This window comes from Drosophila montana, unplaced genomic scaffold (assembly GCF_035044405.1).
Source record: "Drosophila montana isolate Dmon_TW-CO22-7 unplaced genomic scaffold, ASM3504440v1 contig_1408_1, whole genome shotgun sequence".
NCBI lineage: Eukaryota > Metazoa > Arthropoda > Insecta > Diptera > Drosophilidae > Drosophila > Drosophila montana.
In genome coordinates, this window is record NW_026996360.1 from 1 (window position 1) to 133,600 (window position 133,600).

Below are 133,600 nucleotides of genomic sequence, written 5' to 3' on the forward strand. Positions count from 1 at the left end.
TTTTAAGAAAAAACGTGATGTAACCCCTTGCCATTTTGACGATTTTGGTGAAAATTTAGATTTTCAGTTTTTTAATGCCGATCGATAGTACTGATCCTTACGAGTCCAAAATGGTATAAAATTCAAAAATCGGACAGTATTTGGCCGAAATATTCCAAAAAACCATCAAGAAAGGTTGACTTTACAAACGAATCGTTTTTTGGTCCATAACTTTTTTTAGCCCATCGATTTTTAAAATGTTTAAATGCCAATTGATAGTAGGGATCCGTACGAATTTAAAAAGGTATAACATTTAAAAATCAGACGTTATTTGCCCAAGATATTCAAAAAAAATCATCAAAAAAGTTTTGTTTTTTGAACCGACTCCGATTTTAAGAAAAAACGTGATGTAACCCCTTGCCATTTTGACGATTTTGGTGAAAATTTAGATTTTCAGTTTTTTAATGCCGATCGATAGTACTGATCCTTACGAGTCCAAAATGGTATAAAATTCAAAAATCGGACAGTATTTGGCCGAAATATTCCAAAAAACCATCAAGAAAGGTTGACTTTACAAACGAATCGTTTTTTGGTCCATAACTTTTTTTAACCCATCGATTTTTAAAATGTTTAAATGCCAATTGATAGTAGGGATCCGTACGAATTTAAAAAGGTATAACATTTAAAAATCAGACGTTATTTGCCCAAGATATTCAAAAAAAATCATCAAAAAAGTTTTGTTTTTTGAACCGACTCCGATTTTAAGAAAAAACGTGATGTAACCCCTTGCCATTTTGACGATTTTGGTGAAAATTTAGATTTTCAGTTTTTTAATGCCGATCGATAGTACTGATCCTTACGAGTCCAAAATGGTATAAAATTCAAAAATCGGACAGTATTTGGCCGAAATATTCCAAAAAACCATCAAGAAAGGTAGACTTTACAAACGAATCGTTTTTTGGTCCATAACTTTTTTTAGCCCATCGATTTTTAAAATGTTTAAATGCCAATTGATAGTAGGGATCCGTACGAATTTAAAAAGGTATAACATTTAAAAATCAGACGTTATTTGCCCAAGATATTCAAAAAAAATCATCAAAAAAGTTTTGTTTTTTGAACCGACTCCGATTTTAAGAAAAAACGTGATGTAACCCCTTGCTATTTTGACGATTTTGGTGAAAATTTAGATTTTCAGTTTTTTAATGCCGATCGATAGTACTGATCCTTACGAGTCCAAAATGGTATAAAATTCAAAAATCGGACAGTATTTGGCCGAAATATTCCAAAAAACCATCAAGAAAGGTTGACTTTACAAACGAATCGTTTTTTGGTCCATAACTTTTTTTAACCCATCGATTTTTAAAATGTTTAAATGCCAATTGATAGTAGGGATCCGTACGAATTTAAAAAGGTATAACATTTAAAAATCAGACGTTATTTGCCCAAGATATTCAAAAAAAATCATCAAAAAAGTTTTGTTTTTTGAACCGACTCCGATTTTAAGAAAAAACGTGATGTAACCCCTTGCCATTTTGACGATTTTGGTGAAAATTTAGATTTTCAGTTTTTTAATGCCGATCGATAGTACTGATCCTTACGAGTCCAAAATGGTATAAAATTCAAAAATCGGACAGTATTTGGCCGAAATATTCCAAAAAACCATCAAGAAAGGTTGACTTTACAAACGAATCGTTTTTTGGTCCATAACTTTTTTTAACCCATCGATTTTTAAAATGTTTAAATGCCAATTGATAGTAGGGATCCGTACGAATTTAAAAAGGTATAACATTTAAAAATCAGACGTTATTTGCCCAAGATATTCAAAAAAAATCATCGAAAAAGTTTTGTTTTTTGAACCGACTCCGATTTTAAGAAAAAACGTGATGTAACCCCTTGCCATTTTGACGATTTTGGTGAAAATTTAGATTTTCAGTTTTTTAATGTCGATCGATAGTACTGATCCTTACGAGTCCAAAATGGTATAAAATTCAAAAATCGGACAGTATTTGGCCGAAATATTCCAAAAAACCATCAAGAAAGGTTGACTTTACAAACGAATCGTTTTTTGGTCCATAACTTTTTTTAGCCCATCGATTTTTAAAATGTTTAAATGCCAATTGATAGTAGGGATCCGTACGAATTTAAAAAGGTATAACATTTAAAAATCAGACGTCATTTGCCCAAGATATTCAAAAAAAATCATCAAAAAAGTTTTGTTTTTTGAACCGACTCCGATTTTAAGAAAAAACGTGATGTAACCCCTTGCCATTTTGACGATTTTGGTGAAAATTTAGATTTTCAGTTTTTTAATGCCGATCGATAGTACTGATCCTTACGAGTCCAAAATGGTATAAAATTCAAAAATCGGACAGTATTTGGCCGAAATATTCCAAAAAACCATCAAGAAAGGTTGACTTTACAAACGAATCGTTTTTTGGTCCATAACTTTTTTTAGCCCATCGATTTTTAAAATGTTTAAATGCCAATTGATAGTAGGGATCCGTACGAATTTAAAAAGGTATAACATTTAAAAATCAGACGTTATTTGCCCAAGATATTCAAAAAAAATCATCAAAAAAGTTTAGTTTTTTGAACCGACTCCGATTTTAAGAAAAAACGTGATGTAACCCCTTGCCATTTTGACGATTTTGGTGAAAATTTAGATTTTCAGTTTTTTAATGCCGATCGATAGTACTGATCCTTACGAGTCCAAAATGGTATAAAATTCAAAAATCGGACAGTATTTGGCCGAAATATTTCAAAAAACCATCAAGAAAGGTTGACTTTACAAACGAATCGTTTTTTGGTCCATAACTTTTTTTAGCCCATCGATTTTTAAAATGTTAAATGCCAATTGATAGTAGGGATCCGTACGAATTTAAAAAGGTATAACATTTAAAAATCAGACGTTATTTGCCCAAGATATTCAAAGAAAATCATCAAAAAAGTTTTGTTTTTTGAACCGACTCCGATTTTAAGAAAAAACGTGATGTAACCCCTTGCCATTTTGACGATTTTGGTGAAAATTTAGATTTTCTGTTTTTTAATGCCGATCGATAGTACTGATCCTTACGAGTCCAAAATGGTATAAAATTCAAAAATCGGACAGTATTTGGCCGAAATATTCCAAAAAACCATCAAGAAAGGTTGACTTTACAAACGAATCGTTTTTTGGTCCATAACTTTTTTTAGCCCATCGATTTTTAAAATGTTTAAATGCCAATTGATAGTAGGGATCCGTACGAATTTAAAAAGGTATAACATTTAAAAATCAGACGTTATTTGCCCAAGATATTCAAAAAAAATCATCAAAAAAGTTTTGTTTTTTGAACCGACTCCGATTTTAAGAAAAAACGTGATGTAACCCCTTGCCATTTTGACGATTTTGGTGAAAATTTAGATTTTCAGTTTTTTAATGCCGATCGATAGTACTGATCCTTACGAGTCCAAAATGGTATAAAATTCAAAAATCGGACAGTATTTGGCCGAAATATTCCAAAAAACCATCAAGAAAGGTTGACTTTACAAACGAATCGTTTTTTGGTCCATAACTTTTTTTAACCCATCGATTTTTAAAATGTTTAAATGCCAATTGATAGTAGGGATCCGTACGAATTTAAAAAGGTATAACATTTAAAAATCAGACGTTATTTGCCCAAGATATTCAAAAAAAATCATCAAAAAAGTTTTGTTTTTTGAACCGACTCCGATTTTAAGAAAAAACGTGATGTAACCCCTTGCCATTTTGACGATTTTGGTGAAAATTTAGATTTTCAGTTTTTTAATGCCGATCGATAGTACTGATCCTTACGAGTCCAAAATGGTATAAAATTCAAAAATCGGACAGTATTTGGCCGAAATATTCCAAAAAACCATCAAGAAAGGTTGACTTTACAAACGAATCGTTTTTTGGTCCATAACTTTTTTTAACCCATCGATTTTTAAAATGTTTAAATGCCAATTGATAGTAGGGATCCGTACGAATTTAAAAAGGTATAACATTTAAAAATCAGACGTTATTTGCCCAAGATATTCAAAAAAAATCATCAAAAAAGTTTGTTTTTTGAACCGACTCCGATTTTAAGAAAAACGTGATGTAACCCTTGCCATTTGACGATTTTGGTGAAAATTTAGATTTTCGTTTTTTAATGCCGATCGATTTGTAAAATTAAACCGATTTGGCCGAAATATTCAAAAAACCATCAAGAAAGGTTGACTTTACAAACGAATCGTTTTTGGTCCATAACTTTTTTAAGATTTTTAAAATGTTTAAATGCCAATTGATAGTAGGGATCCGTACGAATTTAAAAAGGTATAACATTTAAAAATCAGACGTTATTTGCCCAAGATATTCAAAAAAATCATCAAAAAAGTTTGTTTTTTGAACCGACTCCGATTTTAAGAAAAAACGTGATGTAACCCCTTGCCATTTTGACGATTTTGGTGAAAATTTAGATTTTCAGTTTTTTAATGCCGATCGATAGTACTGATCCTTACGAGTCCAAAATGGTATAAAATTCAAAAATCGGACAGTATTTGGCCGAAATATTCAAAAAACCATCAAGAAAGGTTGACTTTACAAACGAATCGTTTTTTGGTCCATAACTTTTTTTAACCCATCGATTTTTAAAATGTTTAAATGCCAATTGATAGTAGGGATCCGTACGAATTTAAAAAGGTATAACATTTAAAAATCAGACGTTATTTGCCCAAGATATTCAAAAAAAATCATCAAAAAAGTTTGTTTTTGAACCGACTCCGATTTTAAGAAAAAACGTGATGTAACCCTTGCGTGACGATATATCGCCTTACGAGTCCAAAATGGTATAAAATTCAAAAATCGGACAGTATTTGGCCGAAATATTCAAAAAACCATCAAGAAAGGTTGACTTTACAAACGAATCGTTTTTTGGTCCATAACTTTTTTTAGCCCATCGATTTTTAAAATGTTTAAATGCCAATTGATAGTAGGGATCCGTACGAATTTAAAAAGGTATAACATTTAAAAATCAGACGTTATTTGCCCAAGATATTCAAAAAAAATCATCAAAAAAGTTTTGTTTTTTGAACCGACTCCGATTTTAAGAAAAAACGTGATGTAACCCCTTGCCATTTTGACGATTTTGGTGAAAATTTAGATTTTCTGTTTTTTAATGCCGATCGATAGTACTGATCCTTACGAGTCCAAAATGGTATAAAATTCAAAAATCGGACAGTATTTGGCCGAAATATTCCAAAAAACCATCAAGAAAGGTTGACTTTACAAACGAATCGTTTTTTGGTCCATAACTTTTTTTAGCCCATCGATTTTTAAAATGTTTAAATGCCAATTGATAGTAGGGATCCGTACGAATTTAAAAAGGTATAACATTTAAAAATCAGACGTTATTTGCCCAAGATATTCAAAAAAAATCATCAAAAAAGTTTTGTTTTTTGAACCGACTCCGATTTTAAGAAAAAACGTGATGTAACCCCTTGCCATTTTGACGATTTTGGTGAAAATTTAGATTTTCTGTTTTTTAATGCCGATCGATAGTACTGATCCTTACGAGTCCAAAATGGTATAAAATTCAAAAATCGGACAGTATTTGGCCGAAATATTCCAAAAAACCATCAAGAAAGGTTGACTTTACAAACGAATCGTTTTTTGGTCCATAACTTTTTTTAGCCCATCGATTTTTAAAATGTTTAAATGCCAATTGATAGTAGGGATCCGTACGAATTTAAAAAGGTATAACATTTAAAAATCAGACGTTATTTGCCCAAGATATTCAAAAAAAATCATCAAAAAAGTTTTGTTTTTTGAACCGACTCCGATTTTAAGAAAAAACGTGATGTAACCCCTTGCCATTTTGACGATTTTGGTGAAAATTTAGATTTTCTGTTTTTTAATGCCGATCGATAGTACTGATCCTTACGAGTCCAAAATGGTATAAAATTCAAAAATCAGGACAGTATTTGGCCGAAATATTCAAAAAGAATCAAATTTAACCATCAAGAAAGGTTGACTTTACAAACGAATCGTTTTTTGGTCCATAACTTTTTTTAACCCATCGATTTTTAAAATGTTTAAATGCCAATTGATAGTAGGGATCCGTACGAATTTAAAAAGGTATAACATTTAAAAATCAGACGTTATTTGCCCAAGATATTCAAAAAAAATCATCAAAAAAGTTTTGTTTTTTGAACCGACTCCGATTTTAAGAAAAAACGTGATGTAACCCCTTGCCATTTTGACGATTTTGGTGAAAATTTAGATTTTCTGTTTTTTAATGCCGATCGATAGTACTGATCCTTACGAGTCCAAAATGGTATAAAATTCAAAAATCGGACAGTATTTGGCCGAAATATTCCAAAAAACCATCAAGAAAGGTTGACTTTACAAACGAATCGTTTTTTGGTCCATAACTTTTTTTAACCCATCGATTTTTAAAATGTTTAAATGCCAATTGATAGTAGGGATCCGTACGAATTTAAAAAGGTATAACATTTAAAAATCAGACGTTATTTGCCCAAGATATTCAAAAAAAATCATCAAAAAAGTTTTGTTTTTTGAACCGACTCCGATTTTTAAAATACGACTCCGATTTTAAGAAAACATCGTGATGTAACCCCTTGCCATTTTGACGATTTTGGTGAAAATTTAGATTTTCAGTTTTTTAATGCCGATCGATAGTACTGATCCTTACGAGTCCAAAATGGTATAAAATTCAAAAATCGGACAGTATTTGGCCGAAATATTTCAAAAAACCATCAAGAAAGGTTGACTTTACAAACGAATCGTTTTTTGGTCCATAACTTTTTTTAGCCCATCGATTTTTAAAATGTTTAAATGCCAATTGATAGTAGGGATCCGTACGAATTTAAAAAGGTATAACATTTAAAAATCAGACGTTATTTGCCCAAGATATTCAAAAAAAATCATCAAAAAAGTTTTGTTTTTTGAACCGACTCCGATTTTAAGAAAAAACGTGATGTAACCCCTTGCCATTTTGACGATTTTGGTGAAAATTTAGATTTTCGGTTTTTTAATGCCGATCGATAGTACTGATCCTTACGAGTCCAAAATGGTATAAAATTCAAAAATCGGACAGTATTTGGCCGAAATATTCCAAAAAACCATCAAGAAAGGTTGACTTTACAAACGAATCGTTTTTTGGTCCATAACTTTTTTTAGCCCATCGATTTTTAAAATGTTTAAATGCCAATTGATAGTAGGGATCCGTACGAATTTAAAAAGGTATAACATTTAAAAATCAGACGTTATTTGCCCAAGATATTCAAAAAAAATCATCAAAAAAGTTTTGTTTTTTGAACCGACTCCGATTTTAAGAAAACACGTGATGTAACCCCTTGCCATTTTGACGATTTTGGTGAAAATTTAGATTTTCAGTTTTTTAATGCCGATCGATAGTACTGATCCTTACGAGTCCAAAATGGTATAAAATTCAAAAATCGGACAGTATTTGGCCGAAATATTTCAAAAAACCATCAAGAAAGGTTGACTTTACAAACGAATCGTTTTTTGGTCCATAACTTTTTTTAGCCCATCGATTTTTAAAATGTTTAAATGCCAATTGATAGTAGGGATCCGTACGAATTTAAAAAGGTATAACATTTAAAAATCAGACGTTATTTGCCCAAGATATTCAAAAAACATCAAAAAGTTGTTTACCGATCGTTTTTGGTAATCATCAACAAAAGTTCTTGTTTTATGAACCGACTCCGATTTTAAGAAAAAACGTGATGTAACCCCTTGCCATTTTGTCGATTTTGGTGAAAATTTAGATTTTCTGTTTTTTGATGCCGATCGATAGTACTGATCCTTACGAGTCCAAAATGGTATAAAATTCAAAAATCGGACAGTATTTGGCCGAAATATTCCAAAAAACCATCAAGAAAGGTTGACTTTACAAACGAATCGTTTTTTGGTCCATAACTTTTTTTAACCCATCGATTTTTGAAATGTTTAAATGCCAATTGATAGTAGGATCCGTACGAATTTAAAAAGGTATAACATTTAAAAATCAGACGTTATTTGCCCAAGATATTCAAAAAAAATCATCAAAAAGTTTTGTTTTTTGAACCGACTCCGATTTTAAGGAAAAACGTGATTACGCCATTTTGACGATTTTGGTGAAAATTTAGATTTTCAGTTTTTTAATGTCGATCGATAGTACTGATCCTTACGAGTCCAAAATTGATATAGGACGTACGATTTAAAAAGTATAACATAAAATCGAGTTATCCAAGATATTCAAAAAAAATCATCAAAAAAGTTTTGTTTATTAAACCGACTCCGATTTTAAGAAAAAACGTTATGTAACCCCTTGCCATTTTGACGATTCTGGTGAAAATTTAGATTTTCAGTTTTTTAATGCCGATCGATAGTACTGATCTTTACGAGTCCAAAATGGTATAAAATTCAAAAATCGGACAGTATTTGGCCGAAATATTCCAAAAAAACCATCAAGAAAGGTTGACTTTACAAACGAATCGTTTTAAGGTCCATAACTTTAGCCCATCGATTTTTAAAATGTTTAAATGCCAATTGATAGTAGGGATTCGTACGAATTTAAAAAGTTATAACATTTAAAAATCAGACGTTATTTGCCCAAGATATTCAAAAAATCATCAAAAAAGTTTTGTTTTTTGAACCAACTCCGATTTTTAGAAAAAACGTGCCATTTTGACGATTTTGGTGAAAATTTAGATTTTCAGTTTTTTAATGTCGATCGATAGTACTGATCCTTACGAGTCCAAAATGGTATAAAATTCAAAAATCGGACAGTATTTGCCGAAATATTCCAAAAAACCATCAAGAAAGGTTGACTTTACAAACGAATCGTTTTTTGGTCCATAACTCTTTTTAACCCGTCGATTTTTAAGATGTTTAAATGCCAATTGATAGTAGGGATTCGTACGAATTTAAAAAGGTATAACATTTAAAAATCAGACGTTATTTGCCCAAGATATTCAAAAAAAATCATCAAAAAAGTTTTGTTTTTTGAACCGACTCCGATTTTAAGAAAAAACGTGTCGCCATGCCATTTTGACGATTTTGGTGAAAATTTAGATTTTCTGTTTTTTAATGCCGATCGATAGTACTGATCCTTACGAGTCCAAAATGGTATAAAATTCAAAAATCGGACAGTATTTGAAAGGTTGACTTTAAAAACGAATCGTTTTTTGGTCCATAACTTTTTTTAACCCATCGATTTTTGAAATGTTTAAATGCCAATTGATAGTAGGGATCCGTACGAATTTAAAAAGGTATAACATTTAAAAATCAGACGTTATTTGCCCAAGATATTCAAAAAAAATCATCAAAAAAGTTTTGTTTTTTGAACCGACTTCGATTTTAAGAAAAATCGTGATGTAACTTTGCCATTTTGACGATCTTAGTGAAAATTTAGATTTTCTGTTTTTTAATGCCGATCGATAGTACTGATCCTTACGAGTCCAAAATGGTATAAAATTCAAAAATCGGACAGTATTTGGCCGAAATGTTCCAAGAAACCATCAAGAAAGGTTGACTTTACAAACGAATCGTTTTTTGGTCCATAACTTTTTTTTAAAACGAAACGTTTTTGGGGCCATAACTTTTTTTAAGTCGAAAATGGAATAAAATTCTAAAATCGGACATTATTTTTTTTTTTTGTCAAAATATATACAACCTTTATTTTAAATACATCTATTTGAAAACAAGAATGGGTAAATAAATATTTAATGCTGGCTTTAGAAACCTTTCCATTTTAAAATAAAAACTAAAAACAAATAGTTTAAATGTACTGGATGACTGTATAGATATCTATTTGTCTATTATATTAATTGATAATATTTTCTAATATTATATATATTTGAGACCTGTTCATTTTTGATTTATTATAAAGTCCAGAGTTAGTTTTCTAACGTTACTTTCACTCGACTTTGAAATACGCTCATTATTTAAATGGATTGCTGGCTGCATTGTTGGGCATTTGATCAGTAGATCAGTTTGGCTCAGCTTATCCCTTGTTCGCGTGACCCATAGGAGAGCAGTTTGCTTAGAAACAAAAGTCGATTTGATATACAACCAAAACTGCAAACTGGCTCAGCATATAAGCTAATTTTTATTTGAATTTTTATTTTCATTTTTATTTGGGCGTTAATACAAAATATTGGCAATCAATGCCGCAATGGCAAAACAAAAAGTAACTGTTTTACATTTGGCGGCATTCCGGTTCAGGTTTGGACTAATCCACACGCACCGTGGAGGTGGGGCTCGAACTGTGGTCTCGAAAATTTGCTATAAAAGTTGCGTTCGCGACATTTGGCGACATAGTTCAGCGCAGGAGCCTCAAGTGAAGTGATCCAACAAACAGCCCAATATCAAAACTTAATAACTCAAAACTAGACGCAAAATGTTCTCAGTGAGTTTTGCAACTGAAGTGCACTTTAAAAGAGATTTGGATTTCGATATATGTGATTTCATTTCCAATTCCAGCTAATGTCTGTGTTCGTTCTGGGCGTGGCTGCTGCCGCTGCCATTGAGCTGAGTCCAATTTACCATTCGCCAGCGACGCACCTTGTGAAGCCGCTGCTGAAGACCGTCGAGGTGGAGGCGCCGGCCCATTACGATTTCAGCTACTCGGTGCACGATGAGCACACCGGCGACATCAAGAGCCAGACGGAGTCCCGCAAGGGCGATCAGGTCCAGGGACAGTACACACTGATCGATGCCGATGGTTATCATCGCATCGTGGATTACACATCAGATGCCCACAACGGTTTCAATGCCGTCGTCCGCCGTGAACCCCTGGGCCACAAGATCGTTAAGGCTGCGCCCCTTGCCAAGATTGTGTCTCCATTGCCGCTGGCCTATGCGCAGCCCAAGCTCCTGGCTGCCCCTAAGCTGTCTTTGGGCCTGTACCAATAGGATCATGGATTACAGAACTGAAACCCAGAGAGAGGGAGAGAGAGAGAATCCAAACACTGATTTCATTGCATTGACGACCCATCTCAAACTGAACACTCAACTCAACTCAAAGCAACTTTAACTGTAACATTTTCTAGCCAGATCTTCAAACACTTTCCTGTCCTCACCTCTACTTTCACACATCTACGCGCATCAGTCCCTCTGCTAGGACTCTTTAAACACGATTTATATACGCACACGTTTCGTTATAAATCCGTGTTTCCTATGTATTATATATTACAAATATGTGAAAACAAACGCAATAAATGCATTTTTATAAATCAATTCTCAGATCTCTATACTCGACAGCTGTTAATGTAACAGCACTCCATTTGCTAACAGATATACAGCCTAACATGAACACGTTAACATAACAAAAGAATGTTATGTTGGACTTAACATAATTGGGATTTCTAATGGAGGATGGAACTAATAATAAATACCATTATTTTAAACACTGTAATTTCATTAGCAAGAAACATATGATATTGGATTGAATCCAATTTGAAATATTTTCTTTAAACTTTGATTATGCCTTCTATGATTTAAGGAAAATACCTTTTAAGAAATATTGAATATTACATTTTATATAGAAGTTGTATATATTTACGGGTAACGTTAAGGCTTGAATTAGATAAGACTTATATTTATTTTAGTTTAATCACTTTGAATCATATAAACTTATGGAGATAAATAAGGAATTTTTTTAATTTCCACTCTAAAAAATTATAATACCGTTAGAAAATTTTATTACACTGTTGGCCGAAACAAATTTCTCTATATTTCACACACAATTCCAACGCACTAAATCAAACACATTTTCATCGATCTAATATTAATTTGCTAAAATATTTGTTTATAACCATAACCCACCTTCGAAATAAAACAATAGTATAGAATTTGAACAGCCTTTTAATAGTAGTATGCAAATCTGGCATTATGATTGATATCTACATTTTTTGTTGCTCTAATGACGTCTGATAATGGAGATGGGTTCGCGTCGCACTTGCGCATTGAAGCCCAGCAATGGATCCGAGCTGTAGTCGACGATGCGACGGTGTCCATCGGGTTCGATCAGCGAGTAACGACCCGTAACGTATTCTCCACGTCGATGCTCGAACTGATCCTTCACATCGCCCGTATGGCTGTCGTGCACGGAATAATGAAACTCGTATTGAGCTGGGCTAGAGATGAGTTCATCTGGATGGCCGGCTAGGATGCCGCCCTCAGTGGCTGCAGCGCACAGGATCAAGCAAACAGTCAGACTGATACTCTGCAATAAATACATTAGAGCTATATATGGTAATAATAAAATGTTAAATAAATTGTAGGCCACATACCAAGACGTTCATTGTGCTTTCAGTTGAGCTTTAATTGCAAAGACGGCCTCACACGCAGCTGACGCAAAGCCGAGATCTAGTGAACTGATGGGAAACTGATCGCGATACCTTCCTTATATATATGCCCAGCCAACACATCTGGCTACACCTGGCCAAGTTATGAAGCTGAAACCGAATCCCCGACAGTGCAATCGCTTACGCAATCCCCGCGTCTCTCTGAAATCGCATCTCTGCAGCTTGCAGACATAAGGGAAATGTTATCTGATGCGTTTTGGCTTACATTTGAAGCATTTGAAAAAGACATAACAGAAAAGACTAAGACCGCATTAGAAAAACTTTTGGTATAATTTAATAAGTAGAATTTAAGGTCAGTTGGCAGAGCGCGTCGAGGGATTTCAAAATGCATAGCAAAGTTGCCATATTTGCAAAGTATTGCAAGGTGGCAGCACTGAAATTCAGCATAAAACCCGAATTCGCGTACTTTACGAATGATTAATTAAAGTAAAATTCAAGGTCAGTTGGTTGACCGGGTTAAGGGTTCAAAATACACAGCTAAGTTCGGTGCTGCCATATTTGCAAAGTATTGCAAGGTGGCAGCACTGAAATGCAGTCTCATCAACTATTTAACAGGTAAACTGAATGTTTGCCAATTTAACAGGCATGTTAAATAGTATTTTAAAAGAATTGAGAGCTAAACAATTTCTCAGTTAGACATAATTTATTTTCGACTTATAATAACCATTAACATTATATATTTCTTATGATGTTTACATATTTACGTCGTTTTTATCATTATCACAGCATTAAAATTAATGGATTTTATAAACACATCTAGTTTAGTTAAGACGTTGCGTAAATGTACACGATGAGTATCCTCTGTTTGGAGAAAACATAGAAAGGCGCGCGCTGCAATTAATTGGGTAGATTTAACACGAAACGAAGGTTCCAGAGTTTCAGGTACGACGACATAAACGAGTACTCGTATTCCCAATCCCACGATCAGTTCTTCAGTATCAAAACTTGTTCTCCAACAACGATCCTGTCATGTGAAAGATATCAATGAGAATTAGAAGCCGCATAGTTCCTTTTGCTTTTGCAATACAATTGATGTTAGTTTTTGTTTCCGAATTCCAAAAAGTGCACCCAATTAATGCATCGAATCGGTATTGGGTGCTCGCTAGATACGCTACTCTACGCTAGTTAATGGAGTGCATCCAACTTCTACGCTTGCTGATTACCCAAATTAAAGTTACCAGTCTCGGCGACCATCCAGGCGGTTAGTTTCTCGTCTTCCGTTTTGTTCGTCTCATCCCAGGGAAACGTAGCAGCCTTTTCCTTAAGTATTTTTTGTGCTCTGAAATTTATCAATTACAGATTTAGAATTTCGTTTGCAAAATGAGTCTGAATATCTGAAATATTCTTGTGGCTTTCTAATCTTTCTAATTAACATGCAAATTCGTGAAGTTAACTACACTTAATATTAAATTTTAAATCGATGGCAACAATCCAACAGGTTTTTGGCTCAAAATCCAGATTTACTAAACCCGAAAAACGATAACGAAAACAAAAAATTCCTTTCCAAATATCCAATATGAAGTTGCCTCCGGTGAGTATTCCCAATCTGAACGGGGTCAGTTTCGTGTCTTGTAATTATTATTTTTTTAATATTTAAGTTATTCCCCATAATGATTTTACTAATAGTTGGATTACATTATCGAAGCAATTAATACAAATCAACATTTACATAGCATGAGCTCATTATGGAAAAATTATTGAAATTTTACTCTATGTGTTTTTCATATTAAAGCTCATAACAGGGAGTACCCCTATTATTTAAATTAAGCTAAATATCATACTCTTTTAATTGGTAACAATAAGATAAATAAATATATGATGACAAAACTACATTCAAATAAATTTGGTCTATGAAAACAAAAATAATGTATTTACAATTTGTTACGAATGCAGATTTTTACCTTATGGGCCAAAAGCGACAATCTTCATCAATTGAGGAGTCGTTTTGGGTATCACTGAGGGGGGGAGGAAACGCACAAAATGTTCAGTGTTCAATGACAAGCAAATGAAAAGCCAAGGAAAACAACAGACAAAGTACATATAGAGATAGGAGTAGAGTACAGTAGACGACATAGACATTAAAAGAAGAAGCCAAAGATATGAAATTTCTGATGATCAAAGACCAAATACAATATGATTATGAATATTTGATTTGATTCGAATACAAATACACAGTCCATTCATGCCATGCCAAATGTGTCGCCGCTACTTACGGATTCGTGGACAGGGAATCTGTGCGGCTGCCATTGTTCGCCTCCAGGCTGTTGGGACTACGCTTTTTGGCGGCACGCTTGAAGTTCTCGCTGAAGAAGTCGCGTCCATTCTGGGAACTGGTCGTCGTTTGGCCACTTTTCGCCTGCTGCGTGGGCGGCACTGTGTGCGGATACTTGCCATCGCTGTCCGAGTCCATCGACAGATGTCCGAACAGATCCTCCAGCAGGATGTTCGACTTGGCATTGCGCTGACGTTTCGCCGACGTTTTCAGTTTCGAGCTGTGTCAATGGATGAAAGATATTCAAACTATTTACAAACACATCAGAGGCCACAAATTGCATCAAACAAGCTATGGATATAAATAGGAATTAAGTGCTCAAACATTTTAAACAATAGAATTGATTGACAACACAGACCAAACACAAATATACCCGATACGGCTGGGGACAAACCAAATTTACGAATACTTTTTTCTTTTAATCTGCAGAAATCTTATCGTGCCAGCAAAACTTGTATGAAAAGTTTTTTTATAATGTCTTTATCATTTTTCGATAAATAACATCTTAATGAATAATAATAATAACAATAAAATAATAATAATAATAATAATAATAAATAATAATAAAGTTATTTCACAATTTTTGCCAAAAACTTAATTGGTTTTAATGCCAAATATTTGATGATTTTTGTAATATCTCGAGTAAATTACATACAATTTCGGAAAAATGAAATAAATAATGTAAAATATATGATTCCTGCGTATTAATTGGTATTTAAAAAAATAAATTGTTGCCAAAAATGGGTCGGTTCAAATTTGTTTAACAGGCAGACGTATGCTTCTCCAACCCCATAAAGTATATATTATGAATGGGACCAAAATATGAAATATTGGAGAAAATCAATAAAGGGATCTAAATCGATATGCTTCAAATTATTTTAGTTGTTTTAACTATTGCATTAAATTGGTAAAGAAATGGGCCACCCACTAAAACACATTTTGAAACTTCGCGAAACTGTTGTACAGCAAAGTATTAATTTACCTAAGTATAAACGGATGTTTCTATTTGTTTTAAAAAAATGTAACCGATTTTCTTTAATTTGGACATTTCTTTGGACCCCGCTTCTTGTAATAACTTAGATTTTTAATGGGTTGCATTGAGCGAGGGCGCACTGTATTTTACTATTTGAATTGGAACTTTCATAAGGATCGAACTACAGGATAAACTATTTTCTCGAGCTCAAAGAAAGTAAGTCGACTATATATGCCTTGAAGATCATCTTCAGCAGATGTAGATTTGTCTACTTACCCGAGTATCAGATCCAGGTCGTCAGCTTTAAGCCTTGCCTCCGGCGGCGCTGCCTGCGAACGCGCCGACAGCCGGATGGCAGCTCCATTGAGCAAGGACGTCGGCTCGAAGGGATGCTGTGGCTGGTGCTGGTGCTGGCGCACGATAATGCTTGACGGCGCCGGGATGGCGCTCACCTTGGAGAACATATTATACACCTTGGCCTCGGGCTGCAGCAGGGCGGGCGCAGGTCGCGTCTGCACATAGTAGCCGCCCATGCCCGATGCCACTCGGCTGTTGTTTTTGGCATTCTTGTTGACCGTCTCGTAGCTCAACTGGCTGCCATTCACATAGATGGCGCCGCCATTGCGCGTCGACGTGTTGCTGAAGGATACATTGGGATGATGCTGCTGCTGCTGAGGTGGAGGTTGAGGTTGAGCTGGTAGGCCAAACAGCTGCGAAATGTTGCGATTCAGATAAATATCATTGATGGACTCTTTGCCCGGCTGCTGCTGCTGCCGCTGCTGCTGCTGCTGGGCCATGCCCAAGCCCAGACTGGATGCATCTGTGGGTGGGAGCACGCCCACTCCGACTCCGGACAAGTCATTGTTGGAGAGGAAACTCAGCTTGGGCTGATAATTATGGGGCATGCTCACATTTTTGCTCACTTGTCCATTGAACAGGGTCTTGCCATTGCTCTTCATGTTGTTGTTGCTGTTGTTGTTGTTGTTACTGTTGTTGTTGTTGTTGTTGCTCTGGTGTATGAGCTCAGTCACGGCCTGGAGCTTCTCCTGCACCGGAAGCACATTATTTGACACAGTGGGAGGTAGGACAGCATATTTGGAACTGAGCCTCACATTGGCCTTGGCAGCCGCCGTGGGCGAGATGCGCTTGAGCGCATGGAAATATGGATATTTGAGGCTCTGCTGAGCCGTTGGCCGTTTCTCGGGATCGTACGCCAGCAAATCCTCCAGCAAATCCAAACCGTTTTGGCTACAGCGGCTGACCACGCTGCCCAGTGGCACCTTAATGCAATCGGGATACCGGAAATGTATCATGGCCGCCAGTCGATAGCCATCCGGCCAGTCGCTCTGTTATTGGGAAAACCAAAAGCTAGCTCATAAATCTCTGAGGACATACGCACAAAAACCAACCTTGCCGGGCGTGCCCAGCACGGAGCAAATCTTAAAGAGCTGATCCACCTCGCTGCTGCCGGGAAAGAGCGGCCGGAACGTGTACAGCTCGGCCATGATGCAGCCCATGGCCCAGAGATCAATGGTGCTGCCATAGTTGGTCGAGTGCAGCAGCACCTCCGGCGCACGGTACCAGCGCGTGGACACATAATCCGTGAACGGCGGCCGGGAACGTATCTCTCGCGCCAGCCCAAAGTCCGCTATTTTGATCAGCTCCGGGCCCGAGCATAACAGATTCTCGGGCTTGAGATCGCGATGAAAGAAACCATGCCGATGCATAAAGGCCAGCCCCGTCAAGACCTGCAACAACAGAAGATGAATACATTTTAATTCTTATCCGTAATCCTTGACTTACCTGAAACAGAATACTCTTGAGCTCCGGTTCCGGTAAATGCGTGTCACGATCCTTGATCATTTGATATAGATTCTCCTTCATGTACTCAAACACAAAATACAACGTGTCGTTCTCTCTGATCACTTCCTTCAGCTTTACGATATTCGGATGCGATAGTTTCTTCAGAGACTGCAAAAACAAATCCGTAATTAACTCAATTGGGAATTTTAAGTGCATCAAATGCGAACCTTCACTTCGCGCAAATTCATAGCCTCCTCCCAGGAATAATATTTGCGCTTCATGCGCTTTATGGCCACCTTTTCGCCGGTGTCCTTACGCTGGCCCAGCACAACGGTGCCATACGTTCCATCGCCCAGTTGGGACAGTGTTATATAACGATTCATGGTACAATCAGCATGGGAGCGCCTTTTTACATATTTTCTATATGCGACTAGACCGGATCAACACTGAAAAACCAACGTTCAATACTATTTCGATTAAAAATTATTAGCGGGCATTGAACGGCTTTACCCGGGTAAAGGTTTCTGCTTCAAAATGTAGACATCACCTTTATCACCTTTTTTTACGCTCATGTGAAATGCACGTCGTATTCAAAAAGTTTTCAAAAAGTTGGGGTGGATTTCGAAAATCTTTGAAATACGTATGAAAGCTATCAAAATATGTAATATATTCCAAATATTCTTAAGCAAACCCTTGGCTGGATTGAAATCCAGGTGAAAGTAAATGTTCCTAAAGTTATTTGGAAATGAGTTTTAATCCCATCAAATGGTAAGCGAAAAAGTTTAATTTATCCGTTTTTCACATATATTCCATAGTTGAGGGTGGAATTTATGATAAATGAGTTTTGCATCAATCAGCAATCAGTCAGCCAGTTAATCAGTCGGACAAACAGTGTCGTTTATATATGAATATTAAATATGGAATCCCTGCACCATAAGAATATATAAACTTGATAATTATGTATATTAAATAAAAAATGAAATTAAATAAAAGCACAAGAATTGAATTATTTGTTACTGTATTTGTACTGTGTCTATAAATGTATATCCATATTGCTTAATTTTAAAATTTCCAAACTTAGGTTAAGATCAATTCAATATTTTAATCCTTCTGCTTAAAGTCCATGGGAAAATCGTGTTTGTTGATTAGTGAACGTGTCGACATACCAATGGGACTTGTTAAAAACACCATTAAAACAAATGCAATCACTTAAAATCGAATCAATTTTAGCTAAGTAACTGGCAATCAATTGGATTGGCTCAACTCGTGGACAGACAGGGCAGAGACCACATGTTGAGGGCATTTATTTGTTTCGGATGCAACCCAGTTGGATTTAATCAATATATTGATTAAGGGACAGAAGCATGAACTTTTTGGAGACTTGACCAATTTATTTTGATTGTTATACAAGCCTATCTATTGCCCCAAATATCAAGGTCATATGTTATTGTTTTCGGGCTACAAAACATTGGTTACTGATTAAAGGGATAACATTGTATTGAGCACAATGAAAATATAAATAAATGTGCACGGATACTTAGCGAGATATCATCATAATTAACGAATAATCACCCAGAGCTGGGCTTTCGTATTTAGAACCTAATTTAGTTAAATTGTATATAATTTTCAAATAAATTATTCCATTTGCTGCCCTTTTGAATGCATATGCATTTTTAACTTGACCTTTAAAATAACAAATGCAAATTTTCTTTTATTGAAGAAAATGCGATTCCCTTATTCAGAGTTCATACAGGGTGTCTCTTCTGGCTTTTACAAGGAAAAGGATTTGTGTAGAAAATTATTTTATCATGTTATCAGAATTTAAGAAATAAAGATTGGAATTATTTGAACTGGTAAAAACATGTAGTCAAATGCAACCGACTGCGAATTACTCTACATATCAAAAATGAAGGATATAATTTGACTTTTTTATTTCATTTTGCGAGGCCATTTTGCGAGGCTTGAGTATGTTTGGCATGATCTTAATAGGATTTAAGCATATATCATTTTTTCCACTTTATTAATCGTATCAAAATTCAGGAAAAGAGATATGCTTTTATCCAAATTTCAAGTATGTATAAAAATATACTTTTAATTTAGTAAAAAAATGTTACTTTAATCCTGTTTGTTTAATTTACGAACTATTTATGTCCAAAGATATATGATATATGCTATGAAGAAATATATATAATCAAACTAATACTCTTTTTTTTAATCCTCTATAACCTTTGGCTAGGACATCGAAGTCTCAGTAACCTTGGGATACCAATCCTTCTCCTCCCTTGAAAGTAGCCAATTGAGGTCAATGACAAAAATTTCCTTAAAAAAAATTAAATTTATGTGGATCCGTACACTGAATATATTCACCCAAGGAAGCACCCTGTATACAAGAATAAAAATACAGGCATGTACACAAGCTCGTCCCCATTTGGTATCACGTTTCCGAGACAATTAGAAGTTTCAAACGTTGGGCTTTTATTATTTATTCATAGCACCATGTCAAATTAGAAGACGGTTCGTTGAAAGTTCCAAGTCCAAATACACTCAAATAGGACATGTGTGTGGTTTTTGGAAGGGAAAGGGGAAAGGGGGAGGGGGAGGAGTCGGAGGTACCGAAACCAAGACTTGAGTCAGCACGGGCTTTTGTTTTGGCTTTGGCTCAAATATTGCGGCATAGCCTTGAAACACATTTAACATTTCGTTAAATAGAATTCTCCATATAACACGCACACCAATAAAACACATTTATTTACTATGATGAACCTTTCCAGCATATAGAATGTAGATTATATGTAAATAAAGGAAGTGCAACTTTAAGTAATTTCGGGGCTCATTTTATCGATTAACTTTAGTTAAAACAAACTGAATTGGACATCAGTTTCCAATCACAGAACTTATTAGCTTTACCTAGGGAGCACTCGAAATCGCGGCTGGAACGTGAATATATACGGGAATATGTTTTTATTGAAACCGTTTTTGATAGAGTTAGAAAATATTTATGTTGCGAAATTGAAGCAAGCTTATCTCAGTATCTATTGCGAGCAGAAGTTTATTTTAGAAGCAAACATGAACAACTACCAACTACGCCGATATCCACAACAACCGCAACCCTAACTAGACCAAGCGCCCCTCCCCCTCCCCGGGCCCGGTTGTCAACCAGAAAAAGGGCGCCGCGAGAGCGACGAGAGCCACGCACGAAGCTGAACGAATACGTGGAATCAATCGAGGACCCAATATACCGGCCAGACCCAACCGATTGCACCTGTTCAAGTCGCCAGGGTTGAATTTCTTTTATTTTTCGGCAACTAAGGAGCAGGACCACAACACGCACTCTCCTTGCGGGAGTAGCCTTCGGCTGGTAACTAGGCATGGTGCACTCATTGGCTCCGTATTTACCAAATTTGTTTGGGACATTAGCGGGTTGCCGGGGCAACGCAACAATTCGCCAGCCCGAACGTGGCCAGCTCCCGGCCGACATATGTTTAATAGCCATCGAGGGAAATGGATGAAGAGACGAGCACCAAAGATGGGCAAGCAAATAAAACGTTTCTCGAAGAGGTCAACTTTCCAGAGCCGGGCATCATTAATCTGGACATGATTAAGTCAGCCTATCTGGAGGAGGGACAGCGTGGCGAGACGCGTCGTTTGCATCAGCTGGAACCCGTGGTCCTGGAGCGCATCAAAACAATGCGGCTGGAGTACAAAAGTGAGTCGAATTTACAGCGGAAATTAACTTATTTATGAGAATTTAAACTATCCGAATATCACAGAATATTATTTATATTCAGATAATTACAAAATATTTAAGTTATCCGAATATCACAGAATATTATTTATATTCAGATAATTTTAGATGTGTTATCCGAATATCATAGAATCTTATTTACATTCAGATAATTACAAAATATTTAATTTATCCGAATATCACAGAATATTATTTATATTCAAATAATTATAAAATATTTAGATTATCCGAATATCACAGAATATTATTTATATTCATATAGTTACAAAATATTTAAGTTATCCGAATATCAGAGAATATTATTTATATACAGATAATTACAAAATATTTAAGTTATCCGAATATCACAGGATATTATTTATATTCAGATAATTACAAAATATTGAAAAAACAATATAACTTAGTAATCCGATTTCTTAGATTTATTTATTTACATAACCTTTAAAAGATAACCATAAAATGATTATTAATGGCACACATTATAATGCGCAAAATTCAGATATACTACGCATCGATCATCTGTGGGTTCTGCCGAACCTGACCAAGCTCTGTCTGAATTGCAACAAAATCGAGGTAATCGAGCACATTGGAATGCTGACTGCTCTGAAGGAGCTCAACCTGAGCTTTAACTATATAACCAAAATTGAGAAGCTGGAGACTTTGGTCAATCTGGAGGTATTATCTTTGTTTAGCAATCGCATAACGAAAATCGAAAACCTGGAGACACTAGATAAATTGGTCATACTGAGCATTGGCAACAATTTAATCGATGTTTTGGATGGCGTAAGTTAAAGATACCCTTAACAATTAATACCATATGCATTGTCCAGTTTAACTCCACAGATTGATCGCCTGCGCTTCGTTAATAGCTTGAGAGTACTTAACCTGGAAGGTAATCCCATTGCCAAGCTGCCGGACTTTCCGTTGTCCCAATATGTAACCGCAATATTGCCCCAATTGAATTACTATGAATACGTTTTCATCAAGGATGAATTGCGCGAAGCGGCTCAAAAGAGATTTTAGTAAGATATTTGAACCCGATTAGATATATTACAAATAATATATATTCCCCTCTTACAGTCGAGAACTGCGCGAAATCGAGGGCAAGCAGGAAAAGGAAATCCACGATCGGGAGACGAAGGCACGCGAACTCGCCGAGGCGGAACGTTTGTCTTCCAGTTTTGTAGAGCATCTGGATGGCCACCAGCTGTACGAGACCATGTGGCGAGGCGATGATGACGGCAGGGCTCTCATGTTAATTGGGCCAGGCGCACAAGAACTGGCTGAGGAGTACGAAAACGATGTATACGAGCTAACTCAGAAGATTTACAAACTGGGTCTGGAGCGCTTCAGCGAGCGCGATGCGGAAATTAAAGAGTTTCTGGGCAGTCTACTGGAAGGGCAACAGGAGCTGCAGTCGCTCGGTCAGCAACATATTGAAGAATTTATGCAATATAGGGATAAGATCTTTGAGGAAGCGAGCAACACTCTGCGTGAACTGGAGGCTGGCGATGAGGATGCGCCGGAACACTTGCAACTATGCGAAGCGATGGACGCGCTGAATGCGCAATTCGATGATGCGCTTAATGAGATGTGGAACCATCTAATGGCACAGGAGCTGCACCTGCACGAGGCAGTCGAGGTAAGTTTAACTGCATAGCTAAGCGTAAATGATGCAACACATAGTTTTCACAGGAGACCACGCTGAACTTTGAGCGCAGAATTTCACGCTTAATGGCCAGCTTCGTAGAGGAGGCACAAATCTACTTTCTCCAGCTGCGCGATGTTTGTGAGCACTTCGCGGACAACATGACCGACGCAGTGTCGCGTTTCATATCGCATAAGCTGGCGCTGCAAGATCTGGGTGCAGTGCCTCAAGAGCTGCGTATGTGCATCGATGATCGGGAGTCCCTCTTGCGGATTGTGGGCGACATGAAAGCCACGCACATATCACGTATTGAGGAGCGCGAGGATCGCATGGCCAGCCGAAGCAAGGAGTTCATAAACAGCTACGTCGAGAAGCTAAGCAAGTGAGTTCCAGGTCGTCTGATTGACAAGAATCTATTCTATTCAAACAAATTATATTGCAGAGAGGAAATGGAGCGACATCGTGCTAAAATATTGGAAATTAATTCGTTTATGGAGATGATGACAAAGGCCATGGCTAACCTACCTGAGGAGATTCACTCGGAATTGATTTTGGAGGAACAATAAAATTTGGAGCTACTCTGGTTTCAGCGCTGTTTAAAGTTGAGGTCCTAAAAAAATCCCTTCAATAAAGCATAACAATAATTCACTCTCTTAATGCAATTTAGTTGTTAGCCTTTTTCTTCGATGGTTATCAACTTGTTGATATGCTATCCATTGTGTTCATTCGCTTTTGATTATTGGAGTCAATTTCAAAGAACAAAGTTGCGTTTTCCTCTATAACGACTCTTCTAGGTATCACTTCTAACAAATTTAATATTTAAAAAGAATATAAAAGCATTTTCTTACAAAAACTAACAAACCCTAACCCTTTTAAATGCACAGTTTAACACAGTAAGTTTCAGTTGAAATATAAGTTCACTTTCTGTTCTTGCTCTTGAGCTTAGCAAGATACTCTTCTAAGCCCTGCTGAAACAATGGCGTATTTATATATTCCAATGATTCGCGTAATTGACCCTCCGGATCGTTAATCAATAGCTGCACATCTGGCGCACGAAACTGTCGCTTGGTCAGTGCTCTGGCCTCCGGTTGCGTTTTCTCAAAGCTGCCAATGAATTCAGCACATTTGCAGAGAGCTTCTGACTTGCTTTCGGCGACTTCATCGATGAGATTCACTTGCAATGCTTCTTCGGTGGTAAAGAGCTTGCCTTGCAGCAGCGCTCGTTCAGCGATGCGACGCGGCAGGACACTCAGATAGGACATCACTATAAACGGTGGCACCACATAGCCAAATTTCGTGGCATGGATGCCAATGCTGAAGCCCGGCAACATGACGCGGTACTCGCAAGCTGCAGCCAACACACAACCAACGGCAATTGCGTGACCCTGTGTTGAGAGAGAAGGGTACCACATTATCCATTATCTGATCATTCAAATTGAACTTACATTGATGGCCGCTGCTGTAGGAACACTGCTTTGGTATAGGGATAGCCACAGGTCCTGCAGCGTTGACCAGAATGCCACCAGACGCTCTTGGTTCGGTTTATGCAATTCATTGAGATCCAGTCCGGAGGAGAATACTTTATCGTTGGACTGTTAAACAACAAGAATATATATCACCCTTGCTGTCGTCTGTCAACTATCTTACCGATGTCAGTATTAGGCCACGACTTTTGTTACATTCGATCTGCTTAATGGACTCGTGTAGTTCCTGCAGCAGCTCCAAATTGAAACTGTTTACCGGGGGTCGGTTCAATGTCAGCGTCGCAATGCCCGTCTTGTCGTCTATTTCCACCACGGTGAGATTGGATGCTTTTGTCATGGATCTGTGCAGGCGAGGCAATTGGCGCCAGCCCAAATCCATGAGTTTTGTTTGGCTACGCAGCATTTTGTGGACTGTTGATCACATGATAAAAAGCAGATAAGGTCATTAATTTTAACACTTTAATTACTTTAATCATTCCGTCACAACATTGCTGTTATTGGTGTTCAGCGCTTGTGACGTCACTGTTAATAAAACGCACTCCACATCTACTACGTACCATGTGTGGATCGTTCAGTAAGAAGAAGAAACAAAACTTGTTCTATTCCCTCGTTTCAACGCAACTCAGCGGAGTTAAAAACCCAGCCATACATATAAGCCCAATGCAAACTTACAGATACAACTTTTAAATGACATATAAACATATTTAAAATATATTGTGTGTATAAAAACAGTATATGAGAATTTCTAAAAATTCAAAGGCAACGAATTCAATTCTTGGCCTTCTTTTTTAGACTTTCCAGATATATGCCCAACCCTTTTTGCACAGCCGGTTGGTTTACAAAGAACAGAAACCTTTCCAAATCCTGGGCACGTTCATTTTCCAACTGTTGCAATTCAACAGCCCTCAGCTGTTGTTTGGTTAGCGAACGAGCCAGCGGATTAACTTTGGCAAATGTGCCAATAAACTGGGCACACTTGTCCAAGGCCTGATCTTTGCTAATGGCAACTTCGTCGATCAGGCCAATTTTCAGGGCTTCCTCTGTGGTAAACATGCGTCCCTGGTTGAGTGCACGCTCAGCTTCACGTCGGGGCAGAACGCTTAGGAAGGATGACATAAACCATTTTGGTGCGACAATTCCAAGTTTAGTTTCGTTCAGGCCAATTGTGAATTTTGGCAGCATAACGCGATACTCGCAAGATGTGGCCAATAAACAACCTCCTGCCGGGGAATGGCCCTGTCGAAAAATTGGCATATTAATTAGAATGTTCTAAAGTGATGTTACGCTATTTACGTTAATGGCAGCTGCTGTTGGTACACTGCTGCCATAGAGGGCCAACCAGACGTCCTGCAGAGCAGTCCAAAATGCTCGAATTCGCTCCTTGTCTGGCTTATACATCTCAAGTATGTCCAAACCAGCGGAGAATATGGTGGGATTTGACTAAAAATTAATGAATAAAGTTGATGAGTAAATCATGATAGATCAAGGATTCTGCTTACCGATGTCAATATTAGGCCACGACTTTTATTGCCCTCTACTTCCTCGATCGATTGATGCAGATCGCGTAGCAAATCCAAGTTAAGACCATTTACGGGCGGCCGGTTCATTGTGAGGGTAGCGATGCCAGTTTTATCATCAACTGCCACAGTGGTCAGCTTTGTGGCAGTGGACATATGCCTGCACACACCTGTGGCACGGGGCACCAGGCACAACACCTTTGAACGCATCATTCTTAAAAAAATTAATTTCAAAGATGTCAAAATCTTAAAATGACCTTTGGACGCGGATCTATATCAAGGAATTTTGATAAGATTAGCATATTTAATAATGGAAAACAATATTATTTTGACTCCAATTTAATTATTTAACATAAGCGGTAAGTAGGTAAGTTACTAAACAAATTAAAATCTTAAATTAAGTCACCTTAATATTCAAATTGTTAACTAAAACAGCTGTTACAGAACCTGTTGCACTTTTATTGTTTTTGATTATTCGATTATTTACAACGATTGTGCCAGGGCTGAAGGATTTGAACTGCTTCATTATGGTTCAAATTACTGATACAATGCAAGTCACATTTTAATATTTAAAGGGCTCTATATTTAATTGTAGAAGGATTAGAATTCAGTAATGAGTTTTTTTTTAAACTTAAACTAAAGTTACTAAACAGTAGGCAATATTTAAGCAACTAAAACTAAAGATACTAAACAGTAGGCAATAAGCATTGAATAATTGCATGAACCAGTTCACCAAGTGTAGACTGGCCAAGTTCATATCGCGGAGCAACTTTGTTTTTTGACATTTACTTTACACGTCACTACGCCGCAGCTGTCACTTTGCCGATTCGACTGCCTTCGTGTACGCTTTACTCTTATTCTTCGTTCGCCTGGCTACGTTGCTGTAACTTTCACTAGCGCGTTTCACACAAAACACACGCACGTAAAAATGGGCTCTGGCAAGCAACAGAAAGTGCAATCATCTGGTTTCACCAAGGAGGAGGAGCTGCTGCTGCAGGACTTCAGTCGCAATGTCACCACGAAATCGGCGACAATCTTTTACGGCAACGCTTTCATCGTCTCCGCGCTGCCCATATGTAAGTGCCCTGTGAATAGTGACACGTTGTTGATTTTCCCAAGTTGCCCGCTAACCGAATGCTGACGCCTTTTAGGGCTCTTCTGGCGCATCCACAACATGGACCTGTGGCCCAGCTCCATTTTGTTTGTGTTGGTGACTGCAGCTAGCACCTATTTGATGGCCACCGCCTACAAGAACATCAAGTTCCAGCTGAAGCACAAGATTGCCGGACGTCGTGAGGAGGCTGTTACCCGCGAGGTCAACCGTCAGCTGGGCGATGACAAGAAGGTCACGCGCAAGGAGAAGGACGAACGCATCCTGTGGAAGAAGAACGAGGTTGCCGACTATGAAGCGACCACATACTCGATTTTCTATAACAATGCCCTCTACCTGGCCATCATCATCTTCATCAGCTTCTTCCTGCTGAAGAATGCCACGCCATTTGTCAACTACATCTTCTCCATTGGCGTGGCCAGCGGTGTCCTGGCGTTGTTCTCCACCAGCGCCCAAACGAACTGAACAATTTCATGTACTCGTATTGTTAGGCCCATTAAGAGATTCTTACGTTAAAGTGCGAGCAACAGATTCCATTTATCACACTCGCATCTTGTCTTGATGTAAACATTTTAGCTATTTCGAAAATACAAATTTGATAATGAAATGTTGTCTTTCTTGTAGAAAGATTTAAAAACACTTCCATTTGCAAAATGTTTAAATAAATTTGTAAAACCCAAAACAGAAGAAAACTATTTCTAATCAGTTCTTAATTTTATATATTTCAATCAAAACGCCTAATCTTATCGTAAATGCTGAACTTGCTCGCCTCAAACGGCCTCGAGCAGCAGGGCGATGCCCTGACCACCGCCAATGCAAGCGGAACCGATGCCATACTTGAGCTTCTTGCGCCTGCGAAGAGTAGAGGAGAGAAATCAATACATGAATGGAGTTCGCAACTGGAGCAGCTTGTCTACTTACTGCAACTCGTGCACCAGATGGCCCGTTATGCGGGAGCCACTGGCGCCCAATGGATGACCCAAAGCAATGGCACCGCCGTTCACATTCAGTTTGCTTTGATCCAGCTTCAGCGCATCGGCACAGGCCAGAGTTTGTGCGGCAAAGGCTTCGTTAATCTGCAAAGCGTGCAATTAAGACCCAACTATAACTATGTACGCAAATAGAGATTTACCTCGATGAGGTCAATGTCCTCCAGTTTCTTGCCGGATACCCTGAGCACGTTTTGTATGGCAGGCACTGGTCCAATGCCCATAATCTCGGGCTTGACGCCCACAAACGAGAAGGCAACGAGACGTGCCAGCGGCTTCAGATTGTACTCCTTGAGTGCCTCCTCGGAGGCAACAATCACAGCGGCAGCGCCATCACAAATGCCGGATGCTGTGCCCGCGGTGACGACACCGTTCTTCTTGAACAGCGACGGCAGCTTGTTCAGGCCCTCGATGGTGGTCTTGGGACGTGGATGCTCATCGATCACAAAGTCAACCTCCTTGCCCTTGACCTTCAGTTTGATGGGCGTAATTTCGGCATTGAAGGCGCCCTCTTGCTGTCCCTTTTCCCAGTTCTTTTGCGAACGCAGCGAAAACTCATCCACGCGCTCCCTGGAAATCTTGTACTGATCCGCCAGATTTTCGGCTGTCAGCGCCATGGGCAGCTTGCAGTGTGTATCGGTCAGACCCGCCCACAGGGCATCCTCCAGATTGTAGTTGGCGCCCAGTGTGGTGCCAAAGCGCATGTTGCGCGCGATGAACGGAGTCTGCGACATGCTCTCCACGCCGCCGGTGAGCGCCACCTTGGCACCGCCCACCAAAATGTCCTGGGCACCATTCACAATCGACTGGAAGCCCGAGCCGCAGAGACGATTGACGCCCAACGCTGGCTTCTCAATGGGAACGCCGCAGTTGAGTCCGACATGGCGAGGCACGTAGATGCCATCTGTGGACGAGGACTGCAAATAAATTGATAATAAATTAATATAAAAATATAGTTTTTAATTATGTACGAACAATCAAAAGTGCTCTAAATATTTTTAAAACTTATATTAAATAGAGAAAATGTAATGCAAGCAATTTACTTGATTTAATATAAAAAGGGCTAATAAAAATAATATATTTATTGAGCTTTAATAAAATAATAAAAAAAAAATATAGTATTTAAATATGAATAAACAATCCAAGTGTTTTTAATATTTTTAACACTCTTATTAAAAAGAGAAGATTTGATGCAAGTACTTTACTTAATTTAATATAAAAAGGGTTAATAAAATAATATATTTATTGAGCTTTAATAAATGAATAAAAAAAATATAGTATTAATTTATGTACTAACAATCCAAGAGTTTTTAATATATTCTAAACTTGTATTAAAAATAGAAAAGCAATCTACTTGATTTAATATAAAAAGGGTTATAAAAAATAGTATATATATATATATATATTGAGCTTTAATATTAATAAATCTCAAAAAATCTGCTTTTGCAGCGAAAAAATGGGATTTTTAAGCGCATTCATTCTCATGTGTAACAATTAATTAATTTAAATTAATTTTTCTTTTTGAGCTTTAAAGTTCAAACGAAACTGAAAAAAAAATACAAATGAATAAAAAAAATATTAAAAATAAATTATTTAAAAATGATATATTAAAAAAACTTCAAAATTATTAGATCGCAAGATATATGATACATATATATATATATATATAAATATAATATAAAACATATATTGTTAAAGCACAAAAAGTATAAATGGAAAATTGTTTTGGAGCATTTACGTCTTATCAGTTTTAATAAATGTTAATTACAAAAGTTTACATTTATATTTATTAGTTGCAAAAAATCAATGACGTAAAAAAGTATTGAAAAGACTCTAATAGAAATTAATTTAATTATAGAACACAAAATACGCTTGCTAATCTTCATATATAGTATTTAAATAAATGAGCAGAATTCCTCTTACTTTCTTTAGACCTTTCTCCAGTTAGCTAAGCTAACCGGGCGAAAAGTCCAGAGTCCAAGTCCGTGAGCACACTTACCGCAATCACATTGCCCACGATGACGGTGTCCACCTGCTCGCCCTTCAGACCGGCTGCATCCAGCGCCGCCTTGGCAGCTGTCGTCTGCAGCTGGGTCTGGTTGATGTTCTTCAGGGCGCCACCGAAGGTTCCAAAGGCCGTGCGCTTGGCAGCCACAATATATATGCCTAGACAGCAATTAAATATGTTTTCGTATATGTGAGATATGAAGATTATTTAAATTGGGAATTGTTAACGAAGGCGAATCTTGTCAATTCGCTCAACAGGTCCAAAGTGCAGACGCTCCCCTTGCCGGTGCCCAGTTTATGCTGGGCGGGCGGGCGAGGGGGGTCCAAGGGGCCGCCGGGCAGCAGATAACACAGCAACAAGTCCAAAGTTCACATTTAACATATCAAAAACAAAAACTCTTGATGCCCATTCCCACGGAAAACAAAAAATACGCAACTCATGTACCTTTTGTTACGGCGGACATTTTGCACAAATTGCACTTGTTGCGACAGTCGAGTAAACGGATAAGAAATTGTAATTAATATATGAAAAGCGACTGAAACTCTTTTGCTCCGTGTAAGAACCGCTGGCCACAAACGCTCGACGTCAACTCGAAATCAAACTTGCGGCCGGCCGACATTTTGTAGAGCGTAAAAGCTCCGCCTCCGTCGCGTTGCAGAGCTTTTTGGCGGCAGAAAAGCCAAACAAACAAACTAACAGCTGTTTAATGCACAGTGCGAAATATTTGTAGCCTTTTTCTAGCTAAATTAGCTTGTAAAGACGTATTATCTATATATTAATGCATATCTATATATTTGTTTTAACCCTATTGATAATATAATTTAAAATAATATTATCTCTTAGCTATAATTATATTGGTGCAATCGAATGATCGTTAACCTATTTAATCTCTTTAGGGTGACTGATTTGCGATTTATAGAAGAGAAACTTATTTTTTATTATTTTTTTGTTACGTACATAAGCATGCAGGTATCCGAAGCTTTGGAGAATTCCGCCAACTAATGTGAAAAATGGGTGACAAGCGCTCGAAAGCAATGTAAAAATGAATTAAAGTCGGTGCAAAAATAATGGGACACTTATTTATTTTTTGAAATTCAGAATTGAACCCATATAAGAGTAAATTAATCAATACGTGCTTGGTGTTTGTAAGATAATCTCTTTTTAAAGGATCTGAGTATCTCCACTTTAAATATTCACAATTTTTATCGGAACAGCCAAAAATGTACTTAAAACAACCAACCCGTATAACATAATTTGTATGATCTGGTGGGGAGTTAGCTCTCACATTTTGGGAGTGCTTTAAGATTAGCCCTGAAATAAAGAGTCGTTAGATTGTTAACTTAGGCTAGAGTTGTATATTCAATATTTTTACTTAAATAAACATACATGTGTAAATGCTGGACTTTGAATTAAACTTTATACTTGGAACTAGGACAGAGGAGCGCAATACAAGTAGAAATTGGCATTGATATTGATAAAATAGCAAAAGTAATGTTAGTTTTTAATTGTTTTGTATTTCTTATCAAATTATGTTCATATTAAACGATCTCGTTCATCTCTATGGTGAGTTGGATATATCCATGTTGTCCGACTTCTCAATGCTGACCGATTTGCGGCCCTTCGCCTCGATATCCTCGGAAATGGGTTTCAGTTTGCGTGTGTCCGGTGTGCGCGAACGTCGTCGGGAGGACGTTGACGAGGACTTGCTTGAAATTGTGGCAACATCTTTGCTCCGGCTGGAGCGCGACTTGCTGATCGGAGGTGGCGGCGACGGGGAGCTGCGTTTGCTGCGTGACCGTGGCGAACGGACGCGATGCGACTTCTTGCTGCGCTCACGGGATCTGGAGCGCTTGCCGTTGCCGCTGCCAACGCTAACAACGCCACTGCCACCGGCTCCTGCAACTCCATGCGAGCGTGAGCGATTTGTGCTTGAAGTGCTGCGACGATGTCGAGATCTGGAGCGCTTGCCGCGCGACCTTGACGAACGCGAATGCTTGCCGCCACGTGAGCGTGAGCGGCGCGAGCGTGAGCTGCTGCGACGATGACGCGATCGCGAGCGTTTGCTGCGCGACCTTGAGGAGTGTTTGCCGCGGGAGCGCGAGCGTCGGGACCTGGAAACGCTGCGTCGCTCGCGAGTGCCCGAGCGTCGGCGCCGACGTGAGCTGGAGCGATGCGAACGGGATCGACTGGCGGTGTGTCGCTCTCGGGAACGCGAGTGTGAGCGAGAACGTCGTCGCTTGTCCTTGGCCAGCATGCCAATAACGGGATCTATGGCGGCCGATATCATGCTCTGTGCTTCCTTGACAATCGTCATGGCCTCCTCAATTTCGGCCTGGGCTGCTTCATTCGACTTGGCCTCGGGCTTCGTTATGGAGTAGGTCGAATGGTAGACACTCAAATGGCCGCCCTTGAACTCCTGGCCCTGCAGGCGCAGCGCATGTATAACGCTCGTCTGCTCACAGAACTCGATCATGCAGTACGTCTTGTTATCCTTCTCGGCCCAGCGCGCGTATTTGACCTCGCCGGCACGTTGGAAGCACTCCATTAGATCGTCGAGGCGCCACTCGTTACGCACATCGCACACAATTATAGTGCGCCGGATTTCTTCTATCTTGCGCGCATCGTAGAAGGAGGGCAGCGCTGGATATTCGGGCAGATTGAACTCCACTAGCTTGGGATCGTACGTCTTGATGACCTGCTGCGGCAGCTGACCCTCAATGCGATTAATTACCTCCGGCGGCAGTTTGGAGTCTGGTTTCTGCAAGCCCGGCACAATGGTGCCATTCTTAAGCATCTCCAGTGCACGATACTCCTCGGGTATGGCCAACACCGGGATTACAATGAGCGCCCGGTCTATGAAAACGGTATTGGTCAAGTGCTGGGCCACGGGCACGCTGCTCGTCTCCGTGTATTTCACGTAACAGATGCGCGACTGTACCGGGCAGGAGACATCCCGTATGGTGGGGTACAGTCGAATCTCCTCGATTTTGCCAATGTTGCCGAACAACGTTTGCATCTGATCCTTGGTGGCCTGCGGCGCAATATTGGTCACCTGTATAACACGCGGTGTGTTGCCGCCAGCCATGTTTGATGGTTCACTTTCGTTAACAAACTTAAGAAAATTTGTTTTAGTTTTTTTAGCAAAAAACAAATACTCAATTAACCTCTCTAGCGCAAGTGGAAAAAATTCGACAAGGGCTGCACAGGGCGTCGCGAAAATCTCGATTGGCCCACAGGGCTAACGCACCGATAACAGTTTCGCGTCGCGAACGCACATCGTTATCGATTGCGATTGGCATCGGTATGCAACTGCGAGTACTGATTATTTGTGTGAATTGTGAATGCAAAAGTTGTAGGAAAATTTTTTTACAGTATATGTTAAATTGTACATTAATTGCAATTATTATTTCTAAATAAAACGTCAACAACTGTTTACAATTCGGCTCGCCCCAGACATGTCGGAAAGCCAAGCGCCATCTGTCTCAAAATCTAGTTTGAACGATTTGCGACAGTTTCGCATAAATAAAAATGCAGCTGCCGCAGCTGCTAGCCTGGGCAGAACTGGTAGGCATTGTGTATATTATTCCATTGACGGATGCTGCATTTAACAATACAACTGTGTTGCATTTCAGAGCGTGTGCCTGGCAAGAAGCGCATCCAGGTGATGGCCGACAGTGACAGCGACAGCGCAGACTGTCAAACGCCAAAAAAGCCTAAACTTGTGTTGACCGTCAAGGAAAAAGAAGAGCGTTATATGGCGGCCGCAAAAATAATGCCAAACTACGATACGATGGTAAGTGGAACGTTTGCCATGGTTATATTTTTTCATTTTTTTTTGACGCGGGGTGCGGGGAGCATAGCGCGCGCGTCGCTTACATGTGTTCGGAATATGGCGATTCGTGCCCGGCATTGTGAACAGCTGTTGACACAGTGGCGTCGCAGGCAAGGGGTGCTAAGGAAATTATAGGTCAGGATTTCGATTGGCGCAAAAAGTCCTTTTCAAATGAAAAACACATGCTTAGTATGTGTATCCTTATTTTTTACATAAATGCTATATATTTTATTATAAGCAATATTTATTATTAGAAAACTTTTGTTTAAAGTGTTTTCCTTTTTTTTTTTTAACTGTAGTTAGTAAGTAGTTACTCTTTTAACATTTTGCTAATTAGTTAATATATATTTTAGGCAATTCAAGACTCGCTGGCTCGATCCAATTGGGACGTTGCAGCGGCAATACGTTATCTGAAGGAAAACTGTAAGCCCAAAGCGCAAAATGGACCCTTGGATAAGGCCAAACTGAAGCCCAGCACGAATGGTAGTGGGGCCAAGGCGCATGGCAAGTCGAGTGGCAACTACTCGGACTACGACAACTCGGATGATGATGATGTCAAGCAGTCTAAGGATCAGGTGTACGACAGCGACGACAGTGACACCGAAATGTCCACCAAAATGACCGGACAGCGCAAGAAGGTGTTCCAATTCATGAACACGGCCAGCATCATTGAGCTGCAATCGGTGAAGACGCTGTCGGAGAAGAAGGCAACAGTACTTATTGAGATACGACCATTCAACGACTGGGCGGATTTGCGACAGAAACTGGAAGCCAACCGGCTATCGGCGGATCTACTTAATTACGCACAGGATCTGATCAACAAACAGAACACGGTTGCAACCATTTTAAGCAAATGCAATGGAATGGTGCAACGCCTGGAAACGGCCATTGCTAATGGTGCCGGCATTGTGGAGCAGCCAAAGATTCTAAGCAGCAAGTGGGTGTCCAATCCTATAAGCTTTTTCATATGTCTCATAGATAATTCAATTGTGATAGGGTGATCTGATCTCTCAGTCCCAGAACTTTTTTGATGCAATTTAGATTCTTCTTTTTGCTACATTCAATCAGTTAAAAATAAGGATGAATCTAGCTAAACCAAGTCCTACTTTTAATCATTAGTAATCATTTCTTTAATCCTATTTCGGATCTGTTACAGTTTGCAGTTGGCCGACTACCAAGTAATAGGCCTTAATTGGCTCACTGTGATGCATAAGCAGGAAATGAATGGCATTTTGGCGGACGAGATGGGTCTGGGCAAGACCATACAGGTAATTGCGTTTCTGGCTTATCTTAAGGAGAACGGCCTCAGCAAGGGAGCACACTTAATCGTGGTGCCTTCGTCAACGCTGGACAATTGGGAGGCTGAAATGGCCAAATGGTGTCCCAGTCTGGTAGTCGAAAAGTATCACGGCTCTCAGGACGAGCGGCGAAGGATGCGCGTACGCTTCGCCAAGGATGGCTTTACCGGCTTTGATGTTCTTCTTACCACGTAAGCGATTGCAGTTCCAAGTCTATCACGCCGTTGCTTTATCTGTACCTTGCCAGCTACCATATAGTTGGATCCACGCCCGAGGAGCGAAAGATGTTCCGCGTTTGCAAGCTGCATTATGTCATCTTCGATGAGGCCCACATGCTGAAGAACATGACGACTCAGCGCTACGTCAATCTGATCACAATTAATGCAGAAATGCGCATTCTGCTTACGGGCACGCCACTGCAGAATAATCTGCTTGAGTTGATCTCGTTGCTGTGCTTTGTGATGCCCAAGTTTTTTGCAAAGAGCATTGAGGACATCAAGTCTTTGTTCGTCAAGGTGCGTGTCAAGTGTAGTTTTAAGTATAACTTTTTTTATATCACGTTTTTGATATCTTGTAGAAGAACAAAACCGATGGCGATCAAGAGGAAGTGTCACAGTTCCAGGAGACACAAGTGCAACGCGCCAAACGCATTATGAAGCCATTTGTGCTCAGACGTCTTAAAAAGGATGTGCTGAACAATTTACCCAAAAAACACAGCTGTGTGGTAAGCATTCTTAGCAGAGTATAGGAATTCATTTATACTTTTAAATAACTTATATATATTTGTTTGCTTCTTTAGGAAAAAGTTCCAATGAGCGCCTCGCAAAAGCAATACTATAAAGAGTTGGTGGAATATTATTCAAACAACAAGGGCGAGATCTGCGGCAGCAGCGATCGTGCCGGTGTGGCAATTATGATGGAAATGCGACGCATGGCCAATCATCCGCTGCTAATGCGTCACTATTTCTCAGACGAGCAGTTGCGGGGCTTTTCCAAGCGCCTGGCGCGCTGCAATTCCTACAAGAAAACCAACGAGCAGTACATATTCGAGGAATTGGCAATTATGTCCGATTTTCAAGTCTATCAGCTGTGCAACAAATATGTAAGTCGCGCGAAAGCAAGTTTATAAATATATATATATATATATATGTCTAACGAACGCATTTCCTTTCAGGAACTGTATGATGTCAAGATTCCGGATAGTTTGATATGTGATTCGGGAAAATTTCTCTATCTGGATACCCTGTTGCCCAAACTGAAGGCAGAAGGACATCGTGTGCTGCTCTTCAGTCAGTTTACCATGATGCTGGACGTTGTGGAAGAATATTTAAGGATACGGAAGCATGGTTTTTGTCGATTGGACGGTGCCACGGCTGTCAAAGAACGACAGGATCTGATCACAGACTTCAATGTCGATGACAATATATTTGTATTTCTGTTATCCACCAAAGCCGGCGGCGTGGGCATCAATTTAACCGCAGCGGATACCTGCATCATTCACGACATTGATTTTAATCCCTACAATGACAAACAGGCTGAGGATCGCTGCCATCGCATGGGACAGAGTCGTCCAGTTACCATATACCGTTTAATATCGGAGAGCACCATTGAGGAGGGCATTTTGATGGCTGCCGAAGAGAAGCTAAAACTAGAAAAGGATATTACATCCACCGAGAAGGGCGAGGTGCACGAACAGCGCTGCGTAGTCAAATTGTTAACCATGGCGTTGGGCCTGGACAAGGATGAGGAGGAGCAATTGAACAACTCATTGAATAACTCCTTGGGAGCAACTACAAAGTAGTCTGTTAAAACAGCCGCTTTAGCGACACACTTTCCATTTTCCAAGAACACTATTTTTTGTAGCGTTTCATTTACTTTTTTTAAATGTATACTTAAATTATTGGCGGGCAATTCGCTCATATCATTTGCGTGTATTTATAAGAATCAATATTGTATTAAATTATATATTAAAATATATTCAAATTTAAGCTCAGATTTTGGCTATTCGAAATGGGTTCTAAAGATGAATGCGTTAATTGGAGTGCTTCAAAGGAAAAGTTATTCTCAAGCAAAAAGTTTTTCATAGTTTTGTTTAATAATTATTGAATTGAAGATAAATAAAATACTAATAAGTAATATTTAAGCAGCTCAGAAATAAGAAATATAATTTGGAAATTTTTTTTTGACAAAAATTGTTTTTAGGCTGCTTGCTTTTCTAGCAGATCCGTTGCGAATATCCCTAGCACATACTTTTACTGATTTTGGCTGTAGAAAAGCTTAAAGATTTGTCCATATTAACTGTAGAAATCAGAAATAATAAGTAGATACAAATATTTGAATTATTCTAAAATATGCATACAATGGGCTTTCAGGAATTAAATAATTGTCTAACAATGGACGAAGTCAATTAAAATACTACTTTTGATTTATGTGCTCATACGCTGACAAATACTTTTGAATCATCCAGTTTAGCGCAACAAAACCAACTCGACAACCCTCAAACGAGAGAGGGACGCTCTTTCTTACTCTCTCGCTCTCTCTCTCTGTCTCTTGCTCTCAATGCGTACTCTTTGGGCGAGATAACATGCAGAGTGTTTTGAAGAGCTTTTCGGTGCGGCGGCGATTCATCAAGTTTTAGTCTTTAACTGATCGCTCGCGCCGATGATTTAATTTTTAAGTTTAAACGCTGATTTTGTACCACAGAGAAAATAATATAAAACCCTGCGTCAAGTGTAGCAAACAAAACGATAATCACATTACCATATACATATACATATATCTACATATATGTGCGAATCAATAAATTTGAACAATTTGCAATATTAAAATAGAACAAAAACGAACAAATTTAGCGCAACGAAAGGAAACGCCTGTAATAAATGCAGTAAAAATCGAAAGTTTTATGTGATCTAAAATCATATATATATTGTCTACCATATATATACATACGTGTGTATTTATATGAGAATGTGCAGCAGAGTTGGTAAATTCTATTTTGCTCTAACGACTCGTCGTTCGCTATTATGTGATTCATATTGAGTACATACATAAGTTTTTGGGCGTTCAGAAGACAAGCCGAATTATATATTTATAAATAGCAGAGCGCTCGCCAAACGGAAATCATATTGGTCCAATACAAAATACTTAGTCACACACAATACGAATAAATAAAATACCCATCCATTTGAATAGCAATATTTTTTTGTTAACCAAAAGCAAGAAGAAAAAATAAAAAAACGACGTCATACCGCGTCTACCTAGCGGAAACGGAAGAATATAGCCGCACCTCCGCTGCATATACATACATATAGAGAGTATAGATACATATAGCATGCATATATGAATAGTATATATCGTATACGGCACATGTGAATAATTCGCAAATGAATAGAAATATACAATTATACATATACAAGGCAGAATTTGAAGAAAAACAAAAGCGCGTGCAAGAGCAAACATAAAAATAAATTAATATCTATGCTTATTTCACATGCCAGGCCATATACCGTGTCTGTGTGTGTGTGTGTATGTGTGCGTGTGTGTGAGTAATAGCCAAGAGAACTAGCGAGCGATCTAAAAAAACGAACAACAAAAATAAAACAACAAAAAATACAACAAAAAAAAAGAAACGAAAATTACGCGAACAAACCCAAGATAAAAAACAGAAGAAGAAGCAACTATAACAATTGACAACGAGCTAAGAACAAGCGCAAAGCAACAAACCAAAAATAGGCAGCACAAAGCAGAAGGCGCAGCTAACGACGACGTCAGCGTCAACGGTGCGTATACTTACCAGCAGCCGCAGCCGGCCGCCCCACCCTCCCCCCACACCCGATCATTGACTCATCCAACGCGTAAACAGCTGCTCGCGAAACACTAACAAAAAAAAAAACAGCAGCAACTGTAAAGAATAACAAGACAATCATCAATTGTTTCTGCGCCGCTGTATCTGATCCGTTGACTGTGTGCGTGTGTGTGTGTATGCTTGTGTCTGTGTTTCTGTGTGCTTGTGTGCTTGTGTGCATGTGTTGAGAGTGCGACGATCCAAAAACTAAGCAAAGAACTCACACTTACTCATAGTTGTCTAGAAGGCATTCACAATGCCTGACTGCGAATTATAATTAAAAATAAAAATAAAAATAAAAAATAATAATTTTTGTTTTGGATTTATTGTTGCTAGCGTATGTGCCGAGCATAATTAAACGACACACGAAGAGCGTATCTATAAAGTTAATGAATAAACACATATCTATACGAATAACAACGACGACGACGACGCGAAACCCATAACGACGATATTTAATCTAGAGAACTTGAAAGAGAGATACCGAATTAGAAGGAAAAAAACAAAAAAAAGAGTGTGAGCGAAGAAGGCAGTTAAACAAAAGCTGAACAGCAACGAAAACCAAACAAATTATTGGATCAATTTTATATTGCATTAAAAGGTAAGCACTAAAAGCTAAATTTAGAAACGTATTTATCGGGGTTGTTGACAAATTCCACCCACAAGGGTGGAAAATCGATGGGAATCGCTTCTCTGAAAAGTTTTTGTTGAACTCAATTTGAAATGTTTTTCAGCTGTACAGAATCCAATCCAAAATTTTTTAATGATTAATACTTTGCCCATGTAAGACCGGGTAATGCTTGCTAGTCTTTCTAAGAATTATATTGGGCCATGCTTAAGCCTTACAAATAATATGCAATTACAGATTTATATTTTAATCAATTAAAATGATAGAAAAATAAAACATAGGCGCAGATCTAATCTTTTACTTCTGAGTCACATCTTTTAATGGACTCTTATCTGACAAAGTTTGGAAAACTAAAAACTTTTTTTAGAGCAATTTAGAAACACTTTTCGAACTTTATGAAGAATATTCAAAACAATTTGCGATAACTTTAAGAGTATTTAAACACAATGAAAAACATTTGCATATTCTTACAGTCATTAGTTTGATTATAAATCATTTATCGAAAGATGTTTTTAGTTGGACCTAACTCAAGTTTTGTTGTTCCTTGCGTTAAAACTCTTGTGATTTTGTTTTTATAGAGCACAATTACCAAGCATTACTATTTGTAAAATTCTTAGACAAGTTATATTTTTTTTGTTTAAAGTTTAAAGAAACTGCGTGTCAAGTAAAAATGTAAATGTTATAATAAATATATAGGAATATATAGATAAAACTATTAATAGTTGTTACAGTAGAAATTTCGAGTAAAAACTATTATTAAGAAAAAAAAAATAAATTTAACTGATCTGCACAGTTTTCACGGTTAATTTTTGTTTAAAATTGTCTTGTAAGTTAATAAATAAATAAATTACCTAAATATTCAAATTATTGGAAAAAACACTTAAATATGATCCCCGCAATTTTTTTCTATAAAATATTTCGCTCAGATATTTATTTATATAATATATTTGTATCTGTATTTTACAGAATGTTAATAAATTTCCATAAGAAAATATATTTATTAATATAATTTATTAGTGAACCGACAAAATGTAGCTTATTTAACTCTTTTTAACTAGACTCTGAGTTCGATGTAGTTTTTTTTTTAAATAAATAAATGTTTCTCTAATTTTTGTTTATTTACAAAAACAATGTTTTGTTTAGCTGTCGCGGCAGGGATTTGTTTATTAGAGTATGTGCACATCGACAATTCGAAAATAGCTTAAAAATACACTCACCCAAACACAAACGAACACAATCACATTCACGGATACTTAAAAAGCTGAAAAATTAGACAAAATTGCTCAGAGCTGATGTCATTCATCTCGGCTGGAAGTGCGCTCCGCGAACGCGGTCTTGAAACCAGATGCACTCCTACGCGCAGCCGCAGAGCCGGTTAACTGGCCGTGGATGTACCTACGAAGTACATAAATATATAAAAAAATAAATATATATATACGCGATTGTATATGTCGATCAATAGTTTATGTTTCAGTTGTCTCTTGCTGCTGTGGTCCAAGAAATGACAGACTGTCTTCAGTTAAAGCTTTAATTATTTATTAATATATTCATGAATTATGAATCAGACTCGAATAAATAATAATATCCCCTCTCTCTCTCTCTCTCTCTCTCTCTCTCTATTGCAGACCACGCTAATACTTATAAAAGGAATAAATACTACTTGTCTTACATATAAGACTACGAAAGCAAATTATACCTAGATAATTGTATTAAAGGCAAGCAAACAAAACAAAATATATTAAAAAAAAAAAAACAAGAATTGTGATATGTACAACTTTACTCAAATATTGAAAAAAACATATATAAGCGTTTAATTCAACTATTCCGATCTTCTGCGAGACGCAGACGGAAACGTGATTAATCCAAGTTTTTCGAAAAACATAAACAAAAACCAAAGATTAGGTTTTTCAATTAGTCTAACGCATAAGAAGCAGAAGAAGAAGCAGCAACAATGGCAGAAAAAGTGGAAATCTCAGCAGCCACATTTAATAATAATCAACAGAATGATGCTCGAAAGGTGCGCAAATCGCCCGATTTTCAACCCATAATGCCAGGTGTCATATCCAGAGAGCGCAGCTTTGTGCGCACCTCAAATCAACAGGTAAATCCACACACACACACACACGCACATAATATTTAACTAATGTGAAACTAATGCATTTGCTTATAGAACATAAACAAAAGGCGCAGTCTGGCGTTTAACGTGCCTGGAAATCAGCCTGGACAAATGCGTGGCAAGCCCGCAATGGATATATACAGACCTCCAAGTAAGTCCCCCAAGTATAGTATAAATCATCTTTATAATGCCTGTAAGCTTGCCTTTTCACTAAATTTAATCGCTTTCGGCTTTAAACACATCTCTTATTATGTCTAAAGAAGCTTATAAATATACACTGTTTTGGGGAAAACATTTTACTTAGTTTTATTGCATGGATTAGGGAAATAATTAACTATATTTCATGTTTCTTAACGCTAAATGCAATTTTTTCTTTTTTTTAGTTAGTTTTGTTTACCTGGTTAAAAGGCCAGTTGCATGTCTTTATCGTAAAACGAAATAAAAGTGCTGCCACCTTGCAATACGATACATACTTGGCAGCACTATAGAAAGTATGTAAAAAGCAAGTTGTACAGTCCTGCCAGCTCATCGATAAAGTGCTGCCCATTTTTAAAATTGAAAATTTGACAATGCGTTGACACAAAGATGAGATAGAGAAAATTGAACTTCTTTTTTAATTAGTAAATACTTTATGAGGATAATAAAATATATGTAAATAATATAAACATTTGGTGACTGGCAAATGTCTTTGGGCTTTACGAAGGTAGATTCGCGCCGTCTATCTTTAAAAACTAAAAAATATCAGTTAATTTTTTGAGCAGTGTTGATAAATTCGTGAATATTTTTTGCCATTCGAACACTTAACCCTCATTCAAACTGTTAATTGGGCCAATGATTGGTGCAGTTTTCTTAAGCTTCATTTAAATGAAATATACAAAATGAATTAAATTAAATATACAAATTTCCCTTTGCTACATGCTTTAAAGGCAGCTGCTTTAACATCAGCTTCGCATTTTAAAGAGATGCATAAATTGTATTACACTATTTAATTGGTCAACGATTTTCTTTCTTCTTCTTTTCATAATTGTTGATAAATCCCCAACCCCCGAACCCCAAATAAATACATTCATCATGCATACCTGTACTTATGTTAATTCACTTGTGTGTATCTTTAAATTGTCAACAACAACAATATTAAACGTTGTCAGATGTGCGCGGCTCCGAGGTAGCCAGCGATGCTGGTCCTGGTCCTGGTGCTGGTGCTGGTGGTGCTCTTGGTGGTGGTGGTGTTGGGTGTGTCTCGAACAAACTGAACATTAATGCCCAGGAGTTCACAATGACGAGCAACTCACGTGCGACGCCACCGGCTGAGGCATTTAACAGTAATCGGTAACGCCAACACAATTTTAATGCCAAACTTTACCCCTCTTGCCGTCTTCTTGCAGAGCTAAACCACAATCTACAACATTCTTCCAGTTCGTCCCTCATCTTCCCAATGGCCGGCCAAGGGCCAAGTCTCCTCCAGCAACAGCAGCAGCAGCAGCAGCAGCAACAGCAGCAGCAGCAGCAATATGCGATCCTCAACAGACGCCAGGCGGGTCTCTCGCTGGGCAACATGCCCGCACTGAACAGCCTCAAGGGTGGCCATCATCGTTCCATCTTGGTGACGCATCCCATGGCCGGACAGATACCGCTAATGAATTCACCATCCAGCGGCAACATACTTCACGTAAATAAAACAATTGGCAGCTGGTCAGGCTTTTAAAGTTTATTAATAAATCCCTCTCTTATAGTCGACGAACCGGGTCAAGTTCGCGCCGGAGCCCCGGGCACAGAAGTCGGCGCAGCACAATCAGTACGGCGGCAACAATATGAATCACTACAACAATGGACACCAACAATACCAAGTGAATGGCATCGATCCTTACCTAAATGGAGCCGCCTTGCAGCGCTCCAAGTCGTTGTCGTCGGCCGATGCGCTGACACGCGGCTTGGCTGGATTGGGCCTGGGCCTGGGCAACGAGGTGGCCGACATTGGCCAGTTTACGCCGGAAATACAGGCACTGATCGAAACGGCACTGGAGGATCCAAATAAATTGAATTCCCGCTGCCTCATGGAGCTGACGTCGCAGTTTATAAAACGCGCCGTGGAGAGTCGACGCTTCGCTTTGCCCATATCGCGTCTCTGCCTCAATATCATCGCCAAGGAGCAGAAGGAGACGTTTCTGGAGGCGCTGCTCAACACGTGCCGCCAGTGGTATCAGGAACGCGAAAAGGTAAGCCAAATCCCAGCTCCAACTCCAACTCTGATTCCAATCCCAACTGGATTTCCCTTGCAGCTGCTGTTCGCCATTCAGGGCATGAAGTCGCCGTCGCGGGTTCGGTTTACGGCTTTCATGGCATTTCTTACGGAAATGTTTTGCCAGCTGAAACGCCGCCAGCTGCAGCTGCGCACCCACAGCGAGGGCACCCCACCACCCCTGGTGCTGCTCAGCCTGCTGTCCAAGTGCTGCGAGGATTGTGTGCGTCCACCCGTGCGTTCCCTATCCGAGGTAAGTTTCCCCGGTATTTATTATGTTCCCCTCGCTGAGCCACAGTTGTGAAATATTACCGTTTTGCAGATTGAGTGCCTGTTCTATGTGCTGACCTGCATTGGCCAGGATATGGAGCAGCAGCTGCCGCAGCAGCTGGAGCTGCTCATGTCCCTGGTGCGCGATGCGTTCCTCAATGCCGGCGATGCTGCCGCCTCCATACGGCGCACCCTGCTCCAGCTGATCGAACTGAAGGCATCGCACTGGCAGCTGCCCGGCAACTCCGTGCTCTACTATACCCACACCAGCAATTAGTTCGGGGTTTGGATAATCGGACGCAATTTGTTGCAATAAGTAACCAGACATTATTATTGTGGTCGAATTGCATTTAGGCCCAGTCCTCAGTGCAAAACGCAACTATTTATCGTACTCCGCGCAGTACCATAGTCCATAAGCAATATTTATTTTCGGAACCCTAGTTAGATCGACTAACACCCAGGCATAACTATTATATTATACACGCACATTTCTACCAGCCCAACTCGGCGATCTTTGTGGGAAGGTCCCACTCTGGTAGAACTTATGATTCTGCTTACATAAGGCTCAATTTATACTATGTGAATCCATATATTATTTATGTGTAATAAATACTACTACTAGTCAAAAAAAAAACAAAGAACAAGAGTTTACTTTGAGATGCCAAAGATATTATGCCCCAAAAGATATATAAAAGAGATATAATATAATACAGGAGGAATAAGAGAGAGAGAGAATTTTAGGGAAAATATCCACCCAAAATGGGGTGTCAAAATAGATAGGTAGGGCGAGATATAGCTCTCCGATATGATAAAAGTTTGCTTATCTGTATTCATAAGAGGTTAAGACAATAGACACCTAACGCCAAATCTTCCTTTCTCCTGCACCGTCAGGAACTCTATGGGAGTTACAGTTATTCGGAATTGGCGGGACTTCGCTTGCATAAAGTAAAGTTTATCAGGGCCCAGATTGAACTTGTCGTTTAATAATGATCAAGTTCAAGATATTCAAAGCTCTTAAGAGGTTATATGTATGAGTTTTGGAACATTATTTCTAGCATGCTTAAGGGATATATATATTTATTAACAAACAAAATAATTCTAATTCAAGAACTGGCTACTAGGACCTTTGTTTTAGATGGAAACTCCGGATTCTCATTGTTATATTGGCTGAATGATTGGGACAACTTGGGTCTACATTAAGAAATTAAGTTTTAGTGCTTAAAGCTAGATTTTACCTCAGACCATGTCAGAAGCTCTTTGCCATAGGCCAGGCTACTGAGGAGCCAACCCATATGTTGCTAAGCTTCTGACTTAGCTGACACCAGTCCCAGAGGGAACTACTGAAGTGTCATTACCAGTCGGCACCCTCGTGGAGGGTTCAGCCGAGGATTTTGCCGACCTTCATCTTAATTTCCTCATATCATTTATATCAACTGTTTATACAAATGTATATTTGTTACTCCACTCCACTCTATTTTATTTAAGCTTTCGTATGATATGAATTTCAAAAATAGGCAAAATAATGCGAATTATATTTGGATTGAAAATAAATAATTATAAAATTTTCAAGCAGTTGTCAACATTTGAAAATAACTGATATTTATGTGCTTAAAACTAACGAGTTGGCTACTTAAGTTACCGATACCAACCGAGAGAACGCCGACGAATGACAATCGATAGGATTCCTGTAAATTAAATATCGATTAAATGCAACCCTAGCGATTAGTTCGCCTTGGCTGCGACTAGAATATCTCGTTCATTTGGTTTTTGTCTTCACCCCATAAAGTTGATACAACTACAAGTAAGTCGATTTAATTAAATTAAATATTCATGCATACATATTGAAGCAATAATAGTGTTATTATTTAAATAGTTGGCTATTCGTGCGATAAAAGTAATCATTAAGTTTATTGCTTTTCACTTGTAACTGAAAAACAAAGTGAAAATTTCAACTTGAAGTATGCATTACCACGTGTTCCAAAATGGCGGCGGTGTACACGCACCTATAAATTTAAAGCAATTTTAAAGTGCTTAAATGATGATTAATTAACTTACCTTTTGCGGTTTCCACCAGAAAGCGTTAGTTCGCTTAAAGATGGGCTTAGGTGTCTGATTCAAGCACTTTAAATTTGAAAAGTCAACATCGATTATAAGTGCTCGTCCCTAACCTAACAAATACTAAAGATTTTTGTTTTTGTTCCAATTGCAGAATGGCGGACGCAGCTCCAGCCCGTAGTGGATTCCGAGGTGGATTTGGCTCTCGCGGTGGTCGTGGTGGACGTGGTCGTGGCCGTGGACGCGGCGCACGAGGTCGTGGTGGCAAGGAAGATTCCAAGGAGTGGGTGCCAGTGACCAAGCTAGGTCGTCTGGTGCGCGAGGGCAAGATCAAGTCGCTCGAGGAGATCTACCTCTACTCGTTGCCCATTAAAGAGTTCGAGATCATCGATTTCTTCTTGGGCTCTGCTCTGCGCGATGAGGTCCTCAAGATCATGCCCGTCCAGAAGCAGACGCGTGCCGGTCAGCGCACACGTTTCAAGGCATTCGTCGCCATTGGCGACAACAATGGCCACATCGGTCTGGGTGTCAAGTGCAGCAAGGAAGTCGCAACCGCTATCCGTGGTGCCATCATCCTTGCTAAACTGTCTGTTGTGCCCGTACGCCGCGGCTACTGGGGCAACAAGATCGGCAAGCCCCACACCGTGCCCTGCAAGGTTACCGGCAAGTGCGGTTCCGTTTCGGTGCGTCTGATCCCAGCTCCCCGTGGTACCGGTATTGTCTCAGCTCCCGTACCAAAGAAGCTGCTGACCATGGCTGGCATTGAGGATTGCTACACCTCCGCTCGTGGCTCAACTGGTACTTTGGGTAACTTCGCCAAGGCTACCTATGCTGCTATCGCCAAGACATACGCCTACCTGACTCCAGACTTGTGGAAGGAAATGCCCCTGGGCTCCACACCCTACCAGGCATACTCCGACTTCCTGTCGAAGCCAACGGCTCGTCTGCACGCCGATGCCTAAGATCATCGTGAACCAGATTTTTTAAATAAACAAAACTTCTATATCAAAAACATATGAATACTTAATTGTTGTTGGATTTGGCTCGAATGGGGAAACATCTATTGAATAGAAATAGTTTTTTCAAGATATCTTTAAAAACAAAGATTATATATTTAAAACAGTACAAATATCAGATGTTAAATATATTCATAATCTGGACTACGCTTTAACACCGTACGCCTCGGGCATACGCTCAATGGCGTATTTATGCGCAGCGACATACATGATCGGGACGCCAGGTATCTTGCGTATGCGGTTCTTCAGGTCCTTGTCATTTGTGGCCACAATGTAGCACTTGTGTTGACGCACTCGCTCGACCAAGCAGTCGTCAGCGTAGGTGCCCTTGTGCAAACAGGGTAAACGCTCGAAGCGGGGATCGGATATGATCCTCAGGGCCAATTTATACTTGTTGCCCAGTTTTTCCAGCTCGGCGCGCACACAGTCCGATATATATGGTATGCACTTGGCGTACAGACAGTCCATCATGCACTGCACTATATCCAGCTTATTTTTAATGCTAAAATTAATAAAGTTCGTGTCGAGCACGATATGATAGGGCGGTCCCAGCTGTGTGTTGTACTGGAAAAAGAGCGCCGAGCTCTGCTGTGTGGCTTCATGTACTTTCATGTCATGAGGATCGTCTGCCTTGTTTCTTTTTTGGCGTGCTTGCTCCTTGATCCGGGAATCGGTGGGCTTCATCAGACGCTTCAATTGTGCATTTCGCTGCTTCTGTATCTTTTTTGTCTTCTTTTGCTTACCCTAAAATTGTGTGAATGGAATTATGTTTTATTTTGCACTTTTTATAAGAAAATATTTACCATTATATATTTTGTAATGTGTCAATATAATGTAAACAATTATAAACCCAAATGCAATGCAACCGCACGTGTTTATTTTTTATTGCTCAGCTGTTTTTCGCAGAGTTTGAAAACCTATCGATTTGAACAGAAGTCTGATGCAACATTGCACGTATTAATCGATAGAAAACAAATGCATACTTGATGATATCAAAAGTGAAGTCCAAGAATTTTCTTGGTTGTGCCACGTGCTTTCATCTTTCATTTGGATTGAACATTTTGTGAAAGATGGTGAGTTGTGGTTAAGCAATTTTTATTAAACGTAAAAATCAAATAAATATTTATGGCCACAAATGATGAAACTGATGACGAGACTGAAGGAACTTATTCTCGATTTTATATTGTATCTTTCAATGTAATTTCGAACAATATTTGTTCATTTAAAGATGATCCGGCAATCTGATGGCACAATTTTATTAAAATGCCTTTTGAAGTGAGGATGAGAAAACTAATGTTTAATTTCGTTGTATTGCAGGGTTGAATACGTAATATCACCATAATGTGGATGCACATTTAAATTGTTGAACAATAAAAGGTAAGAAATATTTCTCAATTTGTTCTTTATAGAAACACGTGATGAACTTATACACAGACCTGTGCTGAGTAAAAGTCATGTGGAATTCGATGTAAACTGATTCTAAGCCTTCTAAATGAACTGCACCTAAATTTCATTATTCTAATGGTCAATTAAATGTAATTTTTAGGCTTATGCACGATGTCTCGGAAGACGTAGTCGCCTCTAAAAACAAGATGGCGTATGGCGATTTACCGGTCCGTAAATGCAGATAGCATACTCTTGCAGACATGGTAAGAAGACTATAAAATGTAGATTTTTGTGTGATTATGATGATTTAAACACAGACCTGTTCTGAGATTACTTATGTTGATTTGTATTATACTGACATATTTACTTAAATATGCAAGTTAATCAATTTTGAAAAATTCATTTAAAATGTATTTACAATTCTTTGCAGACGTCTGCATAACCTAAGTGAGGTTATATTGAACACGGCGCATTATTCGGCTTCGTGCGAGGTAAATATTTTATAAATTTCTTTTTTATACATACTTTTGGTGCTTAAATGATGATTAATTCAATTACCTTTTGCGGTTTCCACCAGAAAGTGTTAATTCACTTAAAGATGGCCTTAGGCGTCTGATGCAAGCACTCAATAATAATACTTTTTTACATGCATAACCTCTTTTATATCTAATCAAATTCTTACATTTAATTTGCAGAAAGACGCGCCAAATCTTCAGGCTGGGCATCGCATTTGTTAGACATTAAAAATATTCTATATTATACGCCCATAATAGGGGCATGTACCTCAATAAACATTTTAAAGCAAAATTTCTGTCTTTTTTTGTGTTCAATATAAATGAACCAAGCATTATGCAGGAGTTTTTAAGGTTGGTTAAACACACATCTGATATGTGCATACATATGCAGATGAGTTTGTTTGGAATATATAGGTGTGTACATCAAGTTAAGCTTATATTGGTTGATCTTTGTGCAGGTCTAAATAGTATTTGCTTTTTGCGGTGCCAATTTTAATTTGAAGAGAACATTTTGAAAAGGCACTCGTTTGTGCGCCTCATAGCGTTACGCCCTGTATGGCAACAATGCGCGCGAGTCACCCTGTGCCATGAGACTCGCCGGTTTAATTAAACCGCTGCTGTTGCGCGTAAATAAAAGCAGACGCTTACTTGGACAGCATTATGCAACGAGCGCCGTATCTGAAGAATACGTATTTGACACCAAAGAGTATATAGACTTTAAGAAACAATTACGACAGCAAAACCTCTACAATAAGGATGGACACACGTGCTTGCAACTGGAATGCCGGCTATGCGAGCGAATGCCGGCTACGGCAACAACGCGTGCACAGGGCCCGCTGGCTTACATAAATAAAAAAACCGGTATGTTTATGTTTTATGTTAAAGTGCGAACCCGAAAGATGTGTTAGGTGGAATCAAAACACATTTAGTGTAGGAACTGTGACGTCATTCGCGCACTGCACATGCATATAAACATATGTATGTTTAAGATTTTTAAACGAGCTACTTTTATTTTCAGGCGCCTTTATTTGTCCTAATTGTGATGTTAAACTTACCCTTGCGAATGCCGCCAGGGCGTACCAGACACCACCGCCGTCAGGCTATCAGCGCGCAGCAAAAAAGAGACCGGAATATGCATCACGTTTCCCCAATTTGGTGAATGTTACAACGGAGGCTTGCGAAGCGCTCGGTCTGAAGGGCTTGAAGGAGGCGCAACTAAATGCCATTGGAGTATTGTATGAGCCCGAGCAGCAGCTGCTGCACTTTAAGCTGCGCAATGCGGCCCACATTGTGGTGGGCGAGAAGGTGCTGCGTCTGAGCGACCGCAGCGAGGAGACATTCCAGGGCAGCTCCAGCTCTGGTCTGCTAATACACGGCACAGGGAACAAGAGCAAGGCGGTGCTGGTGAGCAATCTGCTGGACTTTATAGTGCTGGCCACGCAGAACATTGAGACACGTGCGTAATGCTGACTTTTATATGGAATTTCTCATTGATGCGCGACATTTACTTTTCAGATTGCATCGTCTGCCTGCCATATGCAGTGCAACTGCTGCCGCAGGAATGTCTGCCTGGCTTAGAGCGTTTCAAGGAGTTGGTCTTCTGGCTGCACTACGATGCCACGCACAGTTGGGATGCGGCACGCGCGTTTGCACAGAAAATGGATGAGAAACGCTGCCTGTTGATACGGCCCACCGAAACGGAACCAGCGCCGCATTTGGCTCTAAAGCGACGGCTCAACGTGCGCCACATATTGGCCAAGGCGACGCCAGTGCGGCACAAATCCATTACCACATTCAATGCCCTGCGCAACGACATTCTGAGTGAACTGCAGAACATCGAGAAGGTGAACGGTGTCAAATGGAAACGTTTTCCGGTGCTCAACAAGCTGCTCAAGGGCCATCGCAAGGGCGAGCTCACCATATTGACGGGGCCCACGGGCAGCGGGAAGACGACCTTTACCAGCGAATACTCGCTGGATCTCGCCATGCAGGGCGTCAGCACACTTTGGGGCTCCTTTGAGATACGCAACACGCGTCTGGCTGCGACACTGCTGCGCCAATTTGTCGGCTATCCGCTGGATGATAAGCTGCAAGAGTTTGACCACTGGGCCACAGAGTTTGAGCGCCTCCCGCTGTACTTTATGACCTTTCAAGGCCAGCAGCCGCTCAAGCCAGTGCTGGAGGCAATCGAGCACGCTCAGTACGTGCACGACATTTCCCATGTGATTATAGACAATTTACAGTTTATGATGGGCGTTTCATCGTATCGCGGCGACAAGTTTTGGGAACAGGACTCCATTATAGCAGCATTTCGTGGCTTTGCCACCAAGCATAATGTGCACGTCACACTGGTCATGCATCCTCGCAAGGAACGGCAGGAGGATGAGCTGACAACGAGCTCGGTATTTGGCACCGCAAAGGCCACCCAGGAGGCAGACAATGTGCTGATCATACAGGACAAGCGGCTGACCTCGGTGCGTGGCAAGAAGTATCTGCAAGTAGCCAAAAATCGTTACAGCGGCGATCTGGGCATAATGCCGATGGAGTTTGATAAGGATGCCCTCAGTTACTCCAGCTCAGTGCAGAGCGCCAAACGAAGACGGGAGCGTGAAAAGACATCACCAACTGAGAGTTGACCCCAGTTGCAAATACATTTAAATTATTTAATTAAAATTTTTGATATGCTAAGCTTAAACGTTGAACTATTTGTTAATGCATATTATTTACTTAAAATTAATTTGTAAAAAACAAACCGTTGTTATGTTGCGCTCTGCTTATAGTTCTTTGTATTCAATATCTTCTTGCCGCACATTGCGCAGATCGCCTTTTTATAGGAACACGCCTGACAATAGTGCGCTCCCATTTGATGCACCTTCTGTCTGCATATGCTGCAAACGAGAAAATAATCAACTAACGAAGCTGTCATAATAGTCGTGAACTTACCGGCAAGGTGCCAAGCTATTGCCCATGGGATTGTAACGCTCCTTGGAAGAGGAGAGTGCCTTGTTCTCGTTGATTTTGCGTCCTCCGGCAGTTGCATTGGTAGTTCGCCAAGGATTAGGCGCCGATACCTTCGTCAATTTGGACTCACACTTATCGCAAACCATTTAAAAGTGTGTAATTATTTGTATTAAAAGTTACCCCTAGGTGTTGCGGCAGATATTAATTTTCTTTAATGTTTTGTTTGTGTGATCAGGAATAATCGTTCACAATAGAATGTTATCGATGATTGGATACCGTGAATAAATCACGTTCACGAGTTATCGATAATCTATGTTGGCAACTATATGTATCCATATGAAATAAACAAAATATGACTACGGAAAATAATCAACCATTGCGGTAAATTCATCTTTCTTATGTGAAAAAATACATTTTTATTGTTTTTTTTTTGTCCATTGAAGGGAACAACTTATTGCGGCAGTGGTTAAGAAGCGAGCAGCAGTCGCCAGAGCTCATCAAGTAGTTGTCACACTCCTGGAGCCACACATTGAGGAGCAGGCGTTTCTTGATTTGGTAAATAAGTATTTTAATTATTAAAGCTGTATGTATGTGTATATGATTTGGTTTTCAACAGCTAACTGAAATCGGCCCGGATAACTACGCAGATATTGTTGAAGAACGACACATTAACAAGCTGTGTGGTTATCCACTTTGTAATGCGGTTGTGGAAAAGTGAGGACAATTTACATACATCTGTTTGTATACTAAAATCTTATATTTTAGAGTGCCTGTGAAACAGTATCAAATCTGCGTTACCAGGAATAAGGTGTACGATATAACTGAACGCAAAAAGTTCTGCTCCGGCTATTGCTTCAAGGCATCCGAATATATCAAATCTCAGGTGCCGACTTCGCCATTGTGGCTGCGGGACAAGGAGCCAAAACCCAATTTTAAGCTGATGCGGCGTGAAAAGGAAATTAGTAAATAAACTGTGTAAACTGTGATATTATTTCCAATGCTATTTGTAAACGTATTTAATAAAAATCTAAGGGATACAAGATATATTTATATTCATTACCATTCATTTCCATAATTTGGGGTTGCAAGCATTAATAATAATATTGGTATGTATCATAAATAGCGCATTGGGCCGCAAGCTGAGTGCATATAAATTAAATCATAATGATATTGTCGCGCTCTAAAGTTAAATCAGCTTCGCGTTTCGCATCCTCCTCGGACCATTCACCACACTTGTCGAGCACGTCCGTTTCGCGTGGCGGTTCCGTCTGGACAATTAAAATAAAAAAAAACAATAGAAATATTTGCATATACACATTAGTGGGGGCAGTTTATTATTGCATTAATTATAGTACCTCTTTGTCGCCGGCAGCCAGTTTGGTGAACATATTCGCATATAACTTCTTCTCCTTGTCCTTGTTTTGCTTTAACTTTTGCTTGCAAATAACAACATGATTGGCAGCAGCCTTGTTGCCAGGCTCCAGTTCTATAACCTGCAATTGTTTACAGCCAGTTAAATCGGTTCCTAATCAAAATCTACTTTACCCACTTTCAGAAAATCTTCCAAAGCGTCCTCCAGCTCATTTATAATCAGATTACATTGACCGCGGCGATACAGTGCCTTGACATTGTTGGCATCCAATTCCAGCACAGCATTACACTGTTTAAATGAAAATATCATTAATATAGATCACACATGCATATATAATGTCAGGTGTGCTGCTGCACCCACCTCTTGTTTGGCCTCGAAGTGATCGTTGGATTTTTGATGACACAGAGCGATGTTGCTGTGTGTGGCCACTTTCAGTGCCTTGACCTCGTCGCTGGTATTGTCCTTGATGCTGGGTAAGAGGTTCTTGCACTTATTGTACATTTTAATGGCCAACTCAAAGTTATCCTTTTTAAAATAGTTGGTGCCCTTCTCCTTATAAACTTTGGCCTCAGCCACGCGCTCGCTGTCACTCAACTTCCATTCCTCCAGGCCCTTGCCGCAGTCTATTAATTTCACAGTGTACTCAATAGTTGAGTTTGGGGGTATGTTAAAGGCCTCGTTGCCTTTGGCCCCAAAGGCATATTTTGATTGTATTTTGATTCTGTTAGTAATATGGAAATAGATGCGCGTAAGCAATGCAATTGAATCTGTTCGTTATCATTTACTATGCTTATAGGCAGACTTTTTGCATAGATTCGCCAATCAGCAAGGGTACTTAATCTGCGATCAGTGGTTTGAAGGTAATGTGTACTATATATTGCCTATAAGCATAGTAATGAGTTCAAGTGTATATACTTGGATGTTTCGCCAATATTCATTTTCTCCAGTGCCAGTTCGAGGCCTTCGACTATGCCAATGGCACTGCCCTCGCCATAATCGAATTCTACATCGCGTTCTTCGAACACGCGACCATCGAAGCTTCCAGAAATGTGAGCTGAAAATGTTTTGAGCAAAGGCGTTTTAACCACTACTTAAGACCGCAAAACTTTGATAATAGTGACCAACCCTTGACAAATGCGCCGTCGCTAGGTGTCCGCTTTTTATCACTTTGTTCCAGAATGGTGCGCTCAATGCTGCCATCTTGATTTGGACTGAGATCCTCGCCTTTCCAGCCCAGCATTTCCAGCTGCAATCAAGCAGATGTATGATAACTGTGGGACACAGGCTACACATGGCTGTATTCTTACCTCAAATATAAGCGTTGAGTCTGGTGGTATGCTTGGCGGGCTGCCGGCAGCGCCGTAAGCGTAGTTTGGAGCACATGTCAAGAAACAGCGCTCGCCCAGCTTCATTGTGGCGACACCCATGTCAAAGGCTTTGATAACGCGACCTTTGGATACGCATTTAAATCAATATTTTGTGTGTGAAAAGTATTCTCCAAACGCCCATACCTTTGCCCAATTCAAATTCAAATGGCTCATTGCGACCCACGCTGGAATCGAATTCCGTGCCGTCAACAAGTCTGCCGGTATAGTGAAGCGAGACCTTGCAGCCGTTATTTGGCGTCTCGTTGCCACTGCCCTCCTTCAGTATTTCCTTGAGCACGCCTCCATCGCCAGATAAGTCGAGTTTCTTTGTTTCTTCCGACATTTTTTTAGTTATATTTATGACTCTCTGAACGACACTAACCTGACCTGTGCATACGAATTTGTCGTAAAAAGCATCGAAAATTTTACCTATCGATACCAAAGCTATTCACTTTCGCGATTAATCGATTTCATTGTACTGACAGTTCTGCCGACTCACGCAGCGATGTTGATGAAACTTTATGCTGATTTTTCTTATCGGAATTTGGATAACAGTTATTAATAAATCAAATTTAAAATTGATTAGCCTCAGCTGTAAATTTAATTACACAATTTTGTATACACAATGATTAGTATAAAAGTTATGCGTATATTATTAAAATAAGTTCTTTTGAGTCAACAACATACAAACTACAAAGAACATAGCCACAACAATTTTTCCGTTTTCCAACTTCATACTTGAACCTGCCTTTGGATGAAATAGTTTTGAGGTTTTTGTTGACTTGATTTTGACTTTCAATCTTTGTTTAATGTTCCACCGATTTTTAAAATATGATTAACAGTTTCTGCATCGAGTTGATTCCTCCTATTAGAAGATGTCCTGTCGAGCGAAACTCTAATATTCGATACTCGATTCATTCTGTTACACAACTAGTGTTGTTTGTCAATTGCTAAATTATTTGGGGAGTATAAAAACTTTCTGTTCCTCAAAAATGACAACTCATTGGGACCGACTTTGTCTAGTGCACCTAACCATCAATTACCAAAATGAAATAAGTTAATATGTGCACTTCGCACTTTAGTGCTTGCTCAACACTTCTTTCAAGGCACTCGGGATCGATTCATCGCTTAACAGAATTTAAAAAAGTTATATCGATCTATTGGTAACGTTTTTAGCTACGAATAATAAAAAACTAAAATTGAAAAGAAAAACGAAAATAGGTTAATTATATGTACGAATTACCTGTACGGGCTAAAACATTCCACAAATTGTATTAAAATAATTATAAGCTGATTCTCGAATTATAACAAAATATAAAAGCAAGTTATGTTTGCGATTGACATATTTAAGCTTTAGCGGCATTGAGATGCTACTAAAAGCACGTTTTATCTCGCAAAATCGAAAGCTTTAGATAATGCTGCTGCTGCGCCAGCAAAAACAAGTGCCCAAAGCGGAGAGTAACGGTTGGGAGGCCGCTGATCAACAGAAATAAGCGACATATAATAAATTTGTTTAAAAACAGAGAGTAGCATTCAGGATATATTATTATTAATAATATTTGAATAATAAATTAACTGCTTTTTTATATATATATATATTTAGATATAAACATTTCCCCAAATAACATGCATTTAGGCTAGAAATTTGTATTATTCGATTTCTTTGAAACAAACCTAAAAGAGAATCTCTCTCTCTCTCTCTCTCTCTCTCTCTCTCTCTTTTGGGGCTCCCACACGTGTAGTTCAATGCTCGGCATCGTCGCGTCGTCAGTTGAAAGCTGGAGCCCGCGCGAAGCAAAACAAGACGAGCGCGCGACTTTTAACCGCTGAGCGGTGCACTCATTTATTTAATTTAATTGACGCCTGTTGCTGTTGTTGTCGTTGTTGTTGTGGTATTCGCTGGTGTGTTTCACTTCTATATTTTTTATTGTTAATAAATTATAATTAACAAAAATACACAAAATGCTGAAATAGTACAAAATGATGATGGCAGTTCGATATTGAAACGAAAAACCTTTAATGATTACCATGCACACGAAGAAATGGCAAAAAACACGTTAAACAACAAATTGCATAAAATAACAAAATCAAAATAATACACACAAACGCACATATGCCTATATATGTATATATAAATATATGTATGTGAAAAACGTAAAATATGTTGATAAAGTATTTGCAAATATGAAACCCGATTATCAAAATGTCTTCAACTTGCTTGTTTTTATTTTGTTAGTTTTAAAGCAGAATGCAAGCTGCATTTCATGGTTTTTGCATATGTATGTGTGTGTATTTGTGTGTTGGTGTGCGCCTGCGTGCGTGCGTGCGTAAACATGGAAAGTTAATAAACGAAATCCGTATTTCGGGCTTGTTTTCGTTGCTGTTATTGTTGTTGTTGTTAATGTTGTTGTTGCTTAGCGGGTTTTCTGTTCGATCGGCGACTGTCTGGTTCTCCGCTTGGCCTTTTTATCGGTTCGCGTTCGCGTATTTAATTTGTGCACAGTTTCAATATTTATTGTCGGCGTGTTCCCTTTATAATTGCAAAAATATAAAAAAAAAACCTAAGTAAACAAGACTCAGGGCTTTTCTTGCCGAAACGCAAGATAATAAAAATTGTATATGTATTTAAATACAGTACATATAAGATGTTAGCAAATAATCGTTAATTTACATAGCATAGTATCTCTGTATGAGCGTACTTGAATGTGTGTCTGCTGTGTGCGTGTGTGTGTGTGTGTGCATGAGAGTCAGTTTTATAGTGTCTTCATTCATAGCTGAAAAGCTCAGCTCTGGTCGTGGCTCAACACAGTCAAAAAAGCAAGCGAAAGTCCCAACGTACCACTCGCAGCTCGTCATTATATATTAACAAGTGTGCCGTTGTCTCACACTGTGACAAGTATATTTAAACTGTGCACAAAAATAACATTTACTCATATTTTATAGTTTTTCAATTTCAAGTGTCAGAGGGAGTGAAACAATATTTAAATATATATAAATAATAAATAGATATGTTTATGAATGAAACAAATGTGTATATTTATGTTTAAATAAAACTCCGTGCACCCTTTATATTGCTAATAAATTCTTAATATTTTGCAAATTTCTCAAATTTTTGTAATTCAGTTTTAAATGAAATGTAAATCTCTTACATAATTTTAACAAATAAATTACCCGATTCGATTAATAAAATTTAAAATAATATTCTAAAGATTTAATATATGAATACTTGTTTTATGAATTTTTCTACAAAATAGAAAGGTGATGTGTGTTTACTTTGTTGTTCGGAAAATATAAAAAGCTACGCAATGCCAACAATGTTGAATACAATTACATAAAATTTGTTTTTGTAACGTGTTGAATTTGCCAAACAAATGAATATTGGCACACTGTTGCCTATTAAAGCTTTGGAAGTAGCAACATATTTGCTGGCGTGGACGAACCGCGAATTGAATATAAAAAGTTACACAAACGAAAGTTTGCAGAGGGCATCAAAAGTAACAGCAACATCAACAGCAGCAGCCGCGTTGTGATTGTTGTTGTTGTTGTTGATGAGCCAAGCCAACAGCAGCCCCAAGACAATAAAAGGCACGGCACCAAAACGAACAAAGACAAAGTTTATGTCGCAACGGCAGCGGCAAATCATTTAAATATTGAAGCAATTGAAAAGGCAGCGTCGATGGTAGCAATTAACAGCAGCGACGACTGCAACAGCGCCAACAGCAGCAGCAATTGGCTGGGCAACGGGGGCTGCAACAAATTTGAGCGACAGCAGAGGCAGCAAAGAATATCGCTAAGTGAAAACCACAATAAGAATAGCAACAGCAACAGCAACAACAACAGCAATAAAAGCAACATTGATGTAGAAACATTTACCAATACAAAAGAACTCAATCAACTCAATTTAAATTCATCGTCAACGACTTTGTCGTCGCAGTCGCTGGCGACCTCACTGGAGGCTGCGTCAGCAACAACAACAACAACAGCAGCAGCAGCAGCAGCAACAACAATAGCACAATCATCATCATCGTCATCATCATCAACGTCGCTTGCTATTTTAGCTACAGCAACTGTAACTGAGATAGCGCGACAACAGCAACAACAGCAACAACAACAGCTACAACGACAGCGACAACAGCTGATTATGTCGCCAACGGCGCTGGCATCGTGCGCCGCGTCGTGTTCAACGTCTGCCAACACCCCCGCCTCAGTCTCAGTCTCAGTCACAGTCACAGCGACAAGCACAGCAACAGCTGCTGCTGCTGTTCACTTGCGAAAATCACACTCGACGCCGGCTCTCAAATTTGATGGCAGCAACAGCAATATTGTTGACAACAGCAACAGCAACAAATACTGTAATAGGAATCACGTCGAATCCGCCATGGAGGCTAGCAACATTGCCATCAAGGATGTTGCTGTTGTCGCCCACATCAAGCGACAGCAACAGCAGCAACAGCAACAGCAGCATCAACAGCAACAACAGCAACACGATCAATTTCCACACGATAGCAACAAGTGCAACAACATTGATGCAACGCAGCCAACGACGCCGGAATCATTGCGTTTCGGTTGCACGCACTACAAGCGACGCGCCATGTTTGTGGTAAGCCTTGCAACATCTATTCCAATCCTAGTCTTGAATAAGTCTCCTTTAAGTCTAAGTCTGTTCTTGTTAGTTATTCTTCAGCTTTCAGAATGCAAATTTTAACAAAAACTTTAAAAAAAAATATATTATACGCAGATCAATCCTATGATTGCCTTAAGGCAATTCTCATTTGTAAATAGAACTAAAATATAAATATGATAGAAATTGAATTGAAATAGAATAGAAATAGAATGGAAATAGAATATAAAAAGAATGGAAATAGGATAAAAAATTGAATAAAAATTGAATAGAAATAGAATAAATAAAAAATAAAGTTCTAATATAATGTAGATCCCCCTGCTATCAATTTAAATAGCAATTAAATTCATTTTCGAGCTAAAATTTTTTTTACAATAAAAAGTATTTAAAGCCTTATTAATTAAATGAAAATACAAATTTCGAAGTCGAATTATTGATTAATTTTATTCGAGAATATCTCAAATAAGCTATTGCCCAATAAATCTGTGTCTTTAAATAAAATGTATCGCAAGATCTTAGGAAGCGCACATTCTAATTGAACCAATTTCCTTTCTATATCATCTGAGAAATGTTCAAAAAAAGTCTTTTTTTTTCAATTGCTGCTAAGAAAAGTACCAAAAAAAAAAAAACCAACCCAAGGTTAACATTTTATTTATTTTACCATCTGAGCATTTTAGGTAATTTGCAATTTGTGGCGCTTTTTGCTAAAATAAAATATCATTGATTATGTCGACCACGTGGCAATTTACGGAGGCGCCTCGCCTTGTCGGCTTCTGGTTTTCGTCGTTGTGGCGCTTTTCCTGAAGTTGCCTCCACAAACGAACATTTCAACTTATTTATACGTTTCTAAACAAACAAACAATCGTAGGTTCCGCACAGACACAGATACGGTTACAGATACAGATACAGATACAGATACAGATACAGATATAGATACAGATACAGATACAGACACATATACGGTTACAGATACAGATACAGATACAGATACAGATACAGATACAGATACAGATACAGATACAGATACAGATACAGATACAGATACAGATACAGATACAGATACAGATACAGATACAGATACAGATACAGATACAGATACAGATACAGATACAGATACAGATACACAGATACAGATACATATTCAGATACAAATACACAGATACTCACAATTGCGGCTACATTTCTTTTGTGCGTTGTGTGCCTGCATAATTTGGGCTCAATTGGGAGAATTAGTGTTTGCCTGTGAATTGTGTCCACAATCCAACAAAAATAACAAAAACAAAAAAAAAGAATATATATTATATTGAATATAACAGAAAAAGCACACTTGAGTATTTACCCTTAAAAAAATGATAATCAAGAATGAAAGTTGTGAAAACTTCTTTAACATTCTGAGGGAAACGAAAGGGAATAAATAAATAATACGATTTTCGTATTAGCATTAGAATTTATTTCTCAGAGAATTCCTTAGACAAAAAGTATATATATTATATAAAATTATAAAACAAAAGCCATATCATCTGTTAGAAATTCTTCACTTTTATATATAAATTGATAAAAAAAAGAAAAGCGTAATAAATTAAGTTAACAATCAGGCCGTAGGGTATCTACTAGTCGTACACTCTCGACAAGAACCTCTAGCTTACTCACAGAAAGAATTCGATTGCAGTAGATCTGAAAGTGAGCGCCTATTTAGCACCTCCATTGATCCCGTCTAACTTACGAGCCTTTATCTTTATTGTTAAATTAAATATTAGCACTTTTTTTTCTGCTTTTTTTTTGTGAGTGCATAAATAAAGCGCTTGTTTCTGTACTATTTTCAGCACTTGCCTTTTTGGCAATTAGCTTCAGTTTGGGCATTATATGTATCTGATGCCAAAATAAGTGCCGATTGGCACAGTGTCTGGCAAATAATTAAATTATGGATCGATGAGATTAAAGAGTATTCACAAGTGAATATGTTGAGATTTATGATCTAGCAGCAAAGAATTTAAATTCCATCGATAAAAACAATATTTTTAAAAAGTTAAATCATTAATTTCGTTTTAACATACAAAGAAAATAGTTTAAGCGATTCGTTTTATCTTTTAATAATATTTGTCGAATCTACAATTTCTAAGTTCTAATAAATTTTTCTAGAAAAAAACCTTTTAAATATCTTCTATTAGCGTGTTGCCACCTTGCAATGTATTCAAAATATGGCAGCACCCTTAAATATATCTAAATATTTAACAGCAAATATTTGATCGAAAGTTTAATGGTGAAAAAATGAGCTGAGTTTTCCCAAACAGACGCTTGGGTGTTGCCAGCTTGTTGTCGTGAGGTTGCCACCTCTGCGCACAAATTGTCCGCTTGTCAACTAACATGAGCTTTGACAGGAACATTAGAAGCTGTTCCAGACAGCTAATTTGTGTGAACTGTAAAACTTCGAGTGTGATAAGTCTTAAAAGAAGTCGGTAAATAATTGTTTTCAGTAATCGTTTGTTCTGCCAGCATATAATAATTGCTAATTTTTTAGGTAATTGCTTGGAAATGTTTTGCATATTAGTCATATTTTAAGTAAACAAAATCCATAAACAGCTTGGTTTTTAACATTCGTTTGTTGAAAATTAAAAAATGTCACGGAAATTTGTGTGCTCGACATTTATTTGCACGTTTTAGGGGCCTGTGTGTGCACGTTAAATTATCTGAGTGTTTAGCCAGTAACAAATTAAATTTATAGTGTGTGTCGGGTTTCTTACATAGATATGCATATGTTTATATAGTACCTATTATTGAATCAGGTGAACTCAATTTAATATGCATAAACGTGTGTTATAGATCGTTTAGAAGACCGTGTTCTCATTCTGCAGTTGCTTGGAATTAGTTCGACCTACACAAATTTACCGACTGTTCCATTTTTATATACCCTTGTAGAGCGCATTATAACCATGAAATGTGAAGGAGACATTTTCGAACCCATAAAGTTTATATATTCTAGATCAGCATCAAATAGCTGGATTGATATAGCCATGTCCCTCTGTCTGTTTCTATTCAAAGTCTCTCAGTTTTAAATCTATCGTCCAGAAACTCTACATAGGTCTGTCTTTCAGTTGCAGGTAGTACTAACCAGTCCGATCATATAGATGCCATAGGAACGATCGTTCGAAAAGTTGGAAACCTTTTCTTATATTAAGATAACTGATCCAAACTCAGAATTGTTTGTTCTATTATGATTCTCATATATATGTATAATCTTATCTAGTTCGGACCACTATATCATATAGCTGTTATAGGAAAGGTCGGTGGAATAGTAGGATCCCAACTGGCAAAATATTCTATTTTCAAAGTTATTTTCAACAAACTCAGCATTTTTTAGATGCGCTTTTCTCATATATCTGCCAAAGGAAAGTATCTACAAGGGTATTAAATCTTCGGCGTGGCGAAGATATTTTAACTTTCTCGTTTTTATTTTAAAATTGTCTCATCTTTGTTAAATTTATTGCTTGTAATAGTTTAAGTTATTTAGTACACAGTTAAGTATTCTTTTTTATATATAAATGGACTCGGAAACCGAAGTTATCAAGGCGTACGCCTTTTCTCTAAGCTACAGCCCATCCAAGTGGGCGTTAGGCTTTTGACATCATGTTTGGAATGAATGGAAATGAGTTTTGCGGCTAAATAAAAATTATGATAGCGGGAAAATCAAAGAAACCGGCTTTAAATGTACTTTACTTTTATTGCAAGTGTTTTTGTTTTATTTATAGCAACAAGAGAGCAAAGCTTCAATGCACGTATGAAAATGCGATCAGAGTTTTTCATAACACACCGAATGCTGCGTACTCTTCTGGCGATAGTACCCAGCAGAAGAGTAAATATAGACACGGATATCTCCTTAACAAATTCGCCATTTTATTTAACAATTATTTCCGCCCACTTTAAATGTTTAATTGAAATAATAGACTTGGTTTTCCTCTCAAAATAAAAGAAAATGTTGTATGCCTAGGGATATAGATATTGAGTTAAAAGAGGTTTTAAGTATAATTATTATAAGAGTGAAGTGTAGCTTATACAAAATGATGTTGATAAGAATCTGTAGCTATAAAATGAAATATATCGATCTGTATATAATATTCTAGAAGCTACATGTTCAAGCTCTACAATCCTAAGAGATTTTCTCAAAAAACAAGATATCTATATTTATCGATTGTTTGAAAACGGGGCAAGCTATCGATTATCGATTATAGAAACTGCATTCAAAATCTAGTCTCTAGCTCTGATAGGTTTTGAGATCGACGGACAGACGGACAAACAAACGGACAAAGTAAGATCGACTCGGCTATTGATTCTGATCAAGAATATATATACTAACATACATTAGCAGAAAAACAATATGCCCTTTTTACACATTTTCAATGGTTTCATAATATTTATATCAAGAATGGTTGAACGGTTCAAGTAGCTAGATAGTCTTATTCGAGGGGTTCCATCTAAAATTATACAACTCTGAATTATTTTATTCCCGGAACCCATTGAACATGGGTAATTTTGTAACGATATATTAAAACAAAGTGTGTAAAAAGTAAAGCTGCAACCCGGCTTTAAGCCGATTTCGTTCGAACCCGGAATTTTAGTTTACTTTTTACAAAACTTTAACCGAATCATTTATCCAAAGAACATGTGAACCGAAACCTAGTAAGGCAGACCTAGCTCCGAAAATATAAGGAACTTTGGTCCCCAACTATTGCATTTACCTAACCTTATTTGGTAGCTGCCAAATTTTGGGTAGGCGTCAAATCTAGCCCGCATCTTGTATATGAAAATATATATTGTATATTATATTTTCAGTACAACGGGCAAAAATTTTGTAAATATAACTGAAAAGCCAAGCTTTTAACCAGTCTATTATCCATTATCGAAAAACTAAAATCGAAGTTTTCGCACCGCGGAATTCCAAAATTTGAACTGCGAATATTGCGTGGCCAATTAAGAATATGTCAAGCGTGCAAGTGAATTATTATTTTAGAATTGTAAAGATATCTCATGGTCAGCTCGTGTCGGAGCATGGGCGTGTCGAAATTGCTTGGAGGTCGAGAAACCTGATTGAATATTGACATCGGGGACTCTGCAATGCACCGAATATTTAATTGTAACTAAATATTGGCAGTCCGAAAATATCTATGTGGGAAATAAGCGTATTTAGCCAAACAATTAGCAGGCAACTAATGAACCGGCGCGTTTCTGTGCTGAGCATTGTTTATTTGCCACAAATTGGCCACGGGCGCCGCATGTCTTCGATTTCAGTTTCGGTTTGATTTAATTAAGCTTTATGACTCTCTTAATTGAGTTGCGTCTGCAATGTTTATGGTAATGCTAAGTTCCGAGCTCGCAGGTCCAAAACCAAACTAAATGGAATTGTTTCGGAACGGTTGGTCACGTACCAAATGCCAGTCGCTAGTTTCCAGGCAGCCGTTTCCTCTTACTCTCATTTCACGAACAGCTTCACTTGGTATTGAATTTCGTTTGCCTCATGTTTCTTCCAAAACTCAGAGCTGCATTCGCATGTTCACTGTAAGATTAACATGCACTTTACCATGATGATTTCAATAAAGTTGTATATAGTCAAGAAAATATTAAGTTAGTCGATAAACTTTTGATATAGCAGCTATATTTTAATATTTTTCTAAAATTGATGAATGAATTCTTTGTTTGTTTGTTGCCTCATGCGTCTTCCAAGACTCAGAGTTGCATTCGCATGTTCATTGTAAGCTTAACATGCACTTTACCATGATGATTTCGATAAAGTTGTATATAGTCAAGAAAATATAAAGTGAGTCGGTAAATTATTAATATGCATTGGTGAACTTTTAAAAAAAATTTTAAGATAGAGTTTTAGATAGGCTGTCTTTCTGTTAAACTTTGATTTAAGCTCACAAGATATAATAAAAAGGTTCTTGCGTCTTCAGAACACAAGTTCTGATGTTCCCAAAAACCTTTCATCGAATCCATAAAATACTTAAGTTCTTCTTAAGATTTATTGTTTTAAATCAATATGTATCATAGTTCTTACCCTGTACTCTTTGCAGACACCGTGCTGCAATAAGTTTTACAAGTGCCGCTTCTGCCATGATGAGAACGAATCGCATCATTTCGATCGGAAAACACTCACCGAACTCATCTGTTCCGAGTGCAACACGCGGCAAAAGGTGCAGGAGCAATGCGAAAAGTGCGGCGTACGCTTCGGCAAGGTGAGTGCCAACCTTCCAACTCCCTCTCCCCCTTCCTCTCTCTCCAATTGATACATATTATTCCTTTACAGTACACGTGCCTCATTTGCAATCTGTTCGATGATGCGGACAAGCAGCAATATCATTGTCATGGCTGTGGCATCTGCCGCATCGGCGGTGCCCACAACTTCTTTCACTGCGAGGTATGCAACATGTGTCTGCCGATGCAGCTGAAGATCGATGGACACAGGGTAAGCAGATTTCCATTATTAATTTTAACAGATGAAGATATTAAATAATTTTTCAACTCTTCAGCTTTGCATAGGTCAAACTTAGGCATATACTCATACTTCATACTTAATTAACTGTTTACTCATTGGAAAAAAACCGCTTGACATGCAAATCGGTTAAATTATATAAAGCTTTTAAGCGTTTAAGTAAATCAGTTAGCTACAAGTAAAAATATTGTTTTTATCTTTTTCTTCTTCAAGCGCGAGCAAGGTTTTTTGCGCTTGAACAACTTGAGAATTATAAGCGCACATAAATTGTCTAGCCTTTAGGTTAAATGTGTCTAACTTAACAAAAAATAAATAACAACTGATTCATGATTTAAGCTACCAAATTAAATTGATGGATACATGATGCAGATAAAAATAATTTATTGTTTATACATCAGGCATGTACATATATCATATAAATTGGTTTCAATAATCGATTTAACAATCATACACTTGATTTATGAAAATAATATACCTCAATTATTCAAAGTCAAACTCTACCAAGTTTATGGCTAGCACATTTTTTGGCATGTCTATGTACTCTATGATATCATATCATTTGGCTAAAATCGAAAGCCCTAACAATGCTTTTTAAGGAAATGAATCACAGCAAGAGCATTCGATTTGGACTATCTGAATTTAATGGTAGCTTTTTTTGCGGCTAGCCCTGACACTGCTGGCGAATTGGATATGTGCATAGATAGATTGCGGATCATTAGAAGAAATAGTAGCCTTGAGTATTCAAATTTATGCAGAATCATTGCTGAACTGGTTTCCTAATGGCTATAGATATTTGAAATTTAAACGCAAAGCCAGTTTATGAAGTTGCGTAAAACGTCAAATTTCTTGGCTCCGAAAAGTTGGCAAACATATTGAAAGTTTATTTGTCGATAAGAAACCGGTAATAATTTAAAAGTTTAATCCATGCTGGCTCAGGAGAAAGATGAAAAGATATAAAAAATATGGGGACTCACCGTTTATATATTTTGTCTTGCAGTGCGTGGAGAATATCTCGCGTTCGCATTGCCCCGTCTGCCTGGGTGATATACACACGTCGCGCATTCCATGCCACATTCCGGACTGCGGGCATCTGCTGCACAAAATGTGCTTCGATCAGCTGCTGGCCTCGGGTCACTACACCTGCCCCACCTGCCAAACATCGCTGATTGACATGACGGCGCTGTGGGAGTACCTGGATGCCCAGGCGCTGCGCATGCCCGTTCCACTCAAGTACGAGAATCAGCGTGTGCACATCTTTTGCAACGATTGTCACAAGGTAACCCACGCACAGATTATAGTTCCATTCGATTTTTTGATCAGCTTTTTGATCATTCCTTTGCAGACTTCAAAAACCAAATTTCATTTCATCGGACTCAAGTGCGTGCATTGTGGCGCCTACAACACCACGCAGGATGTGAAGCGTCGCCTATCCCTGGTTACCGATGAGCCGACAACGGCCTGACACTCGCTTTTGCCCTCGCCTCTGTGGTATTTGGCGGGCACAAGCATTACCTACCGCAACAGGAAATCTCTCTTGCCATGCTCCACATTTGAAGAAACTAAATTTATGAAACTGAAATCGAAACGCATTGAATTTAGACCAAATTCGAGCTGGTATCGAATATAAATTAAAAAAAAAAACAATTACAAAATCCTTAATCTACATATAGAGCTTATGGAGACCAACAATTGGTTTAAGTATTCTTTTCTCTAGATAATTACATACAACAAATCGACATAACATTATTCGCATTCAGTAGAACAAATCGAAGCACTAACAAAAATCTTTCCACTCGAATTTTATAATATTTGCTTGTATTATTCATATCTATATACATCTCGAATTTTTCCTTGTTTTTCAAACTGCATAGCTCAATCAATCTCAATACCAGCATTTTGTATAAAACTTTAGAAATCTTTGTTAAATATTTTAATGATGTTTAAGTTTGAAAGTAAATAAAATAAACTATAGTCTGGTAAGCTTGTATTTTAATTTTAATATATTGTTTTCAAAAATAAAGCCGCAATATCTGAGAAACTTTTTCAACACTTGCTTTTCTTTTGTTTTCGGAATATAGCAGCTGATATATTTTGCAGTTGTTTTTTTTTTAATTTTTTATAATATATATTCCATTTGGTAGATAATATTTAGATTAAATTTTAGAAAACTATATAACCATTTAAAGCTTCAATAAGTTCAATTGAATATTTGTATAATTCAGGGAAAAATTTGTTTGGACTGTCAAAGAATAATTAACCTTACAGCCAAACGTGTGTATAAATTATAAATTTTTATATTCTTAGCCACTCCATTTGTTTTTTCCAATTAAATTCGTTAACATATTTTATTAAATCATAAGAAGAAACTATATATTGGTACGTTTGATTCATATACCTCATCTCATTGTCCTGATCAAGAATGTTTGTACATGTTTAATGGAGATGTAACTCATTTTGTGTACATTTATAAGGGTATAGATTTTGTATGACAAATTTGGAGCTACAATATTTAATATATTTATTTATATTAAATTATGAAGCTGCTACGGTTTAACTTTAGTGTTTTTGTCAAGAATTTGAACAATATAAAAAGTTCGTAATATATCTTATGGTGTACATATATATAAGAATTTGACTAACAATCTACAACATCTATGTATAAATGGAACACGGAAAGTTGCAGTATTTAACTATTTAATAATTGTGTTCGTGCTGCATATTTGAATTATGTTCTTACTGCGCTTTTTGTTTGGATGTGCTTGGCTCTTCAGAAGGAGCAATGGAGTCCGCAGCGCGTTTTGCTTTGCGTTCGGCCGTCTTCTTGAGCTTTGTGAGGTACAGACCCAAGACTACCAGAAGCGCCCAAGTGATATAGCCAATGTGATAGACGGAGCTGTAGAAGCGCCAAATGCTGTCGAACGAGGACAGCAAAAAGGCGGTGCCCAGGTAGCTGAAGGCGAACCACTTGGATATCCAGAATATGACATCAATTACGGTGCGGCGCAGGCCGACAGCATCCTTGCGCACAAGCTTATGCCACATGTCTTCCAGGGGAACGTAAAATGGTGCGCCCATGATGCAGAAGTAGTGTCCCGGCCGGAAGCCATGCCAATACGCCGAGCACAGAAACGTGGCGCCCGTTCTAAAAGTGAAAATAATGTTTAGTAAAAGAATATAAGTTGAGAAACTCCTTAAATACGATACTTTGAATACCTTTCTAGCCTGGGCAAGTATCCATTAAAATAATTACAACATCAAGACGATAAAACTAACAACTATGCTTGCACAAAGCTCAATTAAACCAACTAAACTTTAGCTAGTATTATTGAGCTACAGGGCAACAGCACACATGTAGATTGTTTATGCACACTCACCTATATTTTCTGATGGGAAACAGTTTGTAGACATTCACCGCCAGCCAATATTGAACGCACACGTTCCAGTGCTTCATGCCCTCGCGGAAAGTCCAGCAGCGCTCCACTTCGAGGACGCGTGTGTTCACGATTGTTGTAAAATTGTAGCTACGCTTCTCGGCATCTCGTTTCATGTGCTGATAACGCTTGCGCGGACCCTCTCCATTGGTGACATCTGCCTCATCGGGATACGCACCAAATCCTGCCATTGTGCAGACGCACTCGCTCAATGTCAGGCCTGTGTAGATGCGTGCGCGGAAAATGAAGAATGTAGGCCACACATATAAAAGGCGGTAGAGAACCGATCGATCGTTGTAGAACTCATCGCTAAGCGCGTACTGAAATTAATAGAATGTCAACTTTCGTTCATTAATATTTAATTGTCTCATGTACTTACGTCCAGTGGCCAAATGTAGTTGGTCAGCAGATATAGACTGCAGTAGAAGACAGCCGACTTGAGCAGCTCAATGGTTGCCTCTGCGCAGGGCGCATGATCCTTAAATGGCATCTCGAAGTAGTCACGATATGTACGATAGCGATAATATGGGCCTGAAAGATACAAAATTAGTTATACATTTGCATTTAGGCAAATCCAAAGAGAGTGTTAAATACATACATAATTATGTGTTTTTTATCGAAAATAAATAATTAATCTTCTTTTAATCATTTCGTTAAACTCTTCACTTAATTGCTTGTAAAGTCTTAAATGGGAATTAAACCAGTTTTTGACTTTCAGATCTTCTATTTCTTTCAAGTTGCTTCAGCTTTTTATAAGTAAACTCTTAAAACAAAATATATCAAATTAAAGTAGCCAAAAATTAATGATTTAAAGCAAAAATGTAGTTAACAAATATAAAAAGGTTTACAAAATATATAAAAGGAAAGCAAAAGGTAATGGTAAAAATAGTTTACAAAAAATCTAGAGAAATGGATATAAATTAAACAAGAGTTTTACTATTTATACAATTAAACCTAAATAAGCAAATATTATTCGTAGATTAACTAAATAGTTTTATCAATTTACGATAAAGACTTATTATAATTAAGTTCTAAATGAAATTCTGCAATATTCGTTTATAAATAGAAAGACATGCTGACAGTGCGTATAGATAAGACGTGTAAGTGCATGTACAGTGATTATTCGCATCTATAGATAACCAGCCATAAAATGTTTACTATTTGTGGGTTCAGCTTTAGTTCAGACAACTGAATAAATGGACTTTGGCACCGGCTGCAAATCGTACAGCAACAAGCAATTCAAGGTGAAGGCATAGATTGCATACATGTAAGGCTACAAGCATAAGCACAAACGCATGCAATGGCAACTACAGTGAAAACTCTATTAACGGACAGCGCCATTAGACATAGGATATTCTTTTTTACATTTCAGCTTTTGTTTGACATTTCTTTTAAGCACTATACTTTAGCGGAACAAAAACTGGAATTGTGGATGTCCACCCAAGCGAGCTTTTACTGTGCCTCGACTTTATAATTAGATAAAGACATGAATATATGCATAGCATTTGTAAACTGACCTGTGAGAATGCCAACGTAATTGAAGCTATAGTGCACAATCTCTGTGGCACTCAAATTCTGCAAGTCTATATCGTAGTCCGTAATCTCGATGCTGGGCTCGCTGTTGACATCTCGCTGCTCATTGTTGTCCTGTTCGTCGCGTGCTTTTAAACGCTTCCAGGCTGCGTTTTTCTCAAACGCAATGCCAGACACCTAAGTGAAGAGTTCAGAAAAGGCCGGTCAAGGCGAAGCCAATTATAGTTATGCAACTAACCTTCAGGGTAAGCAACATTTGTATCATGTTGGTATGGCCGGGCACCGCTGGCAGGCCAAAGAGGTACGCAAGCCGGAAAAAAACCAGATAGCCAAACATGACGACAAATGTGACCAAGTGACATTTGCTGGAAATATGTTTATGGATAAATTGAAATTGAATATCAAAAAGAAAACACACACACGCACAGACACTCCACTTACCTGGGATGCACCAGGAGCACACTGGCCGTGCCCAGTGCGGCGGAGATGGCACAGTGCAGGCTGTGGAAGCCCGAGACGACAACAACAACAATAATGCCCAGCGTTGAGCAAATGCATTTGCGCTGCGACTCATCGCGGATTTTCTTCACGTAACTTCCGGCGCCAATGCAGGCCAGCAGGCATATTACGTAGATGACGTCGTCAAGACTCATTCTATTGATTTGTTGTAACCGCGATGTGCGGCTATCTTTACGGAAGGCAATTGGTATTTACAATTGTGCTTGTTCTTTGTTATTGATAACATGGAAGCCATAAGAATAACTATCGATATATTTGCAGCGTATCGATTAGCTATGGTGCTGCCACTTTTACCATATATTGCCACACTGACAAAAAATTATTGCAGACGACTCAAAGCTGATTAATACGTAACACATGACACAAGCCCGTTACTTTTTGCGAGCTTATTTTACTTTATAAAATAAATCATTGAAAGATATTATCGAAAACCAACATTACTCGAATTATAAGTTTGAAGGAAAGTTATTATAACGAAAAGGTTGGCGACCGGATCCCAGTTTATTTAATGTGAATCAAACCAGCAAGAACAGAAAAATCATGAGAAAAATATATAAGTTGTTAATTAACATACAATAAAATATTCTATTATAAGTGAGATGAAGATTCAAATTAAAGCTTTCGTTTATGGACCGTATCACTTGTGATTTCATTATATAACTTCCATAAGACAAAAGAAGCAAAATAATGTATATCTATAATCTCTATATATAAAATTGTTTGGTAAATCTGGCAACATTATTCTTAGTCAAAATTCATGTAAAAATTGTACCCTCAAATATCCTAGATGCCAAATGCTAAATTGATGAAGCACACGAGCTTTACTTACATTTGTGAGAATCGCTTAAAAGGGCAACATCAAAAATACCTATTTTTTTGATTTGCAGAGCAGCGGCAATATATAGAAAGATATAATTATTTGCAAATGCATACATATACACACACAAAAAAACATACATACTTACATACATACATACATACATACGTAATTACATACATACATACATACATACATACATACATACATACATACATACATATGTACATACATACATACATACATACATACATACATACATACATACATACATACATACATACATACATACATACATACATACATACATACATACATACATACCCACATACATTCCTACATACATACCTACATACATACATACATACATACCTACATACATACCTACATACATACCTACATACATACCTACATACATACCTACATACCACATACCACAAACCCACATACATTCCTACATACATACCTACATACATACATACATACATACCTACATACATACCTACATACATACCTATGTACATACATACCTACATACATACCTACATACATACTTACAAACTCACGCCTCCTCCTTGGTGCTCCTCCTCCTGCTCCTCCGGCTCCTCAGCTTCCAGCGTTGAAGCCGCCTGCGCCAACTTTATAGGTGAAGCCTGCAAGCCTTACTTAAATGTTTGAGAATCGAGGAGGAGGGCAGCTTTAATAAATTTGCCGCGCAACAAGACAAATTGGTCTGCTATTGGTATAGAAGATGACTTATATGCATACATACATACATATATACGCACATACATGCATACACACACGCCACACATACTCACACACATTCACACACACATATATACATACATAATTACATACAGACATTCAGACACATTTATTTATGCATTCATCCCTTCATTCATTCCTTCGTTTATACATGCATGCATATAACATATATACACATGCATACATTCATACATACATACATACATACACATACACATACATTCATACATACATACATACGTACATACATACATACATACATATGTACATAGATATATTAAAAATCATGTAGAAATGGTTTCCCACAGCCATAACTCGGTCAAATCTCATCAGATTTTAACGAGATTTGGCTCTTAGTTCATGGTTTGGTCTCTAGATCAATTTGGCATCTAAATCTGGCAACATTATTCTTGTATATAATAATATAGTAATGACAAATATCAATTTAAAAAAAAAACAATGTAGACTTTATGACGATTGCACCGATGAGTCTTATTGTTTAATTGATATTCCTGATAAAAATGGCAACTATTGACATTCTGCTAATTATTAACATTTCCAATTGACCCATAGCACCTATGTCATTTAGTTTATAAGGTGAAAAATAACATGATTCAAATCTGCAATTAAAAACGCCCCAAACGAATTAAAGAAATTCCCAAACGTCATCGAGTCGCAGTCATAAAAGTTCAAACACTCGATGTGTATTAATATATACCATATATAGTATATATAGAACCGGTAATGCAATTAGAGATCAGCTGCAATGGGAGAGTTGCTTAGCTGGGAAACGCGTGCCGCCTGCTGCCGTGGGCAATGCCAATTCGATTGAGCGTAGATCGCCAGATGAAAGCTCCAGAGGCGTTGGCAGCTGATCTTTGTCTGGCAATTGGATTGCAAAGGGGGTGCAAGGTCTTGGCGCTACGCCGCTGGCTCCCTGATCAGATTGAGACTCTGATTAGTTGGCGTATATATAACAAGCGTGTGAGCTGAACGTGCCCAGTGGAGTCTAATAGACGCTTCGTGTAGATCTTTTAGAGCTGATCCGAGACAAAATGTGGTTTCAAATAGTTGCCGTAGTCCTGCTAATGGGCACAGCGCATGGTAAGTAGAAGCTTAACCGAGGGGAGTGGGACACAAATCGTAAGAAAACCTGTTCCTTTGCAGCCCAGAGCAACCATATCGATGAGGGCTATGAGGCGGAGATGGGCGAGTTTATGGACCTGCTGCCAGATCCTGACGAGGTGGACATTGGCATACGCGGCGACTTTGAAGAGGAGCAGCCCGACGATCTGCAGTCCACGCTGGAGGCGGATGAGTACGAGGGCGCCGAGCATTGTGTGTGGAACAAGTGCGACAACGATCTGAGCGAGTCACGTGGCATTGGCAGCTTTCTGGACTTGTCGTTCCTGAAGAAGATTGCCGGAAATCTGAATCCCTTTGGCACCACACGCCATCGCATGCTCTTTTATTTGTTCAAGCGCGAGTTTCCCGAGTGCGGACGCGAGCTGGATTTCCAAAACGAGCAGAAGTGGCGCCATGCCGGCTTCAATAGATCGCTGCCCACCCGTCTCATCATTCACGGCTGGATGAGCCAGTCGCGCGGCTCCTTCAACCGGGACGTGAAGAACGCCTATTTGAGGCACGGCGACTATAATGTGATCGTTGCCGACTGGAGCGCCAGTTCCGCCAACATCAACTACTTCTCCGTGGTTCAACTAATCGAGGAGTTCGGTGCCCAGCTGGCGCAGTTCACACGTGATCTGCATCGCCAGTTCCAGGCCAGCTACGATGACATGTACCTGGTCGGGCATTCGCTGGGCGCCCAAATAGCCGGCGCCGCGGGCAAACGCCTCAAGCCCGAGCAGTACAATACGATCTTCGCTCTGGATCCGGCTGGTCCGAAATTTCGCCATCGCAGTGCCCAGTTCCGCATCGATCCCAGCGATGCCAAGTATGTGGAGTCCATGCACACCAGCGGCAACTTTGGCTTCCTGAAGCCCACGGGCAGCGCCACCTTCTATCCGAACTATGGACTCCGTCAACGCAACTGCTTCTACTTGGGCTGCTCGCACATACGCGCCTATCAGATGTTCGCCGAGTCCATCAACTCCCCGACTGGCTTCTGGGGCACGCCCTGCAAGCGGGAGAGGCGCAAGTGGCAGTGTGACCAGAGCCAGCGACAAGCGCACCGAATGGGCGGCGAACCATCCGTGCCCAAGACTGGCATCTATTACGTGAAGACCTCCTCCAGCGATCCATTCGCTCTGGGCAGATAATGCCCACGACTTTGTGACTATGTTGATCAAATATCATATTAACTGCCAATCCTAGACAAATCTAGATTTATCAAAGCCCAAAGAGAGTTAACAAAAGTTGTAGCAAAGATTATAATATTACAGTTCCAGCTCAATCTCAAGTTCAATCTTAAGTGCAATTTTAGATATACTTTTAGGTCAATATTATATAAATACTGTTTATTAATAAAAAAATATTTTATAATATAATATAATTTCTGTTTATTAATAATATATTATAAAATATATTGTTATATATAATATATAATATTGTATTTTTTTGAGTATATCAGCAACTGAAGACTTCTATAGAAGCAATATGATATAATAGTCGTGTGAAAATTTAAACTCGCCAAAAATTTGAAAGAATTATTTTATTTTTATTTTCGATAAATTGCAACTAAATTAATAGCTGCAAATATTGTTTTGGCCTTAATGAATATTAGAAATGAATTTGTATATTGTGATTCTGCTCGAGATGTTTTCGACAGCAATACATTTTTATCGTATATTTTCAATTCGTCAGATTTAATTTAAGGGAACGAGATATTTTTATAATTTTAGTTATATTAGTTATCCGGCCAGCTACAGTCAGTTATTTATACAGTGTATAATTATTATTATGCGCAGATAAAAACATACTTCTAAAATGTAAAAAAAATATAAACCACTACTTATTCTCAAATATTTTGTTACCTCCAGAAATAGAGTTAAAAGATATAATGGTCTGATGTTGATAAGAATTTGAATAGTGTAGTGTAGGAAAACTAACTAAGTTTAGGTATATATTTATATATCATTGATAAGCAAACGAGTTTTTCATACAAGAAACCTACTTTTGGGCCGATCGTTCCTATGGCTGCTACTTATAGTGTATATATAATAGTACGATCCGGCCGGTTCCGACATACATTTTTTCTGCAACAGAAAGATGGACCTATGTAAAGTTTTAAGATGATAGCTTTATAGCTCTATAACTAGTTCGCACAGAAACAGATGGCGGACAGACGGATAGAATGACATGGCTTTAATAACTAGGTTGCTGATGTTGATCTAGAATATTTATAAGTACTTTATAGGCTCGGAGATGCCTCCTTCTATGCGCTACACATTTTATGTCAAAATTATAATACTCCCCACAAGGGTATAATGAATCAAAATAATATCGTTAATGTATCCATCCTTGAGCTACAATTGTAATTAACTCACTATTTGAACTTTCTCAATCTTCCAACTTTTGCGACTAAAAATGTTTATTAGTAAAACCAAGCTAAAGATGGATAATTAACTACCTATTATTATAATAAATATATTATTTTAATATATGGCCTGCATCTTTGCGCCTGCGCGTCCAACAAGGAGTTCTTACAGAATCGAATGGAGAGTTTTGCTAATAATATTACAGCAAAGAATTAAGGTGTCTAAATACCTGAATATTTTTTCTATCGAAATTTAATTAAAGACATAAACTTGCGCAGCTCGCTGGCGTCCCGGGGCCAAGGAGCCAGCTCTGCATCTAAGCGCAATGCAAATTTGGTCCGTGCAATTCAATCTTTGGATCTGTGAAATATGCGACTCGTGCACGGCGCTAATTGCAGCAGATAAATACGCCGTGGAGCCATAATTACGACAGACAGATTACGAGCCGCACTTAATTGTCGAGCGTAAGGAGTGTGGCCCGTATCTCTCAGAGGCTGCGCTCGTGTAATCCTCCCCAAGGAGCTGCTCGATTTTAATTATTCGCCGACTACTGCAGCTCCTCCTGCATATTCATTGGCTCCGCGAGAGGGGGGGGGGGGGGAAGGCGGGGGAGCGGGTTGGCGTTTTGATTTCCATTATGGCGATTTTAGAGGCATTTTCTTTTTGTCGGCTGAAAAACTTTGCTTGGCTCTGCGGCTGCTGCGATAAGCCGCCGTCCGAATGGGTTAAGAAATTGGCCAAGCTACTTGGGTCCAGCCAAGGGAAATGGACTCATAAATCTGCGATGGCTGGGCACAGCTTCCAAAATGTTGAGAACTTTGTTTTCGATTTTAACAGATTTTTACAGATTTTTTCTGGGATCAAGCTATCCATGAGCTCGATTCAAATGTGGCCTGTGCCGGCTACAGTCGGACATATGTTTATTTACAAATAACTTTTCGGACAGTAAAGGTATCCAAAAAAAAATTTGTATAGGACTTTTTACGGCTTTTCAAAATTTTTCGATAAATTTATCGTGTGAAAAAACGTAAAAAAAAAAAAATTTTAAGCATGGATTACGGCCAAGGTAACGGAAATGGTCAATATCAATCTATGGAAGGCTTCGGTATGTCCTCGCCCGACGGCCAGCCACCAGAGATGGGTCAGGACTACCTTCAGCCGCGTGGTTATGGCGGTGGACTGCAGTCCTATGACGACTCGAGGAACTGTCAGAGCGGATCGGCTTCCTTCGGAGGTCCCGGCTACCGCAGCCCACTGCGATATACAAAAGTCTTGAGAGAAATGAACTCGCGCAACGGACTCTAGTAAGTGCATCCAGTCCAAAGTTAATATGGAATGCCCTGCTCTTAACCCCCCCTCCCTCCCACCAAACAGCTCGCCAACGGATCAACGTTCGGGCAGAGGAAATGGCGACTATTATAGCTCGTTGCCCGGTATTGGTGGTGCCGAGGGCCAAATGTACGGTCAGTCCCGTCAAGGCGGCAACCCTTATTACTAGTCGCAATTTATTTATATTTATATCTATATATACATATATTTGAGTGCGCACCCGTTTGCTGGCTTGGAACTAATTGTTATCTTATAATTTCATCCTTTCGGTTACTTATGAAATAAATGCCCAGTTAACACACGTTTCTTGTATTACTGCCATCCAAATCTAGCCATCGATAGTTCTTAGAATTATTGTGCTACATACCATATCAGTGAATCAGTAAATTAATGGGAATCCTCCACGACGTAATACTACTTTACAATCGTTGAATCGGATACAATCTGGAGGTATGCCACATTTATTTTAAATGTTGTATTGTTTCATAGGATATTTCTACCATTATGCAAAAAGAAACTTGGAACTAGAAAACAAACAATTTCTATTTTGAATTGCCAGTAAATATATATGAAATCTTCATTCTAGCCGACCTTGCAATGCACTTAGTACGTGTTGCAAATATTTACAATGCACAGCGTTGCCACTTTGTTGAAAAACTTCGCGCTGTCGACTTTTGCAGTGCACTAAAAAACGTTGGTATGAATTGGGTATAACCGACTATGCTATGCACTGTTCAGAGACAGATTAATATAAATGTCTGCAATTTGTGGAAGTGGGCGTGGCCTGGATACGCTAGCCATTATGAAGCGGGAGATCTACTCTTTTTCTATATGAACAAAGCATAAAGAAACGACAACAATTGACTGGTTCAAACTTTAGCGACAATTGAGTCTTACCCTATGCCAGATGTGATGCTATTTTCATATGTTTTTGATCTAAAATTATTGTTAAAGCCGCCTCGAGGTCTGGCCCAAACTAAAATTTCGAAAGTTCGCCAAGCAACCAAGATTATTTATATAGTTAAAGGATTTTTTTCGTTTTTTTTTTTAACTCAGTCAAGTTGGCTTTTCTTTAAGTTTTAGGTAAATTGTTTTGCAGCATGTATAAAATTTCAGTATTCATTCAGAGCTTGTAACTCAAATACTATCTTTAATTCGACCTAAAAATTTACTATATTTTGGCATAGGTTATTTTTTCCTAATCCTGGTTTAGTTTAAAATTTTATAAAAATTATGGATTACTTTGAGAATGCACAAATTGGTGGTTATCGGATCGATATGCCATTTCCCCAACTATTTTATCCCGAGGTATGCCGAGTATGCCGCATCTCCCACGGATTTCAATTTCAATGATTCCATTTCGCTGCCTGCCCCACAGATGAACGGCACTAATAAGAGCTACGATCAGGCAGGTGCTCCGCATATGAGTGGCCAACAATTCCAAAGCGAATATTACGACGGCGGCTGCAAGCCGGACCTTGGCCATTCACGGTATGGATGCAATGAGGATTACCCACCCCGGCATTCCGTGACCAACAGCTCGTTCGAATATCGTAGCATGAGCCGTAATAATCGCAGAGCCCGGGAAATGTTGGCCCGCAATGGTTTATAGTAAGTAATTAGCTGGAATATCGATTATATATCCTATTTCGACTAATTTATGATTCTCCCACCCACAGTACACCCAATGATAGATGTAATAAGCAGCAGCCTGAGTATCCTCAATTTGCGGATGGTATGTGCTTAAAATTCACAAAATATAAATATAAATATGAAGCCATATTTCAGATTCTATTGGACAGTCGGTCACGGTCAACTCGTATTGGCAATAATGGTGATGTCTCGAACTCCATTCTTTATTATATAAGTTATTTTCGTAGTAAAAGTTCGTTTTCGGTCATATAATGAATGCCAGGACGGACGTTCGTCTTTCAAAAATTCCTTAACAGAATAATGTACGAAACCTTGTGAACAGTTCTACATTTGTTTTATGCATTCCACATACTTACGCCAAAATTGTAACAAATTATATACTTCCCGCTATTTCTATTCAAAAGAATTTGTTTTTATTTACCGATTTACCGTTTCCACCCGCAGATGTGGAAAATTGGTGGAAGGACGTTGCAAAACCTCAGATTGGATAGTTTATCAATTCTAGCGCCTCATTGGCCGGGAAAAATCGGGTAATGCCTGCTAGAATTAGTGATTAGCGCTAGGAGATAATTTTTTGTTTGCTTTAAATCAAACGAGTCCTTCTGCAGGGATAAATGTGAAGCTCGCTGCGGGGGTCGGGGGATGCTGCTGTAGGGTAATTAACGTGTGTTTTATGGGCATTTGCCACAGCATAGAAACACACGCAGTCCGAATTGTATTCGCACCGGCTCCCGCTCCCACACTGCGGCTGCATGCAGACCGAACCCGGGATGGAGCTCAAGGCGCCCAAACCAAACAGAATGCAATGAAGGATTAAAATAAGAAAGATGTGCAAATAAAATATTTTACAAACGGACAAAGAGGACAACTTTGCAGGCGGTAGGCAACGTGACGGGATGGGGGGTGGCTGGGTCTAGGCTATGGTTGGGGTTGGGTCTGCTGACGGTCCGAAATGCGAATGGAACATGTCGATGGGGCCGAGCGACGCCTGTGCAAACAATGGCAGCCGGACTTGGCCTCGGACCCACCAACTCCGACTCCCGACTCCGACTCCCGACTCCGGCTCCGTGTGTAGCTAGGCACTGCATGGAGCATTGTCAAAATAAATCAATCGGTTTTATGTTGTTTCTGGAATTTTTGTTTGCTGTTTTGTTACTTTGTCGTCGTCGTCGACGTCAGGAAGCGGCTGCCAGCGCCGGTGTGGCAAGAAGGGGGGGGGGGGGGGCCAAGGGATGCAACTGGCTGCCAGCAGCGCCAGCAGCGCCAGCTTGCGGTGGCATAAATCAGTTGCCCGTTGGACGCATTTATGAAAGGATAAACCACACACACACACACACCCACATAGAGCGCAGCTCATAAAAATGCATAAGTTGAAAATGTAAATAAAAATACAAATTTTGTGTAGCAAAAACCTGAACCCCCCCGCCAGCCCCAATGGGTACACTCACTGATCTGGTTACCCATTTTTGATTTATCTCGAAGGGAATTAAGATGTCTCAGAAGTTGCAGCGGGCAACATTAAAACGCCAGTCAGGAGCAGGCAGGAGTAGACAGGATTGCTACTCATAATCGTTCACGCTTTCTCCATCACAAACTTCAGCTTTGTGGTTGGGTCCAGGGGGGTTTTTGGGGGGTTTGGGGGGATATACAGGGGGCATAGCTGCGCAAACTTTTGGTGCTGCTGCTGCGTTTTCTTTGGGACCGTTCTGCAGGACGTCTAAAGTGATTTCCTTTTAGTATTTTCAAAAACTTTCACCAAAGGTGTTTACCTACCCACACACACACATTCCCACACACACACACACACACACACAGTGACTACACACATGTCCTGCTTGTACAGTCGCATGCAATGGCCTCCGTCTCTAATGAAGCAGATTCCGAAGCGCATTTGTGTCCACAGCCGCAACTCTTTTAATCCCTAATAACTTTTAAGCAAGTGACTTTGCGCACACAAAATGTCCAAATTCATCATCCTCACAGAGAAGGTGCAGAGTTTTCCTGGCTAGCCTCGTGGACAGAGGGATTTCAGCTTTCATGTTGAGCCCATGGACTTAGAGCTAAAGTTACTTTACACACACATACAGGCACACACACACACATGCACACTCACACATCATTAGCAAATTAGAAATTTTAAAAGGAAAATAGAAACCTTTACTAGTCCATTTTAAATACAAAAATTTTCTTCGGGTAACGTTGTGAAGAGTTTTAAGCAAAAAAAAACTGACTATACAAAAATAATGTTCTTTTTCAATTGTAGTTAAGCATAAAAATCGAACATAAATAAAATAAACTGTAAAACTAACAATATTGATACTCCATTTTCTTGATTTTCGGGCTTGGAATACCGACTTCTAAATTAATTTTATTAGAAAAGGCAAAAGAATACATATGAAAAAAAGTTAAGTAGCTGAGCCCCAAAAGGAAACTGACCAACAAGGGCTATTAAAACAGTTCATTTAAAGCAAGAAATCCTGTCTACTCGAATTCATGAGAATCGCATAGCAAGGCAGTATTTAACATTTTGTTCATTTTCTGTTCAACCAGATCTGTTACACATATCACTTAACTTTGTCTATTTGATAGAGCTTGGTGAGTTAATATTATTTTAAAAAGAAGAACAGCTTCAAATTCTCCGTGCTTGGCCCATCTGTTAGTCTGGCCTGCTAGTTAGTTTAAAACATAATCAATAACTATTACAGAGTTGAACGCACTTAGTTTAGTTATGAGTAGAAAACCAATAAATACAAACAGTCTAGTTATCCATGCAACCCAAAAAAGGCAACGAGACTTGTGCTATATTTTCGGAATTCATTTTTGTTCTTACGTTCTGGCTAAAAACAACTTTTTCGGTTTACGAAAAATTCAAATTCATTTTTTTAAAATTTTCAAAATTATGGAGACCTACGGCATGGCAGCACCTGACAATGACAGTGCGATTGATGTGAGCTCGGCTTGAATTAATATTTAATTTTTATGGACTTTCAGTACTCCGGAATTTCGTGCAGTGTTATCAACAGTATGTCGCGCAGACTGGCTACAGGTGTGAGCGACCCGAGGACGGGGATCATATGAGAGAAGACTCTCGCGACTGTATTGCGTACGGTAGACACGATTGGTATCCCCAAAGGCCTAGGAACTATCACGACGATGATTCCAATCCCTATAGAGGCGCTGGCTATCGCTCCCCAATGAGACACGGCATGGAGAATCGACGATACGATTCACGAAATGGATTGTAGTAAGTATAGTTGGAAATCAACTTAGATATATATAATGCTCCTATTTATAGTTCTCCCACGGAAATGCGCCGGGGTGGTGGTGGTGGTGATAACTACAATTCCCTACCGGGTAAGGCAATTATTATTGCCAATATTTTCAAATATATTTACTAATATATATATTCCCGGACCACAGGTGTCGGAAGTTATGAGCGCCCCAGTTGGCACCATACTCGCCGAAATCGTTGGTTCTAGATTTTATTTATTGAGAAATTGTGTGGAAATCGGATTTAAACATCAATCGCTGCCGGGTGAGCCAGCAACTGCTTTCAAAGTGATAACAAATTTTCAATTTTTACTGCACAGGAGTTGAAAGCTACGAGCATCCGATATGGCAACCATGCACTCCCAAATCGTTGGATCTTGATGTTGATTGTTCTCTTTTTTTTTTGGCAAAAAAATTCAAGTGTATTGTTAATGAAAAATAAATGATCCTATTAAGAGGTCAAAAACGCTAGTTCGGAAGTTCCCGACTAGGTGTTACCCTAAAACCTCGTTTGCTTTAAATACCGTTAGATACCGTTAGATACCGTTTGGACGTCGGACACTACTCGGGTTTTGGTCTGGCGTTGCCATAAATTTGTTTGTAGAACGAAATGAAGTTGGCTGCGCCTGTTCATTGTAAATTATTCCTAAACATGCATAAGTGCCATTGAATATTCGTATATTCGGTGGATGCTATAAAATGCTTATTTTATATCAAATAAATTTTGTATGTTCAAATACATTGTCCACTTTCTATTAATTTAAATGGAATATATTTGTTTTAAATACCGTTTGGACTTCGGACACCATACTTAGGTTTTTCTGGCGTTGCCATATTTTTGTTTGTAGGACGTAGTGAAGTTGGCTGCGCTTGTTCCTAAATACGCATACGTGCAGTAAATGATTAATTGTAAGCTATTGATTTACTTGTATAAATTATAACTTGTATACGATTTTAAATATTTAAGATTTAGAATCCATTTCGGCAACATTGTCGCACCGCAGGGGTATTCTTGGATCCCCTCTGTGGCCATTTAAATGAACAAATGGCCAGCATGGAAAGCTGAGCGTATTGTTAAGATGAGCTGGACGAGCGCCTCAAGACTAACGACAATAGTTAGATATCCTGTTTAAGGATGCCCGTCCTTCCTCCCCCTCCTCCTCCTCCTAGCCACGCTCATATTTAGCTTGTCGCCCCGTATAGAAAGTGGCGGTGTCATAAATTAAAACTTAAACTTTTGGAAATGTCAAGTATAAAACGGTAAATCTCCGCACATATACCGAGAAGCACTGCTCCAAACGAACACACACACACACACAGGCACACACACCCATCTGTTGGAAATGAATTGCAGCAACAGGATCGGGTTGGGGTGGGTGTTGCCCGGATGGGACGGACGCCCATTGAATGCGCATGTTTTAGTTTTGGGCGGCTGGCACCAGATATACGAGGGGGTAGCTGAAAAACTATACAGGGAACCAAGAAAAAGCACAACAACAAGGCCAGCCAACAGCAGCAGCAGCAGGAGCAGCAGCAGGAGGAGCAGCAGCAGCATGAAGAATATAGGGAAAACTCCACCCGTTTCACATAAATTTGGTAAAGCAAACTTACAGATTATCCGCATTTAGTTGTAAAGGTTCCACAAAATGTGTTGTATATCATTTTTGCTGCTGCTGCTGCTGCCGGACTTTTGAAAGATGAAAGTTGGTCCAGGATCGCTTGGTTGCTGTCGATGATTTACATTTGATTTACTTTCACTGCCCTTCCTGACTTTTTGTGCATTCTAATTTTGAAAAAGTTTTGCTCATTTGCAATAAATTCTAATGCTAACGAGTGTGTATTTCATATGCCCTATGCCCCGCCCCGATATCTAAATTTTCTAATCATCATAAAATCTTGTTATCATTTTCATAACTCGCCCAAAAACCCAAACCCAAAAAAAACTTGACACATTAAGCGGCGGCCGAAATGAAATTTACTATCGAAATATGAAAACATTTAAGTTAAATTTATGAAAATTAAAAACCGAAACAACTTTTTGGTCATTTGAAAAATTTAATTGATCGCATAAATTCCTTGAGTGAGGGCTCCAAAGACAACAGCAACAACAATTTATGTCAATTTGCCATGGAGCAAGCAAGGGGAAGGGGGAGGGGAAGGGGGAGACAAATGAAGTGTAACCGCGAACATAATCAAATTTCGTTGCCGTCGAGCTACAGCATAAGTTCTTGGCCCCGCCCCTATCCCCCACCCCACCCCACCCCACACCCACACACACACACACACTCCCAACTGACACCTGACCAGGTCTTCCTGTCGTATTTTGGGGTGCTTTACCATGGTCCTCTGGCCGTGAACATGGGCACTGGTCGCTGAAAATTGCCATCTTAATTTGAAAACAATTTTGTCGCTAGCCACATTTTCATTTTTTTTCTGTTTAGACATAAACATTCATTTCTCCAGGGAAAGTTTGCATAAAGAAAGGAAATCTCAAAAGTTTATGGCTAAATATTTTTTAAATATACTTGAGGAAGTCAAAAAAAAAAGTTATAAAAAGCCGAATCAAGGCTTTTAAGTATTTGCAATTCAATATAGTGTGTCTTAAAATGTAATCCCAGGTCTGACTTGCCCTAACATACAAACTTTTATATATATAGAGACTGAACGAGAGAGAGAGATTAAGAGAGTAAACGAGAGAGAGAGAGAGAGAGCCTTGCCATTTTATTTTTAAATTTTAACCACTTTCCACCCATTTTTCGCCCGTGGACGATTTTTTAATGTTGTTTTATTATTTTTTTACTTACTTGTCTTTCGACTATTTAATATATTCTTACATAAATTATTGGAAATTATATTGAAGTCCATTTTTTCCGTAATACAACCCATGATCCTATTCTTGTAACTCATTTTTCAACAAGGGGTAGATATTGCGTAAAGTGCAAAACACGTCTCTAATGAATTTTCATCAGAGGTTAATGCTGATAACTAAAATAGTTGTATGCAACGACTTTCCATCCATTTTCCACGTTTGCTGGTGATATTCGATGTATGGCCTGTGCGTCCGTCAAACAGTCATTTCTTCAGTTTGAAATATATATATTGTGTATTTTCACAGAGAATTTAGTGTAATATGGAATAAGTACCTCCGTGATCTTAAACAACTTTTTACCTGTTCACCTCGTGCCCAAACCACTTGTGAATTATAAAACTTTTCACATTTCGGCCGCAGTTGCATAAAATCGTTGAATTCGACAAAGCGTTGTTTCCAGAAATGTTATAATTTTCGTTTATATGTATGATTTTTAAACCGCACATTTTTATGAGCACTTTGTTGGTAAATTAAGTTTCGCCGTAGACAATATTTACGGGAAAATGAATTTACTTGCGGCGAGCCGAGAAATTTTGTTGTCTCACGGAATTAAGTGAAGTTTGCCTTTTTATGAAACGATAAATTCGTGTATTTAAAGATTGTGCGGATCGGCCGGCAAGGCGGGCAGTCAGACAATCTCCCTGGTCTCGAGGCATACCGTGCAGGAAATAGATTAAACTGAGCAACACTTGCGCCATTTGGTTTCCTCTTCCGCAGTCGCTTGTTAAATATTCAGTGTCCCCGCACGGAATCCTCCGGCGAATGCGAATCACACGCAGCTCGGCCGCAGCTCACCCCCGCTCAGCTTCGACTGCCCATTTGCCAAGTCCTGACAGCCAACGGCATAAACTTTTTGAATCTTATTTGTAAAAAAAACACTACAGAAAACAACTCCCAGTTGTTGTTGTTGAGGTTGCCATTTTCTTGGCCTGGCCAAGCATCGCGTAACAATTTCCGTAACCTCATAGGCCGCGCCACCGCCAGCCTCACCCCTAGCCTGACCCGTGGCTCGACCTTCTCCTCCTGCATTAAATAACTTTCAATTTGAGCCAAGTATTCGCGACTGCCTGCCTGCCTATTAGCCGTGTGCCAGCGGACACTGAAACTGCGCTGCGTAGACCTCTTTCTTTCTCGCCGGGATCGCGGGTACCGACCCCGCCTGGTAATACGATTTGCGCTGCAAACATCGACAATTTGTGGACTCGGCTTCCGGTGTGTGTGTTTATTAGTTCATTTTGGACTTTGCAAAATGCAAATTACACGCCTGCCACTAGCCATGCGGCCGCCGCACTGTCCGCTGCCTTGGCTGGCATTTGCCTCAATGGCTATAAACTGGACGAAAGCCCAAACTACTTATGCACTGAGTATACATATATCAGACAAGGTTAGTTCAGTTACAATTACTTAAGTCATGATATTTTTTTACATATGAAGTATGATAAGAAGTAAATAAAAAATTTGTTTAGTTTTCACACTTAATTACTCAAGTAGTATTTAAGTAAAATTATGACAATAATTATATATAATAGTCATGTATTTATATCTTCCGACTACAGTTGCCTTACTTATTGTTCTTCTAAGGTTTAATTACTTAGGTAATTTTTCTTTTTTATTTAAACTTTTCCGGCATGTTTACTTATGTAAATATACATTCCAGACAATTTTAATCAAGCTATTAATGCTTTTGGCAAAATTACAGAAGTATTTAAATGTTATATTTTGAATTACGTATTAATAAAATAATAATAATGCTGATTTCATAAGCAATTAAACTATTGAGGCGAAATTTTGCCAATTATACTGTTCAGGCAGAATTACTTGAATAAATATTTAAGTAATTATTGATCATTACAATTGTAATGACTTAAGTAATTAAACTTAAATTGAACATATTCAGATATATTTATTACAAAAATCATCTATTAATTGAATTTCAATTAATTGAAACCCTTTTTAATTTTCAAACATTTTATTATGCGTTCTCCCTTACTCAGTGTGATCAAAATCATTGTCTTGAAGCTCGAACATTTTCTTCAAGTTCTCTTCAAAGGATCTATGTTACCTCTCTTAGCCATTGTGCCACCGCAAATAAGCGAGCTGCTGTCTCTGCTGTAGCCCAACCCCAAAAGCGTAGCATTTGCCAACTTAAAAAACTAGTTTATTTGTTTTGGGAATTTTGCGAATGAATGCGCACTTCTCTGTGCTCTGTGTACGCACACCCAAATGCTGAGCGGCACGAACTGAAGATGAAGTTTATTTTATGGCCAACAGGCAGCCAGCGGCAGAGCTGCAGAAGATCGAGTCCTTTGGCTGGCAGCTGCATCAGCCGTGCGGAGGCGGGCGTTCCACACGTGTGTGTAATCAAATAATTTCCACCAAAAATCGAGAAATTATTACGAGTGAATTTTTACGAATTCATTTTCAGTTTTCACAAAACCCGCCAAGGCATTTCCACAAACAACGACAACAACAACAACAACAAAATCGTTGTGCAAGTTGCTCGCATTGCATGCAAAGTGGCTGCGTCGAAGGATGTGTGGATTTTCCGGCATTTTGGCGGCGCGCCCCTTTTGTTTATTTCTTTGAGATGCGGACGAACAAATGGTCTGCCATACTTTCTTTCCAGCACGCCTCCTCCGCCGAACAGCCCATCCTTCGTCCTGGGGCACAGTATTTGATTGTGCAAACTAGTCGACTCCATTCGACTTTGTTTGCATGCAGTCGCAGAGTTGCATTCCACAGGAGTGGGCGACGTGCAAGGACACGTGTGTGGAACTGTGCCTGAGCCTGAGCCTGGCCCTGGGAGCTGGGAGCCTTCAGCCCGCCTGCCTACTGCTACTGTTGGTCGGTCGTATCAATTGTGTGTGATGGTCAAAAGTCATTTCAACAGCACTAAATTATTATTATCTTCAAGAAGTTTCACATGCTCGACAATCATCCAAATACTCGGTAACCCCTACCACAAACACCCTACCCCATTACCGCCCCCCGTTCTAGCCATTGCAATATCGGAATCCTTTGCAGCACTCATAAAGGATGCGTTGGATTTGTGTAATGGCATGGAATGTTTTGATGTTTGCCAAAAGTTTATTAGTTTGCAAAAAAAAAAGAATAAAATATTAATTAAATTTTAGTCCAGTTGCATAAGGATCAACTTATATAATAAATAAATGCTTTTTGACTATATATTTGATACTTTCAAAAAGATTTGCTTCAAAAATGTTAGTTTTATTTTGTATGTGTGTATAATCTATTAGGTAGGGATGTACGTGGGAAATTATATATATATATATATAGTTACTAACTTATTAATGTTACAATACTTACCATTCATCCATTCAGCGGCATCCCATTTTAATCAACATCAAATTATGCGCGACTGAATTTAATTCCTGGGAATTGCATCATAGAGTGGCTGTTAAAAAATAATAATAAGAATTAATAAATTAAAAAAATATTAGTTGTATATTAGGCATCAGGAATGTGGCCACCTTCATTTACATTCCATTCACATTACGCTAACAGCTACTGTTAATCACACACAAAAAAACACTGAAATTTCATGCAAATGGGCAGACCTTACCTACTTGAACTTTTGAGAATCGCAAAGGAGGGCGGCAGTCAAGTTTAAATAGTTGTAACAGCAATTTTCCTTTACAAAGGAGGAGGGCTGTTAAGTTTACATAAGTTGCAGCATCCAAGTTACTTTACACTACTCTAACATTTTTTAGCCACTGTTAATCACACACAAAAAAAATCACTGCAAATGGGCAGACCTTACTTGAATTTTTGAGAAGCGCAGAGGAGGGCGCACACACAAAAAATCACTGAAACTAAAGGCAAATGGGCACACCCTATTTAAATTTTTGAGAATCGCACAGGAGGACAGCCGTTATTTTTAAATTATAAATTCAAAGTTTAAAAATCAGTTAATGTCTGTTAGTTCTTTATTTGTGTCTTTAACCTCTTCTTATTCGTGCTGCTTCTTTCTCTCTCCATTTCTTCTACTTCTCTTATGCCCTCCTCCCTGCCCTCACTCTCTCTCTCTCTCTCATTATCTTTCTAACGCTCTCTCTTACTTTCCGTTTCTAACGTTCCTTCTCTCTAGCTTCTAACGTATTTCTCTGACCATTCGTTTTTTACTATTCTTTTACTCTAGTTTACTTTAGCACTCTCTTTTTAGCGCCCTCTTTATAATTCTCACTCTGCTTATATCTCACACTCTTTCTTTCTCTCTTACTCTTACGTCTCCATTTTGCTCTTACTTATACCACGGTTTTCTTTAATAGGGTACAAAATTCCTGTCAATCTCTTTGTTCCTCTCTCCCCATTACTTACGTACACTCTCAGTCACTTTCTTAGTCTCGTTCTTAAGTTCTCTGCAGGTCGCTCTCTTTTTCTTACTCTCGTTCTTTTAAACATTCTTCAGCTGTTTCTTCTTTCCTTAATTCTTTCAATTTATACTGGCGCACCTATTAGCCTCTCTTTGTCTCTCCCACCTATTGCGAGCGTTTCCTCTTACTACTCACTCTCCCTTTCTTACTATTTCCCGCTTTTTGACTCTTTTTTACTCAGACTCTCTCCTTTCTTACTATTTCACTCTTTTTTACTCTTCCTCTCTCTCTGTCTCTTTAACTCTTCTACTCGTTTACTCTCTCTCTCTCTATCTCTCATTCTTTCTCTTGCTGTCTCTCAATTTCTTAAACTCTCTGTCTCTCTCTCTTTCTCTCTCTCTCTCTCTCTCTCTCTCTCTCTCTCTTCCTCTCTCTCTATCTTTTTCTAACTCTTTCTCTCCCTGTCTACAGCTTTATTTCCCTTGCCCTCTCTTTTTTACACACACAAACGGACTGTATAGCTTCACCTGTACTTTTTTAGTTTTATAGTGTGATGCAGTTAGTAGATTATTAAAAAGGACAATTCAAACGTTTAGTGGCAAAATGATCCAATTTGGATTACTTTCATTTATATAATTTTGTTGGTAATTGTGCTTGAAACTGTTTTAGTTTTGGTAATTTTTGGTAATTTTGATTGCAAGTTCGTAAATTGCAATTAGTGCGTTATTTTGGAGTGGTAAACCGAATCATTTGCATATTTGCAGTTTCAATTTACCAAATGGTAAGCCCCATGCATGTGTACTAAGTGCTTGGTAGTGCTTGCAGGGTACTTGGGGCCAATTACAGAAGAAATCGGTTTTGGAGGACCTCCGCTTCGCTGCCTGCCTCATGTTGCACAAAAAGATTTGCCCAAATTGCCGCCGCTGCTGTTGCAGATGCAACACAACAATTTGCAAAATGAAATTGTTTTTGCCTAATGTGGCAAGCAAAAACCCAAATCCAAAATCCAAGTGTCGCCTTTGACGGCTTTGCCGCTGCCTTTTTCTTTGCATTGCCTGCGGTTTTCTCCTGCGGCTGCCATTCAATTTCTCTGCTTCCCCTGCGCCCCGGCCCCGCTGCCTGGCTAATTTGTTCTCTAATATCGTTTAGTTGTTATTAGATATTTTTTCACTGCCACTCGGGTTGGTTTTTTAGGTAATGGCAGCTGCCGCTAAGTGCCGCTAATTGAAATTTCGTTTGTTGCCGGTTTTAATTGCGGGTTGACTTCTACTGTCTACTGTCTTCTGCTTTTTACCCATTACAGGGTTTAATTTCTGTTCATTTTTTTTTTCTTGGCGCACACAATTAAAAGCAACTGTGCTCACATTTCAAGGAAAATGTTAAGCGTACAATTGCTCGAAGCTAAGAATTAGAAATATTCTAAACAGTTTGCTGTTCATAGAGATCAGCACAATAAATTGGCTTCAAAAGAAAGTCACGATCATTTAATTTACCCAATTGAAAAAAAAACTGACACAAAAATGTGTGTAAAATTGTAGGTCTCATGTAGTATTTCTTTTGAGAAGCATGTTTCAAGAACTATTTCGTTTAGAAAATGATTAATCACAATTCAGGTCTGCTTAATAATCTGACGTTGTTCTTAATTAATAATTAAGTCTTTAAATAAAGATATATATTTTTTAGCATATAGCTCAAGCAAGTCTTATGTATGTCTGATATTCTCCAAACGAAAGCCAAGGCCTTTTAGTTTGAGCAACTTTCGTATGCTTAATATTTAATTAAAATTCAGTTGAATATCCAAAAATTATAATACAACTTTTTCCGCCTCATAATATCTATACTTAATATATACTAATTATTAATTCGTAAGTATCTGCAATCTAGTTTTTTGCTCAATCTAAGAGTTGTTGTTCTTAAATTGACACCTACATTCTTAGAAGGTCTGATACTTATTTTAAGTACAGGCAATTTTCTCTGCACATTTAGTTCAGAGGCGACACTCTTTTTTCTCTGGCGACACTTTCAAAGAGTAGCTTTTCTAATATTGTAGTACGTCCATTAGCATAAGAGAGCAGTTTTGTTAGTAATTGGACTCGCAGTCATTTCGCACAAGCTTCAGCCTGGAGTCTGAATAAACTAGTTCCGGCCTGTGGCTAATTCCACTAATGAATAAATGAGTAAGAAACTCGGTAATATAAGCAAACTAAACATATGCTTGGAGCGTGTATGTAATGTGGCAGTAAGGATGTGTAAGGTAAAACCGGTTACCTGTATGTCTGCCTATACATACATATATTGTGCATATCCTTTGTCAATATTCATTATAAGAGTGCATACTTTGGGGCGCTCGACTAGCACGCGCCCAGTCATAAAGTTGGGCAAACGTCTCATAAAACGTGACGATAATCATAATTGATGCTCGAGCCCCTGCCAGGTGGGAGACAGGTGGGCGGATTTGCTTGGAGCTGGATATTGGGGGATTTGAAATTGTAATTTAGTTTGCCAGCTCATCGCACACAGCTCAGCTCAGCTCAGCTCAGTTCAGCTCAGTCTCATGCTTAGGCGTCTTTGGTGGTTTTTGCTGTTTTTTGGTCAAATTAAGGGTAAAATTGTTAATTGAAATTTGTGTGTGCTGCGTGTGTGTGTGTGTGTGTTTGTGTGGGCCGAGATCCCATTGGCGGCCCATGCCATGCCACAGCAACTGGTAAATTTATTTGGTGTCCAGCAGCAGCAGCTGCAACATTTCCATTTTAGCCATACCTTCTCAGCCTTCTAATGATAAATCAATGCAACATATGGCAATGTTGGCCCAACCTTTGCCTCAATGTTGTAAATTTTAAATCAATGTTGGCCGCCAGGACACAGGACACAAGCAGCTGCATTTTCTTCTTTTTTTCCGTAGTTGTTGATGTTGTTGTTGTTTTTTAATGCCGAGCGCCTAAACGCACTTCTTTGGGCTCGTAAATCCAGTTGGCACGGCAAGGTTTGGTTGTCGTCGTCTTTGGCCCAAGGCTCGGAGACTCCACGCAATCCATTATTGTATTAATTAACAGGAACAGGATCACCAATCAGACGCTTGATTAATGATGTCACTCGCCATCGTAAATCTCGATTTGAACATGTGCAAATTTTCGATGCAAATATATGGAGATGCGCCTCGTTGCGTCGCCCAATCCGAGGCATCCACACGAGTTCGTTGTTGTTGTTGTTGTTGCTATTGTTGTTGTTGTTGTTGTTGTTGTTGCTGTTGTTGTGGTTTGCTGTAGGCGCCTTGGCCTATGCTTTGAGCATAATCATGCATTAGGACAAAACACACACGCGCACACACACACGCACACACACACACACTTGCATAGGGTGGGCAGCATCCGGCACTCGCATCCTTCCGCCTGCTGAGGGTAGGAAGCCCTGGGGCAGCCACAACCAGCTTGTAGGTTGCCGTGGAAGGCAGATGCTTGCCCAGCCTGCAGCTGAACGGATGCATTATGGGGGCGATTGTGTTGCAACAGCCGCCTGTTGATTCCCCAAAATGTAGCATTGTTGCAGCCTAATTAAAGCTCCCGTTCGAGTGCATTCACTGCTGGGATGATATAATTTATCCCAAGATTACAATGTAAATTGTATTGTTGCTTATAGGGCGTTTGATACTCTGCTCACATTTATGGGATTTAAGACGTTTAAAGCAACAGTAGATCCACAAAGCTGGGATGTAATTATTATTTAACAGATATCTAAATGTTGCTAAACAAAAAAATTTGTTTTCCAAATTTAGAAGGTGTTAGAAGAAGCCCATGACTAGGAGAGAAGAGGGATTAGCATTAAATATTATACTATGAAGATAAAACTTGTACTTAAGAAAAAACTGAAGTATAAATAATAACTAACAAATAACAACGACTAGACACCAAAATGTGAGCAGCTTGTCTGTAAGCAAACTTTAGGCTTGCAAACGCCTTGTCTATCTTTATAAGCATCAACTGGTTGAGAATTTCAACCGTTAAGCAAACAAAAAACTGGGTCATACAAATGTGTTAGTCAATTTATATAAAATCGAGAATACATTTATTTTAAAAATATTTAAATTAATTTTTTGCATAAGCAATACCCATACCATATTCTTTTACTTAATCCCATACCCAAATTTTGGTATATATTATAGTCTGAGCAAACTAAAACTATTAAAAGTATTTATGAATGCATTCGTTGGCTTGAAATATAAAACTTTAAAATTGACAAATCCTTCATTTAATTACTACATTTTTTGATTTACAAGGAAGTTAAAGCTGCTGGTAAACTATAGATTTGCATTAGCTAAAAGAAGCTCTTTAGCCATAGTTCTGTTTAAATACATTAAAAAAAGGTGGAGCTGTATTTGGGCATCTGGCCGTAATTGCCATTTTGTGCAAAGGACAATGAAAATGTTGAGTTATTTTGAAATTGGCTGATCATAAATTTACGTTAATTGCGAACAGAGCGGAGTACTCGAATACGAATAATGTGGAATTCTGATTTGGCGCATTTTGACTAATAAAGCAAAATGACTGCAGCAATGCCAGCAGTAACCACATTTTGGGCTGCGGAGGGGTGTGGTGGGTGTGAGGGAAAGGGGGGGGGGCGGTATTTTGGGGGTAGATTTGAATTGGATACCGCAGGTACTTCTAATCTTGTTTGGCCGCGATTATAAATTGTTGCGTACTTCATTTTGGCCAGAATAATAACATGAGTAATTAATTTAATGTGCCAGCGACAGGACATTGCAGCGGGGTGATGCGGGCCATGGGAAGGGGGCTAGAGGTGGGCCCGGGCAATACAAATGAACTAATGTTTATTGCAATTGTCGCGTAAATAACAATGGCAATGGCCAAATATCCATGCAGCCACATTGCAGGGCAGCAACTGCAAACTGGCCCAAAATCTGGACCGATGCAATGCAAATGGCTAAAATTATTCCTGACCGCGGCTCCAATTTGCAATGGAATGCGCAAAACATTCATATATTTAATTCAGGCACCACTGTAACCACAGTGGTGCCCTCTTCTTCTTCTTGTTGTTTTGGTTGTTGTTGTTGTTGCTGTACCTGTGGACTAAACATTGAAATCGTGGCTGCACCTACTGGTGTGTTGGCCATCACTTGCTTTTGGCCATTAATTTTATTATTTTTATTGTGGCGCTTCGGAACGCATGTCCTTTGAAATAAATTCGTCCTTAGTTTATGGCGCGTGAATAAATGGATGAGTGCAGCAAAACATTCATTTAACCATTTGATTGTCGCATCGCTGCAGCTAAATAATATAGGTACAAGTACATGGCTACAGATAAATAGAATACATCCCAAAACAATTCAATGACTAACAACATTTATTTCATTTTTCGCATACCATTTGCCAGCTAAATAATTGTCGCCAATTTGGTTACCGCGACTAGACAAAATGGCGGCCAGCCAAATGAGTTAATTACGATTGTTAATTTATATTCATTTGATAAACGAATATACATCTAATACTATGTATTTCATATAGAAATTTATAGCCGCAAGAGATTTAGCCAATCAATTGCCTTTGGCAAGCATTCGCTCAATAGAATTAGCAGACATGCAGGACACTTTAGGGCAGGAGAGAACAACAAGAATCCTTCAAATGAAAAAACCAAATATAAAAAAAATTTGTATGAATTTTAAGTAAAAATTTATTTTTCACTTTTATCGATCTGGCAACGCTTGTTCATGAAGTTAGCTGCGATTACGTGTTTTCATATATTTTATATTAAAACTTATTTTTCCTCCCAATGGAATGGGCAATTATTCAGAGCCCTTTAGAAAAGAGAAGAACAAAAGGAATCCCTTAAACTAGGGAATTTTTATCATGATAATAAAAAACCAATTATTTAAAATTTTTTAGATCACTTTTAAAAACATATCACTAATGACTGTTTAGTTTTTTTGATATTTCTGTGAATTTTTTAATTTAAATTAATATTTTTCATTGTCGATCTGGCAACGCTTGTTCATGAAGTTGGCTGCGATTACGTGTTTTAATTACTTTTTCTATTGACAAATATTTATTTATTGATTATAAAATGAATGAAACTCAATATATCACTGATTTTCAATGCTCCGAAATGTATGCTATGTTATGTATGAGAAATAGATCTAAGATATATCCCAAATTTAGACAAAAGATACAGAATTACAACCGATATTAGTACTAATCAATTAATACATCGGTTCGGCATTGCCTTGAGGATGAGCAGCGCGCATTCAATGCCAGTTTTATGAGACAAATAACTTAAAGCAAGTGCTGTCTTTCAGGTTAATTTACTGGCCAATGTTCGGGCAGCTGTGAATAGACTTGTGTACATGGGTGTATGGTTGGGATGGGCTTTGAGGGTCCGTCTGGGGTTTTGTTTATGCTGCCGTATAATGTCCTTTTGGTCCTTTTTCGAAGTAACAAATTGCGTCTGCAAATGTGACTCACTTTACCATGCCACATCTCCACATCTCGACTTCCCCACTTCTCGACATCTCCACTTTATGGCGCACTTGCCGCTGTCGCTCGTTTACCGCATCGTAATGTCACTTCAACAAATCACACCAACTTGCCCCATAAATTCTTCTGTTAATTCCAATTAGGCAGCATGGCGCTCAGCTGTCTCTTGCCAGTGTTGGGCAAAACGAAAAACGAAAGTTGATAATTGATTTTCCATGAAGAAGCATTTGGTAAGCATTTAAGTGTGTTATGTTATTGGTTTTATATGCATGCCGGGATAAGAAATAATACGTAAGAGTATCAAAATGGTTTGCCTAAATATTTTAAGGGAAATTATAAATTATAGGCTCATCTAAATTAGCCCCAGTTTGCAGATATTAAGTTTGTATACGATTAATTGGAATAGTTAAATATTTTTACTCCTATTAATATATTTATACATATGATTGGGGTTCGAGTTCCAGACAAGTCTTAATCGAAGGACATAGTTGCCAATTCTATTTGAAAAATTAGATAAATAATTTGTTACCATGCTCTATACTTATAAAAATAATTAGAATTTACACAAATAATGTAATGAATGAGGTTTTTCACGGTATCTCAATAAAGTTTAGTTTTTCGAACTGAAAGACGGGTATTAGCTCTATTCTTCTAATAAATAGAAAATAATTTAAAATCAGTTTCCTTAGATATCTCTTTGGTATAGCAAATATTATTGCCTAGCGCCAAATGTCTATAAGTAAATTTTTATATTTAAAAAGTAAAATAGGTAAGAATTGAATTGGTTAGTTTTGAAAACTTTTTGAAAGCCTTAAAATATACCGTGCAGCTTCATAAGCCAGAATAAGGAGATTTCCATATACATTTTTTCGTCGCTTCGAATTCAGTTCTTACTGAATAGTCGACCTTATGGACAATCCCCCGTGTGCAGTCCATAAAATGATTTGTGTATAGCATAAAAAAGCACGCATATAAAATGGCAACAGCTATTTAAGCCAAGGCAATGCAGCTGGTGGACCAACTGGTGGCGATGTTGGGCCAGGAAAGGTGACCGGATCGGGAAGTCGGGAAGCCGGCGCAGGCGGTTGGTTGGGCGACGCGTTCGCCACTTTAGGGCGACAATTTATGGGTGCTTTTTTCAGGTGCAGGTATGCGCTTTTCCGGCCAAGCACTTAATTGATGTTGTGTCGCGTAAATTATAAACAAAACAAAAATTAAAGTGGACTCCACGCTGAGGCCGCTTGGCCAGAGCTTGAGCCTCAGCTCGGAGCTCGGAGCTGGCATCGCTTCGCGTGGCTCGACTCGGCTCGGAAACGCTGGCGGATGCGGAAATGCTTTCATCGCAAGTGGTGTCGTCGCTCATAAAAAGCGCACACCCACCCACACACCCACCCACACACACACACTCGGATATGGCCGTGGTCAAGGGGCTAAGCAGGCTGCCGCTGCGCGTCTGTGAGTGAGGTCAAGCGTGAAAGTGCCGCTCCTTGTAGCCGGATGTACTCCTGACCTGCCTGCTCTCCTCTCCCCACCCCACCACCCTCCTTTTACACACCACTCTTCAGCTGCGGTTCGCGCATAAATTTAGCTTTTTGCATCGCAAAGTGTCCTCCAAATGGTCATCTATGCACGCATGGGTTGGACGTGGGATGTGTCCATGTGTGCGGAATTTTCTTCTAATATGATTTTTTATAGCCGCCCTATGCGACAAAACCCTTTTATAACTGCGCCTGTCCTGTGTTATTATTTAGCTAAACTGATCTGTCAAACATTTTAATTATGTATTTTATAATTTTATATACATGTCTTGACAGGCCAGTTAATTTGTCGGAGCATCTCCTGAAAGCTTCTATGTGGTACTATAAGTTGGACAGTTGTGGGTGTTGGGCGGAAGAAATCACTTTATGGCTCAGCTCATTTACTCGGCAACAACAACAGAAGCTAAAAAACTTTTACTTAGAAAGGCTGGAAAGCGGGTTCGAATCGCGCTGGTTCGAACCCGGAATTAATAGTTTCGAAGCGAACCATTGAGGCAAACCAAAGATAATACTGAACCTTGGTTCATGGATGGGGTAAACCAGATTCGCGAACCGAACATCAATGGGGATGTCCTAAGTACAAACGATAATACAAATACTTTAGAATAGGTAGATACGAATTATTTGTGGTATATAATGTATAGAAAAAAAGTATATAAAGTAACCAATGAGGTCATATAGAGTGTATAAGCGTATGATTGGAGCTCCAATAATTCTTGGTAAAGGGAAAATTTTGCATTTACATTTGAGTGGATTTTGTCATGAATTTTTGCAAACCAATTGAGTTCGTATCGCTTTCGAAAACGTTTTGCAAAAGGTGATTAAATTTAAGAGGCGACGAGTTAAAACTTAAAATCAGAAATTATATGCAACTCGAGAGACAATTGCCAGTTGGGCACATAAAACAAAACAATGTGACAAAGGAGCAAACCAGACAGACAGACAGAAAGGGCTACAGCAAGTGGCCTGATTGGGGGATCGAGGGGGGATCGGAGCATGTGGAGTGTGTGGGGATAACAGGCAGAACCGCAGGACAAATGCCAGAGCAAGTGCTACTCAAATCTGTGCGTCTGCACGCATTACAAACGAATTACGAGACTCACTGGGCAATTGCAGTTCATTGTTATTTAATATGTCGTCGTTGAGGTCGACAACGAGCACGGCTGGAAATTATACTTTATGGAGACTCAGCAGCAGCAGCAGCAGCAGCAGCAGTTGGTACAAACAATCCAGGACGCAGACGGCATGACACTGATTGCGATATAAACGATTGTCAACGTAAACGTATCCAAGTGGATTATTGCCTCATGCCAATTATCATATCAACGATACACAGTAAACCGGGCAGGACATGCACGGGAAATGGCCGCAGTGGCCGCACTGGACACTGGACGCAGACCCTGGCGCTGGACTGACAAGTGGCTGCTTCTGCTGCTGGTGCACTGCCAATTGCCGCCCACAATTCAAGCCCAACTGCTCCACAGCCCCGCCCACGCACTTGACGAGGCGTTGATGCTGTGTCGTTGCCTGCGCATCCACGCAACCCCATCCTTGTCGTCCACGTCCTTGTCTGCTGTCCATGTCAGGTGCGGCCCAAATTGCATGTACAATTTTAAATGGATTTTGATTGTTTATGACAATTCGACGAGCTGACTGGCCAGCCCGCTGCTGGCCACTGATAATGCGCCATTTAAATAATAACACCAAAGCTCTGGCCCATCTATCCAGCCGTCCAGCCGTCCCAGCTGTCCCAGCTGCCCATCTTTGGCTGATTCGAGCAGCTCTCTCATTGGATGTTGCATCAATGCAATTTGTGAATTTTAAGCCTACGACATTTGCATAATGAACAGTGTCACAGTTTTTGGTATTTTTAATCAATATTTATTGGTATTTTTCAGTTCAACTTGGGTGTGGAAATTGCAAAAATCTCAGGTAGGTGTAAGGCTCTAGTATCTAAAACTTATAATACAAAATTGGGGATTTAAAAGGATGGGTTGCTGTTTAAATGGGGAAAGTTGGACCTATGTCTATACAGGATATTTGGGGGTTCCATTTTGACATGAATTTTGAGGAAGAATAATGTTGCCAAATTGATTAGGAGGCGAAACCATGTAAAAAAGCCAAACCTCGACCTATGTCTATATATGAATTAGGGTAAGATTTGGACATGAATTTCGACTAAAAACTATGTATTCAGATTCGAACGCCAGATTAATCTAGAGGGAAAACTATGTACAAAAAGCCAAGACTCATGAAAATCGGTTGACTTTTGACCGAGTTATGGGGGGTGGGAAATTTCGACCTATGTCTATATACGAATCTTAGGGGTAAGATTTTGACATGAATTTCGACTAAGAATTATGTGATCAGATTTGAATGCCAAATTAATCTAGAGGGAAAACTATGCATAAAAAGCCAAACCTTATGAAAATCGGTTGAGTTTTGACTGAGAGATGGGAGTGGGAAATTTCGAGCTATGTCTATATAGGATACAAGTATACATACCCCGGCCTTGCCCGTGGCACGTATAAAATGAATCCTCTCAAAGATATTTAAAAAAGATTTTTAAGCAGATAGCACTTTAAGCAAAACACTTTCATACAACTGTTTTTCGACAATTTACCACTGTTGTAAACATGTTTCCGTTGATTTTATCAAGTTATCATCGCTTTAACGTTTGTTTTTCCAATCTTCTCAATCCGAATCGAAATTTGTTGGAAATAGTCTGGATTCGTTGGAGCGAACACCCCGAACAATTTTCGAGTCCATATTCCTGTATTTAAGTCCACAAGAATCAAGAATTTTGGCCTGAAGGGTAGATATTAACAAATATCCATCTTCTTCAGCTGGAAGTTCGATTGGCTCATCATCCTCCTCCTGGGATACTTGGACGAAATCCATTTTGGGGTTTTCTCAAAATTCCAATTTGTTTTTTATTTTCGTATGCACTTATTATTTGGTCAGCGAATCGTTTGCACTGGTTTTATTTTTTTTTTCACATTACACTTATACGTTTCACATTAAAACAATAAGTTAATTATGAACTAATATGCAAGGCATGCCCACCTGTTGCCTGTAACAACAACAAAAACACACGAATGAAGATATTTCGCAATATGAATAGAATATCCTCCTCCTGTATTTAGGATCGGCATCAACAGTCACTTTCATGGCTCAAAGGAGCATAAAAGAAATTTAAAAACACTTTAAAAAATTTAAGATACATAAAAAATACACTTTAGCTGGATACTTGGAAAGGTGCACGAATAATATTTTATTTTAATTGGCAACTGGGTTCCGTATCCGGCTTCTCCTGTTTCATTTCGAGCAGCTTGCGCTGATTCTCCTTGAACTGTTCAATGGGATCCTCGAACTGGCGATAGTAGTGCAGAACCTCTCGTACATCGTCCATCTGATGAACAGGCACACATTTATTAATAAAGTATTGTTTGATGAGGAGTTATTGTACGGGCAAACTGCACCTTGTGCTCGGCAATGAGTCCGAGAAAGGCGGCCAGATCGAAGAGCTGGACATCGTCATCGTTGCCCTCCCAGCGAGCAATGGCAAAAATGTTGTCCGGATGCAGTGGAACGGCGCGACGATCCCAATCGACGACAATCACACGGCGTAGATTTCGATTGAGGCGGTTTAGGTTCTTGATATGATGCCCATCCAGCAGCTGGGTGGCGCCACGCACCAGACGATAGCGTATATATCCGTTCGGGTCGAGAGCATCCAGAATGGGAAACGCCGTCATGCCCTGCTCGGCGGTGTAGACAATTATCTCAAAGTGATTGGTGACCTGGCGCAGAAAGTGATCGACACCGGGTCGTTTCTTGAAGCGCCAGCCCGTCTGGTATGTCCAGTCCGGATGCACCAGCACGTCGCGCATCTCCAGGACCAGCGTGTACCGCGGCTGTATATACGGATGCTGCACTACGTCCGGCAGCAGCTTGGTGGACAGCGGCTCCTGCAGCATCTTCTGGTAGTAATGCAGCGAACGCCACATCCGCTGCACGTATTGCTGGATCAGTGGCAGCGCGCTCAGCTCGTCCTCGATGCTGCGTCCGAACTGATCCTGCTCGGGCCTGCCCAGTTCATAGACGGCCCACAGCACTGTGCCAAAGAGGCTGCCCAGCATAATGGTGTAGCCGAAGTGCCATTTCCAGCGCGGCTTCGGTGGCTTGGGCCTTGGCGGAGCATCGTCCTCCTTGCAACTTTCGTCACCAAACGCCCGTTGACTGATCTTCTGAATGATATTGGAAGCGATCTTATGTTTGTGGTTCAATTCGCATCTGGAGAAGTTGTTGCAGCTTATAAACCTCTTGCCTGGCCAGGGGCAACAGGTCTTCGTGCCAACATGTTGTTGGATCAATCGCAGCCATGCTGCACAGTTAATCATACCCGATTAAAAATAACCAAAATTTTAAACAATTGTGAATGTGTTAACATATTTATCAGGGTTTTATGTGAGTCTGTCACACAATTGAAACTATTCAAATTATCGTCGGCCACAAATGTGTCAAAAATAATTAAAATTAATTACTAGAAGCGGAGAGTATATTTTCCACCAGTTAATCATGGGTTAATAATATAAAAATATTATATTCCGATATTTATCGGAAGGCGGCTGACCAAGATTCGAACCAAACTCTAGATTCACAAATGTGGAAAGCCAGGTTTTTGACCTTGAGCACGAACCGAATCTCTGCGATTTTTGTTATATTTTTTCTATATTTTTATATATTTTTCGAGTCATCCCTATATATTTCAGGTTTTGAGAGTCTTTCCATGAAATCTATTTACAGATTACATATATATTACAATAAAACTAATAGCTGGGCACAGAGTCTACCAACATGTTTATCGACATTTTGCCAAAATCCGCCGAATCAGACGCAGCTGAGAAGCCACAAGTCGGATTCGCAAGGGCACGCTGCAGGTTCGTGTCCCCGGAGTATCGTAATACACGGAGCCGCTGGCTAAGCCGCTTGCGACCGCGGCAATCCGCCAGCTCGGTTCAAATTCAGTCCGGCGAGGTGTCGCCCAGCAAGGTGAAATGGCAGACACTTAAGCACAATGGGCCACTCTTTCCGGGCTCCTATGAGAGACTGCCGGAGAATGTGCGCTTCATTTATGATGACTGCCCCATTGAGCTGACGGAGCAGGCCGAGGAGGTGGCCACATTCTATGCCAAGCTGCTGAGGACCCCGTTCGTGGAGCTGTCCGAGTTTAATGAGAATTTCTTCAAAGACTTTCGCAGCTGTTTAAGCGTTGAGCAGCGCCTTCACATCACCAGCTTTGAGCTGTGCAATTTCCAGAAAATAGGCCAGCATCTGGAGGAGCAGCAGGTGGCCAAATCGCAGCAGGAATCCGAAGACGACGAACGTTATGGCTATTGCTATATGGATGGAGAGCGTCTGCGGATCAAGCAATTTCGCATCAAGCCGCCGGGTCTGTGCTGTCCGCGTAATGGCTTCAGCCTGACCATGGGCATGATCCGACCACGAGTCCTGCCCGAAGATGTTATGATTAATTGTGATGAGTACGCGGAGCCGCCGGCGCCGCCACACGGACACCGTTGGCGTCAGGTGGTGCACGATCGCAGTGTTAGCTGGTTGTACTCCTGGCATGATCTCGTCTCGGGCAGCACACATTATGTGCATGCCCGTATCGATAAATCGAAAAGATATCGCTTGCCTCTTCGGGATCAGCTGGAAACGGCGCGCCGACTGCAGCAGCATCTGCCCAGTATCCGCCGCGAGTACCGTCAGCTTTGGTCCTCGGATCAGTGGCTGGTGCGGCAGCGCAGCGTGGCCCTCTACTGCATCGACCAGCTGGCCATCAGCTGCGATGCCCCAGAGCAGCCGGACAAGGTCACATTGTGCGATCTACGCGTGGAAAACCTGCAGTTGCATCCGCGTCTGGCTGGCAGAAAGAATGTGGTGCGATTGCAGGCCAGGATGTCGAATCGTCAACGTGTGTTGAGGAGCATGTGCGTCCAGCCCGAGGTCTTCTACAATCTGAGGGTCTTTGTCTGCGGCAAGGAGCCGAATGATTTGGTACTCGAGGAGCTCACAACCCAGCAGCTGAATGCACATCTCGAATACCTGATGGACGGCCTAACCTCGCACATATTTTGCATTTGTAATGCCTCCCAGTTGCTGGAGCAGCGCTTGAAGGTAATTCCACGCAAAGCCTCGCTCACCGTGCAGCTGCTGGCCTACAATCAGGCACTCAAAGAGATTCACAGCTTTTGCAGCAATCGCCAGCGGAACGTTGCCCCGCTGCCCGCCCCGAAGAGATCCAAATTGACTCGCCGCAACAGCACCGAGGAGCAGCGCCTAATCCAGGCCATCAGCCTGCAGACGAAGCCACTCGTCGAAGCTACGCTCAACTATTTGGATCCACGGATAACCATTTCCTGGTGCCTGCGCTGCAATATTCCCATCTCTGCCATCTACATGAGCTCAGCGATACGCAGGAAACTCATCTGGGCCACGAAATGCACCACTAAACACTTTTGTTTTTGAATTTAATTTCAATTTGCGTTTATATTTTATATTTATATATATTTTTAGGTGTGTTTTTCATTTTGTGTTCGAGGTGTTGCTAACTTATTTAATTAAAAATAAAATGGGTAAACAAATGATCAATGGACTTATTTCTGTGGGGTACTCGATATATTTGATCTAAGGACAGCGGACAGCATTGACTTAGGCTTAAAAGCCAACAGTCAGTGTTGGTAAGCATTAGAAAACGAGATGTGATCGGAAACTCGTACCTTAGCAAAAACATGTTGAGAATTTTTAGCTTAACGAAAAACCGAAAAGTGAGCAAACCCAAAAAAAGGTTTTCCCCTTTAAAAATCAGTCAAGATTCGGCCAAAATGATTAATTTAAAATCGTCTGACAATATATCTTAAACAAAAAATGGATTCTACAGTTCCATATAATACGATCTCAGTTTTTATACGATTTTTTGTAACTTTCTATAACAATTGAATTCTTTCATGGAATAAACAACTCTTTTAAGCCCTTGTCTTATTAATTATTTAAAGAATATTCCATCCGGATACAAATTCTACGCGCATATTGTCAACACATGACTTGATGGCAAGGTGCCGCTTGAATTGAGGCCGATTCACACCCCTCACAAAATAAAAAAACAAACTCCTCACGTACTTCAGTTGCCGTCGTTTTGGTCTCAGGGGCGTCGCATGTAAATCTACTTTATAGGTCGTTGTTGCCCTGCAAGTCGAAGGTTATGCAAGCAGCGAGAATTGCGTGTGCCCAGCACCTAAATCGCTGATGAAAGCCACCAGCGAAATGGCAATGGGATGGAGGCTGCGTCAGCTTGGGGCAGCCACATGTGGCAGCATTTTAGGCGGCAGGGGCGAGCCGATGAGATGAAAGCGCGTTGCGATTTTAATTTTTAACGAAACCTGCAAGAAAGCTTGGCTGTGTTGGGAGCTGTTTTACATTTGTGATAACCAGGCGTGACATTTTAGCTGCGACTTGATGGAAGCTCAAGGAAGGCGGCCGGAAAAAACGCTTTTCATTACCCAATCCTCAGCAGGCCAGGTGAGTGGGGCGCGGCAGGAAAAATTGTGCGTTGCAGAAAAACTAATTTTGATTTTAATTAAATATTTATGAGTGACAACGGAGCAGGACTTGAACTAATCCCGCCAAGCTGCGTCCATTAAGCACTGCCCCAGGCGTGCTTAGCTTGGAGCGGGCCAGAAATCCACTAATAAAATAACCAAATAGCTGGCAAATAACTTCTACTTATCACTCAGAGCGCATCAGTGAGAAAATTAAAGTATTATCCCAGGAGACACGATTGCGTGCCGCGCTCGAACCCCGTTGACCAGCGCCCAACTACTGGGATATTTATATATGGAGCAAAGGTATTACCTTGTCCAAAAGGGGGATGGAGTGTGTGTGTGTGTGCTCGTTTATTCGATCAAAAGTTACGAGCTCATCTTAGATTGGACATTAAATGGACACTAAAATATTTTCCATCTGCACGCAGCACACCCAAAGCCCGCACGATAGAGAAACCAAACCAAACTGAACCGAACCGAGCTGAGCTGAGCTGAGCTGAGCTGAGCGAGGAACAAGCGAAATAAATGTCATGAAACAACTCATTGACAGGCACATAAGGACACTGGTTTTATGGTCCACAGATATGACCAAAATATATGATTACCATGTGTCCAGCCACATGCGAGCTCGTAAATAGGCATTTTCTCTGCTTTAGCTCCCGTTCGGACACAACAACCACCCCGAGCCCGTGCCCGAGCTCGAACCCGAATCCCCACCCATTCCATAGTTTCAGTCCTTGAACATCCTGGCCATTTGGTGACTACTTTTTCTTGATTTTTGTTGCCTTTCGCTTGGTTATTTACCAACTGATCCAGGTGGGACACTGCACTGTTGTCACAGCCACGGACAGTCGTAAAAATCAAAATAAAATGAAACTTATGCGTGATGTTTGCCTTTTTCTCTCACTCGCTTTTCGCAGTACCCTCCCGTATATTCTCTATAGCTTTTTATGCCCACGCTGCGGTTGAAACTGAACTTGGATGGGCGCAGGGGTCACTTGTTCGTATCACCAATAATACAAACTAGAGTTAAATAGGCAGCGTACGAGTGTTTTGCAAAATATCCCAATAAAAAAGTCAAGTTTAATGGACTTGTTTTGAAACTTAATTGAAAATCAATTTGTTTGCTAATAATAAGATATTTATGAAAAAAACTTAAAACAAGGTTTTATTCCGAATGTCGGAATTTACTTACCCCTTTTCGAAATTTTTTGTATAGTTCAAAATGTTTTAAATTTGCTAAAAAAATATTTATAAAATAACTGCACAAAAAAAACCAAATAAATAGGATTTCGTAAGTTTGATTTGAAAATATAATTTGGGAAAACTTGAAACAAGCTTTTTTTCCGAATGTCAGAATCTATATTGACCGTTTTCAAAATTTTTGGTATATTTCAAAATGTTTTAAACTTTTTTTGAGAATTTATTTCAAATTGTTTTTGTTGTTGTTTTATAGTTAGGTTATCGAAAGAAAATCGAGAGATTTCTGGTGTTGGTAATCGTCATGATTTGAATTTAAAACATCGATGAGTTATCTTTAACTTAGGTTAGGGGTTAGGCGCCTCTCCACCATCCTGCTTATAATATATGATTAATATTATATGATAACCTTCCCTAGAAACTGGTAAGGTAAGGTTCCCATTCTCAAGGAGAGTTTAGTTGCATTCCGATTTATAATAAATATATAATACAAATTTCGAACTCTCATTTAAGATGATAGAATTGTTGTGCAAAAATCAGCTGAAATTTAACTAGATTTCGTGTAGAGGCTAATCAGCATATTTAGTTGATCTTGAAGTGGACCATTTTGTTAATACTTTTGTAGAACAACATCGAGCATTGGAATGGATGACAATGATTTTATCGCGTGCTGCAGATCCACAAAAGCCCTGCCCGGGCGCCATTGAATGATGCGGCACAGCTGCCGGAATGGGGCCCGGACATGGACATCCAGTTTTCGTATAAATTCGCTATTTATGCAGTCTGAGTGTATGCTGATTTCATCTCATCTCATTCAGCGTTACGTGAGCTGATTACGTTAGTCACGCGCGATTGCCGAGTTTGTCCAGGACCAGGATGGAGCTTTGGTTCCGTGTCCAGAATCCACACACACACACACACGCACGCACAGTATGGGTCTGGGTCAGTTGCTTAGCGCCAAATGAAATTGTGCCAACTGGCGACTTGATGAGAATTTCATTTGGTGCGGATTTTTATGACTTTCGAGACAGAGGACTCGCAGCACTCACAACGAGAAAGAGAGGGAGAGTCCCTGAATGCTGTGAAAGTTCCACTAAATGATTTCGCATTATTTGTTGAGGCCACACTCTCCCATTCTCTCCCATTCTCTCTCTCTCTCCCCCCTCTCTTTCTCTGTGTTCTCTCTCTGGTTGCCATAAAAAGTCAATGCATGCGAAATGCTTTCGTGACACGCTCAAACTAGTCCTCCAATGTCCTGGCAATAACTGGCAGCCAGGTTAGTTTTGTTCGGCTTATTTGTTTATTCATTGAATGGGGTCGAATCGTAAAAATTATGTTGATGAGTCATCAGTAAATGGCATTTATTTTATTGTCACCTATGTGACCCCACATATCTTCAATTATGACCATCGCCCCAGATGATTCGATTCTATTTTATGTACCAATGCCAAGGAAGCCATGCTCCTAGAATATGAAAGAGCCGGCATTTTGATGCACGGACTACGAATGAGTCTTGTATTTGTATTATTAATGATGCTCCTAGCCCCCCTTTTGTGAGTGGCTGTCACATATGCTTCACTTCTCATTGCAGTGTCCTCCAAATGGATGATTCATTAGGTCAGTCATAACCTGCTACCGATGCGTAATAAGTGTATTTTTTATTCACTAATATCTGCTGGCATTTAGACACATTCGACTTTTTCCCATAGACAGACCTGCCAATTGCGAGTCAACGAATTCCCAACCCATAAACCACTATTCGACGGCCAGATAAATGCCGTGGCCCGGACACACACAGAGTTGTTAATACGGAAAGCCCACGGTGGCACGGTGGAATAGAGATGGGCGAATTACTCAACACTGCACAACACACAAGAAACCAAGACACAATTAAAAATAATTATTGATATCAAAAAAAAATCTGTATAAAAATACAATACTTTATTTCTTATTCCAAGAGTTCCCAAGTCAAACCAATTAGATTAAGTTTGTAAAAAAATAGTTTGTTGAATTTCAGAATTATACAATATACTTAAGGAGCTAAATAATATATATAATATTTATACATTGGTAACAAATGGGGACGAATAATGTAAACAAATTTGTTTTTACGCGTAGACGAACGTTTGTTTGTTTAATAAAAAGAGAGTTTTGTAATCTTGCATAATGATATTTAGTCGGATCCATTTGTTAAATCAATAGATATTTGCACAATAAATACGGATTTGTTGCCATTGTACTGTTGCGTTGTAGTCTCTTCCCAAACGAATTGGGTAACAACCGCATTTGAGATTTGATTGGATTAGAACAAGCTTTTGGCGGCGCACGAATTGTTGATGTGTCCGCTGTGGTTGATTGGAATTGGGAGCCCCAGCTAACACTACGCCAACCCCCCCACAGCCCACAGCACATGAGCTGGACACAGTGTTGACATGCCGCGGTGCCACCACAACAACAACAACAACCAGGATGAGCCTGTATTCATATTTTTGGCAATCGATGCCCTGCCTGGCTGGCAAACTGGCAGGGTGGCAGGCAGGACCTCAGTCTAGTTGGCTCAACTGTTGGGCAATTAGAAGCGTTCACTGTTTGAAATTCCCAATTTTTCGTGATTGCCCAGCAGGCAGGCGGGCGGGCAACGGGCAGGCGGGCAGCGGGCAGGCGGGCAGCGGAGCAGTCGGTTGGGATGGCTGTGTTAATTTCTGGTTTGGTGAATTGTTTCTGGTCGAAGTGATTATGTTGCAGCCGGTTCGGATCTGATATTCTGGGCGTTTGCTTATTTAACTATTGAGCACCTGCCTCCAGCGTTATTCCTTCGATCTCTTTACAGATCTCACTGAATTGCACTAAGGAATTAAGCGAGAAACACACTTACTATATCATCGAATAAAATGAAATAAAACTAACATCATAAAACCCTGTAAAGGTGCGTCTTCCGGTTGCAGGCACTATAAATGTCAGACTTGGCCGGATGTCGAAATTTTAGTTCTTGTATGAGAAACATTTTTGTTTATCAAGATACGAGTTTTTCCATGCTCTTTACATGTAAGGACAACTCTATCAACGTCAGACTACTATATGGCATATCATTTTAGGAAGAATTGGTCGAAAAATAAAACTTTCAAGACATCTAGAGCAAACTCGGCATTTAAGACAAGACTTCCTATAATGAGAAAGAAGGGCTATCTTTGGTACGCCAAAGATGTAATACCCTTGCAGACCCAACCCGTATCTAAGAAGCACAGGGAAAAAAGTTAATGCCAAGTATGGTTTAGATATCTTGAAAAAAAAAAGTTTTCCATACAACAACTTAATTTTCGACCGATCGTTCCTATGGCAGCTATATGATATAGTGGTCCGATCCAGCTGGTTCCGACATGTGTACTGCGTGCAACAGAAATAGACACTTCTGCAAAGTTTCATAACGATAGAAACAGACAGACGGACAGACGGACATGGCTTTATTGACTCCACTGTTGATACCGATCAAGAATATATATACTTTATGGGGTCCGAGATGTCCCTTCTTATTTTGCATTCTCAGTACTCACTTAATTTACTGACATCCAGGTGGACTTCAAAGTTGTGCAGCTCATAGAGATCCAACATGTCTATGTTCGACTCAGCCGTCTCCTTGGCCTGCTCCTGGACTGGCTCCGCAGCTGCAGATTTGGCTGCGGGCTCAGCGGGGGCTGTGGCGACGTTGGCCGTTTCCTTGACTGGACTTTGATCCTGTTGGGTCTGCAGACGATTTAGATGGGCAAACTTTTTGTATCTGCGTCGCATATATTGCTGCCAGTCGAATTTCTTGGACTTGGACTTGACGGGTGGCTCCGTTGATGGCATCCTGGCCGGAGCTGTGGCATTCGAGCTCATATACTGGACACGCTTCTCACGCTGATGCTCGCTGAGAGACTGCTCGTCAATCTGTTTGATTTGCTTCTCCAGCTGGTTTGCCTTCTCCAGATCATTGCTGTCCACGGCCATGTCGCGCTCCATGATGAGGCACACCTTGCGATAGGCGGCGCTCACGGGCTTCTGTCCGGCGCGGCGTTTTGTCTGCACCATCAGTTCGACATCGCCCTCGGTGAAGGCATAGTTGGTGGCCTTTTCGATGTCCTTCTCCTTTTTGCCAATGCTCTTCACGCTGGGCAAGGGCTGGGCATCGCGCTGGCATGCCTCCAGCCAGAAGACGAACTCACTGTTAATCACCGGCTGGTTGGAGACGGCATCCATCTGGAAGCTACGCAGATGGATGCCATGCTGCAGCTGGAGCACGCGCTTCGTGCGCCGATTCCCCAGCAGATACTCCTGCTCGATGTGCTCCACGGCCACGATGCGGGTCAGGCGATAGATGGCCGGCTGGTTGGTGGGAATGCCGCCAATGCTGATGCGAACAAAGCAGCCGACGACGGTCTGATCAAAGATGGGTTTGTCCAGAAAGCTCTCCAGCTGGGTGCGTGTGAGCAGCGCCTTGCTCAGGTCCTGCAAGGTGCTGACCAATGTCTCTGGGTCGCTGCCCGGACTGCTGGTCTCCACGTAATCCTCGTCGTCCGTGCTGCCACTGGACTCGTCCGAGTAAACGTCTTTGGCCTTCAGCTTTAACTTTTTGCCATCTGCACTTTTGGGCGACTCGCTTCTCGCCTGCTCCTGCTCCTGCTCCCGAGGCTGTGGGTGCAACTGTTGCTGTTCCTGCTCCAGCTGCTGCTCCTGCTCCGGCTCTTCTGCTGTAATATGCTTGCACTCGTACTCATCCTTTGTTTTTTTACTGTTGCGCTGCGCTACCAGGCGATCGATCGCACTGCGCCGCTTGTCCGCCGCACGCTGCGCCTCCGGATTCAGACGCCGCGTGCTGGAGCGCTCCTTGAACGCGACTGCGATGTCCGGCTCTGTACTGGGCCTGTCGACGGCACCGGCATGCTTCTCCTTCGCTAACAGTATACACTTGATGCCCCACTTGTACAGCAGCTCGTCCCGCTTCAGGCTGCGCTCGTACAGCTCGCTCTCCCGCTCCAGCTCGCTGAGCCCCTCCAGTCTGGCCCGGTCCGCCGCGTCGCCCATCAGGTTGTCGTCGTAGCCATCACTGAACTGGCTCAACGTTGGCATTGACTGTATCGAATGCATTCGGTGTACCTCACTGGCATCCACATCTGGCAGTTCGCCATCTTCCAGATCTTCGGTGTAGACCAAATGGCGTTTTCGACTTTTTAAACCAAGCATGGGGAATATTTTTTTTTCGGCTGCCTGCGTAAATAATAAATAAATAAATGTGTATGAAAGTAATACAAAAAATTTTGCCACTTACCTGTTCCAAAGTTTATTCAGGCGTAAGTAAATATAAATAATCGGCAAGCGTCGCAAAAAATATATATATTTTTCTTCTTTTTTTTTTAGGCAATTTTAAAATATTGAATGTATTTTTCAAACGTATTTTTCGGCACAGAATTTTGCCAATTATTAAATTATTTATAAGCACACAAATTTTAGCACTTACACTTTTTGTAAACAAAACAAATCGGCGGCCACACGATTTTCCAAACATGCAACACTCTCCACAATAAATATAGAAAATACTTTTTTCCACCAACCAATCTGAGCTGTTTGTGCTACTATGGCTTTCAGCCGAATGAATTAATAGAAAACTCCAGTTCACATACAAAATATAGAAATTTCTTGAAAAAAAAAAGAAAAAAAAATAATTTCAATTTCAAAGCCTACTTTTCAGAGGAAAAATTATACATTTTCCATGCTGAAGCAACGCCCACGAATAATGCACCGAATTACACGCTAATTCCACATATTCCACCATTATCTTGATTTCTCTAACATCTTTGATCAAAATACCAGCCACTTAGCTGGAAAGTCGTACGGCAAGTTTGGTTATAGCAGACAAATTTTGTAGGTTGTCGAAAGCATGATTTTCTCTCATTGCATTTTTGGATTAACATAAGAAACTACTGTCAAGAATGAATGTATTATGCCCTGAGCCCATTGAAACTGAGTGTAAGGGGTATTAATGTTTTGTGCAAATGTATCTAACATACAGAAGGAAGTATCTCCGACTTCATAAAATATATATGTATGTATATATTGTAGAACAGAACGACGGTCTGAGTCGGCATGTCCCCCTCTGCGTCAATCTTTGCAACTAGAAAAGCAAATACATTAAGTTTTAAAAATATGTAATTTCATTAGCCATACGCAGATCTTTGCATTTTATATAAAATCCTGTTCCACTTTTATTAAATCGCTAAATATCGGTGTAGAGATTTGGTATTTGCAGTATAAGTTGATGATTATAAGAGCTAGATATTCCAAACTTGATATTCTGTATAGCTCTGATGGTTTCCAAAATCCACGTGCTTATATAGAGGAACGGATAACCAGAGGGACAGATGAATGGATGAGCAGGCAGACATGATTAGATGGTCTAGATTCCTTGAAAAAGATTTCAATAAACTTTTCATTTAATTAACATGACAACTAAATACAAGAATCGTCCCTTTCATTGGCATTCCCTTGGTTAGATCGATCGGAGTTGCTTCCCCCTGCTTGTTACATATATTTGCACAAAACGATTGCACTCTTCTTATCCATTTTCCATGAGATAAGTTAATAAAATGTTAGGTAGATGCTATATCCTATAATGCAAACAATAATAGATATATATTGAATAAATTAGATTAATTGATGGCATATTTCGGGAGTTGCTCACAATTAGTACAACGGAATGAAAACCCAGCAAAAATGTTGCTGATTCGAAGCGAAACAGTCACTGACCTGTATCCCATGCCGTGCCATAGAACGCGATAACCATCAGAATCCGAATCAGAGCTAAGCCCGCACAATGATCATTGGGATACGAAGCCGGAGCTGGTGCCTGGACACTGGATACACTTGGATGCGGGCAGAACGATTTGGTGAAGCCACAATTTCAGGTTTGCCTAGCCGTGAACACGTTCAACATGAACGGCGATTAGTTGCATTTGTTTACGAGTATGGATTTCGGATTTGTCTCCGGCTGTGCCTGTGGCCCGGCCACCATTTGCCCGTGCCGATGCCGGCGTAATGGCCGCCAGCCGTAACTTATTGCATGGTGGCGTGCGAGCGTCCACTGTATGTGCACCAAAGGGGGTTGGTCAGCAGCAGCCAGACGGGCTTGGACAGGACAGTAGAGGACATTTGGGCAGACTGGTGTCAGGTGGGTTGTCCGGATGGGGGACAGGCTAAGGCTGAATGGCTATTTCCTCAATATGGATGTGATTTCGTTTTCTTCGAGTAGAGCCCGGCCGTCGACTTTATCCACATTGTAAAGTAGACATTATGTTGATGTGAATCTCTTTCTGACTCCCAACTACTTGCCGTGCACATATCGCGCCTGGGACATCAGCAGGGCCCGGCACTCCGATAATATCCCTGAAATTATTTTCAGTTACCCGTGTGTACATTGGCAGCGGCCTTTGTTTTATTGTTATTGTTACGTTTGCCGGGCCATTGTCGTGATGTCCTTACTGCCCACTGTGTCTGTGTCTCAGCCTCGGTCCCCAAGTCCGGTCACATTAGTGGTAGATGGACATTTTGGTGTCCGCCGTCCGCAGTCCGGAGTCCCGTGTCCGTTTGTCCGCTTTTTTGTTATTTTATGTTATATCTCTCGCATTTTTCCAAAGCTGCGCACTTGCAATTATACAACATATACGAGTACACTGGACACTTTTGGGGTTGTCCTGCGAGCTGGACACGTTTGGGTGTTTGCTTTTGATTTTCGCATATTGGCGCTCCAAACTAATGGCTTCACTAACGATTGCAACCGTTGTCCTTAATGGCATCCTTTCGGGCATCACGCGCATCCCGTTTGCTGCCGATTTGTTCTGGTCCCACCAAACTGTCTCTCCACCCAGCATCCAGAACTCCCCCCGGTCCATTAGTTTCGCCTTTGATTTAATATAGCTTTGATGGCAAGACAAGCGCATGTTACTTTCCATATTTTCACTATATTTAAGTAATTAGGATTCAGGAGCGTATTATACAAAAGAGTATTCGTTCGATATAGTTATTACGCAACTCTGGCCTAGAATATATATATGCATATGGCTTAGGTGTGCATAGAGCTTACTTGCAGTTTTATTTTACACTCAACAAATATATTTTCAAAATTTTAGTAAATCGCCATAAAATGAACGCTGTTTAAAAAGATGTTTCAAGCAATTTATAAAATTAAGGAAAATCTTTTTTTTTTATCATAACATATTAGATTTTCTTGGAGGTTTTTATTTGCCAGGTATTCTGTCCCAACCCTGAAGCCTTCATTTTTTTAGCCATACCCTAGACCTCGTTTCGAATCGGATTGCTCGTTGTTCTGCATTTGATTTTACTTACTTGTAAGACAATTGTCTTAATACTCCCCATAAAGAGTTGGGAGTTGTCTTCGTTAATGTTCCACTCTCGCTTATACCCTCAAAGTGACATCAATGTACCCCCCCAGTTATTTGTGGTCTAATAAAAATCGTACAAATTTATTGTTAATAGAAAAAAGGATCGGCCGGGTTGCAGCACGCACTTTGCCCACTTCAACTACCGCTCATTGCCCTGGCCCTGGGGGGTGGGTAACAGGGAACTGGGAACTGAACCGCGATGCCTATCTGTTGGTCGGGCAACCGGCAACCGGCAGTCGGGAGTCGGCAGCCGGCGGCTGGTCACTGCGCATTGGGCACTGGGCACTCGTAAACAGCTCGAATCATACGTTTGCGATATCGAAAAATAATCTCGCAACGGAAATGGCATATTTAAAAGGCGAAAGGATTGCTGCGATTTAACTTATAAAAAGACGCTGGCCATGGCAACATCCGGGAGCCGTGGTGACAATGCCCAATACGCCGCCAGACTGTCCGCCTCTTCGCCTGCCCCTCTAGAGGAGCATTAGATGGCCAACACTTTGGGGGATTTTTAGTGTTTATTGCCGTAGATTAGTTTGTTTATTGTAATCCTCGTTATAAATTAAGCGAAACTTGCGCTTACCAAACTCATTCGGCAAAAGGGCCAAAGGGTTGCCGACTTGGCGAGAGTTCCTTTCGCTCCCTTCGGGTGCTCAGCTCCTTGGCTCTATAAACTTGTATTAATTCGCCGCATATTTCCCCAAAGGCATCGAACCAACTTTCCAAGATAATTGCTGCAAATAGTTTACGACCGCAGCCGATAATGCGATAGTGCAATCGAATAAAATACCTAAAATATAAAGAATTTCTTTGTCTTCGGTTTGCTTTAAGAAAGCTAAAAAATTAAAAACCCATGCAATTAACTTGTGAACATACAAATGTTGCAAGATATACTTGAAGTTAATATCTCTAATATTCCTAATGCATATGCATATATAATTTTGATTGGGTCAAAATTCAACATTAATATTTTTAAAATACCATGATTTTTATTAAGGTAAACATTGCGTTTATATGGAAACTATCCGGCAATGCTAAGCTATTTAATACTTGAGCTTGTGCAAATGTTTTTCAATTAAAAGCATTTCTAACTACGTTCTGTTTATTAAACATATGTTCCCAAACATATGCCTAATGATGGAGATACTCGTAATAAAAATTGAACTGGCCTCACCAGTTGGCGCATATTTCCTTTATGTCAATCTCTCCATATGTGAGCCAAGTTTTATGCAAATTTATTCACCAAAACTTTTCATTATGACAGCAGAGCTGAGAGCTGGTCCGAGTAATACAAGAAATCTGAAATCGGGTAGGTAAGTATATATATATTTGTAATATATATATAAATATGCGCGAGCATAAGTGAAGGCGCCTTACTAAATAAGGAAATTGCAAAATATGAGTGTGTATTTTGTAATATGAAAATATGACAGCAGCTGTTCCGTACTTCTGTTTTCAGTTTTGCGTCGGATTCGCTACGCTCGAGTCGAGCAATTTTATATTGCATAGCGCAAGGCGCGCGGCTGTTCAATAAGTCCAAAAAACTAATAAGCCAGGTGAGCTGAGCACGGGCTCCCCTTTTGCAATGAGGGGGGTGGGGGAATGTATACTGGGGACTGAGGCATAAGCGCGATGATGTTTGCATAAAATTTGGGCACGATGCTGAAATGACAAAACCCCATTAAGAATTACAGTTGTCTGTGCTCGTAACGAGCATTGTCCTATTTGTATGTTATTTCAATGCCTTTTAATACCGTGCAGCTGAAGTGCAAGCGGGTATGATGTGCGCAGTGGAAGGAGCAGGAGAGCTAGCTTATTATAGAATTGCAGTTTAGAATTTGGAATTCCTACTGTTAAGTCAGCCGGTAACAGCAGCTTTTGATAGCTGTCATATAGATGGGAACTTAGCTATTTGTACATCGGATCTGGCATTTTGAGGAAACTAACAGAAAATCTTCAAATTTTCGAGGCACAAATAAGACAGCTAATTTTTAGATTTGTTTTGAATCATTTCAATTGAACAAAGTTCAGTTGTTATTCATTTTGTATAAGTTTCAACTCCTTATACTTGTTAGACTTTCCCGAACTAATAAATTATATTTTTACTCTAACCAATTGGTTTTTCAAATTCTTTATCGAGCTGGAGGAGTTTTTCAAGTAAATGTTCGCTAATAGTTTCACATAACCACTTTCCACCCATTTTCCACACAACTGCTGTACTAAACTCAGATTCCGACGCCGATTTCTTACGGCTTGGAGTAAGACCCATTTTGTAAAGGGGCATGCTCGAGTCTATTTAAACTAGGATATTTCGGAGTCTTGGCATTCTCGAGTCCATTAATACTAGGGTATTCCGGAGTCTTGGCACTCTCGCTTGCAGCGTATTTTGGCTGTTTTGGTGATACTGTGTTGGCTTTTTCATAGAGTTGCGCGTCTAATTGCATTTTAAAATTGCGACACCATAAAATGTGCTTACGGTATAAATAATTATAACGGCATTTGTCGCAACAAACAGCAGAGTCGAACTCCCCGGAGCTGGAGCCGTAGTCGTAGCCGTAGCGAGTGTCGCAATGATTTTCGAGTGTCAGGACGAGAATGAGGCCAGCAGCCTGGCGGGGAGGGAAAGCCAGGGGCGGCGACTGCGGCAGTGAATGGAAAGGATGCAGCAGTCAGTTGGGTTTCAGTTGTTGTCGCATCTCTTGGATATTGCATGAGCTTTGTTTCCAACGCTCGACCCGGCTCCGACTCCCAGCCTCGCATCGCCAAGGCAGGCTCCAGTTTCATGTTTGCAGTGGAGGCAGCGCCGCGATTAACGTGAGCTGCATATTCCCAGCTAATTTTCTAATTAAAACGGTATTTATGCATTTTTCAGTTGAGGCTGAATTAAACCTTTTGCGTTAAGCGGGGCAGGCGTCTCGAAAACGTCGACAGGGCTTACAATACTTACAGATAAACGTACTGCAGCTCATTATTGCCTAGACAACGATATTTAAACCTTATCTACTTTTATATGCAGGACACAAGCTGCAATAATTCGCAAGTCTATATCAGCTAATATCCCAATGTGCACACAAAATCGGACAGCTTGAGACATCTCATGAAGAAAAGTAATATTAACAATAATTATTATAATAATATAACCATAATTAATAATAAAAATGATAGTTGATAATAAAATGAATAATGATAAAAATAGTAACATAAATAAAAATAAGAGTGCTCTTATTAGGAGTTCTAAACTGACTAACGCTTGCCTAAGCTTAACTTTTTTCAACTATCAAATTAAATCAAACGAACTTAAAACTACATTCCAACCACCGAGCCGCTCGCAATCGTAATTGCAATGCTGTTTATAGCATGCAATTATGGCTTAAATTGGTGAGTATTTTCTATTTATTTATTTATTTTCCAGCTTTTTCAGCTATGGAGACGTGGCGGGTGGGGAGGTCGTTAGCCATTAAATGAATGATTGTATATGGTATTCTACTCTAGAAGCTAATTGTCGAAATTGGCGACTAGTTTTTTTTAACAAATTGCCAATTGGATATCTCTACCTCCAATAGGTTCTGAAACAGACGCATTCGTGGCTAGATCGACTCGGCTTTTGATGCTTTATGAGGTCGGAGATGCTTCCTTCTGCCTGTTACATACATTTCCACAAAAACATAATACCCTTCTTACCCATTTTTAATGGGTTCAGGGTAAATGTATTAAAAAATGAAGACTGATTTCATAGTTCGTTCCCTTGCACAACTCTATAAAACTATTGATACCGAGATAAGCCAATAACTTAAATTAATAAAGCATAATATTGCATGAATTTATATTTTTAAAACCACAAAATTAAAAAAAGTCTTTAATAGGCCAGATATTGATTATAATTGATGCATCACATATAAATTCCCGTTCCAGGAATAAAAATTATTCGATAGGCCTAGGTTCGGCTAAGTATTTGTTAAGTTGCGGGTTAAAAAAGTCTCGGTTTTTGAGTATCCATTCATTCATCTCCTCATCGACCCTAGATTGCCTAAACCTCCCAAACAGTCTCTTTATTTTTTCCATACGCCTGGTTTCGATGCCCACCAGCCAAGCTATGAAGCCACTTAGTAGTAGCATTAGGCAATTCAGGATGACTATGCGTGATGCATCATTTAACTCGAAATGAGTCTTGAGCAGTCTCACGCTGATTTTCTCCATGTTGGACCAAAAGAGTATAAGGCAAACCTCGCCCAGCCACACTGTCACCATGAGCTCCATAATGAACTTTGCCCAATCAGGCAAATATCTCCAGTTGGAGGGTATCAGTTCGTTCTGGTATAGGAGATCCATCAGTGATAGATAAACTAGATAGGCGGGCAAATGTATTGTCTCTGAGCAGACGACATCCGACTGGTGTATAAAGAATGAGGTGCACACGCCCAAATGAAGTATGCACGATATTGCAATGGCATAGATCCTTGTCATGGTTAGCTGCTTATTGTTGAGGCAATAGAAATCAGGTTGGACTACCTCGCACAGCGTTTACTTACTTAAAATATTTGCGAAAATCAAGAAGTAGCATAAACAAGAAATTTATTTTAAAAGAACGATTTATGTAGAATAGTCGAAGAAAAACTAAAATAGCAAAGCACAGACGATAAGCTCAAGATGTTCATCGATACTTGAAAATGTTAGAGAAAGAAAGTCTATTCAGTTTTTTTCTCAGCTCAGGGTGTAAAGACATCCTCTGAAGATGAATATTTGGTTCAATCTCTTAAGAAGTCGTCAGCAAGGAAACACCCCAGATACAGATACAGATATATATTGACAAAAGCGGCAACAGTAATGGGAGGGACAAAGAGTCCCGATAATGTCTTTAGCACGAGTGGATGCCAACAATTAAAATCAAAATTTCGTGTCTTTTTCCCGAAAATCTAATACTCTCTTTTAAATTTGTATTTGCATACTTATGAGGTACAAAAGCTGCCAAAATATTTCAAATATAGTTACAAATATGTAAAGCAATTGAGTTAATAAACGAATACATAATGTGAAACACTTTGTTGTCCTGAGAAGCCGCCCCTGAGCTTGTGGCAGAACCAATCGCAGCCGGACAGCTAAAACTTCCATTTCTGTTGCATGCGGTTGATGTCCTGGACAATGCTGGAGGAGCCCAGTTGATGGGGGAGTGCAGGACTTCAAAATCATGGCAAAGTGGCAAAATAAATAAGAATGTAAATAAATTTGAGCGTGCGCAGCCAAAACTGCTTCGGATGTCACTGCGTGGCCAAGGCGCAAGGATACCAGACAGGACATAAGCCATTGCCTCAGCCAGCATTACGCAGACTGCAACAGCAGAAGGGCAAAAATTTATGCGACATCAAGTGGAAGTGGATTGCCGCCGTCCGTTTGGCGTTCTCCTGTCCTGTGCGTTATCCTTGTCAAGTGGCAGCGACAACAACAAGTACCACAAAGTCGCTTGAGAAAAATAGAAAAACTGCATGCAGCGGCCATCTCAAGGGGCGCATCAAAGTTGAACTAACCCAAACCATGTTTGGGATGAAAGTAGAAAGTTGCAAGAGCGACAAGTATAAAATAAACGATATGCTAATAAAAAAAGCACGTTTGTTATGGTATATTTTATCTACAAGCTGCTCAAGCAGATAAACGACTTTTTGTACTGATTGACTGAATGATTGATTTGTGATCAACGATCCCGAAAGAGGAATAAAAAACGGAGAGAGACAGATTAGAATGACAGTATGAGCAGGTCGTATAAGATGGTCAACCAGATTTGCCAGTTTTATACCTACAATCAAACTATGAAGACATGCAGGCCTTACTTGAACTCATGAGAATCGCATAGTAGGGTGATAATTAAAAATCCTTTTTTTTTTTAATTGGAACGCGAGGAGTTGTAAAAACTATTTGAAATAAATTTGTTCAGCTTTTGGTATAAGAGAACATATATAGCATGTATTACCCGGCCTTGCCCGGGCAAACTAATGAAGTGTACATCTTATACATTACTTTTACATCCATTACCCGCCCATGGTAAAATTTTAATCTTACCGCTACCAATTTAAGCTCCCGTTTACAGCTATCAGCGGTTGAAAGGAAGTGAGCTGAGAGTATCCTTGACTCATTAAAGTGTCCTAGCGATTGTCAGAAGGATGAGTGGAAACGTATTTTCGAAAGGAAAATGTAATCGGGTTTTCTACATCGAATTATTGCACATTTGAGCAAGTTGTTGCCAAATGTATTGCACCCCAGGATTGGAATACAATGCCTGTCATATTCAATAAACTAGAAGAGCACATGTTTGTGCGAGACTGCGAGCACGATCCTTGGACAAGTGCTCACACATGCCCACATGGGTGCGCCTCCTGTTCGTGCTCCAGCTCCAGCTCCAGCCCAGCTCCAGCTTCCAGCTTTTAGAGACTACATGCGAGCATTACTCGTATTTTAACGACTTTCGGCGTTAGCGACGTGTGTCCTGTTGGCGGCGACAGATTTTTCTAATGTCTCCATTCGAATCCTTTGGCCATGCAATTAAATGTGCGCCCATTGGCGGGGGGCTAACGGCAAGGATAATTGTTTTTTGCGTGCGTAAATGGAAATGAAATGTGCCGCCGAAAGAAGAAGTGTCATAAATTCAGACGACAAGCACGATATCAAATGAATTATGCCTTATGATTATTAGACAAAGGACATCAAGGATGCTGCAGCGCAATTATTAACATTTGTGTCTCCTGCGCTCTGGCCAACAATTAAAAGCGAAATCAGCCCGTTGCCAAAGCCGTTGCCTGGATCGACATCAGGCGAGGTCGTCTTTGGCCGACCTGACACACATAACACCTTGAGTCGAGCGGGTGGAGGCCGGCATGGGGGGTAAGGGGTAAGGGGTGAGGGGTGTGAAGAACACATGTGCAATTGCCGCTTGCCTTAATGGGTCATAAATAACAAGGACAACAATGAGGCGGCTGCAGCGCGTCCTCCGCAGTGACTTTTTTCTTGCCGCACAGCTCGCCAGGACACATAAAATTATTGCACGTCGACGTGCAGCCAATCGCTGTGCGTGTTAGTATGTGTGTGTGAGAGTGTGTGTGTGTGACTGCATGTCCTTCGTAATTCATCAACGCGCCATGCGCTGTGGCTTAGGGGTGGCGTCGTCCTTGCACACGCCAACAGCGAGTGCCCACAATAGTTTGCCAGGACACGACACGATGTTGGAAATTGTGAAAATTTGTGGAAATGTGGAAATGCGACGGCCGCTTTTTGATTTATTATCAAATTGAGAAAAACACATAAAATGCTGCCAATAAAATGTTTGAATGTGTCCTCCTCACGGCAGAAAAGGATAATGTGCGCCGCGTTTCGTTTGTTTGTTTTTAATTGAAAATAAATCTTGTCAATTTGCGTCGCGACCAGACAAAACCCAATTCCGCCCGATCCTCTGCTACTCTATTTGCACTGCTGTCTGATGTTTCTTCCCTTTTTTTCTTATTTTTTTTTATTTTTGCTGTTTTCCAAATTGTAAATTACTTCCGCGACCTTTTGTGAAGTATCCTTTTGGTGCCGGGCAAAGGCAAAGGTGTTGCCGATGCCGTTGCACATTTTATTCAGCATAATGCTATTCCTTTTTTATGACAGGAGACGCTGGAAAAAAAATGTGTGTACATATCCTTTGGCTATGGTCAAACGGCGTCGAGCATCCGTAAGTCCTTTTGCCCGCCCTTTGCACAAAAACCAAACCGAAATCTACATATAAATAAACATTAAAATATTTGGCGAGCAACAATATAAAAAAGGCTGGATAAAATCATGCAAAAGTTTTGGCCAAACATTCGAGTCTATCCTCAATATCAAATTGCGCTGCCAGACAAGCAAAAAATACACGAGTAGAAGTAAATTCTCTTGGGAAAATAAATGTTACATAAGTTAGAAGCTATTCAAAAATTAGGTACCATTTAGGTTAGGTTGCATTTTTAATAATATTTTGTATTGTAATATTTGTATACTTCAACAACCAAGCAAAAAGTGTGTTTAAAAGTCGATATGGCTAAAAATAAAGTTACCCCCAGTTTATTACAGGGCTTCTTTTTCATTATTTACTATTATTTCATTCAATAAAGAGACGGAAACTTAAAAAAATTATGTGAATTTCTTTCCGTGCCTCGTTCTTGTTCTCCACTTTTACTAAAGAATTGTCCTTAGTACTATAATGCCTATTGTTATCTCTTATGAAGGATTTATACGACTATTACAGAAGCTTTGTTGTGTAGAAAAAGGGCGAATTGATAACGAGTAAAAAAATACAAGCATAACTATATATATAAATAGGTACTTACCCAAATATATACGCATATATATTATATATACACATCACTGAAAAGACAAAAAAGAATAAAATGGATTAGAGTAAAAGCAGACGGGGAATATAAAGAGAGCAAGAGAGAGGGAGAGAGAGGTAACCAGCAAGAGGAGTGTTATTACAGAGGTAAGAAAAGTACCTAGCCTAGCCTAGCCTAGCTTGTTTATATTATACCTATGATAAAGCAAGAAACCCTGTAGGGCTTACATGAATCTATGAGAATCGCATAGTAGGGCAATATTTAAACATTGCTTATATATTATTTACAGAGCAATGACAAGCAATACTTGATCTACGGTTGGTATAATAGAACATATTTTAATGCATGTCCACATATGCATAAGTGTATACATGCACACATACATGCATACATACACACGTATTACGTACATACGAACACATTTTCAATTATAGAACATAATAAAAATTCATACATACACATACTCACGTACGTTCATACAAAAATACAGTCTCTTGTAAAATCAAGAGCTGCAAATATGTTTTAATTTAATTCATGAGAACCACATAGTAAGGCGATACTTAAAATTTCATCCTTTCACTTTCTAATGTTCTGCGGCAGCAGATAAGGTATCAAAAAAGTCATTCACGGATTTATATCTATCATTATCAATATAATCAAGCAATAAAACATGTGTTACTTTCATTCACGAGAATCGCATAGTAGGGCGAAAATTAAAATTATTACCCTTTGCTTTTAAATGTGAAGCACAAACAGATAAGGAATCAAAGAAGTCATTAAAATAATAATCCAAGCCACAATAGTATGAAGAATTACAGTTCCAGTACCATCTAAGAATATTTTTATTCATTGAACTTTCGTCGTGGTCGCAGTCTACTTTTTCGTCCTTTGTGATATTGGCAACAAATCAAAGTGAAAAATCATTTAAACGATTTCCAAAATTGTCACATTTGATTTGTTTGTCCTTGATAGGGCCAAAACTTTGAATTTATATCGCCGCACATTTGGAGCACAGTTGCATGGCGTTGAGTTTGCCGGTCTACCGGGCAGATCCTTGCGTATCCTGCTTCAAGTTTTTGCTTTCCTTTTGGGCGTTGCTTGCATTTTTCTTTGGCATTTTGTGGCGCAAAATGATTTCATGTGAAGCGGTGATTATTTTCACCTAAAATGCGTCCCGTCAGCCCACCCCCACCCCCTCGACCCCTGCCTCTTGCCGCCGGAACAGTTGCAACTACAAGCACAAGGATATTTATGGGCATTGAGCGTGTTCCGCCTCTTTGGGCTCTGCTCGCGCGCACTTTTCACTGTTTTTGGTGTCTTTGGCCGGTCGTTTCGACTTCGATGGCTCCGTTTGTATTTATGTCTTCGTCTATAAATTCATGTCTTCAGTAGCAAACCGAGTAGCCCCCCCCCCCTCTCACCCACTGCCTACCCCACCCTACAACACACACACTTGCATCTTCATGTCAAAGCGTAGATTTATAATTTTCGGCTGCGTCGCCCGAGCGACGGCCAATGCAATGCATCGCAGCGGCCAACAAAAATAAAAAAGGAGTGCAAAAGGGTAAGAGGAGCCAGGCAGGAGTGCCGTGCAAGGATACGAGCGGGCCGCCTGCAGCTCCACCCGGGCCAAAAGCGGGTTTCGGCAGCGGTTCTGCCTGTCGAAATCCATGAATTATGATTTTTGATTGAAGTTGAGTTATTGCAATTCAATTTATTATAAATGCGGTTGCTACTGCGAACCTTGCACCCCGCTCACTCTCCCTCTTCCACCTCTCTCTCTCTCTCTCTCACTCTCGCTTCTGTTGCTGACACTTCTCCGCTCGCCTGGCGGTCGTCGCCTGCACAGGACATTGAACTATGAGTTCTTGGCGTGGCCAAATTTCCGTGTGTGTTTGTGTGTGTGTGTGTGTGTGTATGAACCGTTTTCGACACTTTTGCTAAATTTATTGCCGATTATTTTTACATTTCTTTCTTCTTTCAATTTGTATGCCAACCCCCCCCCCCCCCCCCCCCTCCACCAGCCCGCTTTCCACAAGCAAACGTAGTTTTTGGGTGCCGCGGCAATTATTTTTAACGTTTTTGTTGATTTTCCATTGATTGTTTCACGTTCGCTTTGCTTCCCGAAATATACTCTATGTGTCTACACGTTCTTGAGTATTGAATGACACCTTTTCATCCCAGAGTTTGTACCGATGTCAAATAGGCCGACAGATGTTCATAAGTTGTTCAAGATAATGTGTAAAAATTCAAAAAATAAAACATAATTGTCGTGATATAAGAAAAAGCAACAAAACATATAATAAATGTGTGCTGCTTTTTAGTAATTAGGCAGAAAATGTCCTATGCAAATATTTAAAGTAGAAAAATTGGAAATATATTATTACAATTTCCTCAAAACTAAACAGTTATATAAAAACTTATATTATCAAAGATCAGGGGTATCAAATCATAAGTATAACCATAAGATGAAAATAAAAAACATCAAATGCTTTTACTATATAAAAAAATGTTAGAAAATCGATATCTGAGTAAATCTATAGCTGAATCTGGATGCATTTTAACTATCTCCATATAATATTAAATTTAAATGAAATTGGAAAAATTAGATCTGGTACGAAATTCTTGTGCGATTGATGTATTTCTTGTCCCCAATCAAAAGTACTTCAGAAAACAAGGAAATTAGAACAAAATTAGAAGACATACTTGACATGCCAGATAGTTTGTTTCTAGATTAGGTAAGATATACATATTACAAAATTTTTAATTCACATACGAATCGTTTCATTTATTTGCCTGAAATCAGGTCGAAAGAATAAATCCACAAGGACCATATTTACGCTGAGGCTCAACCTAATTAACATTAAGCGAGAAACCAGATTTTAGTGTTGAGTAACGAGTTAAAAGAAATATTGTAGTTAATCTAACAAAGAGTTCACGAAGCAAAAACAATTCCTACACAAGCGCTATATCATAAATATGTTCGATAAGCAGCTGCTATATGTGGACATGCCTAGATCCATATATAATGCTGCATATGCCTGACGTCGACTACTGTCGTCTATTGGCGGTACATAAATCAGAAATGGGCCAACTGGCCGGGACATTTCTCATGCGCACACATGACTTGGCTTGCAATTAAGAGAAATATATTAGTCTCGCAGCTGATTTAATTATTTAACAATGAAGTCCAAGAGCGAATGTTTTATGCGTTAGCCGCGGACGCCAAATGCGGCGCCAGGACAATGACCAGGACACGCTCGCATGCGGCGATAAACAAGAGCGCAGTTCCAGTTCCGAGACCGTCCCGTCTAAGCGCTTCAGACAACCGCATCACAGTCAGACAAAGGCATCAACCGGGGCAAGGCTGGCGGAAGGGGAGCGAAGGGGAGGGGCGGCAGGGACGTGTGATTAGGTGTGGGTTCTGTAATTGCACCAACGCGCATAATTCATATCAAATGACCATTTTAAAATCCTTTTATTTCGTTGCCCCGTCCTGGGGGGTTGAACGGGCATTCGCTCAGCCCGCAGCCCAAAATATTTGAAATAATAATTCTTCGAGATAAATTACCCAAAAGCAGGTGTGTGTGTGTTTGTGTGCCACTCTAAATTGCCCAGGTCCTGCTGCCCGTCCTGCTGTCGGTCGTAGTTCTGGTTATGGTTATGGTCTTAGTTCTGCCCTCCCAGCGCGAGACAATGACACAGAGCCGCAACAACAACAACAACAACAGCCACAACCAAGGCAGGCTATCACTCCTCCAGCCAGTCACAGTCACAGTCCCGAGCCCGGACACGGACACGGACACGGACACGGTTTCCCATTCGAGCTCGTGCAATGGCAGTCGGTCAGTGGACAGTCGTCGAATGGCTGCAGTACGGCGGATGGGCTTAAGTGCTCGGCTCCTGGCTCCTGGCTGCTGTTCGTTCCCGTTCATCCCGTTTGCGTTCTGCGTTTGGCATTTAGCATCAGGAAATTATGCTGACGCTGCCAACTGGCCGGGCTGGAACGGGTCGGCGTCCGTTGCCGGGCAATCAGCGGCGTCTGCAGATGTGCATGCATGTCCATGTGCCTCGTATCTGTCTCATATCTGCTGCTGAGCTCCTCTGTGCAGCAGCGCCTGCGCCTGCTCCTGGCTTCTGCTGTCCTCATTAAACACACACACACACACACACACGCACATGGAGACGACGCCCGCTCTAATGAGTTCCTGGCCCCATAAGGGCATATGTTGTCCTCACTGGGGCTCTGTGGCTGCCGAGCTGCATCCTCAGTTGATTGCCAGCCCGCTGGCCCGTCTGCTCTGTCACACATCTGGGTGCAAATTATGGCACATTTCAAATACATAGCACCAAGTACACTGAGAGAATCGAGTGTCAAGTTTATTGCAACACGAAAATACTTAAGCTACTTTAAGGATATATAGATATAATTATTTTTGGAATAGATACAAAATCTAGCTCAGCTTAAAGCTTACCGCATATTTAGAGAAATTAGAAAAATATAAGCAAAATACTTAAAATTTAGACTTTAATAAATTATTAAATTTAAATAAATAAATAAATAATTAACAATCAGTTTTTACCAGGAGCTAAAAACTTTAAACAATTTGTTTGCTTTATAATGAAAATTTTATATTAATTCTTATATTTAATAAACCTAGGATAGAGTTGAAAGTATGGATTTATTTTCTTATAAAGTAATATTAAGGGTTTTGCTCCAAATGCCCCACTATTATTTTCAGTGTATTTCGCATTGCAAAATGTGCCGAGCTACGCAGCGAGAAAGAGAGCGCGATAATCGCATAAAAGTTTACATTTATGAAGCTCTGGCTAGGTTCGGATAGGTGCAGAGCTCTACGGCATACATATACATATACACACACGCACGCACACACACAGTGGCACAAATACCTCGGCCGTAAAACATTTGGCTGACGGCAGCATACAAAGACTGACGGACCAAAGGACGGACAGACAGCTGTTTGCAGATAGAGAGAACGCCGGGGTCGGACTAGGCTCAAATGCAATGTGCAGCAGCGATGAGCACGAGATGGAATGGCCGCAGGAGGAGCCGAGGGGAATGTGAGGAGGATTCTGCCAGGGGCGAAAACAAAAAGGCGCGAAAATCCATTCGCACATAAAATGCGCCGCAGTGTGCATTATTTTAATGTCACTGATAAATCATTTTTATGTCGGTGCTAAATCAAAAGATGGACGAGCAAATGCCGTATTTCAAGCGTAGCAGCACGGGCACGGGCACGGGCACGAGCTACGGGTCGAGCGTAGAGTGGGGCGCAGTCGGTGTGTCACACATGCAGCTGGAGCAAGGTGTGTCGAGTGGCGGATGGCGGGAGGCGGGTGCAAGAGGCCACTAGCGTTGCATTCGTCCATTAAAATGCGCTCCGGTGTCCAAAACACAAGCACAAAGGTGCGCCCGGCGCCCTGCGCCCTGCTGCCTGCAGCATGCCCGCCTCCAGCCAAGCCACGTTTATTTATTATTAACACAAAAAAGACCCCGAGGACGAATTGCAGTTGTTGGAAGCGAGCGAGCGCACAGCCTCCTGGCCTAGGAGCCCAGCTAACCAATCCAGCCCAGCTCGAAGGTGCCCCCATCACGACCTACTCCCTGCTCCTTTGGAACGCGCAAGTGCGCTGAGTGGCTCATAATTCGTCGTCGCTTCTCCACTGCAGAAATTCATCTGTTTGTGGTTCAAACACGTGCCGTGCCAGAAATAATGTGCGCCAGAATCAGCAACGACTAATGGGGCTATAAGGCCGCACCACCTCAGCCCACTTCGCTCCCCTTACCACGAATAGAAGTTGGGACCAGCTCATAACTGCACAACCGCGACCGAATATTTTCTTTGGAATATGGAATATTTGAGGAATATTAAAATCAGCGGTTCAGCTACATAGAACAGCCAATAAACATACAAATATATTATGAGAAATTCTAAAGCAGTGACTATTTATCCTTCTATAAGCTGAGCCACGTGAGCGTAAGATTTAAATATGTGCCCCCAAATGTATGCTATATAAAATAATGCATGCATCTTATAATAATTATATTGATTAGAAAATGAATAGCAATAAATTCAATAATAATAATAATATAAATTATAATAACATTACAAATAATAATATTAATAATTATAATAATAATGTAATAATGTATATTAATAATGAGATTGATGACAATATTAGTAAGAGGAATAAATAATAATGCCGTGTAGTATACATACATTCAGTATATATATTTGCATCTGGAGATAATCTATTCGAAGATAAGGATAAACCATGAAAAGTATAATTCACATTTGGACAGACATAAGGCTATAAAGCGATTTAGGAGGCGCCTTTATTAAATATAACTAGAGGTATATAAGAGTTTAAGCACCTTGATAATTAATCCTTTTCGAATTGTGCACAGAAAACAAATCATTAAATCGAGATATGAAATATTGGTATACACAAGGTTGAATAAGAGATGAGCCATCAAACCGATACTCTCTTTTTGGGATATATTCGGATATATTTTTTAATGAATAGGGCCATTCCACGCAATGCACTTTGCTTCCTCTCGAAAATCTTTAAACAAGTTATGCAAACATTCATTAGATGAACAATGGTTAATTTTCAGCTAAGGCGTTCTTTAATTTATTTGCATGTTAAGTTGAATTTATTTTTTGTTTATAGCAGACTCCTTGTCGTGACTGGGCTTAGGGAACAAGCTCTGGCTACGGCAATTGGGTACATCTAACTAGGAAGACAGCTTGCGCAGCAAATATGGGGCCAGTCTAATGGTAGCACAGAGCACGGCAAATACGATGAAACTGGCGCGAACCTCGTCCTTGGCGCGTATCTCGACCTGGGCTGGTTCGATTTGCTTAAGGCGTATCATGGTAACTGCAAAAGTCGAGCAGCTCAGTGAATGTGCGCGAAAGTATGGCTAATATGTTGGGCTTACCTTTTTTTTTTGGAAAATAAATAACGATTTGGTTTGATAAATGAAATTTTGAAGATTTCTTTTCGTTATTCGGTTCTTATTAAACCGAAGCACTTTTGTAAACTTTTGCAGTATTTGACACAATATTCAAAGTTAACAAAATTTTCAAAATTCATTCTTGGGCTTAAATTCCTACGATCAGGTCTGGAGAGGACGCTTAACATGCATAAATCAATAAGAACAAAAAATATTACTCGCACGGTCGGAAAAAGGGTGGAAATCCGAACTAACCTCAAAGTGACTTCACATAGCTAGTGAACAATCGGATAATGCCTGCTAGTAGAATAAATAATTCTCATATAAATCAATCAATAAAGCCCTAAGCCAAATAAATGTATTTTAATAAATAAGATTGATCCACAGGCAACTGATGCAATTATGTCTGTGGTGTAAGTCCAAAAGCTGCGATTAACTTCCACTTAAGCTGGATTTAAATAAACAACAAGTGCTGGGAGACCTGAGCTGACTCAGCTGTAAAGTTGGCCCCAAAGTTGCTTCAAGCTGACAAGGGGAATATGAATCAAATAAACAAACCTCATTAACATATTATCAGCATCAAATTGTGACACGGCCCGTCATTTTGGGTTCAAGTGAGAAATCTGTCACGAGGCATTAAATCGCCTGAGGCAGGCGGCAAGACCGCAAGACGAAGCCAGAAGCGATTTGGCTCCTTGGATATCCTGGGGGGCGGCATGTCACGGCGAGGAGGCAACAATGTCGGCTGACTTGCGGTGTTGTCGCCGGCGGTGGACGTGGAAGTGGAATTCCCGGAATCCGGCACACATAATTATGCGTGTAAACAAGCGTGATGATAGTACGCTGACGTATGATGGCGAAGGTGACGCTCAAGGGTTGAGATTTAACCAGCAACCACCTTGCCGGCTGATGGAATACTTAACTAGTGCAAAACAAATTGCCGAAAATTCCTTACCAGGCCACGCAGCATCTCTGACTGGGAGACGGGTCGGACACGGAGACGGAGACGGAGACGCTTGACTATCGCTCCCTTCCAACGTCAGCGGCTGCCTGTTTTCCGGCTGATTTATTCGTGTTGTGTGTTGGCAACAATTAGAAAAGTTACCGCAGGATGTGCGCCAGCAACCAGCTCTGCTCCGACTCCCTCCGCCCGGGTCTCGAGTCGAAGTCGGAGTCGGAGTCGCAGTTCTCCCGTTCTGGGCCGTTGCGCTGTGCGTTTTAATTTGACGAAAGACTGATGACATCTCATTAATATTCATTGCCGCTGCAAGGCGCTGGGATTTGTGGCCATATATCCTGTTTATGCCCGACTTTATTCATGGCGCCGCCGAATAGTTGTAGTTGCCGCTGTTGTGACCTCACACTTTAGATGGATGGATGGATGGTCCTGCGCTGGAATGTAGATGAGTCCTGATTCTAATGAGGTGTTAAACGGCTTTGACTCGACTGGGGAAGGGTTTGGCTGTTGGGCGACTAAATGATTGACGCTTCGAAATACATCAGCATATATCAGCTGATGAATTGATAAATATATTAAGGATGTTCCAAAAATGTAAGCGCTTAAATAATTAGCATACCCCTTGGGGAAAATGATTGTAAAAAATAAAGAAATAAAATCTAAATGAAATCAGGAACATTGCAACTAACTTAGCAAATACCTATTTTAAGATTTGACCAGATTAGATTAACCAAGGCTGCAAGACAGTCTTAAACTGAATTCATTTTCCTTTAAATGAACCTGGGCCCAATAATGCGGAAAACCAGGTGTAAAACTGATCGCAAAGGAAGGCTGGTTCAAAACATAAAACTAATCATCGATTATTCTGATCATTTCCTATTTAAAATAGGTCCGGAAGTTTCTTCATTATCTTAGCACTTAATTGGGTTAGTTTAAGTGCAGATTGTGCAAATATTCAAATTCAGACCAATTAAGCATTTATTTCTTGTACATTAAAATATAAATAGTCTCTTTGAGGAGCTAATGAACTTAAAATAAAGTGATAAGGCGCCGGAGATACCTTTTCTGCCTGTCCACATCTTGTCAACGTCAGCCTGGAGTAGTAATTATTCCTTGATAAGGCTCTCGTTGCAAAACTAATATCCAGCCTGACTATTGCCTCTTACTATATACTACTCATGTTCCAGGCATGGCCATCATCATCATGCGTAAGAGCAGCCCCCAAGCCTGGTTGTATGTACATACGGATGCCACATATATTTAGCATATTTAAAATGTAATCGTAATCCAGTTTTGTTTAGCAGTTTATGGTCCGGCCCGTGCCGCCCATAAGTATTTTAAATTAACGACAACACTTCAAAATAATTATGAAGCACATGCCGCCAACGTTGCGGAGGCGAAGACAATGGGATGCTGGCAGAGAAAGCATTTATCTCTGGCAACAAACGGTGTGTGTACTTACCGTTGGCACTTTTAAGATGCTGCCGTGACATATTTATGAAGTTCAATTATCATAAAATGCAAATGAAATCGTCATGCCCGAAAACGTCAACCTCGAGCGAAGACCGAAGACCCAACACTAGCAGCTGCAACCCCAAGGCCCAATAAAACAAAACAAGTAGCAGGGCCTAAGAGATGCCTCTGCCAGGTACTGCCCCCTGACCACGCCTTGATCCAGAAGGGGGTGGGTCTAAGGCATGGCCAAAATTAAGCAATTTACTTGCGATATCCGCCAGCGACGCGACGCGCACGCCCGCTCACCCCTTGACCTCAGCACCTCGACAAGTGCTCTAACTGGGCGCGAGACATCTACAAGACGCAGACGTCAGCGTCCGTGTGTCCGTGTGTGTGTATGTGTTTGTTTGGGTGTGGTGAATTTTATCTGTCGACTGGCGCTATTAAAAGAAATTACGCTCAAAACTAAATTGCGGGCCAGCACAAAAGGTGAGCTGCAGCAGCAGCAGCAGGCGATGGAGCTGGAGCTGGAGTTGAAGGTGGGGTCGGTTGCCCCCGCCATTGAAATGAGAAACGATTATGTTGGGCCCGAGCCAGGCGAAGCATAAAGAAGCGAACCGAAGAACAACAGCAGAACTTTTTAACTTGTTTGCGTGTTGCTATTTACAAGTCCTGTGGGACAAAC

General features: G+C 39.8%; 27 protein-coding genes, 3 long non-coding RNA genes and 1 other non-coding gene across 38 annotated transcripts; 18 read left to right on the plus strand and 13 right to left on the minus strand.

The window, feature by feature from the left end:
- Positions 1–10,076: 10,076 nt before the first annotated feature.
- Cpr30F (Cuticular protein 30F) lies at positions 10,077–11,221 on the plus strand. Its single transcript, XM_064682337.1, has 2 exons — positions 10,077–10,391; positions 10,466–11,221. Exons 1-2 carry the CDS (start codon positions 10,383–10,385, stop codon positions 10,895–10,897), a joined length of 441 nt encoding a protein of 146 aa, XP_064538407.1. The 5' UTR covers positions 10,077–10,382; the 3' UTR covers positions 10,898–11,221.
- A 628-nt stretch (positions 11,222–11,849) lies between these two features.
- Positions 11,850–12,361, minus strand: LOC135428494 (pupal cuticle protein Edg-84A). The gene is made up of 2 exons (XM_064682545.1): positions 12,277–12,361; positions 11,850–12,209 (listed from the first exon to the last, which is right to left on the minus strand). The coding sequence occupies exons 1-2, from the start codon at positions 12,286–12,288 to the stop codon at positions 11,904–11,906; spliced, it is 318 nt and encodes a 105-aa protein (XP_064538615.1). The 5' UTR covers positions 12,289–12,361; the 3' UTR covers positions 11,850–11,903.
- A 658-nt stretch (positions 12,362–13,019) lies between these two features.
- LOC135428556 (uncharacterized) lies at positions 13,020–17,793 on the minus strand. The gene is made up of 6 exons (XM_064682623.1): positions 17,627–17,793; positions 17,400–17,567; positions 17,006–17,344; positions 15,873–16,942; positions 14,565–14,843; positions 13,020–13,630 (listed from the first exon to the last, which is right to left on the minus strand). The coding sequence occupies exons 1-6, from the start codon at positions 17,780–17,782 to the stop codon at positions 13,498–13,500; spliced, it is 2,145 nt and encodes a 714-aa protein (XP_064538693.1). The 5' UTR covers positions 17,783–17,793; the 3' UTR covers positions 13,020–13,497.
- Positions 13,586–14,124, plus strand: LOC135428566 (uncharacterized). The gene is made up of 2 exons (XR_010436277.1): positions 13,586–13,882; positions 13,950–14,124. It is a non-coding gene; the product is annotated as an uncharacterized LOC135428566 (long non-coding RNA).
- A 3,753-nt stretch (positions 17,794–21,546) lies between the features above and the next one.
- On the plus strand, positions 21,547–23,381 carry TbCMF46. The gene is made up of 5 exons (XM_064682229.1): positions 21,547–21,927; positions 21,988–22,166; positions 22,225–22,786; positions 22,840–23,174; positions 23,235–23,381. Exons 1-5 carry the CDS (start codon positions 21,604–21,606, stop codon positions 23,356–23,358), a joined length of 1,524 nt encoding a protein of 507 aa, XP_064538299.1. The 5' UTR covers positions 21,547–21,603; the 3' UTR covers positions 23,359–23,381.
- A 208-nt stretch (positions 23,382–23,589) lies between these two features.
- Positions 23,590–24,976, minus strand: LOC135428298 (enoyl-CoA delta isomerase 1, mitochondrial-like). 2 transcript variants are annotated; one of them, XM_064682231.1, is made up of 4 exons: positions 24,834–24,976; positions 24,440–24,687; positions 24,238–24,384; positions 23,590–24,177 (listed from the first exon to the last, which is right to left on the minus strand). In XM_064682231.1, the coding sequence occupies exons 2-4, from the start codon at positions 24,677–24,679 to the stop codon at positions 23,710–23,712; spliced, it is 855 nt and encodes a 284-aa protein (XP_064538301.1). In that variant the 5' UTR covers positions 24,680–24,687; positions 24,834–24,976; the 3' UTR covers positions 23,590–23,709. The 2 variants fall into 2 exon arrangements, with proteins under 2 accessions (XP_064538301.1, XP_064538303.1); XM_064682233.1 differs by lacking the exon at positions 24,834–24,976 and having other exon boundaries at positions 24,440–24,725.
- LOC135428318 (enoyl-CoA delta isomerase 1, mitochondrial-like) lies at positions 24,958–26,306 on the minus strand. Its single transcript, XM_064682245.1, has 4 exons — positions 26,200–26,306; positions 25,776–26,007; positions 25,570–25,716; positions 24,958–25,512 (listed from the first exon to the last, which is right to left on the minus strand). The coding sequence occupies exons 2-4, from the start codon at positions 26,004–26,006 to the stop codon at positions 25,045–25,047; spliced, it is 846 nt and encodes a 281-aa protein (XP_064538315.1). The 5' UTR covers position 26,007; positions 26,200–26,306; the 3' UTR covers positions 24,958–25,044.
- A 306-nt stretch (positions 26,307–26,612) lies between these two features.
- LOC135428660 (translocon-associated protein subunit gamma) lies at positions 26,613–27,511 on the plus strand. Its single transcript, XM_064682737.1, has 2 exons — positions 26,613–26,869; positions 26,945–27,511. The coding sequence occupies exons 1-2, from the start codon at positions 26,722–26,724 to the stop codon at positions 27,367–27,369; spliced, it is 573 nt and encodes a 190-aa protein (XP_064538807.1). The 5' UTR covers positions 26,613–26,721; the 3' UTR covers positions 27,370–27,511.
- Positions 27,512–27,599: 88 nt separating this feature from the next.
- Positions 27,600–30,433, minus strand: yip2 (yippee interacting protein 2). The gene is made up of 5 exons (XM_064682730.1): positions 30,346–30,433; positions 29,893–30,059; positions 28,037–28,810; positions 27,826–27,980; positions 27,600–27,756 (listed from the first exon to the last, which is right to left on the minus strand). Exons 1-5 carry the CDS (start codon positions 30,362–30,364, stop codon positions 27,675–27,677), a joined length of 1,197 nt encoding a protein of 398 aa, XP_064538800.1. The 5' UTR covers positions 30,365–30,433; the 3' UTR covers positions 27,600–27,674.
- Positions 30,434–31,233: 800 nt separating this feature from the next.
- On the minus strand, positions 31,234–33,200 carry Srp54 (splicing regulatory protein 54). Its single transcript, XM_064682722.1, has 2 exons — positions 33,066–33,200; positions 31,234–33,013 (listed from the first exon to the last, which is right to left on the minus strand). Exons 1-2 carry the CDS (start codon positions 33,198–33,200, stop codon positions 31,460–31,462), a joined length of 1,689 nt encoding a protein of 562 aa, XP_064538792.1. The 3' UTR covers positions 31,234–31,459.
- A 128-nt stretch (positions 33,201–33,328) lies between these two features.
- Etl1 lies at positions 33,329–37,024 on the plus strand. Its single transcript, XM_064682720.1, has 8 exons — positions 33,329–33,465; positions 33,534–33,694; positions 34,087–34,670; positions 34,890–35,222; positions 35,279–35,546; positions 35,609–35,755; positions 35,831–36,133; positions 36,206–37,024. Exons 1-8 carry the CDS (start codon positions 33,357–33,359, stop codon positions 36,830–36,832), a joined length of 2,532 nt encoding a protein of 843 aa, XP_064538790.1. The 5' UTR covers positions 33,329–33,356; the 3' UTR covers positions 36,833–37,024.
- A 665-nt stretch (positions 37,025–37,689) lies between these two features.
- LOC135428356 (uncharacterized) lies at positions 37,690–44,762 on the plus strand. 3 transcript variants are annotated; one of them, XM_064682308.1, is made up of 9 exons: positions 37,690–38,810; positions 39,212–39,476; positions 41,129–41,604; positions 41,674–41,770; positions 42,768–42,948; positions 43,036–43,288; positions 43,353–43,835; positions 43,899–44,111; positions 44,181–44,762. In XM_064682308.1, exons 3-9 carry the CDS (start codon positions 41,455–41,457, stop codon positions 44,403–44,405), a joined length of 1,602 nt encoding a protein of 533 aa, XP_064538378.1. In that variant the 5' UTR covers positions 37,690–38,810; positions 39,212–39,476; positions 41,129–41,454; the 3' UTR covers positions 44,406–44,762. The 3 variants fall into 3 exon arrangements, with proteins under 3 accessions (XP_064538378.1, XP_064538386.1, XP_064538394.1); XM_064682316.1 differs by lacking the exon at positions 39,212–39,476; XM_064682324.1 differs by lacking the exon at positions 42,768–42,948 and having other exon boundaries at positions 37,694–38,810; positions 43,005–43,288.
- A 1,030-nt stretch (positions 44,763–45,792) lies between these two features.
- Positions 45,793–47,195, plus strand: RpS2 (ribosomal protein S2). The gene is made up of 2 exons (XM_064682176.1): positions 45,793–45,929; positions 46,338–47,195. Exon 2 carries the CDS (start codon positions 46,339–46,341, stop codon positions 47,143–47,145), a length of 807 nt encoding a protein of 268 aa, XP_064538246.1. The 5' UTR covers positions 45,793–45,929; position 46,338; the 3' UTR covers positions 47,146–47,195.
- A 144-nt stretch (positions 47,196–47,339) lies between these two features.
- Bka (FCF1 rRNA-processing protein Bka) lies at positions 47,340–48,154 on the minus strand. The gene is made up of 2 exons (XM_064682192.1): positions 48,003–48,154; positions 47,340–47,943 (listed from the first exon to the last, which is right to left on the minus strand). Exons 1-2 carry the CDS (start codon positions 48,003–48,005, stop codon positions 47,344–47,346), a joined length of 603 nt encoding a protein of 200 aa, XP_064538262.1. The 5' UTR covers positions 48,006–48,154; the 3' UTR covers positions 47,340–47,343.
- Positions 48,155–48,175: 21 nt separating this feature from the next.
- On the plus strand, positions 48,176–49,392 carry LOC135428276 (uncharacterized). The gene is made up of 5 exons (XR_010436231.1): positions 48,176–48,272; positions 48,517–48,576; positions 48,746–48,848; positions 49,016–49,076; positions 49,281–49,392. It is a non-coding gene; the product is annotated as an uncharacterized LOC135428276 (long non-coding RNA).
- Positions 48,330–48,446, plus strand: LOC135428666 (small nucleolar RNA Z5). Its single transcript, XR_010436297.1, has one exon. It is a non-coding gene; the product is annotated as a small nucleolar RNA Z5 (small nucleolar RNA).
- A 258-nt stretch (positions 49,393–49,650) lies between the features above and the next one.
- On the plus strand, positions 49,651–51,815 carry mtDNA-helicase (mitochondrial DNA helicase). Its single transcript, XM_064681990.1, has 3 exons — positions 49,651–49,961; positions 50,119–50,556; positions 50,616–51,815. The coding sequence occupies exons 1-3, from the start codon at positions 49,688–49,690 to the stop codon at positions 51,734–51,736; spliced, it is 1,833 nt and encodes a 610-aa protein (XP_064538060.1). The 5' UTR covers positions 49,651–49,687; the 3' UTR covers positions 51,737–51,815.
- On the minus strand, positions 51,750–52,294 carry LOC135428185 (cysteine-rich PDZ-binding protein). The gene is made up of 2 exons (XM_064682025.1): positions 52,044–52,294; positions 51,750–51,988 (listed from the first exon to the last, which is right to left on the minus strand). Exons 1-2 carry the CDS (start codon positions 52,205–52,207, stop codon positions 51,859–51,861), a joined length of 294 nt encoding a protein of 97 aa, XP_064538095.1. The 5' UTR covers positions 52,208–52,294; the 3' UTR covers positions 51,750–51,858.
- A 65-nt stretch (positions 52,295–52,359) lies between these two features.
- On the plus strand, positions 52,360–53,105 carry LOC135428178 (putative RNA polymerase II subunit B1 CTD phosphatase RPAP2 homolog). Its single transcript, XM_064682011.1, has 4 exons — positions 52,360–52,442; positions 52,505–52,616; positions 52,678–52,775; positions 52,827–53,105. The coding sequence occupies exons 1-4, from the start codon at positions 52,414–52,416 to the stop codon at positions 53,029–53,031; spliced, it is 444 nt and encodes a 147-aa protein (XP_064538081.1). The 5' UTR covers positions 52,360–52,413; the 3' UTR covers positions 53,032–53,105.
- On the minus strand, positions 53,090–55,207 carry Fkbp59 (FK506-binding protein 59kD). The gene is made up of 8 exons (XM_064682002.1): positions 54,945–55,207; positions 54,741–54,883; positions 54,559–54,679; positions 54,349–54,487; positions 53,794–54,154; positions 53,611–53,721; positions 53,417–53,554; positions 53,090–53,329 (listed from the first exon to the last, which is right to left on the minus strand). The coding sequence occupies exons 1-8, from the start codon at positions 55,141–55,143 to the stop codon at positions 53,216–53,218; spliced, it is 1,326 nt and encodes a 441-aa protein (XP_064538072.1). The 5' UTR covers positions 55,144–55,207; the 3' UTR covers positions 53,090–53,215.
- Positions 55,208–58,058: 2,851 nt separating this feature from the next.
- Rchy1 (Ring finger and CHY zinc finger domain containing 1) lies at positions 58,059–67,580 on the plus strand. The gene is made up of 5 exons (XM_064681914.1): positions 58,059–59,400; positions 65,487–65,648; positions 65,720–65,878; positions 66,903–67,181; positions 67,248–67,580. Exons 1-5 carry the CDS (start codon positions 58,477–58,479, stop codon positions 67,365–67,367), a joined length of 1,644 nt encoding a protein of 547 aa, XP_064537984.1. The 5' UTR covers positions 58,059–58,476; the 3' UTR covers positions 67,368–67,580.
- A 240-nt stretch (positions 67,581–67,820) lies between these two features.
- Positions 67,821–71,624, minus strand: frj (farjavit). The gene is made up of 6 exons (XM_064681924.1): positions 71,311–71,624; positions 71,108–71,234; positions 70,854–71,046; positions 69,716–69,867; positions 69,280–69,656; positions 67,821–69,047 (listed from the first exon to the last, which is right to left on the minus strand). The coding sequence occupies exons 1-6, from the start codon at positions 71,520–71,522 to the stop codon at positions 68,639–68,641; spliced, it is 1,470 nt and encodes a 489-aa protein (XP_064537994.1). The 5' UTR covers positions 71,523–71,624; the 3' UTR covers positions 67,821–68,638.
- A 2,250-nt stretch (positions 71,625–73,874) lies between these two features.
- On the plus strand, positions 73,875–75,414 carry LOC135428118 (phospholipase A1). Its single transcript, XM_064681936.1, has 2 exons — positions 73,875–74,077; positions 74,141–75,414. Exons 1-2 carry the CDS (start codon positions 74,029–74,031, stop codon positions 75,250–75,252), a joined length of 1,161 nt encoding a protein of 386 aa, XP_064538006.1. The 5' UTR covers positions 73,875–74,028; the 3' UTR covers positions 75,253–75,414.
- A 1,990-nt stretch (positions 75,415–77,404) lies between these two features.
- On the plus strand, positions 77,405–78,100 carry LOC135428153 (uncharacterized). The gene is made up of 2 exons (XM_064681975.1): positions 77,405–77,774; positions 77,845–78,100. The coding sequence occupies exons 1-2, from the start codon at positions 77,521–77,523 to the stop codon at positions 77,966–77,968; spliced, it is 378 nt and encodes a 125-aa protein (XP_064538045.1). The 5' UTR covers positions 77,405–77,520; the 3' UTR covers positions 77,969–78,100.
- Positions 78,101–78,917: 817 nt separating this feature from the next.
- Positions 78,918–80,312, plus strand: LOC135428141 (uncharacterized). 2 transcript variants are annotated; one of them, XR_010436213.1, is made up of 6 exons: positions 78,918–79,107; positions 79,178–79,410; positions 79,479–79,534; positions 79,588–79,754; positions 79,897–79,982; positions 80,061–80,312. XR_010436213.1 is itself a non-coding variant. In XM_064681962.1 (4 exons), the coding sequence occupies exons 1-4, from the start codon at positions 79,033–79,035 to the stop codon at positions 79,629–79,631; spliced, it is 408 nt and encodes a 135-aa protein (XP_064538032.1). In that variant the 5' UTR covers positions 78,918–79,032; the 3' UTR covers positions 79,632–79,858. The 2 variants fall into 2 exon arrangements, 1 of the variants encoding a protein (XP_064538032.1); XM_064681962.1 differs by lacking the exons at positions 79,897–79,982; positions 80,061–80,312 and having other exon boundaries at positions 79,588–79,858.
- Positions 80,313–82,240: 1,928 nt separating this feature from the next.
- On the plus strand, positions 82,241–83,227 carry LOC135428127 (uncharacterized). 3 transcript variants are annotated; one of them, XR_010436210.1, is made up of 5 exons: positions 82,241–82,399; positions 82,464–82,696; positions 82,748–82,806; positions 82,873–82,987; positions 83,043–83,227. XR_010436210.1 is itself a non-coding variant. In XM_064681946.1 (4 exons), exons 1-4 carry the CDS (start codon positions 82,352–82,354, stop codon positions 82,929–82,931), a joined length of 408 nt encoding a protein of 135 aa, XP_064538016.1. In that variant the 5' UTR covers positions 82,270–82,351; the 3' UTR covers positions 82,932–83,118. The 3 variants fall into 3 exon arrangements, 1 of the variants encoding a protein (XP_064538016.1); XR_010436203.1 differs by having other exon boundaries at positions 82,271–82,388; positions 82,444–82,696; XM_064681946.1 differs by having other exon boundaries at positions 82,270–82,388; positions 82,444–82,696; positions 82,873–83,118.
- A 14,038-nt stretch (positions 83,228–97,265) lies between these two features.
- LOC135428511 (uncharacterized) lies at positions 97,266–98,207 on the plus strand. The gene is made up of 2 exons (XR_010436263.1): positions 97,266–97,494; positions 97,553–98,207. It is a non-coding gene; the product is annotated as an uncharacterized LOC135428511 (long non-coding RNA).
- A 2,988-nt stretch (positions 98,208–101,195) lies between these two features.
- On the minus strand, positions 101,196–102,432 carry ttm3 (tiny tim 3). Its single transcript, XM_064682445.1, has 2 exons — positions 101,431–102,432; positions 101,196–101,360 (listed from the first exon to the last, which is right to left on the minus strand). The coding sequence occupies exons 1-2, from the start codon at positions 102,349–102,351 to the stop codon at positions 101,223–101,225; spliced, it is 1,059 nt and encodes a 352-aa protein (XP_064538515.1). The 5' UTR covers positions 102,352–102,432; the 3' UTR covers positions 101,196–101,222.
- Positions 102,433–102,628: 196 nt separating this feature from the next.
- LOC135428438 (DNA topoisomerase 1-like) lies at positions 102,629–104,601 on the plus strand. Its single transcript, XM_064682433.1, has 2 exons — positions 102,629–104,131; positions 104,203–104,601. The coding sequence occupies exons 1-2, from the start codon at positions 102,809–102,811 to the stop codon at positions 104,464–104,466; spliced, it is 1,587 nt and encodes a 528-aa protein (XP_064538503.1). The 5' UTR covers positions 102,629–102,808; the 3' UTR covers positions 104,467–104,601.
- A 4,238-nt stretch (positions 104,602–108,839) lies between these two features.
- On the minus strand, positions 108,840–112,397 carry LOC135428528 (RNA polymerase-associated protein RTF1 homolog). Of its 2 annotated transcripts, none has more exons than XM_064682592.1 (4): positions 112,250–112,397; positions 112,061–112,136; positions 110,307–111,999; positions 108,840–109,601 (listed from the first exon to the last, which is right to left on the minus strand). In XM_064682592.1, the coding sequence occupies exons 3-4, from the start codon at positions 111,973–111,975 to the stop codon at positions 109,540–109,542; spliced, it is 1,731 nt and encodes a 576-aa protein (XP_064538662.1). In that variant the 5' UTR covers positions 111,976–111,999; positions 112,061–112,136; positions 112,250–112,397; the 3' UTR covers positions 108,840–109,539. The 2 variants fall into 2 exon arrangements, with proteins under 2 accessions (XP_064538662.1, XP_064538652.1); XM_064682582.1 differs by having other exon boundaries at positions 112,061–112,133; positions 112,250–112,390.
- Positions 112,398–130,149: 17,752 nt separating this feature from the next.
- LOC135428211 (uncharacterized) lies at positions 130,150–130,602 on the minus strand. The gene is made up of 2 exons (XM_064682060.1): positions 130,488–130,602; positions 130,150–130,426 (listed from the first exon to the last, which is right to left on the minus strand). Exon 2 carries the CDS (start codon positions 130,419–130,421, stop codon positions 130,281–130,283), a length of 141 nt encoding a protein of 46 aa, XP_064538130.1. The 5' UTR covers positions 130,422–130,426; positions 130,488–130,602; the 3' UTR covers positions 130,150–130,280.
- Between the last annotated feature and the right edge of the window lie 2,998 nt (positions 130,603–133,600).

What these genes read in the sequence shown, in the direction of transcription:
- RpS2 (XM_064682176.1), top strand. Translation starts at nt 46,339, where the DNA reads ATGGCGGACGCAGCTCCAGCCCGTAGTGGATTCCGAGGTGGATTTGGC.
- Srp54 (XM_064682722.1), bottom strand. Translation starts at nt 33,200, where the DNA reads ATGCCAATCGCAATCGATAACGATGTGCGTTCGCGACGCGAAACTGTT. An exon ending in TTTCCACTTGCGCTAGAGAG is followed by an intron (nt 33,014 to 33,065) that starts GTTAATTGAGTA and finishes AATTTTCTTAAG; the next exon opens with TTTGTTAACGAAAGTGAACC.
- LOC135428438 (XM_064682433.1), top strand. Translation starts at nt 102,809, where the DNA reads ATGTTTATCGACATTTTGCCAAAATCCGCCGAATCAGACGCAGCTGAG. An exon ending in TGCTGGAGCAGCGCTTGAAG is followed by an intron (nt 104,132 to 104,202) that starts GTAATTCCACGC and finishes AGAGATTCACAG; the next exon opens with CTTTTGCAGCAATCGCCAGC.
- LOC135428118 (XM_064681936.1), top strand. Translation starts at nt 74,029, where the DNA reads ATGTGGTTTCAAATAGTTGCCGTAGTCCTGCTAATGGGCACAGCGCAT. An exon ending in GCTAATGGGCACAGCGCATG is followed by an intron (nt 74,078 to 74,140) that starts GTAAGTAGAAGC and finishes GTTCCTTTGCAG; the next exon opens with CCCAGAGCAACCATATCGAT.
- LOC135428211 (XM_064682060.1), bottom strand. Translation starts at nt 130,421, where the DNA reads ATGATACGCCTTAAGCAAATCGAACCAGCCCAGGTCGAGATACGCGCC.
- LOC135428141 (XM_064681962.1), top strand. Translation starts at nt 79,033, where the DNA reads ATGGATTACTTTGAGAATGCACAAATTGGTGGTTATCGGATCGATATG. An exon ending in CCCAACTATTTTATCCCGAG is followed by an intron (nt 79,108 to 79,177) that starts GTATGCCGAGTA and finishes CCTGCCCCACAG; the next exon opens with ATGAACGGCACTAATAAGAG. An exon ending in GTATCCTCAATTTGCGGATG is followed by an intron (nt 79,535 to 79,587) that starts GTATGTGCTTAA and finishes GCCATATTTCAG; the next exon opens with ATTCTATTGGACAGTCGGTC.
- LOC135428127 (XM_064681946.1), top strand. Translation starts at nt 82,352, where the DNA reads ATGGAGACCTACGGCATGGCAGCACCTGACAATGACA. An exon ending in GGCAGCACCTGACAATGACA is followed by an intron (nt 82,389 to 82,443) that starts GTGCGATTGATG and finishes ATGGACTTTCAG; the next exon opens with TACTCCGGAATTTCGTGCAG. An exon ending in TAACTACAATTCCCTACCGG is followed by an intron (nt 82,807 to 82,872) that starts GTAAGGCAATTA and finishes CCCGGACCACAG; the next exon opens with GTGTCGGAAGTTATGAGCGC.
- frj (XM_064681924.1), bottom strand. Translation starts at nt 71,522, where the DNA reads ATGAGTCTTGACGACGTCATCTACGTAATATGCCTGCTGGCCTGCATT. An exon ending in TTACGTTGGCATTCTCACAG is followed by an intron (nt 69,868 to 70,853) that starts GTCAGTTTACAA and finishes TGTATCTTTCAG; the next exon opens with GCCCATATTATCGCTATCGT. An exon ending in ACTACATTTGGCCACTGGAC is followed by an intron (nt 69,657 to 69,715) that starts GTAAGTACATGA and finishes TATTAATTTCAG; the next exon opens with TACGCGCTTAGCGATGAGTT.
- LOC135428178 (XM_064682011.1), top strand. Translation starts at nt 52,414, where the DNA reads ATGACTACGGAAAATAATCAACCATTGCG. An exon ending in GAAAATAATCAACCATTGCG is followed by an intron (nt 52,443 to 52,504) that starts GTAAATTCATCT and finishes TGTCCATTGAAG; the next exon opens with GGAACAACTTATTGCGGCAG. An exon ending in AGCAGGCGTTTCTTGATTTG is followed by an intron (nt 52,617 to 52,677) that starts GTAAATAAGTAT and finishes GGTTTTCAACAG; the next exon opens with CTAACTGAAATCGGCCCGGA.
- Etl1 (XM_064682720.1), top strand. Translation starts at nt 33,357, where the DNA reads ATGTCGGAAAGCCAAGCGCCATCTGTCTCAAAATCTAGTTTGAACGAT. An exon ending in TCAAGTCTTTGTTCGTCAAG is followed by an intron (nt 35,547 to 35,608) that starts GTGCGTGTCAAG and finishes GATATCTTGTAG; the next exon opens with AAGAACAAAACCGATGGCGA. An exon ending in CCAAAAAACACAGCTGTGTG is followed by an intron (nt 35,756 to 35,830) that starts GTAAGCATTCTT and finishes TTGCTTCTTTAG; the next exon opens with GAAAAAGTTCCAATGAGCGC.
- LOC135428660 (XM_064682737.1), top strand. Translation starts at nt 26,722, where the DNA reads ATGGGCTCTGGCAAGCAACAGAAAGTGCAATCATCTGGTTTCACCAAG. An exon ending in CGTCTCCGCGCTGCCCATAT is followed by an intron (nt 26,870 to 26,944) that starts GTAAGTGCCCTG and finishes GACGCCTTTTAG; the next exon opens with GGCTCTTCTGGCGCATCCAC.
- TbCMF46 (XM_064682229.1), top strand. Translation starts at nt 21,604, where the DNA reads ATGATTATTAATGGCACACATTATAATGCGCAAAATTCAGATATACTA. An exon ending in GCGGCTCAAAAGAGATTTTA is followed by an intron (nt 22,167 to 22,224) that starts GTAAGATATTTG and finishes CCCCTCTTACAG; the next exon opens with TCGAGAACTGCGCGAAATCG. An exon ending in TACGTCGAGAAGCTAAGCAA is followed by an intron (nt 23,175 to 23,234) that starts GTGAGTTCCAGG and finishes ATTATATTGCAG; the next exon opens with AGAGGAAATGGAGCGACATC.
- LOC135428153 (XM_064681975.1), top strand. Translation starts at nt 77,521, where the DNA reads ATGGATTACGGCCAAGGTAACGGAAATGGTCAATATCAATCTATGGAA. An exon ending in AACTCGCGCAACGGACTCTA is followed by an intron (nt 77,775 to 77,844) that starts GTAAGTGCATCC and finishes CCCACCAAACAG; the next exon opens with CTCGCCAACGGATCAACGTT.
- ttm3 (XM_064682445.1), bottom strand. Translation starts at nt 102,351, where the DNA reads ATGATTAACTGTGCAGCATGGCTGCGATTGATCCAACAACATGTTGGC. An exon ending in GACTCATTGCCGAGCACAAG is followed by an intron (nt 101,361 to 101,430) that starts GTGCAGTTTGCC and finishes CCTGTTCATCAG; the next exon opens with ATGGACGATGTACGAGAGGT.
- LOC135428185 (XM_064682025.1), bottom strand. Translation starts at nt 52,207, where the DNA reads ATGGTTTGCGATAAGTGTGAGTCCAAATTGACGAAGGTATCGGCGCCT. An exon ending in AATAGCTTGGCACCTTGCCG is followed by an intron (nt 51,989 to 52,043) that starts GTAAGTTCACGA and finishes TCTCGTTTGCAG; the next exon opens with CATATGCAGACAGAAGGTGC.
- yip2 (XM_064682730.1), bottom strand. An exon ending in TCGTGGGCAATGTGATTGCG is followed by an intron (nt 28,811 to 29,892) that starts GTAAGTGTGCTC and finishes ATTTATTTGCAG; the next exon opens with TCCTCGTCCACAGATGGCAT. An exon ending in CATCTGGTGCACGAGTTGCA is followed by an intron (nt 27,757 to 27,825) that starts GTAAGTAGACAA and finishes TACTCTTCGCAG; the next exon opens with GCGCAAGAAGCTCAAGTATG.
- LOC135428356 (XM_064682308.1), top strand. Translation starts at nt 41,455, where the DNA reads ATGGCAGAAAAAGTGGAAATCTCAGCAGCCACATTTAATAATAATCAA. An exon ending in GGATATATACAGACCTCCAA is followed by an intron (nt 41,771 to 42,767) that starts GTAAGTCCCCCA and finishes AAACGTTGTCAG; the next exon opens with ATGTGCGCGGCTCCGAGGTA. An exon ending in GGTATCAGGAACGCGAAAAG is followed by an intron (nt 43,836 to 43,898) that starts GTAAGCCAAATC and finishes TTTCCCTTGCAG; the next exon opens with CTGCTGTTCGCCATTCAGGG.
- LOC135428528 (XM_064682592.1), bottom strand. Translation starts at nt 111,975, where the DNA reads ATGCTTGGTTTAAAAAGTCGAAAACGCCATTTGGTCTACACCGAAGAT. An exon ending in CCTGGATGTCAGTAAATTAA is followed by an intron (nt 109,602 to 110,306) that starts GTGAGTACTGAG and finishes TTAATTCCTTAG; the next exon opens with TGCAATTCAGTGAGATCTGT.
- Fkbp59 (XM_064682002.1), bottom strand. Translation starts at nt 55,143, where the DNA reads ATGTCGGAAGAAACAAAGAAACTCGACTTATCTGGCGATGGAGGCGTG. An exon ending in ACTCAACGCTTATATTTGAG is followed by an intron (nt 54,680 to 54,740) that starts GTAAGAATACAG and finishes GCTTGATTGCAG; the next exon opens with CTGGAAATGCTGGGCTGGAA. An exon ending in TGGCTGCCGGCGACAAAGAG is followed by an intron (nt 53,330 to 53,416) that starts GTACTATAATTA and finishes TTAATTGTCCAG; the next exon opens with ACGGAACCGCCACGCGAAAC.
- LOC135428556 (XM_064682623.1), bottom strand. Translation starts at nt 17,782, where the DNA reads ATGAATCGTTATATAACACTGTCCCAACTGGGCGATGGAACGTATGGC. An exon ending in TCAAGAGTATTCTGTTTCAG is followed by an intron (nt 17,345 to 17,399) that starts GTAAGTCAAGGA and finishes CTGTTGTTGCAG; the next exon opens with GTCTTGACGGGGCTGGCCTT. An exon ending in GATTCCCTGTCCACGAATCC is followed by an intron (nt 13,631 to 14,564) that starts GTAAGTAGCGGC and finishes GATAAATTTCAG; the next exon opens with AGCACAAAAAATACTTAAGG.
- mtDNA-helicase (XM_064681990.1), top strand. Translation starts at nt 49,688, where the DNA reads ATGAGACTCGCCGGTTTAATTAAACCGCTGCTGTTGCGCGTAAATAAA. An exon ending in TTACATAAATAAAAAAACCG is followed by an intron (nt 49,962 to 50,118) that starts GTATGTTTATGT and finishes TTTTATTTTCAG; the next exon opens with GCGCCTTTATTTGTCCTAAT. An exon ending in CACGCAGAACATTGAGACAC is followed by an intron (nt 50,557 to 50,615) that starts GTGCGTAATGCT and finishes TTTACTTTTCAG; the next exon opens with ATTGCATCGTCTGCCTGCCA.
- LOC135428318 (XM_064682245.1), bottom strand. Translation starts at nt 26,006, where the DNA reads ATGATGCGTTCAAAGGTGTTGTGCCTGGTGCCCCGTGCCACAGGTGTG. An exon ending in GTGGCCTAATATTGACATCG is followed by an intron (nt 25,717 to 25,775) that starts GTAAGCAGAATC and finishes ATTAATTTTTAG; the next exon opens with TCAAATCCCACCATATTCTC. An exon ending in CAACAGCAGCTGCCATTAAC is followed by an intron (nt 25,513 to 25,569) that starts GTAAATAGCGTA and finishes ATTTTTCGACAG; the next exon opens with GGCCATTCCCCGGCAGGAGG.
- LOC135428298 (XM_064682231.1), bottom strand. Translation starts at nt 24,679, where the DNA reads ATGCTGCGTAGCCAAACAAAACTCATGGATTTGGGCTGGCGCCAATTG. An exon ending in GTGGCCTAATACTGACATCG is followed by an intron (nt 24,385 to 24,439) that starts GTAAGATAGTTG and finishes GTTGTTTAACAG; the next exon opens with TCCAACGATAAAGTATTCTC. An exon ending in CTACAGCAGCGGCCATCAAT is followed by an intron (nt 24,178 to 24,237) that starts GTAAGTTCAATT and finishes CTCTCAACACAG; the next exon opens with GGTCACGCAATTGCCGTTGG.
- Rchy1 (XM_064681914.1), top strand. Translation starts at nt 58,477, where the DNA reads ATGGTAGCAATTAACAGCAGCGACGACTGCAACAGCGCCAACAGCAGC. An exon ending in GCGGCGTACGCTTCGGCAAG is followed by an intron (nt 65,649 to 65,719) that starts GTGAGTGCCAAC and finishes ATTCCTTTACAG; the next exon opens with TACACGTGCCTCATTTGCAA. An exon ending in TGAAGATCGATGGACACAGG is followed by an intron (nt 65,879 to 66,902) that starts GTAAGCAGATTT and finishes TTTGTCTTGCAG; the next exon opens with TGCGTGGAGAATATCTCGCG.